Raw genomic sequence first — 144,179 nt, 5'->3', positions numbered from 1 at the left:
ACATACATTATAGTATTAGCATAGCACAATACTGGCAATAAATTACTATATTGTACTATATAAATATATTGTAATATTATTAGTAATATTACATTTAATATATAATATATAATTAATATTATTATATTGTATTATTAGTATTACAGTAGAGTCTCACATATCCAACACTCGCTTATCCAACATTCTGGATTATCCAACACATTTTTATAGTCAATGTTTTCAATACATAGTGATATTTTGGTGCTTAATTTGTAAATACAGTAATTACTACATAGCATTACTGCGTATTGAACTACTTTTTCTGTCAAATTTGTTGTGTAACATGATGTTTTGATGCTTAAATTGTAAAATCATAACCTAATTTGATGTTTAATAGGCTTTTCCTTAATCCCTCCTTATTATCCAACATATTTGCTTATCCAACGTTCTGCCGGCCCGTTTATGTTGGATAAGTGAGACTCTACTGTATATTGTATTACAAAATAATATTAATATTATATGCATATACAATATATTATAATATTATATATTATTGTAAATTATATTGTATATATGTATACATGCATATATATATGTGTGTGTGTGTGTGTGTGTGTGTGTGTGTGTGTGTATATATAGCATAGCATGTTACTGGTGGGAGGGGCCTTCAGCTGGAGCAAGGAGACAAAATGGAACTGTCTTTGCTGGCTCCCTCTATACTATACTGTTGTCACAATTTGGAATGTATATCCAAGAATCTAGAAATCAATCAGGTGTCATGGGATAATATGGCCTATTCTAAGCAGTACCACTCATTTTAACTGTGTACTTGGGATTCTATTTGTGACAAATCCATTCAAATGTTTTGTCAGTTCATTTGGAATTACTCCCAGCTGGAGCCACATTTGTTTTCCTTTCTCAGAGGCTTTCGTTCATTCAGAATCTTTTATTTCCCTTTAACTCTGATTCTATGGGGATTACTGTATCTATAATCCGAGCTTTCTTTTTCCAAGTTACGTCTGGTATATTGTGTCTCAGTTTGAATTTTGAAATCCCACAGGATTTAAAGAAATCTGACAAAATATTTTGTTTATTTACTTAATCTATTTAATTCATGTTTGTTTCAAACAACGTCTCTTTAATCCAAATACCCCAAAATAGAGAGATCAATCTGTTTCCACTCAGTGTTGTTGACTTAAGATTATTTATCCACAGATATATTGTATACCATTCATGTATTAAGTTTGGTTTGTGTTAATCCACATTTAAATATGGACTTTGGACATATGTTCCTGTCAAAATACACATTTCTAGCATTTCCAATCTGATATATTTTTGAGTCTATACTGTTGTCACAATTTCATAGCAATATAGGATCTAAAGAACTACATTCTAACCCACACATTAGTCCAGGAGGTGCAGATCAAATCAGTTCATATTCAAACTTAGAAAGTTGATTTTAAAAAAAATCTCAGTTTATATATAAATGTATGAAGCATGTCAGCGATATGCTAATGAAAATTTTTCAGATATTCAGAGAATATCCCAAATAGGGATAGATATGTTAATGCTAGGTCTAGTTTTCTTCAAGGAGAAGAAAAGACATCAACAGGATAAAAGAGAGACTAAACGGTTTGGGACCCGCCTACCTTTTTGACCGCATCTCCCGCTATGAACCCACTCGTCCTCTTCGTTCATCCGGTAGGGCACTTCTTTCGCTCCCGCCACCATCCCAGGCTCGGTTGGTGGGGACGATGGAGTGGGCCCTTTCTATTGTTGCTCCCCGGATCTGGAATTCCCTTCCGGAGGAGATCCCGCAAGCACCCACCCTGGCTTCCTTCAAAAAGCTGCTTAAAACCTGGCTCTTCCGCTGCGCCTTTGGATAACCGAGCCCATAGCTATAGTAGTTGCACAGGCCATCTCTTTGACTTGAAACATTGCACTATATTCCTCTGCCAGAAAGCATCTTAGAATATAACATTGTATTTTAGTTCTAGTGGTCCCTCCAGGCCATCCTCTCCTCCATCCCAGTGGTTTTTTTCTTTTTTCTTTGCAGATTCATATGTTATTTGAGTGATTATATTCCTTCTGCTTATGTGATTGTTTTAGTCAAATGTTATGTTTTGTTTTTGTTTTTAATTCTTATAGCGTTTTATAGTGTTTTCAGTGTTTTATTGTACAATGTTTTATGCTGATTTTATATTGGAAACCGTCCTGAGTCCCTTTCAGGAGAGAGGGCGGTATACAAATAAACTTTTACTTACTTACTTACTTACTTACTGTGTTTTCTGGACCTTGGAATTAAATAGTGCCACTGCCTTCACTAACTAATGTAGGCAGTTGCAATCCAGCCATGCCTGAAGGGCCATATGATTTCCCCAACACAGACTTGAATTAATTTTCACTGCCTTAACTAGAAAAGGACCAGCACACAACTTCTGAGGATACCTGCCATCCTGCCATAGAAACATTAGGAGAGAATGCTTCTAGAACATGGCCATACAGCCCCGAAAACTCACAACAACCCACTTATGTACCCCTTTTAGCACATTGTGTGAACTAAACATGTAAAACAGACACAAAAAATGTAGAGTTCTATGAAAATTCTTTCATATACATTGAAACTTTCCTTTAATGTTCAGGAGGTGTTCTTTAAGACTTTAAAAGACATAGTAAGAGGAGAGTGCCAAGATCTCAACCACTACATCTCTCTGATTTGGCTAGACACCATTATCCTTTTGACCCTGGAGAAAGAGTTGGCATAATTATTATTATGCTTGAGAGAAAATATGCCATGGAGCAATGTTAGCGAGGGAGTACTACACTTCTTCTAAACCACTTCAGAAACCATCACACTCTGAACTCAGTGTTGTGTTCCAAATATGAATAATGTTCCCAGAGTGGTATTGGGATATTGCCCTCTTGATTTGGAGCTACATTTTTGTGTTTAAGTGAAGGTTTTATTTTATTTTTAACGGGATTTAAAAAATAATAGCAAGAGCTTTTTTTATATTCAGAAGCAACAATGTTCTGTACGGGGGTGGGAGATACCTATTTACCATTTTAATGAATTCAAGGCTCTGTAGATAGATTCTCATACAGACAATTACTCAACAAAAGAAAGACTGTTTTGTTCCCTGCCTCTTCATCAAGAAATGAAATGCAGGATTTGGGTCAATTTTCTAGATGAAGCTGTGTGAAAGGAATAACTGAAGCAATGGTATTTAATTAGAGTTTCATTAATATGCACAGAGTTCCTTAAAAAGAATATCTTCACAGCAGGCAAGACATCAGCAGACTGTAGGAAAGCTGCTGGGATAGCCACAGTGATGCGGAGTAGCATGCTACAGTTTTAGGCTTCAAGGGCCTTTTTTTCTTGAGATTAAAATTTGCTTTTATCTTTATGCACATTTGAAACAATGGTTTATTGTTGTGGTTACTGTTGATGTTTATTGTCCCATGAACAGGGCCGTAAGGGGTGTGTGTGTTCAACCCTCCTGCCAAATGTGCCAGGTTAAAAAAATGTGGTTTACTTATAAATTTTAACTGGTTAACCAATTCATGAAAACCCAGTTTTTTAAAAAAAAAAAAAACCTGACACATTTTTTAAAAAACCTGACACCCTTAAGCCCCCCCTTCCCCCTCTGGTTATGGCCCTGCACATAAGTCACATAAGGAATGCAACACTCTTCTTTCAAATCCTTTCTCTTCTTCTCTCTCTACAGACATAAGACTTGTACTCAGCCTTCAAAATTTGCGGGCATTATGAGTACAGGTGCCCCATGAAAGTGAAAATCCTACAAATAAATAAATTGCTAATTTTTAGATAGACCACTTCTCCAGGAATGTCTTGGTCTTCTAGCAGTATTCTATGTAGCAGCAGCAGCATCAGCATCAGCAGCAGCAGTAGTGAGCTTTTATTAATACTCCACCTCCATCTCCCATAGGGACTCGAGGCAGCTTACAAAATAACACAGAATAGTGCCATGACATATATGATACAATACACCAACATATCAAATCCAAACACAATAGGTAAAACTGACATATAAAATTAATAAAAGCAACCTCAGTTAAATAGAGACAATAAAACATGATCATCACCATAATTAAAAGATCCATACAACGGTTTAGCATCTCAATACCTTTAAATGATGTAAGATGCTATCATAGTGGCAATTAGGTTGGCAATCATCTATAAAGTATGAAAAGCCTGGTGAAACAACCACATTTTAAATTATTTCCTAAAGTGCTGTAGTGTGGGGGCTTGCCTAAGTTTCCTGGGGAGTGTATTCCAAAGCCCAGGGGCCACCACCAAGAAGGCCCTCTCTCTCGTCCACATCAACCGCACTTGAGACAGAGGCGGGACTGAGAGGTGAGCCTCCCCTGCAGATCTTAGAGCCCACGCTGGCTCTAAAGTGCCACAAGATTCTTCATTCCTCTGCTTTAAGGCCTGCTGAACTGAAATGAACACAGAACCTATTGACTGAATGTTCTTATAAGTTTAGAATTCACAAGATAGCTGATTTTAGAACTTACTAGCATCTGGAAATAACACCAAAGAATCTAGGTACATAAATAAAACTTTGTGAAGTTGCTTTATGCAGGATTAGACCATCATTCTTTTTCTCATAGTGATTCACCTTGAGCCCATAATGACTCACAACCTCTGAGGATGCCTGCCATAGATGTGGGTGAAACGTCAGGAGAGAATAAGCTTCTCAAGATGAGCTTCTCAAGGAGCAGAGGAACCCTCAGATACAATGCAATATAAATATGAATATTAGCAATAATTGCCAGCAGCTTTCTTATCAGTAGGGAGATGAATCCAGGATTTCGCCTGGAAGAACAACATATTGGTGTGGACTGTGTGGTTCTCCAAATATTGTTGAAATGAAACCTTCAGTATTCCTCGCTAATGGCTTTGGGTTGCAGTCCAAAAACATCTGTAGGGCTGCATGATTCCCACCTCTATTTAAAGGAGTGATCCAGTATATTGAGGCTCTTTTGAAATTAGTTTTGACAGCTTGGACAGTTCTTTTAAAGTTCAGTTTAAACAGAGAATGAATGTACCACCTCCTGACATGGAAACTATCAGTGATTATTAAACACAAGCATTTTGCTAGATGAATTATTCTGAAAATCACAATGAGATTTTGCAACTTTCTTATGCTCTGCATCTAACAATGGGGATAGATTGAGGTCTTTGGTTGAGCTGAACAAGTTGCCTTCCCTTGTTTGTAAGACTCCTGAAATGAACCTGACTCCAACTCTGAACATGTAATGTTTTCTATATTGAGTTTGGTGTTGTATTTTGGGAAAGGCCTGACCTGCAGGACACCATCTGTTTTAACAGCTTGTTTCTTCATTAAACCTTGTGTTCGGACATTGTTAAAACATATGACACTGCAAGAGATGAGGCATGGTGGTCTTAGGTTGCAAGGGCTAAGGGTCAGAGGAAACATGGAAAATGATTGGATGATTTGCATGTTTTGAATGCATATTATTAATATGCATTAATTTGCATGGCATTTTCATGAATGTAGAAAGTGTCAAGGCTAAAGATGGCAGACTTGGTGGTTTTGTAATGCAATATTCTTGCATATTTCAAAAACTTAAGGGAGTATTTGAGCAAACATTGATATAGAGAAATCAGACACACACACATTATGAACTATATAAAAGATATACATCTATAGATGCAGCTCCATTTGACATACAGAGCACATACACTCTTTTGCTCTAATGTCATCGCTTTATGAATTGATTTTGGAATGCTGGACCCCAAGAAACAATCCTTTAAAATCTCCGTAATTCCCATACAATGGACTGAGATATGTGAGGGGACCACATAATGAAATTTGTGTCAGAACTCTTAGGTCCCTTTTCCTGTTTCCCCTGATATGATCAGAGCTATCAGTGGGAATAATCCATCTCCCATGCCTCATGCCAGCCTCACCTTAACAACACTCATTGAAATGGTCATCATCGTCATGCACTTATTGTGTACTTTGAATTAATCCTCTTGTGTCACCGGAGCCCAATCTTTAAGCACATTATGGACTCATTGGCAATTGCCACACCACATTCCTTTCTGAATGCTCCTCTCTCAAAGGTGGATCAATAAATGGACTCACACTTCAAATGTTCTAATGACAATTTATTAGATTTCCTGCCATCATGAAGAGCCAACCAGTGATGATATCGGATGAAGTCCTGAACCACTCAGAACAAGGATCCTAGCTGGACAGTTATCCTGGGATAAAGATGAACAAATCTGTTACATTCTGATCTTGATAAATTACTTTCTGGTATACAAACCCTATATTTTCCCAGAAAGAAAGTTGGTTGGTAAATTATGGGAGTTGTAGCATCAAAACAAATGTTAAACTTCTACTCTATGTCTAACTTTTGTTTTGTATATTTTAATATGTGTTTTATGGAAATATGTTTTAATATTTGTATTCTACTGAGTGTTTTTAAATGACTATGTGTTTTGATTATAAGTTTTAGCAATGTTGCAACCCTCCTTGAGCCGTGAGAAGTGGGTAAGAAATAAAAGTATTATTATTATTATTATTATTATTATTATTATTATTATTATTATTATTATTATTGTATGACACAGCAAACAAGATAGATATGCTGGATTTCGTATCACAAAATCACAAGTTGAACACTTTCCAAGTGTCTAGGAATGTGTTGTGTATTTTCGGATGATGCGAACAGATCCCAGTAGGGTGGCTTTTTGCAGCTGGCAGATTGTAATTTTGTCAATGTCTATTGTTTCCAAATGCCGGCTGAGATCTTTTGGCATGGCACCCAACGTGCCGATCACCACCGGGACCACCTGTACTGGTTTCTGCCAGAGTCTTTGAAGTTCAATCTTGAGGTCCTGATAGCGGCTGAGTTTTTCCTGTTGTTTTTCGTCAATGCGACTGTCACCTGGTATGGTGACATCAATGATCCAAACCTTTTTCTTTTCCACAACTATGATGTCTGGTGTGTTGTGTTCCAGAACTTTGTCAGTCTGGGTTTGGAAGTCCCACAGTATCTTTGCGTGTTCATTTTCCAATACTTTTGCAAGTTTGTGATCCCACCAGTTCTTTACTGCTGGGAGGTGGTACTTGAGGCATAAGTTCCAATGAATCATTTGGGCCACATAGTTGTGCCTCTGCTTGTAGTCTGTCTGTGCGATTTTCTTACAGCAGCTGAGGATATGATCAATGGTTTCGTCAGTTTCCTTGCACAATCTGCATTTTGGGACATCAGCTGATTTTTCGATCTTGGCCTTAATTGCATTTGTTCTGATGGCTTGCTCCTGGGCTGCAAGGATCAGGCCTTCTGTCTCCTTCTTCAGGGTCCCATTCATGAGCCATAGCCAGATCTTCTCCTTATCAGCTTTTCTTTCAATTTTGTCAAGGAACTTTCCATGCAATGTTTTGTTGTGCCAGCTGTCAGCTCTAGTTTGTAGTGCGGTTTTCTTGTACTGGTTTTTTGTCTGCTGTGCTTTGAGGAGTTTCTGATTTTTTACTTCAATCAAAGCAGGTTCTTCACTTTGCTTTACGTATTCTGCCAGGGCATGTTCTTCTTCTTTGACTGCTTGTTTTACTTGTAAGAGTCCTCTGCCACCTGATCTTCTAGGAAGGTATAGCCGGTCAACATCACTGCAAGGGTGCTGTAAATGATGAATGGTCATGAGTTTTCTTGTTTTTCTGTCCAAATTGTCCAGTTCCACCTGTGTCCAATTTATAATGCCAGCAGTATATCTTATGACAGGTATGTCCCAGGTGTTTATGTCCTTGATGGTGTTGCCTCCATTGAGCTTGCTTTTGAGAATTTTTCTGACCCTTTGTGTGTATTCTTTGGTGACCACAGTTTTCACATGTTCATGCTTGATGCTTGATTATTATTATTATTATTATTATTATTATTATTATTATTATTATTATTATTAAACATGTCTTTGTAACATTTCTATGCTGCACATTTTTAAACTATGTTTGTTTTAACTGCTGTAGGCTGCCTTGATCCCAAACTAGGAACAGGAGCAGCAACTTCTCCTCCTAATTCTTTTTCTTTTTCCCATCTTTTTCCGAGCTTCAATTTTTATTTGCAGGTACAAAAAACATTAGCATATTTATAAGCAATTCTTATGTTTGCAAACATCTTCTACTAACATACACTTTGCTGAATGCTGTTTACCCTAACAAACATTTTCTACGTTTCTCTAAGGTACCTATCTAGGTACACATTTTTGTTTATTTTGAGTGGAAGATGTCATTGCAAAATTCAGAGCACTGCAAAATCCAGAGGCAAATTACGCTGGTTCATATTACCAAACCAGAGTAATTGCTCCTTCAGTCCGACCATGGGAAGGTTCACATCCCACCCTTGACTTACATTATTTTTAACTTTGATGGCAGTCTCTATTTTCCTGAGTCGCTTTTCAGCAGAACGTGTAATACCTACTCTTCCCTTTCTTTGTGTTGAGTGTGGGAGTTCACATCCTCCACTTCTTCCTTCTCATAAGTCAATTCCCTGAAAATGCCAACATTACAATGAGAGAACAAAGAATCCCACAAGTCTTGGTGTGTTTTAATGGGGGAGGGCTAAGATAAGGGCCAGGTTCATTCATGGTACAATAGTATTACACAAAGATTTAGGAAAAAGTGCCAAAGCAAAGTTTTGTTCACCCACTTACAGTGCCTAATATTGTTTAGTGCTGTTCTTTTCTTTCTGTCTGCACATCATCATTTACCTTCTTGTTAATATGACCACCCTGCTTTCAGTCTCAGATGACCCGCAGCACAATCTGAACTCAGAAACAGTTAAATTGATTTTATTCCTTTCAGAATTTTCTCCTGCTTTCTCAAATGAGTTTTGATTACATTACTTCATTTATTTTTAGAGTAATTTCTTTCTTCCAATAAGCTGAATGTGGTGTTAACAGTACTTCACCTTTTCACTTGGGTCTTCACAAAAACCCATTGTTGATTCAATCTGATGGTGTGGTCTTTTAGGTGATTGTTCGGTTGTTTCTAGTTTATGGCAAACCTATCACAAGGTTTTCTGGGGCGAAGTGTTTGTGGTTTACACAAGGTTACCAAGTGGGTTTCTGAGGCCAATAAGGGAATCAAGCCCTGGTTTTCTGAGTTGTAACCCAACAATCAAACTACTACACTATGCTGGCTCCTGGTGATGTTGTTTAGGTTGGGAGAAAATGACCAGCCCAATGTCATCCAGGGAATTTCATGCTTGAATGGAAACTAGAACTCAGATTTCCTAAGCCAAAACCCAGCACTCTAACCACTATACCACAATATAACTTCACCCACTTTCTATCAGCAACACTATCAACTGACCATTCTATCAATTGACCCTTTAAAAACATTGTTTTCCTGGTTAAAATTACCCTTTATACTACTGTTATCCTAGGGGAGAGGCATATATCTTAGTATTAAGGATCAGAATAGAAGTGTAAATTCAATGGACATATGGTGCAGGGAAGGGTTAACTCCCCCCTTTTCCTAATCAAATTGCTAGCCTTCTTCTACATGTCTGCTTTCAAGTAAAACAAAAGACACAGGAAAAGTAAATCACAGCTCTTCCACATTATGTGTAGTTGCACTTATTTATGAGTTACACTTTTGACTCTCCCTATAAATCTGAGGTTTTGACTAATAAGATAAGAGACAAGCCTTTAAAAATTGAGATTCTTAAAATGGAATCAAATGGCTGGTATTATTTTTCACGTTTAGTACATTAAAAGCCCATCACTGGACTCCTCGGTTCTCGTTTTTCTTCCTCAATTTCATTTCTTAAATGTTGCAGACCTCTCTTTATAACTCATCATCTCATCATATCTCACCTCTATATCTTTCTTTTTCATTGATACTTTTTTCTACCCATGATTGCTAAAATGTCTGCTCATTTTACCAAGATCTCACTCCTCCTTTCAATTTCTTTCTATGTGATCCCTCATTCACTGCATTTTGCTCATTTTAATCTTCATTGTCCCGCACATCTCACAACAGCTTTGGTTTCATCTTCTATCCCATTTTGGATTTTTCCCCTCTTTTCGGCCACATGCTTGGAACATTTTACATTATTGTTTTTTTCTTTTTTTCTTTTCATGATTGACTGGTTTATGTTGTGCATTTCCTTCCATGATTCTTAAGCTGTCTGTTTTTCTCTGTTTATAGTAATTTATGGCATAATGTGCTCACGCTCTCTCTCCCTCTCCCTCTCCCTCCCTCCCTCCCCCTATCTCTCTGATGTTATTATTCTCCAAACACAAATAGATGCATCTAGGTGGCCTAGGTAGAACCCTTCAAGCAATTTAAGAACTATGTGTAAGCAAAGACTCTTTCCTTCCATTATCTTAAGGTAAACAGCACATATTTCCCCTGCATTTCTTCCAAACACACAAAGACAAGGTTGTTGTAGGTGCTAAATCTGTCTAAGTCCTGGAAGAGGGGAAATGACACCTCTTATGCCCTCCAGCCTTTCCTGAGTAGTGACAAACATCCTAAACAGCTTGTCTCAAAGTTTGCCAATGTATATGTGAGGCTGACACCAAAATACTTGCCACCACATTTTTGGTTCATCCTGCCAATTAATGTCCCTCTGATTTCACCTGAGAGTGGTACATTGAGAGAATTGTCTTCTTTTCCCTCTTGTGCAACACCTGATCTTGTCTTTAACTGCTACAATACTCATATTAAACACACCTAGGATGATTTAGAACTGTGACATTTCTTTTATTTCTATTTCTGATGTGTATGGTTTAAATCCCATTTACTGGATCTTTGGTATAGCCCACAGATATTTTTTGTGTCAGGAGCAACTTGAGAAAATGCAAGTTGCTTCTGGTGTGAGAGAATTGGCTGTCTGCAAGAATGTTGCCCAGGGGATACTCAGATGGTTTGATATTTTTACCATCCTTGTGGGAGCCTTCTCTCATGTCCTTGCATGGAGCTGGAGCTGATAAAGGGAGCTCATCTGCACTCTCCCTGGGTTGGATTCGAACCGGCAATCTTCAGGTCAGCAACCCAACCTTCAAGTCATCAGTCCTGCTGGCACAAGGGTTTAACCCACTGCGCCTCTGGGCTCTCCTGAGCCTACAGATGAGTCCTACCCATAAACCTAGCCATTTCAGATCTTTATTACATTCCAAATGGGACAGATCCCCCGGACAGACATGGATCACAAGTTGAAATTTGACAATTAACATTCAGACTGGAATTTGCTAAGATTATTCTCCCTAAGGACTTGAATTTTTTTAATTCACCTGAACCTCAGTGTTTTCAAAGAAGGCAGTGATGGCAACCTACTCATGAGCAAACAAGTGAAAGACCACATGGAAATTGGTTTAGAAGCAGAAATGCCTGTTCAGCACCTTAACATTTGTGTGTAAGCTACACGTTCTCTACAACTTCTAGAGATGTGCCAGAAGCAAGATTGTCTCCCTGCCTCCAGCCCCCTAATTACACCAGACAGTAGAAGTTGAGCCTTCAGTTTAGAGCCAGCTGGTATAAATCACACCAGCTCTTAGAAACTGCTGCAGGGAGTTTCCTTAACTAATTTGCCAGGAATTGTTTTTCCCCCAGAACAACTTGCTTCTCAGTGCTGTAGTTTGTTACCATGCTTTCTATTCAGCTTCTGGTTTTCTCCTTTCATGTGTCAGATTGAGGCTGATTTGATTGTTAGAAAGAGCAGCTGTAGCTTTGTTAGCCACAAGGGTAAAGTAAACAAAAAATCTATTTTTTGGTGATACTCGTCTTTAGACAACTAAACAGGCACAAGAAATGTTGTTGCGGGATCTTCAGAGCACTTCTTCAACCAAAATATTACCCAGATCAGCCAGTGGGAAGGAAATGAAGAGCTGGTTTTCAAATAACGTTGTTGAATATTGTTATCTTGTGAAATAAGGAAGGAGAGTTTGCAGGCTCTCATTGGAACTCATACAGTGATATTAGAATATTCATCTTACTCAGAGCAGGTATGAGGTCACTATGAATAAACTCTGAAAACCTGAGAGAATGCCATCAATTTTGGCTTTTCTGCACCCCCAGTGGATTGCAGAGCCCATTGTGGTTGCCAGTTTGGAAGGACAGAATGGATGTTTCATTGCTTTCAACTGCTTTGAAAAAGAAATAAACTCTTGTTTCAGGATGGGCAAAGTTGGAATGTCCTGATCTGTTCCCAACAAATGAACTTCATTGCTGGGCTGTAGAACAGCTGGTAAATCCCCAGCAGTAACAAGGTCTACCAATCGAAAGGTGGCCATTTCGAAGCCCAGTCGGGGGTGAGCACTCGACCTCAAGCCCAGCTCACTGTTTACCTAAGTAGTTCAAAAACAGTTTATAAGCTGTAAGTAGAGAAATTAGGTACTGCAAATTGTGGGGGAGGTATTTTCTGACACCATAAATAACAAGACCAGAAATGCGGTGACCGAAAGGAAGGTGGAAGGAGGAATTTCTGATGGCTCTTTGTCATAGAGAATGAAGCAACAGCACACACTGTGACTGAATCTGAGCGCAACATCAAGGCACCAAAAAAAAAACCCCCAAAAAAACTGGACTTCAAGACTACATACCTCCTTCTGTTTGTCTTATTCTGTTCTGACCTGTCTCCAAATGGCATTGAATGTTTACCATATATGTGTACTGTGATCCATCCTGAGTCCCCTTGGGGAGATAGGGCAGAATATAAAGTATTATTATTATTATTATTATTATTATTATTATTATTATTAATAATAATAATAATAATAATAATAATAATAATAATAATAATAATAATGCTGTTTAAATCATTTTTAATCCCAGTCTTTCCCAAACTCTGATTTTCCAGCTGTTTTGGACTTTAGCTCCCAGAATCCCTAATCACTGGCCAAAGCAACTGAGGCTTCTGACAGTTAAACCCTAAAACACCTGGAGAACTAGAGTTTGAGAATCACTGGCTTATACAATTCCTACTTCTGCCATGCCAAAAAAAATGGGCAAAAGATTTGATCGGTACAGAAAAATCTTGAGAGTCTCAAGGGTCAGATATGGCCCACATGGTACACAATCTCCACTTCTGCCTACCTCTTGTTTGCAACAGGAAAATCAAACATATTTTTCACCATTTTGTAAATAACAACAGCCCTTGAAAGTTCATAAATGCTTCCATCTTCTCAAAACTTCAAAGGCTTCTTTGCTTATATAGTAACTAGGCAGTTCTTATGTTCACAAATAATGTGAGCTAAATAATGCTGGATTAATTAAATAAAGGCAAGAAGCAGACAAATTGCGTAGCTTTCTCTAGTGACTGGAGAGGATAAACCCTTTGAAAGTTCTAGTTTCCGGTGGCACAAAATGCCCTTCCTATAGTGCAGAGTCTAACGACCTCATCACATTGACGTTAGGATTCACCACGCATCATGGTGAATCCATGGGGTCCAGGCAGGGTGTGACAAGAACCCATTGCTCCATAACCCACATTGCCTAAATTACCTCTGCCCCCATCCCATGGGTGGAAGCGTTGCCACCTGGCTTCCTTCCATTACTCCAAAGGCAACACGGGAAGCCACTGTTGCGGTGTATGCCGCTTGCTCTCCCTTTTCACAATGGAGCCTGGCTGGAAATAGGTATGCATCATGTAATGGGCTCCGTGGTGAAAGGGAGAGCAGGCGGCATACGATGGGCAAATTGCCCAATCTGATGAGGTTGTTGCAAGTACTCAACATTCACTACATTACCATCATCCAGAAATATGAAAACTAGCTCTTCAAAGTAAAAAAAAGTGGCAAATAAATAGTTGTAACTAATTCCTTGTTTAAATAACTAAGATATAACTAAATGTATTGCAATTATAAATTAACAAGGAATAATATTATTCCTTTTGTGTGTAAATGTAACTTTTAAAGGTATGGGCTGGGATCCTGTAATACACTTACGTACTATGTAACACCAAAATACAGTGCTATATGATCAATCCTGGAAAACCCTCCACCCCAATCCTCACTTATCAGGCTGCTGAGATCAGTGGGGATTCCTTTCCCTGTCACTCAGGAATCAGAGGGCTGAGATTATCACTCCTTCCCATGAGCAATGTTCAACACATAAGCAGAAACTTGTTGCAATTCCCCTCTCATACAAGAGGTAATTTATGCAAAAGGAGTTTGGTGGCTCCAAAGTAACAAGGAAACAGACCCTCATCACACAGTGGCTTCTTCCCAGTAAATTTAGACATGTGGACTTCTAAGGCCTCTTTATAGTTTCTAAAGGACAAACTACTTAGGGATCATTAATATGTAATACGTACTGATGTATAACTCCAGGTTATGTATTTGTAGCTGTGATACAAGATTCTAACTATAGTTACTACTATTTGTCCAAGATGTGTCTTCACTAAATGATGGAGGAGTAATGTGACATGGTCAAGTGCTATACTTTGTGCTGCAAAATGAAGAATATCTTGAAAAAGCAATGAAAATCACATTTTTATTACTTGTGCACAATAAGTGTTGGAATCACAGATGCCTTAAAGGGCCAGACTTAAAAGTGTCTTCAAAACAGAATTTATTGAAACAAAAGGAAAAGGATGCAGGGATACTTAAATGCAGTTCCACTGGTCAAAAACTCAAAAACCCAAACCAGACCTGGTTCAAAATGGTAAACAGAAATGTAATCCAGATCAACTGAATGCAAAAAGCAACAAGTCAAACAAAGTGCTCTAAGGCAAAACAAAAAGGCACAGTACACAAATAGTTAACAGAGGGAGTTGTAAGAAGAGAAGCGTTGTCAAAGTCCAAGGTCGAAGCAGGAGGAATCCAAAGCAACGTTGCTCCAGTGTCTGCAGAAGCAGCATCTCCAGCCAAACTGGTTCAGGTCCAAACTGCAGATCCGAGTCCAACACTGAACATGAAACAGGCAGCAGCAAGACTACAAGAAACTTTCCCAATACCCAGCATATGAACGCACATCAACACCTTGCCTTCTGCAAAGACCCCTCACCCCTGAACCCACTTTCACGTGAATTCCTTTGACTTTCCCTCCAATTCCTCCATCTCCTGTCAAGACTTAGATCCCCCCAAGAATCAGTTGGATCCCCTGATTGCCAGTTTTCACTCCCAGAGAACCCCATAAAGGTATCACTAGTTGTTGGTGCCTCACAAATAGCTTACACTTCTCCATGGTGTCTCCTTCTTCTCCTTCACTCATTGACCCATCATCCCCAGAGAATCCCTCAAATGACTCTTCATCTGTAGGTGCTGTAAGCAGGGCCGTAGCCAGAAAAAAATTTCGGGAGGGGTTTTGAAAATTTCGGGGGGGGGGGGGTTTAACCCCTAGCACACACCCCTCCCCGCTACAAACCTGTCAATATCTGCTTGAGATAGTGCCTGGAGGGACTCTTAATGTTTTGTGTCTCATAGACTTAGCATGGGGATTTGGTTAACCAGTTAAAATTCATGAGTAAACCAGGGTTTTTTTATAACCTGAAAATTTTTTTGGGGGGGGGGGTTGAACCCCTAAAACTACCCCCTCGCTACAGGCCTGGCTGTAAATATGTCCCGAATTCTCTTTCTCTGCTGCTCATCATCAGATTCCTGCTCCCGAGTAACCCCTTTCCCCCTTCTGACACCCATACTACTGTCTACAACATTATCATCTCCAGATAATCCCTCAAACGACTCCTCATCTGTAGAAGCTGTAAGTATGTCCCGGATCTTCTTTCTCTGCTGCTCATCATCGGATTCCTGACCCCGAGTAACCCTTTTTCCCCTTCTGGCACCCATACTACTGTTTGTAACATTACTCACAGGCTCTACTACAACAATAAGTGTTTAAAAATGCAAGTATAACAGTATGTAACTGCTTTCAGTTCCTTTGAACAAGAAATGTAGTTAATTATTTTTAGCAGGTAACTTTCTAAGCATATGCAGTTCCAAGTTGTAGAAAACATGGATCCTGCCAAGCTAACCATCCCTTGTTCTCAAAGGGAGTTGGAATTCCATACAGAGTTCAAAAGGGGGCCTCAGAATTGTGTGATTATGGAAAGAATTTTACATCATGCTTTTGCCCATATGTGCGTGAGCCAAGGTTTCTATTGTTTTCTGGTTTATTTTCAGAATCCTGTTCCTCCCAAGGCAATTAAACGTACAAATCTGTTATTTGTTAATGCAAAGGCTGAGTGCTTAAATATGCAGAAAAATGAAAACTCACAAGGTTGTGGTTTTTATTCACTCACACTGCCACGTTGCACATTTTATAAGAAGGTTTCTAAATTAACAGTCACGAGAGTAGCCTTTTAGTAAAAGTATTGGTCTGCCATGATGATCAGAGCTGATGGGAGTTGGAGTCACACACATTTGGAAATCACCAGACTGGGGAAGGCTGCCTGGTATGAGGCCCAAGGCAGAGGTGGCATCCAAAGTATAGTTGGTAGACAGAGCCATAGCAGTTGTGATGGCAACTGGGCTAGGTTTCAAAGCATTTCAACAACAGGGTTTGGAGTTAGATTCAAAATGGTGACAAAATTAACTAAGAGCCTGGCTCAGGTGTTTCAATGCTCATTTCAATCAACATGCGAGTAACTCTAGCTGGTAGCTACCATGTCAATGAAGCATGAGTCTCTTTTGGAGAGTACAGAATGTTGAATAGTGCCTTTAAATTCCAGTGTGAAACCTGGATAGATTAATCATCCCACTAACTCGGAAGATACTAGCTTCCATCATTGCTTTCCTTATGTGGAAGGTGACAGGTCAGGAAGGAGACATTGCAGTAAGACCCTACACAAGCAAAGTCATGATTTTCCAGCATTTTTACTTCAGGATGAGAAAGTGATAATGGGAGAAGCCTACCCAAGGTTCAGGCACAAGCCGAGCCAGGAGTAGTTACAACGCCCTTCTTGAAAGAGGCCTACCTTACTCCTCACACAACTGAGGATCTAATACAGCAGCAGCTTCACCTAGTTTCACAGCTGCAAGGAGAATCGACTGAGGGTTGCTCCTTTTTGGAAGTAAAACTTTCTGCTCTCTCAAATGACCTGCAGACAATCAAGAAATATCTACAGGAAAGCACGGGGCTCCTGAGCACTTTGGCAAAAATAATTAAAGTTGAGGTGCTAGAAGGCCGGAGTAACAGTGATGCTCCTAAAGCGTCGATGGCTTCAAACACTTCAGTCACCACTGGACAGGGTACAGCTACTCCTCGCCTCAGGGACATAAAAACAATACCAACAAAAGTGGATAAAACCAAGCTCTCTACAGACACAGACATCCACAAGGACATGGCAAAAGGTATAAATACTAAAAAGGAGGCGAAACAAAAAAACACAAGTACTCAGCCTAGACAATCTAGGAACTACAAACGAGGCCTAAAGAAATTATTTGCACTAATCCCATCCTCAAAACCCACTGCAATGAGTAGGAGGAAAAGTAAAAAAAGTACCTCGAAACTAAGAAACAGCGCCACTGGACAAGGCAAAGTAGACAGCTCCAGACCAGCAAATCCAGGGTTCCAAAAGATCGACATGGCAACACAAACCCACTGGATTAACCAGGAAATCAACGGGAAGGGGGAGAAGGATAATATGTCCCCGGAAAAGACAGAGACAGCTGACGGATCCAAATTACCAATGACAAAACAGCAAAACTGTGAACAAATTTTCAATGGCAAAGGACATCTTATTGAAAACTGGAATTTGGTTCTTGACCCAAACAAGCTGGTGTTTATCAAAGTCCCCAAACCAGGAAAGCTGGCCGGTGTGGAAGATTGCAAAACTCATGTGCTAGGGCTTTTGGAAAAAGTCTTACCAGGGGGGCTGTTTCTTTCTGACATAGATACGGTTGAATATTTAGATAATGATCAAAAGCATGTAGATGTTATAGTCTCCCTAGTTGACCCTAATATAGCCAAATTTGTTATAAGAACCAGAGACCTTTTTCTAAAACAAGGCATGGTCATTTCAAGATTTTTTAAACAGGTTCCTATTCAAAAGGTCCCAGATGACACAATGTCAGCAGAGGTACAGAAATCAGATATGAAGGAAGGAAATGAACAGAGGTTGTATCTCCATAAAGCCCAAGCAGTCCAATCCGCAAATGGTGAGGATGACACTCAAGGTCAGGGTTATCTGTTTAGTGCTGAGGAACAGTCTCTGATTGCATCCTTCGCAGATCTACCAGGGAAGGAGCAAATCCAAATCATAGAAAGGCTCGAGGCACTAAGTTGTCTTTTGAAGAAAATTAATACAAAATGCCAGTACTCAAATGAAGAAGGTCTTAAGGAAACAATTGAGCAGCAGAGACCAGTTCCAGTTAGCACAAATTGGTTAGAGATGAGATTTTTATATCCTGAGGAAAAAGATGAGACCATCACTAAACACTTCCCACTGTCCCCAAAGATCAATATTATGAAAACCCAAACTACTAACCCCTGTGTTTACACTGATAATTCCTTTATCATACATTCAGGTGAAACATCCCTAGATAATGAAGTAGTGGGCAAGGGGTCAAACGTGGAAATAGCATGAAAGCTACACAGCCACTCGGGGTTCCAGGAGCCTTCCCATCCAAAGATCATCCCCAGGAACATAGCCATGAATGACATAAAGATCCTAGAATCATAGAATCATAGAATCATAGAATAGTAGAGTTGGAAGAGACCTCAAGGGCCATCTAGTCCAACCCCCCGCTAAGAAGCAGGAAATCGCATTCAAAGCACCCCCGACAGATGGCCATCCAGCCTCTGCTTAAAAGCCTCCAAAGAAGGAGCCTCCACCACGGCCCGGGGGAGAGAGTTCCACTGCCGAACAGCCCTCACAGTGAGGAAGTTCTTCCTGATGTTCAGGTGGAATCTCCTTTCCTGTAGTTTGAAGCCATTGTTCCGTGTCCTAGTCTGCAGGGCAGCAGAAAATAAGCTTGCTCCCTCCTCCCTATGACTTCCCCTCACATATTTGTACATGGCTATCATGTCTCCTCTCAGCCTTCTCTTCTGCAGGCTAAACATGCCCTGTTGTGGAATGTGGCTGGGGCAGGGGTAAATTCAAATCCTGAAATGGTTAATTTTCTTAATAGCTTTGACTTAATACCTCTACAAGAATCATGGGTGGTTGATGGTGGGGATCAGTTACAGCTGCCTGGCTATGACATTTGGTATAATAATGCCCAAAAAACAAAAAATAAAGGGAGAGCTTCTGGGGGACTAGGGATTTTGTTGAAGACAGAATTAAACTGGAAAGGTACTAAATTATATGAGGAAGATGACTTACCACAAGTTCTAGTTGTGAGATTCAGTTACAGGAATAGTGAACTAATAATGATCAATGTGTATATCCCACCTCTCACATCCCCATATTACAGACCTGAAATATGGGTGCAGTTAGAAGCCATGATTCTAGACATCTCACTCCTTCACCCATTTGCCGTAATTATTATGTTGGGGGATTTTAACGCCAGACTAGGCCCTTCACCTGTGGCCTTTGCGTCCTCTATAGGCCTACCCAGCGGGATACCCTGTTGGTCTTCCTGCGACACAAAGACCAATGCAGCAGGTGCAAAACTTTTATCACTAATCAGCAAATGCAGCCTGCTAATCCTAGGGGGCAACGGTCCTGACTTCAAATACCCCTACACATACCATGGGACACACACGAGTAGTGTACTTGATTTCATCTGCGTCTCTGTTGGAAAAGACGATCTCTTCTCACAAATTGAAGTTCTCCCCAGAGCTGATAGTGATCATCAACCAGTCAGTGTTAAGATCAAGGTACCATCAGACCTTAGATCTACTAATGAGCTAGATCACTGGATCACAAACAACACCGAGGTACGACTAAGCAAAAGAATCAGGTGGCATAAGGTCAATACCGATGCGATAAACAAGTCCCTTAATTCCATAGACTTTGCACATTGGTCAGCCACAATTCAAGCCCCCTCATCCCATTGGATGGCAGTTAACTCAGCATTCGAGAATATATGTGTCAGGACCCAGACTGCGGAGCACCAATAAAGTCCAAAGTTGTAATCCAATAACCGAAACACACACTTTGCCAAGCAAAGTGAGGGGAGATGACAAGGTCCTTTAGTCCATGGAACTTGATGCAAGGCTGGAGAGCAAATTAGATTCTTGGCAAACAAGGCTTGATTCAAGGCAACAAAACGAGGAACAAGAACAGGGTCCGTGGCGAAAATCCGTGGCGAGGGCCGGGGAACAAGGCAGGGCTGGGACGAGAGCAAGGTCCTGGAAACTGGAGTAGCGTAGTCCACACACAATCTACTCCCGAAGCTGACGAATTGACTCCGCAAGGATTCCTTTGTGGGCAAACACCTATATAGGATCTTGTTTTCCCGCCAAAGAACACTTTCTCTGGGGAACAAGAAACGAAACCTATTCTGTGTCCAGATGCAGGACTCCTTAAACTTTCCCAAGGGAACAGACTTAATCATCTAATTGTCTGGCAGCAATCCGGGCACTCCTGCGAGTCGCCTCCCGAGAGCTTCTATCTTGATTATAATAAAGGCAGCGAGAAAATGGGGGAGATTTCTGCTCAAGGTTTGTTTGGCTGACTTCTTGTGGGCAAACATCTTGCAGCTGCAAGGGCTCCAAATCCGGCAGAAACGGTGGGAAACCCAAGTTTTCCTCTTAATCTGTCACAACAGTACTAGGAACGGGACTACATGGCCCATGAGTCATCACAATATGTGACCAACTAAAAAACCATTTAACTGAGAATGCTACCCCATTAATTACCAAAAGAAATAAAGCGGACTGGTTTGATACTGATTGCCAATCCATTAGGAAAAGACTTAAAAGCCTAATGAGAAAGGTGCAGGGGTCTCAGTCTAAGACTGAACATAACAATATGTTAGAACTGAGAAGGAAATATAAGCAAACCATTAGAGCGAAAAAGAAAAACCACTCAATTTCCATCTGGAAGGAGTTAGAACTCGCAGCTAAAGGGAGGAACACAGTCCTTGTTCCGTCCCCCAGGACGATGGTTTGCCTTACCTATTGGTCGTTTGTTTGTTTTCCCTCCTTTACATTTTGTTTGAGCCTCTGGCTGCAAAGGCCTAGGAAAGGTGGCTTGGAATCTGCAAGAGCTGGCTGCAGTTTTCTTTGCAGTGATTGGTCAAAGAGTGCAACATCTTAGGACCGCCCTTTTTACCAGGGTCTAGTCTCCATTTTAGAGCTTCATTCTGGCTATAGTCTTCCAACGTGCTGGAGCTGTGCAAAGCTAACTGGGACAAATCATCCTCAAAACCAGGCCAATCTAAGCCTATCCAAATTAGATAAGTATTGAATTATATTGATCTGGAATAGGAAATCTAGTTAGAGGAGCAAAGTTATTCCATCGCTTCTAGAACTAATCTTTGCTGTAAAGATAGGGAAGGAAAGAGTTTCTCCTTCTAATATAGGCAGCGTGATTAGGGTATAGTGGTTTTATAATCACTTTTGCCTTCTGGAACCAGGGATAATTCTGCAACTAAAACCTATGGAAATTTGTTTCATTTTCTGCAACTTTAAGATCTGTGCCAGGTTTACAACCTTGTATGAATAAACATCCTTTTTTGAAGTTATCCAGACTCAGTCGTTCAATATCTATAGGACAGCTTATAGGGATTTGCAGTTCGCCCGGATAAAGGACAGCACGTTTCAGTTTTATAGTTTTTTATTGTCCGGCGGACGGCACAGTTTTGAGGTCGATCAGCGGTTTTTCCGCTTCAGCTAGCTTGCACGGCTTTATAGTTTTTTATAGTTTAGGAAGTTTTAGTATAGGCTGCGGCTTTTCCGCCTGAGCTCAGTCTGCATACCTAAAGACTCTACCAGCGTCTGAGGCAGTGGAGCCCGCTCTCAGACCTGAAGGAGTCAAATAGTGGGGCTCTATTTCCTTGCTATTTGGCTCGCGTGTGCGCACGTAGCCCAGTGGCTTTCTGGGTTTGCACAGGCTGTGCAGTTCCCAGCAACGTCCAGGGCTCCCTCGGCGGTAGACCTCGAGCCGCGGAGCACCAGCGACAGTTCTTTGGCTGGCTCTGAGGCGTGGAGCCCACCAGAACCAGGCTAGAACCTGGACAGGCCTGGCAACGCTGCTGTGAGTTCGGCCGGAGCACTCAACCGGCTTTGACAGCCTCTTCATCAGGAGTTCGGCCAGAGCACTCGGCCGGCTTTGACCTGCCTCATGGTCCGGCGGTGGTGACCTGCCTCATCGTCCTGCGGTGGTGACCTGCCTCATCGTCCTGCGGCGGTGACCTGCCTCATCGTCCTGCGGTGGTGACCTGCCTCATCGTCCTGCGGTGGTGACCTGCCTCATCGTCCTGCGGTGGTGACCTGCCTCATCGTCCTGCGGTGGTGACCTGCTTCATCGACCTGCGGTGGTGACCTCCCTTCACAGCGGGGAGGAGGCGTCTCTTCTCTCCTCCTTTCCAAAGCCAGCCTCGGTGCTCCTTCGGCGGCAGGCCTCGAGCCGCAGAGCACGAGGTGCTTGAAAATTTGGCGAAGTCGCCATTTTGGCAGTTTACGTCACTCGGGCAAGGGAGGTATCAAGTGGCAAGTTGCTGTCAGTTGGCATTTTGCAGCTTGCCCACCAAAGTCTGGCGCCAAAGGTCACAATCTTTGTAAAGTATAGTTACTTAGTGATATATATTGCTATGGTTAAGTGCTGTGCATTGTATTATATATTGCATTTGCTTTTATTGTAAATTTACTTGCAGGTATATTGCATTTGCCTTTGTTGTAAATTTACTTGCTATTAAGAATATATAATGTCTATGCAATTTCAAGATGATACAAATGGTATATCTCCTTCTGAGGCTGAAATTAGGAATGAAAGGCCCCAAAGGATAAAGCACCCTTCAGCCAAGATGCTAGCCCATCTAATAGATGAAAAGGAGCTCCTCCATGTGAGGTTAGGTTCGGCATGGGAGCGCATTGTAACATTAATGGGCAGAATAGAGAGCTTGGGTATTACAAGGGTGCCATCCATATTACAGACAGACCTTGAAGAGACCTTCGGTCTTTGGAGGGGTTTGGTGTCTAAGATAGTCCAGGTCCTCGAGCGCATTAACGCCAAGGATTCAGAGTTAGAAATAGTGAGTGTTTTAGCTGACACTAATGAGAAAGAAAATAGGGTGAGGGCAATCCTAGCTTCCTTATGCAGCCATGAGACCAATCTTTTAAAATCACCTGCTGTGGCACTTAGTCTTAAGTCCAACCGCTCTAGCCAGGTATCTAAACTAAGGGAGCGTGCATCGTCTAAACACAGCCACTCTAGCAAGTCTTCTGCTGCTGGGAGTGCCATCTCTTCCCTAGCTGCCTTGCACATTAAGGAGGCTGCACGTCTGGAGCTGCAGAGTAAAGTGGCGGGGGCGGAGGCTGATGCTAAGGCAGCTGATCTCACCCTTCCCTTTAAAGAAGAAGAGCAACGACTGCAAATAGAACAGGCCCATAGACGAAGCGAAATGCAAATAGAACAGGCCCATAGACAAAGCGAAATGCAAATAGAACAGGCTCGTATAGAGATGCTTAGAATAAAGATGGATGCCGCAGCCAAAAGGGTAAGGGCTGAGACTTTGGCCAAAGCCCTAATTGAGCCACTCACAGAAGAAAATGTAAGCCAGTTACCAATACAGGACCCTTCTGCCAAAGTGTTTGCGCACCTTGGCAGCATGTACAGCCAGTTTTCGGATGAGGAACAGGGAGACTTCTCTCCTTACCCAGAGCAGGGCCCCAAAGTCACTTTTGAGTTTCCTGCAGAGCAGAGCGTCATAGCGGGGAGCTCACCCTTGCTCGAGCTACCTGTGCCTCCTGCTAAAACCCTAGGTCAGTCAATCAGGGCCTCAAGGCCGAGCGCTAGTTGGCCCCTACAGACAGCTGCACAGGGAACCATCGATTCGTCAGTGGTCGATGTCATCCCTCCAAGAGGCCAAAGGTTGACGCAAGGTACACGGTGGGAGTCCACTCCACAACAGCAAACTCCTCAATTGTTCCCTTCGACGCCAGAGTCCCAGCTTGTCTCCATCATCAGAAGCCCCAGAAGAGATCTTAAGGACAAGGGTGTCGAAAAGTTTTTGGACATGCCTGAGGAATTTCTTCTCTGGAAGGCCACCTTCCAGAGAGCAATCAGAGACTTAAAGTTATTGCCTGAGGAAGAACTGACTCTTCTGGCTGCATGGTTGGGCCCAGCCTCATCCTCACAAGTTAAGAAGATCTACGCAGCCCACGTAGCCGATCCCGACAAAGCCCTGGAAAAGGCCTGGGCCAGGTTGCAGCAGAGGTATGGGGCCAGCACAGAGATTGAAGCATCTCTTATGGACAAGCTCCAAAGGTTCCCAGCTTTAAAACTCAAAGACTTCAAACTCTTGTGGGACCTCAGCGATCTCCTTGCGGAATTAGAGTCGGCCAAGGAGAATCCAGAACTGCCCGGTTTGAAGTGCCTCGATCAGCACCTGTCCCAGAGGCAGATCTTGACCAAGCTGCCCTTCACTTTGCAAGAACGCTGGGGACAGGAGGTCTTCAACTACAAGGAGGCCCACTCCCAGGCATACCCTCCATTTTCTCATTTGGTCCAGTTCATCACCAGGGCGGCCAGAGAAAGGAATGATCCACAGACGGGCCTCCCCACCTTATACCAAGGAACCCAGCCAGAGAAGGCACCTGAAGTGGACAAGAAACCACCTAGAGAGGCCAAAAGACCGGTTAGTGTTAAGGCTGTTGAAACTCAGCACAGGGCCAACGAATCCAAGTCAGAGGTGAAGGAGGTGCTCTGCCCCATTCACCAAAAGCCTCACAGTTTGGCCAACTGCCGGGAATTTGGCAAGAAGCCTTATAAAGAAAGACAACAGATTGTACAGAAGCTGGGCATATGTTTTAGGTGCTGTGGAGCAACTCTTCACTTTGCATCCAACTGCAAAGAGGACGTCAAATGCGCAAGGTGTAACAGCCTTAAGCATTGCACCGCGATGCACAACTCTGACGCTGTCTCCCGCGCCAAAGGGGACACGTCTTCCAAAGAAGGGTCATCTACTGAAGCCACCAACATGCAGGCCACGTCACGGATGCAGGAGGATGCTCCATCGGTCGCCTGTACTGAACTATGCTCTGACGTGCACCAGTTCAGAGTCTGCCATCCCATCTGCCTAGCAGATGTATATCCAGCCAGAAGCCCTTGGCTTAGAAAGAGACTCTATGTGGCCCTGGATTCACAGAGCGACGCCTCCCTGGCTACTCCAGAGTTCTTCCGCATGTTTGACCTTAAAACCAAGATGGTCGATTACACCATGACTACATGTGCAGGAAAAAAGAAGTTGCAGGGTCGCATAGCATCTGGCTTTGTTGTCTCCTCTTGCGACCAGAAGAGACAGTTCAGGTTGCCAGACCTGATTGAGTGTTCCTCCATCCCTCGGAACAAAAAACAAATTGTAACTAGAGAAGTTGTGGAGGCTCATCCACATTTGCGACGGTTAAAGAATGCTATACCAGCCTTTCGGCCAGATGTGGACATTGCCCTTTTGCTTGGCTCGGACTGCCCGAGCTTGTTCTGTGTGAACGACCAAGTTAAAGGACCTCCAGGTGCACCTATCGCGCAACAATTGCCATTAGGCTGGACAGTCATAGGCCCAGTGTGCATAAACAAGATGCACCCACCATCGTCGTTGGACTCCAATCAAGCACAGGTGCTTAAAGGTGGACGTCCTACACTTGTGCGCAGTTGCCTAAGTCACATCTCAGTCTACTGCCAAGCAATAACTCCAGAGTATTCCTCCATCTTCAAAGTCTCTGAGAGAGACGAAGCCACAGCGCTCTCGAAAGATGAGCAAAGGTTTTCGGACATTATGAATGCTCAAGTCTCACGAAGTGCAGAGGTGAAAGCCTGCAAATCAACCACAGAAATCAAGATGGGCCAAAGATCTTGCCTGGAACCACACCGTTTTGAACGTTTTTCGGAGTGGCACAGTCTTCTTAGAGCAGTTGCTAGGCTTATACATCGCTTAGTCTGCAAAGATAGTCAGCCTTTGCAAGTTCAGGACATGCTGAAGGCTAAGGGAGTAATACTCAGGTCAGTTCAGAGGCATGAGTTTAGTCAAGAAACAGCCAGGTTAGAACAAGGGCTTAACACCCCCAGCCGGAGTTTCTTGCGTGAGCTGAACACATTTCTGGATAAAGAGGGCATTTTAAGAGTGGGTGAGAGGTTAGCTAAGGCTAAACTCAAAGTGTGTATAAAGAACCCTATCATTGTACCCCCCAATAGCCATATTGCTTTGTTGTTGGTTCGTCACTACCATGAGAAAACCCATCATCAAGGTAGAACTCTGACTGAGGCGACCCTTAGAAATGAAGGCCTGTGGGTGGTAAATGCTAAAAGTTTGGTCAGCAGTGTTATTTTTAAGTGTGTCAAATGTCGGCGACTCAGACGTAACTGTCAGAGTCAGCTGATGGCTGAGTTACCTCAGGACAGGACTTTGACAGACCCCCCCTTTTCCCATGTGGGAATCCATGTGTTTGGTCCTTGGGAGGTTGTCACTAGGAAAACCAGGGGTGGTGTTGTAAATAACAAAAGATGGGCGGGTTTGTTTACTTGTTTGTCAAAACGAACTGTCTATCTAGAGGTTGCAGAGGGAATGGACACTTCATCATTCATAAATGCCTTGAAAAAGTTTATAGCCCTCAGAGGGCCAATTAAGTCAATTTAGTCAGACTGTGGCACCAATTTCGCATGTGCAGACCTTAGCCAACCACTTCTGGAAGAGGTGGAAGGCCGAATACTTAAGCCAGCTTCCAACCAGAAGACTCTGGCAAACCCAAAGGACAATGCCAAGGTGGGAAACCTTGTGTTGCCAAAGGACAAAGACTTGCCCCGCTATGCCTGGCCTATGGGCATTATACTAAAGACCTTTCCTTGCCCTGACGGTAAGGTTAGAAAAGTTCAAGTAAAGACTCATAGTAAGGACAAAATGTCTGTCCTGGACAGACCAATTAGTGACCTCGTGTTGCTTATTGGAGATGTTTAAAGTTCTAGTGTTTGTATTGTTGTGTATACAAAGGTGTTTGTATGTTTTTGATTGGTAAATTCCCACATCCTGGGAATTTAGCGGGGAGTGTTCCGTCCCCCAGGACGATGGTTTGCCTTACCTATTGGTCGTTTGTTTGTTTTCCCTCCTTTACATTTTGTTTGAGCCTCTGGCTGCAAAGGCCTAGGAAAGGTGGCTTGGAATCTGCAAGAGCTGGCTGCAGTTTTCTTTGCAGTGATAGAGTGCAACATCTTAGGACCGCCCTTTTTACCAGGGTCTAGTCTCCATTTTAGAGCTTCATTCTGGCTATAGTCTTCCAACGTGCTGGAGCTGTGCAAAGCTAACTGGGACAAATCATCCTCAAAACCAGGCCAATCTAAGCCTATCCAAATTAGATAAGTATTGAATTATATTGATCTGGAATAGGAAATCTAGTTAGAGGAGCAAAGTTATTCCATCGCTTCTAGAACTAATCTTTGCTGTAAAGATAGGGAAGGAAAGAGTTTCTCCTTCTAATATAGGCAGCGTGATTAGGGTATAGTGGTTTTATAATCACTTTTGCCTTCTGGAACCAGGGATAATTCTGCAACTAAAACCTATGGAAATTTGTTTCATTTTCTGCAACTTTAAGATCTGTGCCAGGTTTACAACCTTGTATGAATAAACATCCTTTTTTGAAGTTATCCAGACTCAGTCGTTCAATATCTATAGGACAGCTTATAGGGATTTGCAGTTCGCCCGGATAAAGGACAGCACGTTTCAGTTTTATAGTTTTTTATTGTCCGGCGGACGGCACAGTCCTCTTCTGGAACTCAGTAACTGGACTTCTCAAAGAAAGGAAATATGCATTTGATGCCCCTATTCCTGCAGCAAACTGGGAGAACTACTACTCAGAACTGTTTGCCCCTTCACCCCTTCCAAAGAAATATATTACTCCTAATACAGAAAGCCCCGAGAATCTGCCAGACTGGACCCCGACTACTGCACAAGAAATAAAGGGTATAATCAAAAGCCTTAACAACAATAAAGCCCCCGGAGAAGACTTTTTACCACCAGAGTTATTTAAATCCAACCCTGACTGGTGGGCCCCCTTAATAGCAGGTCTATGTAATCACATAAATAACACTGCCAATATTCCTACAGGTTGGAAATTGGCAATAATTATCCCTATTTACAAAAAAGGGTGTAAAAAAGATCCAAAAAACTATAGACCTATCAGCCTAATAGATGGCCAAAATCTACTCTAAAGTGCTTCTTTCTAAATTAGAACTTTGGGAATATGAAAATAAAATCCTGCCAGAAGAACAAGCCGGCTTCAGATCAGGAAGATCCACCATGGATAACTGTTTTGTCATAAACCACCTAATATATAAACATCTAAAAAAAAGAGCAGACTTTATGTTGCTTTCATTGACTTAAAAGCAGCCTTTGACAGTATCAACAAAGAGCTCCTATGGCAAAAATTAACAGTACATGGAATAGACCGTAGACTACTACTCCTGGTCAAAAGTTTATACTCCAATAACCATATCCAGGTTAGAATGGGAATCAGCGGTGCCTTGACAAAGAAAATAGATTCTTGCAAAGGTGTAAGACAAGGATGTTTATTGGCCCCTTTACTTTTCAACCTTTATATCAATGACCTGCCAGAGCACCTCAGCAGCCCCGAGGTCCACATGCCTAAAATAGGTAACAGACACATAAATACCCTTCTATACGCGGATGATATGGTTTTGATGTCTAGTACTCAAATAGGATTACGAAGACTATTGATTAAACTTAACACGTACGCCCACAAAAACGAGCTGACAATAAACAAATCCAAGTCAAAAATCATGGTTTTTGGAAAGCACCCATCTAGACACAAATGGGTCCTAGATGCAGAGTGCATAGAACAGGTGAGCTCTTTTACATACCTAGGCTTAGTATACTCAGAAACTGGCTCTTGGCTGGCACACTCCCAATCTTGCGCGATCAAAACTAGGGCACGCTCAAATACACTGGCAAGATTGCTAACCCACAGATATCCTGGCTCTTTAACTCCAATAATCAAAGTTTATAAAGCAAAAATCCTCCCCATAATATTATATGGAGCAGAAATCTGGGGCCTAACCAGATTACCAATATTGGAACAAACACAATCAAAAATTTTAAGACAGATCCTTGGCGTTGACACTAAGACCACCGCTGCTGCAGTCAGAGCAGAGTTAGAAATATATTCTATTGAAGGACTTGCCAAAATCAGGGCCTTTAATTACTGGGCTAAAATAAAAAATCTCGAAAATAACAGACTCCCAAAATTGTGCTTCTTAGAACAATCTAATGGCCAAAACCAGGATTCATGGGCAGAACAACTAACTAGGTATCTTCACATCTGTGGATTACAAATTACTTCCTTAGGCCAGAATAGGGAGGCTGAAAGAAGGACAGTAACCCAAAGGATCCTAGATATTGAAGCCCAGAAAGACATAGCCATCCTGTCAAACACAGGATCTCTGAAGTGGTTAGGACGTTTTAAACATAATTTCCAGCGGGCGTTATACCTAAAAGCAGATATGCCACGACATCTAAGAATCGTGTTCACCAGGGCAAGATTCGAACAAAGGGAGTCCATGGAGAGACATGGCAGATTCAACCACATCCCATATGGAGAAAGATTATGCATTTGTGGCGCCCCTGAAGTCGAAAATTTGAACCACACTTTGCATAATTGTAACTTATACGAAAAAGAAAGGAAACAATACTTATGGCCTTTTATTTGTAATAAAACAAGCTGGGACATAGCAGCCAAAACTACATTTTTATTGGCCGGTTATAACCCCATTGTGACAACAAAAGTGGCCCTGTATTTGCTTAAAACTGCTAAAAGGAGATCGGAGTACATAGATCAGATTGGGGTGCAGTGTAGGGGTGATGAGGATAGTTGATGCATACATCTATGGCTAAGCTACTTTGGCACCAAGCTGGCAAATACCTGTATATTTTTATTTTATTTTAAGTGTACCAGATGTATGTTGTATTTCATGTTTGTATTGTCTGTGCTTGATAAGGCCAACTGGCTAATCAATAAATTGTTGTTGTTGATAATGGGAAGGAGTCAACTTTGTTGCTCCCATATTCCCATGTTGAGTCAAAGTGCTGTCTGAATAGAGGATTGTCTCAGTAGACTTGTATTCTGTACACTGATGCAATTCTATCAGGAACATTAGGACCTAGGATATTTCCCTGAAACTTGAACATTACAGAGCCTGACAAAATTTATTTTTGAATTATAGCTGCCAGCATTCTCAGCCAACATAGCTGGTATCCATGCTGTCTGGAGGATCCAGAAATATGTAATCAAAAATGTAGTTTGGCCAATTTTTGACTCGTGCAGGACACCATAAGACATCTATACTGCCATACAATGCACTTTCAGAATGCAGTTTAAATGCATTAAACAACATGGCCCACATAATCCAGTTAAATGTAGTTTAACTGCATTCTCAAACTGCATTATATGGCAGTGTATATGGGGCCTATGTCAGGCAGTTTGATCTTGCTGTAAAAATAGATTGTATTGAATCAGTGTATTGGCTCTCAGTGAACCTGAGTGACCAAACAGATACAGCCACCAAAGTAGCAGAGCCAAGACACACCAGCGTAAAAATGCCAGCACTTTCTGATTAGTGGGGAAGATTACATTATCTGCCAAGGTTTTCAGCTTTCCCTCTGATTTTAGCTACAATCCACTCAGTAGTTAGGGTGGGGACTGGAATTTTCAAACAATTGTTATGAACTATTCCTGTTGTAATGCAAAATATTTAGGAGGGGGCTTGTTTTGTGTTTTCTGGGCAGTATTTAGGAGTGACTTGGTCTTGAGAACAGGCTTTTTAAACTAATTAGATTTATAGAATGTCTCCAGCTGGTAGAAACCTAAACTGAAATAACTGGTTGTGTGGATGTGGTTCAAGACAGCTGCCTGCGTTTTTGCACAGTCCTGGGGGGAGAACTGCTTTGGAGACTATAATTATGAATGTCGACAGTTGGTTATTTACACCTACATTGCTGGATTTTACCACCTCTTATTAAAATGTAGCGTCTCTTTCTTCTCTCTAGTCTACACAACTGCCAGTTGATGCTTGAGCCTTATCATCTGATTACACTGATAGTTGAACCTGTATCCACCTTACAACTACAACTCTCAGGCTGCATCTACACCAGCCACTTAATCCCAGGACCAGTCAGAAATATTATCTTCTGGACTGGACCCAGGGTGACTGTGATGATGATCTCACACACACTAAGCAGAATCCTTTGCAGTGCCCTGTTACTATACAGCCAAGTTAAGACCACATCAATACTGCTGGGTATCGCCTTATCCTCAGTGTTGCCTGTGCCACTCTCATTGGCCAAGGAACTCCTGGTGAGTGCCTGGCAATCACCTTTCATGTCTGCTCAGGTCATAATAGGGCGCCAATACAATCATGCAGGTGCCCCATTCTAATCTCAGCAGACATGATCAGTAATAGCCAGGCACTTTCGGGGAGCTCCTTAGCAGGCAGGGAATTGTGATGGTGACATGGGATGCCTCTTCCACTTCTCCTGTGTTGATCAACTTAGGGAAGATGAAATGGCACCAGTGGTGGCAGTGTACATCTGGACAATGGAGCAAACCAAAACAGACCTTTTCTATGTGTTGTTGAAGGTTTTCATGGCTGGAATCACTGGGTTGCTGTGAGTTTTTTGGGCTGTATGGCCATGTTCCAGCAGTATTCTCTCCTGATGTTTCACCTGCATCTATGGCAGGCATCTCCAAAGGTTTTTTCAAACCTCTGATGATGCCTGCCATAGATGATGGTGAAACATCAGGAAAGAATGCTAGTGAAACATGGCCATACAGCCCAAAAAGCTCACAGCAACCCAGACCTCTTCTAGTTATCCAGATGGCGCAAAGCCTGAGAATACTCGGAATTTGCACAAACTCTGGAGTATCCCAACTTTGCTTAAACTCTATCAAAGTTTGATTAACGGCTAAAAGCACTATATAATTACTGGAAATGTTGTATAGACTGCCAACTTTGAATTCAAGGTGTGTGCAGGGTTTAACAAAAAGGTGTGTGCAGGGTTAAAAAAAAAAAGACAAGCTTTCTGTTTCTATGCGGCCAGATAATGCAATTTGAAACTACATTATATGACAGTGTTGGTGGGACATTAAATAGTCTGGTACCACATTTAAATAATGTATTCCTTCGTATGTTTTCAGTGCATTTCAAAGAATATGACATTCTTTGTTGCTAATGTCAGATACTTCTGGCAGGGACTCAAGTAAATTACCATGGGCTACCTTCTAATGGTTCGTAAACAGTCTTGTTCCCACCTGACATTTTACTATTTTACAAAGGTCACTAAATTGCAAAAGCTGTTTGTTTTGACTCTGTGATGATCAATTTCCAGGAATAAAAATAATACAGCCAAAAAAAAATCTTATTTTAATATCTCCTTCCACTGTGAAAGCACTGAGAATAACCACAGTTTCCGGATGAAAAAGGAAACAGCGTTTTCCTTGACTGTTATAAATATTACTTCCTTGCTTAGATGTTTCTCAGTAATAGAAACAGAAGACAAAATATTCCCAGCCATAAAGTTTATTAGCTTGGGGAAATCTTAAGCTAAAAACAGAGAAGACACAATTTGTCTTTTACTTCAGAAATAAAAATGTTTTTGACCTGTCCAGCAGTTTAAATAAAATGAGCACTATAAGGACAACATTAGTTAACATATGCATAACAAGGATACAGAAAAGAGTATCCTTGTTATATACATAATTAGGTTATTACCCAGCGTACAACACAGTTGCATTGGAGGACCATAGGAATCATCTCTAGAAATGTGTTAGGTCCTCCAAACTAACTGTTCTGTAAATTCTGCGGGAAAGCATATCAAAGCATCACCTGGGGGACCTAGTGAATTCCTAAAAAGACATTTTTCCCCGAGTACAGGTAAGTGAAACTATGGATTTGGGTTTCACAATTCTGGGGGTGATTATATCTCTGCAACCACAAACTGCCCACAAATGAAACTTATAGCACTTGAAAGAGTGGGGTGTAGAATTTAAAATTATTACAGCTAGATGCCTCTCCCAGCACACAAGCAGCCCTCAAGCCTCAGTCATTTACAAGATGGTGAACTCACAGCATAAGGCATTTTGTATTCTCTTCTTTCAAATCAAACTCTATCAAAAACAGTCCCATTCCCTTCTGCTGTCAGGGAAGACCTGTCAATAGTCCCTGATCACATCATGGCCCATGGATTTATCTGTGCAGATAATTACCCTCAGGCATTTCGGTGTCTGCATACCAGCACAGAAGTAACATAAGGGAATAGGATTGTTTGGCTTTCCTTCTATCTCCCTTTTCCTTTCCAAGTGAAAAGAGAGAGAAAAACTTTTTAAATTATTTTAAACTAAACTCTGAAGAAATTGTGAAGTTCCTTTCCTATAAGGAAATTCATTCAATGGACTTACTTAGCAACAAAGCACTGCATTTGTGAAATTACCAAAGCGTGATAAGAAGGGAGACCATCCTGATAAATTCCTGGGATTGGTGATTGCGTAATTGCTGCAGAAGGGTGGCTTCATTCATTAAAGTCCTGGGATGTAGGATCTTGGCCCATGTCTTTAAATGATTTGCCTTAATATGTTATGTCATTGTTATTTCCCTTGTCTACCTTTTTCTGGCAGAAAAGAGCATGCAAAACAAACAAACATTATTTGTCTTTACTACTTTCACAGTACTTTATTGAAAAGCTGAAACAGCCTAAACGTTCATTGTACGTTTGCAAATGGAAAGAATAGTACACAGGATTTTTTTTCTTTAAGAGTGGAACTATTTTTAGTAATACAGTAGTCTCACTTATCCAAGCTAAACAGGCCGGCAGAACCTTGGATAAGCGAATATGTTGGATAATAAGGAGGGATTAAGGAAAAGCCTATTAAACATCAAATTAGGTTATGATTTTACAAATTAAGCACCAAAATATTATGTTATACAACAAATTTGACAGAAAAAAGTAGTTCAATATGCAGTAATGTTATGTTGTAATTACTGTATTTACGAATTAAGCACCAAAATATCACGATATATTGAAAACATTGACTACAAAAATGCATTGGATAATCTAGAACCTTGGATAAGTGAGACTCTACTGTAGTTCTATTCGGGATATTCCTGGATTTAAAATAGATAAAATGCATGGATAAAGATAACTCATCTCTCTCTTCCCTCACTCCATGAAATTAATTTTACTTGAAAAACCAATCCTCCCTAAAATACATAACTCCCTTTCTGTCTTATTTTTACTGGTCATTTTATTTATTCTCTTGAGACAAGGGTTTCAACTCTGTAAGCATCTCAGATTAACGTGTGTTTTCTAGCATTTCAGGATAAGATTCCAAGCAGAATGGATGGAGTCCCATATGTTTTTCATTAATTGCCAAATACTTTGTGAAACCCAGGTGATAGTATATTTTGCAATGCCATGTTTCATAAAGGAAAGAGGTCACGGTATAGACGTATGTCTCATGAAGTGGGGAGATCTGCCATCTAGGCTTATTGTAAATGGTACATCAATGCATCAGAAAACTAGAAACATGGTACAACAACAACAGCATTTTAGTGCTTTCAGGAGAAACACCGAATCTTGGTTCTGTTAGCTCAGAAGCATTTTTCCCTAAATACCAAACAAGAGTACATAATGTTCAGAACATTTTTAATGAACAATATCTTACATCATTTTAACTTATTCCAAGAAAGTGCTCTATTTGCTACATTACCTCATTTGACAGAAAAATCTTCTCCAGTCCTTTAAAATGCAGCTTTACTCATGACATTTGAAACCTCTTGATCCTTCATATGATCAAGTTTGTTTTCCACAAGAAAAATCAATAAGGGCAGCTCTACATCAATAAATGGCAAGTAGTAATGCTATTTCAGGCAATTGATGCTGAGGGAGGGAAGCCAGAACCCTTAGTCATATGGCCTACTTGCTTGCTATACCAGAAATGTGTGGTCCTATTGACAGCGCTGAACTACCAGTATAATGGCTTCTCCCACATTGAAATGGTGGTGGGACTCTGTCCTTTCCTTTGTCTGAGAACTTACCTTGAACCCAATCTTACAAACTACAGGGCATTTCGTATTAATACTAGTGTTTTGCTATTCATGCATGTAACTCAGACCACTCAAGACTTGTCTGCTACAGAGCTATAGAAGCAGTTTGATCTCAGAGATACCACCAGAGATACATTGTGTCCAACTCTGGAGGTTGGTGCTCATCTCTATTTTTAAATGTCGGTGTTGTCTGTAGGTATCTCCAAGGTCATGTGGCTGGCATGACTGCATACAGTGCCGTTACCTTACCGCTGGAGCGGTACCTATTGATCTATTCACATTTGCATGTTTCCAAACTGGTAAGTTGGCAGAAGCTGGGACTAACAGCAGGAGCTCACCCCACTCCCTAGATTTGAACCGCCAACGTTTCAGTCAGCAAGTTCAGCAGCTCAGTGGTTTAATAATAATAATATAATAATGACTTTATTTTTATATCCCGCCTCCATCTCCCCAGAGGGACTTGGGGCAGCTTACATGGGGAACATGCCCAATTCAACAGCAATTAAAACCAATCATAGATTAAAACATAACTTGATAAAATAAATAAGATTTTAAAAAGACAATAACTAATGGAAAAGACATTAAAAGAACATCCGCGACAATAAGAAGGGAAGTGAATTGAAATAAGCTGACTGACGATGAATCTTTTTTTCTTTTTAGATATAAGAAGTAAACATCAAATACCACTACTTTGAAGAAAGGAAGTTACCAATAGGGTTTTCTCTCTCTCTTTTTTCTTTTTTTCTTTGCTCTCTAATTCTCTTTTTTTCCTACTTTCCTACACCCAAAATGTTCTCCTACTTTTTATGTAAAGGAATTTTTTTATTTCAATAAAAATATTTTTAAAAAACAAAAAAACAGAAGACAATAACATAACATGAAACAGCATTATCAACCAACAATCTATCCCGTAATGAGCCATATCCTGTAATTTAACCCGTGACGCCATCAGGGGCTCCACAGAGGAATATATATATATATACACACACACACACACACACACACATATATATTTACAACTATTGGGGATATTCACATCAGATCTGGCACTGGTAGCAGTAATTCCCCATCTCATTTCATTGGGAGTGGAAGTGGATATGGAAAGAAATCTTACTTCTAGTCCACCCACATTTTCAACAACTGAACACATGAAAGTGAGCATCCCATCACCACTGACATACAAACCCTACCCATAGTGAATATGGCTTATGATGGGACATAAGACTTGAGGCTTTATCAGTATATCTTCGTGTCTCCATGAGCACAAGCCTTGTGATGCTAGACACATTCAAAATGTATACCTTTGATATAACCGCAATTTAATGAAAAGAAACATTCTTTATCCACCATTCAATGGATAGAAGATATAACTGTCTATGCCAGAACATGTATTACCTTTAATTATTTTGGACATATTGTCAACCTATATTAATGTCTAAGCCTAACTCATGATTACATCCAGTGTGTTTTTCTGCCTTTGTTGTTGCTCTTGCTGCTGTTCTAAGTCTCTGATTCGCAAATCCAGACTGAGCGGCTTAGAATTTGGCAGGCATTCTGCCAGTGTACTTGTGGTTTTTCTGAAAAACTGGCACAGGGTGAGTATAGAATTGCTCTATATGGCAGCAGCCCCAAGCACACTTAGAAGTGGGTAAACCTCAATGAGCTGAGTTGGACTTACTTCTTTTCAAAAAATATGCTTAGGATTAAACTGAAAGTCAGTGTATCTGAAATGGTATCTAAAAATTCATGCTGGGTGGTTTGTATTCTTGCTTAGTCACTTTTGCTTTCCCTTTTATCCTTTTTCCATGTTCCTCCCTTCTCTGTTGAAATTATTTTAAGTTTATTAGCATGGGGACGTTTTCTTCTATAAGAGCATAAAGACTTTATCATATCAATCCACTATTCTGCTACTGTTGGGTTAACGTAGATCGTGGATACACACCAAGTTGAGTACCATTGATGTCGTACTTCCCTTCAGTAGAGCAATTGTATTGATTCACTATTACCTACAAAGCCCTATACTGTTCGGGTCCAACCTATCTTCGCAACTACATCTCCCCCTATGAACCAGTGCAGGCTTTAAGATATGCCAGGGAGGCTCTTCTATCAGTCCACCTCCATCTCAAGTGCAGTTGGTGGGGATGAGAGAGAGGGCCTTCTCAGTGGTGGCCCCCCGACTTTGGAACACCCTCTCCAGGGAACATAGGCAAATCCCCACACTACAGAGATGGAGATGGGGTATAAATAAAAGACTATTATTATGAGGGCTATCCAGAAAGTAGATTACGTTTTGGAATTAAAAATGAACAAAGTATAGGAGAAAATATTTACCATATGCAGTTGAAAGCCAGACCAAAATACCACTTCTCAACATAGTCCCCACTGAAATCTAGGCAGTTATCATAGCTATAAAAGAGTTTGGAAAGTCCTTCTCCACCAAACTTTGCCTCTTGGCTTGCGTCCTCAACCAGGCGGGCGTCCCTTCCCGCAGCTGTGCCTGTGCATGCGCTCAACTTTCCCCCACGCTCATCCTGGATTGCTCTTCTGTTTTGCAAATGCTTGCAAGGAAGATTATGGCGACTGATTTTTGGGACAGGAAAGGTGTGCTTCTTGCAAAACCTTAGAAGAGCGATCCAGGATGAGCATGGGGGAAAGTTGCGGGATTGTAACAGAGTTGGTATCTGACAGCAACAGGGTGGTGCAAAATTGTCCTGAGCGTCCTGTGTGTTTATATAGCAATGCTGAGCTGACACTAGTACAAATATCTCTGTATGTCTGTCTATGCTCCAGAACTGATTCTTGGGTCTATTGACAAATGCCATGAATTTGGTTTTCTGTTGTTAAGTTGTAGCTGATCTGCATTGCAGTATTGCGTTGGTGCTCTCGGTGCTCTTTTAAGCCCAATAGGTGTTCTTGACAATAGTGCTACTACTATAGAATAAGGTGGAGATATATCTTCTTGTAGGGCCCAGGATGCAACTTTGCTTGGTGCCTTACTCAGTTCCAACTGCATTGGTGAGGTGGCCCTAGGGGTTACATCTTATTTAGAGTGAGGTTCCTTCATGGAGTATGTGAATTAGGTAGAGGTAATTAAGTAATAATCTGTATTTTATAATGTGTTTTATGAATACTGATGTAAGTTAATAATAATTTTAACTGATTTATATTGCACTGTATAATTTTTATATATGTGTTTTTTGTAAGCCGCCCTGAGTCCCCTGTTGGGTGAGAAGGGTGGGATATAAATATTGTAATAAATAAATAAATAGAGTGGCCAGCAGCTCAGTTACTCTTTGATTCAGTCAGGGGGTTTTATATGACATTGTAGAAGGGGTTGGGAAGATAGGTGAATTCAGCTGGATAATCACCTTCCAGGGTACAATTTAGAACAGACACGTGCAAACTTTGGCCTTCCAGGTATTTTGGACTTCCACTCCCAGAAATCCCAGCCATCCTACCAGTTGTTGCGAATTGTGGGAATTGAAATTCAAAATACCTGGAGGGCTAAAGTTTGCCCATGTCTGATTTAAAATGTGGAGGTTTAGCCTGAAGGTTATTTGAGTCAAGCATAGACTTGAAAAGTTTGATTTCTGATCTTTAGAGCAACGAGGAAGGAGGGCTACATGGTATTCAGGATTGAGACTGAGACATTTCTGGCATTTATAGAGAGTGGAGTCATCAAGGCCCATTCTTGCATTGAGGTCCTTTTCCAAACTTACAGATGCATTTGAGTTCTTCACTATAAGGTCAGCAGCACACATTTCCAGTTCAGATCACAAGGCTCTGATCTGGGATTCCTTTCTCACTGGGGGCATATAGTCATTTATTATCAACAGGGCATGATAGTTTAATTGAATCAGCACTGCCATGGCACTTGTTTTAAGTGGGCACTGAGGCATGTTTCTGGTCAAATACTTGCTAACAAGGTCACTTCCACTTCATTAACATGAATTTTAAGAGGACGAGTGGCTGCATCTCTTCAAAATCACGGCACTTTTAAAATTCTACTGAAATCCATATGACTGTGTTCTTGTTCTTAACTCCTGCCAGTCAATTTCAACTTATGATGATCCTATGACTGAGACATCTCCAAGTCACCCTGCTAACAGCAACCCTGCTTACATCTTGCAAGCTAGGGGATGTAGCTTCCTTGACAGAGTCTTTCCACTTAATAGGGGGTCTTCCTCTTTTTGTAGTGCCTTCTACCTTACCATGGTGGCATTTCATAACAAGGCTATGGTACCATGAGCTTTTACAGATGATAGTCTGCTTCATGAATGCAAGAACTGCTATAGAGAATGTCAGGTGTATGCATACAGAAAGACATACACCCAATACACATGATTGAGGTGATAACTAGTTGTCAAATGTTCACAAACAAATGGGTTACTAGTAAAAATATTATCAGAGAAAATGATCATATTGCTACAGAGCCATTTCTGTCTATATTATAATATTAAAATGTGCAAAATTTATAATGGCATGAGATACTGTATGGAAGCACTTTCCACCAACAGACACAAGAGAATGTATGCCTTCCTTATAACTCCAATGCTGCACTCCAGGAATAAGCAAAATGTGTTCTCAAGAAGCTGTTGGACTGCAACTCCCATTAGTCCTAGTCAACATGGACATGATGAAGGTTGGATGTGTTCCGCAGAGCCACACATTCCCCACTCTTACTTTGCTTAACCATTCCTCCTCCACTGAATTCAGTAGAATCAACTTTTGCCAAAGACAAATATAAGATTACACTGTAAATGATGTTCTTCTGTATCATAGTATGCCAGGCATGCAATCACAGGATAGAGACTGTACTATCTGTGTAGGAAGCTTTGGTGACAATGCAACTAAGGATTTAATAGCTTTCAATTATTGGAGGACTATAAGATTTCAGACTAGAAGTTTCCTCTGCCCAGGAGATTGTAGCAATCCATCATTGTGGCATACCCACAATAAGTCAAAAGGTCTATGGTGTATTATTAAAAGTGCCTAATGACCTGTATCTCTTCTTACATTATTCCCTTTTTAAATCCATATCTGAGGATTAATATACCTTTTAGCTTTTAACATTTCCACTGCATTCAACAAGCTATCAAAATCGCATCCTTCTTTTGTCCTTGTTTATTTCCTTTAGAATTCTAGTATGGAAGTTCTAGGGAACTTCATGGTCTTTGACTCCATTAAAAAGTCTAAAGATATAAGAATCTTTTTGCATTTCCTCTCCTCCCAGGAAAGTATATTTGATATCTAGGATGTGGTAGTCCTGTTGCAAAATGTAAACAAGTTATGCTTGTTAGAAACAACAGCATTATCAGTCATTTGTCCCCATGTAGACTCACTGACTCCTTCCCAATTTCCTTCATAGGTATTTAAAGAACATCTTAACATTCATCTTTGCTTCCTGTACTATTTCTGAGTTAGTCATGTCTGTCATTCTCATCCCATCTTTATTTATCTACATCATAGCTCATTTTCAAGATTCAGTAAGAAGAATCTGGATACTTTTTCAAAGTATTAAAATCATACAACTATTGTTTTTGGGGGTTGCCCAGTTGAAATCATTTAATTGCAAAACCTTATCTTATTAATGAAGTTTACTTTTATGCTGCCTATCTCAAGCCCTGCCAAATTTGCAATGACAACATGCACACGTTTATTTTGTAGCACCAGAATATGTTTTCTTATGGAACTTAATGGTGAATAAGTTGGTTAATTAGTTCTTGGATTTATAATTGCAAAAGCAAATCGTTCCAAGCTTTGCACAAACCATGACCCAAAATCCCTGGGTATGTGGGCCTCTCTGAATCCTTTGTTGTATAGAAAGGCTTTAATTGTCCACATTCCACAGAATTCATTCAAAAGGCAGATTTTTTTTCTCTGAGCCATCAGAAAACATAAAACTTGTATGCTGTACCTGTCTTAAAACAGTTTTAACCTTCATGTGTGGGGACATCTTCATGTCGGGGGTGCTTTGAATGCGATTTCCTGCTTCTTGGCAGGAGGTTGGACTGGATGGCCCATGAGGTCTCTTCCAACTCTACTATTCTATGATTCTATGATTCTATGATCTCCCTGTAAAAGGTTGCTATTGTGCTTTTTCCTTTACTTGTTATTCCTGTTATGCCATATAGACTTATAAGACAATCAAAATATGTCCCACTGAATTAATTGGGACTTATTTCCTAGTTGGAGGCCAAAGCTCTTTCAGCTTGTGCAATGTCACAAATTGATTTTTCTTACAATTCATCTTCCACTGACTCATACTTCTCTTAGTTTTTGAAGCCCCAATACAGATGGAAAACATGGAATGCCTGGGACTGGTGAATGTAACCTACTTTCTCATTGCTACATGTTACCTGATGGAAGGCTCATCTACACAGGCTGCTTATTGGGAAATGCTCTGGGGCTGGCTCCAGAGCCTTCATATCTGACCACATACTCAATTGCAAACCTGTAATTTTAGTGGGGTGGAGTCTATGTGGTCCAGCTGTGCCAAGACTGCTTTGGCCCAGCTAGACCATCACTTTTCTGTGCCTACATGACCAGGAGCTCTGCAGCTGTCTGGCAGTGGCAATGGCAATATGCCCAATCCATCCTCTTTTCCCTGTGTTGATCACTGCAGAAAAAGGGGATATCAGCAACAGCCCATATGGATAACGGACCAGCCTCCATGAGGACTACAAATTCATCACATTGGATTGTTTTCGGCAGCATACATCAGTTCCTTAGTAGTTTTATGACGGGGCCCGCTGGCTCCGATTTCATGATGCAGAGGAACTTCTGGTGGCGCTCCGTTGTAAAAACATAGAGGAACCGGCGCTTGCCACTGCCATGGCAACACGGGAGGCTTCCCGTGTTGCACCAGAAGCAATGGGGGGAAACCAGGTGGTTGACACTTCTCCCATGAGATGAGAACTCTGGTGAGTCAGGCGATGTGGGGTGTGGGACAATGGGTTCCCCACACCACCGATGGGCACCGCGGAATCACCACAATCCTTTGGGATGAGGTTGTTAGTCCTGCTATCCTCACAGCCAAACTCTGGCATATTTCCCATCTTTCCTTAATATAGGGTGTAACGGAAAACCTTATTTTAATGGAGATTTTTTGTCTATGTTATTTAATGTTGGTTTAATGGTAAAGGTAAGCAGGAGTTAGCTACCTCTGATTGGTTGTGCGTCGCCAGGGTAACGTAGCTGCTGTTGTAGAAATGTAACTATTTGGAGAAGTTAGCAAGAAAGGGGTGGAGCTAGCTGAAAGGGAAAAGGAGGGAATGTTTTAAAGGTTAGCTCAGTTATGTTCAGGTTCTAGCTAGTGAGCTAGAAGGAAGACCTCTGTATGTTCAGGTACTAGCTAGGGAGGTAGTAGGAAGATTTCTGTAATGAGTTGCTAGCTAGGGAGCTAGAAAGAAGACATCTGTATTTGAATCTCTAGTTTGGTGAACTAGAGGGAAGATATTATGTGTTTAAGTGTGTAGCTTCCAATGTTATATTGGAGAGAGAAATAAGAGACTAATTCAAGCCTGGTTCTCAGATAAAACTGGGAGGAATAAGGAGTCTGTTGAGACTAGGTTTCAGTCAGTTTGAAGAGTAAGTGCCCAGTCAAGAAGACTGAGGATGTGTGTGTGTGTGTGTGTGTGTGTGTGAAGGAAAAGATAGTGCATCAACAAGTTAAACTAAGTTTAAGTGTTTGGAAAGTTATATATCAACAGCTTTGTGTAACCAAGTGAGTGCAAGACAATATGGTTTATAACACCCAAGTGGAACTGAAGTAAAGAACCTTTGTAACAAAATATGCTTTATGTGCCAAAGAACTTATAAATAAACATTTCTTTGCTTCCAATAAAGATAGAGTCTTCGAGTTGTGAACTACACTAACACAGAGTTTGGAAGGTTTCTACCATTGCTCTCCCCTCAGTACCATATTGCCTGATATGCGCACTCACATGCGCTCTTGTGTTTATTTCTGGCAGTGGTTGGGATCCTGGAATAAGGATTGCCCCCTGCCTTAGTGGGATTTGATGTCCCATAATGTTGGCAAAGGTGGGATAAAGAGATTTCCCCCTGCCTGTTTGAGAAGCCTCTCTTTTGCTTTGTGACACATTCTTACATTTTATTGTTGGCAAAGGTGAGATATTAATAAAAAGATTCCCCCTTGTCTGAAAGAGCCTTTCTCTTACATTTAATGGTGGCAGCGGTCGGATATTAAGAAAAAGATTTCCCCAGCCTAATTGTGAAGAGTCCTTTACATGGGGCTAAACTCGATTGACCCATTTTACCCAAAGTCCCAGGAAGTCCTGAGGACAGCCAGGAGCAACTTCATGGCAAGTGCAGACTATTGTGCTCATGTAGACAAGCCTGACATCTCATTGTATTGCCAGATGAATCCTTCTATGTGGTGATCCAAACTTGTTCCTGGATTATCTTTGCAGGGAGGAACAAAACAGTGTGAGATGCAGGTCAATAGCTAGAAATAAAATTTGGGGGTAGTTGAAACTTTTTAAAAGCAAATTATGAAGAGTATGACGCATTCTATATTTTTATATAGACTGCATTAAACCAAATTTCTATTTTAGCTACAAGTTTCAAGTCTTTAAAAACCCGAAAATGATTCTTAATTGGTAATTTAGACTCCTTCTACAGTGCCATTTAATCCAGATTATCAAATCAGATAATCCACATGATCTGATTTGAACTTGTTTATTTGAGTCTACACTATCATAAAATCCAGTTCAAAATGGATAATCTGGATTTTATATGGCAGTGTAGAAGGTGCCTTAGTGATTATAAAAAACACAATGCCTGTTCAAAACCCTTGAAAATTGTGTCAATGTACTTTGATAGAAATCAGGCTCCATCAATAAACTTCAGTGGACACTCAAGAGTGCAAGTCCCAGTAAGTCTTTTTACCCCATTGTGCTTCTTATGTACGTTTCCAAACTTTACAAGTTGAAAACAACATTTCATTCATAGCTGTTGATACTGGCAATGTTACGGAAATCTGAAGAAGTTTCTTCATATTTGGGGAAATGACGTGCATCAAGGACAAGATGTGCTTCCAGTGCATTTGATGGTTTTTCTGCAGGTGTAATCTTTTTCCATTTTCTACACCTCAAAATATAATAGCAAAGGCTTAACATAATGACATAAGGCTTGAAAACAAATGAATTGCTTCAAATATAGTGGTGGAGGCTTACAACCTAACATGAGGCCTGAAACCAAACAGAGGCCTCCTGATATATTGGCCAAAGCATAAAGCCTAACACAAAGGCTGCAATAAAATGGAGGCCTTCAAATATACTGTAACGGCTTAAAGCCTAATCTGAGGCCTAAATAAAATGAAAATATACCAGCAAAGACTCACAGCTTGAACATGTGGCCTGAAACTAAACAAAGTCCTCCAAACATACTGAAAAAGGCATAAAGCCTGACATGAAGCCTATACCAAATGAAGGCCTCCTGATATACTTAGGTTTGGAACAAAATGAAGTCCTTTACATATGCTGGCAGAGGCTTAAAGCACAAAACGAGGCCTGAAATAAAGTGGCATCCTCCAAATAGATTGGTAAAGGTGCAATGCCAAAAATGAAGCCTGGAACAAACTGACCCCCCCTCCCCCCATGCTGGCTAAGGCCTAAAGCCTGAACTGACTTTAATTTTTTGCTAGACTTAGCATGGGGATTTGTTAAACCTATTAAAACTCATGAGTAAACTATGTTTTTTTAAAAACCTGAAACAATTTGGGGGTGGTTTGAACCTCTAAACCCCCTTGAATACAGACTTGGTAAGATGGATGTCTTTTCTCAAAAAGTTCAAGTGAGAATGGTACTTCAATTAAAATTTTGAATGTGTTCTAGTCAACCATCAAGCCTAATATCCACTAATTGCCTCTGTGAGTCTGTCTAATCCCATTTGAAAGTTTTCCGAAGCCATCATGCCACAGTGTGAAATAATACTTTTTAATATCTTTCAAGAAATTACTAAACTTTTGTGAAAACATGACCTGCTAGATGTCGGTGTCAACTTGCCATTTAAGAAACCTGCAATTTAACTGGATTGTTTATATTTTTAGGTGGGCTGTCAGGATGTTTTATACTTTGCCAGACTTCTAATTGTTTTTAATTGTTTTAACTTTGTGGGCAGTTTATTTGAGTTCGTTGATTTTCTTCATTCTTTGTTTTCCTTTTTTTATCAGGTTTCAGCTTTCTTATGGTAAAATCTTCTCAACTGTCATTTCCATTTCTAGATTGAATAAAAATTAAAATGCTTCTTGAGCTGACCCAATGGAAAGTTTTTCTTCTTTATTTTTTATTCTTGAGTCACCTGCATGAAGTATTGCGAACTTCTTTTTAAGAGCTCTTAGCATTAATAATAACTTACATAGTCTTTCTCTGATTACATGACTTCTGGAGGCCGTGGGGTTTATCAAAGTTTTTTTGGGTGTGTTGTAGCAAAGGTAGTGATTACTTTTCCCTTTCATAGTGTTAAATATTTTGCATCAATTAAATGGTAACAATTCCAGTTAGATCAATTTCAGTTCTTGGTTGTTATACTATAAAATTTGGAAAAATTAAAGGCGCACAAATACTTCTTCAAGGCAGTGCCATTTCTGGAAAGCTGTATACAGTGTTCCCTCACTTATCGCGGGGGTTAGGTTCCAGGACCACCCGCAATAAGTGAAAATCTGTGAAGTAGGGACGCTATATATTTATACATTATTTTAGTAGTTATACACTATTTTAAATCTTTATCAACCAATCGTGTGTTGATAAATCACCTGCTTCTCCTCCCGTTGCCACTTGGGCTCCTTTTCTCTCCCTTCAGCTTCTCCTTCCTCCCTTCCTTAGGGTGTAAATTGTAATTTTTATGATTTATAATATTCTTTTAGAGTTTATTGAAAAACTGCGAAACAGCAAATCTGCAAAAAGCGAACCGCGAAATAGTGAAGGAACACTGTATTTTAAAACACTTATTTAAATGCATATGGAGCTGTTTGCCACTTTTATTTCCAAATGCATGTCATTTTCCCCATCTTTCCAGATGGAAAACAGTTCATTAAAAAATAGTATTACTTAAAACCCAGGATAATCTGTGCCAGCCTTTGTAAATCGTGTCAGAAAAATATATATTAATATTCTGAAGAAGTCAAAGCAAGGGGAATAATACAAGATTTTAGCCTCAAAAAACTGTTTGCTTTTTCCATCACATTTCAGATTTTCATTGAATTGGTAAGCATTTTCCTGTTGCAAAATGAATGTATTTTACAGTAGGACCTTAGTGATATATTAAATGCAAAATTATTTGGAAGTGTTCAACAACATGCAAGAAATGTGAACATTTCCCCAAAAATTGCAATTTACTCTTCGACAAGGTCTGACTCTCAGCTGAGAGATGAAGGAGAAAGGTTTGGGGAAGGAAGCCTCTGTTCCACCATTAGGTGAGTTCACTAGTCTCAGCCTGATGCAGGGGCAAAGGCACTTTTCCGTGCATGATTGTAATGCGCCATTGAATCAAATGCACATCTCAATTTTGACTAAGCAATTAAGCCAAAAAATATGCATTATATTCAAGTTAATACGGTAGTATAGCTTAAATTCCAAGAGGAAGTAGATCTCTGTGAATGTATGTTTGGTGTTAATTATTTATGGGAAGAAAAATTTCCTTTTAAAAATGTTTGAATAGCATTCTCTTTTTTAAAAAAGCAAATTTGATTGAACATACTGCAGAAATTCTAGGCAACAAGAAAGGTGTATCAGAAAACAATGGTGGGAGGCAAGGCATGTAGATATTTATTTTCCACCTCAGTAAGAGTTAGATGTTGATTAGGATAACTCTCAGACATAGAGCTTGGGAAAATTACTTTTGGGGATTTTCAATTTCCAAAATCCTCCCAGACATTTTGCATGGAGATTCAGGAATTTGCATTCGAAAACGGTCACTTTTCATGTTCTCTTTATAGAACCCTTAAATCTTACCAAAGAATTTAGAAGGCATTGAATCCAATTCAGAAGACATCAGAAATGTTATACTATGAGCTTTATTTCCAAATGGGAATTTTAGCATTTGTAAAGAAAAAATAGAATAGGTATATCTAAAGCTCTGAATTTAAACTAAATGTATATATTTACTTTCCCTATCACCTGTTAGCATTTCACCACCTTCTCCACACAGAGGCCTTACCATTTCCTTTTTCTCAGCCCATGCAGGTATGCATCAGAAAAGCACCTCTGAGAAACAGTCCTTTAACATATGTTTAAAAACATGAAAATAAGAAGAGTCCATTATCTTCTATTAAACAGCTTTCTGCTCACAGTCTCATATGTAATAGCATACAGCCAGAAACCTGTTGGGTAGTCATGACTGTGTTGTCATGATTGCCCAACAGCTTCTTTAGGATCCAGTGGGATTACTTGGGATAGGATCACTTGGTGATTTAGGCCTGATCAGAATGGACTACCATCAACACTTCTTTGCTTTTGTGTTACAGATCAGAGGCCAAATAGGCAGCCGATGGAGGGCTGAGAAGAACCAGATGAGAACATCCCCTCAAGAATGATGCTGAACCTCCTTTTCTCCAGGCTCAACCCATCCTACCAAACCAACAGCTTGATTTCATTTCCAGAAGATGAGAAAACCAATCTTCTCTGGGGACCACATCCAATCATAGATTTGGAAGACTCCAAAGGTAAATATCTCTCTTTTTTTAGAAATAAAAAATCAGGGTGGGAGATGTGGGTTGATCTGGGGGGACTGGTTTTTCAACTTACAATTACAGATGCATATTCATCTGGCATTCAGAGCACAGGTGGATGACATATCCAACCTCCTCACAGACCAACAGGTGGGATGCAACAATCAGAAGCAGGACTTGTGTCACAATTTCTTGTTACAGCCCTGGTAACTTGTGTCAAGGGAAGAACACCTTGTCCTCCAGATTACAATGGACAACCAAAGAATTCACCATTTCTTGCTATCCAGTAAGGCAGATAGGTGAGTCAGGCCAAGAGATTATATTAAGCTAAACATTTATTAAAAAGAAGGTGATCTAGAAGGTGAGCTTTTGTATTTGAATGATTGAAATGACTAAGTATACTGAAGTATACTGAAACATCAAATTATACCTCATAGAGAATTTTCTAACCAGGAGAAAAAAGGTCAAAGTGAGGAATGGGAGCTATACAGCTCCAGAGATGTGGTTACAGCTCTCTACATGTGGTTTGGAGGCTTCTTTTGAGTTGCCCTGAGTCCCCTTCAGAGTGAGAAGGGTGGGATATGAATTCAGTAAATAAATAAATGAATAATTTTACTCTCCGATGGACCATTGTTTATAGCTATGGGATGAGTTAGCCTTCTGTTCTTCTCTTTCAGCACCAACATCCTCTTCTGGAAACCTCTTGTCAGGCTCCAATGAAAGAAGAGGGAAGGTGAAGGGATGTGAAGACAAATGGAAGTGTAGTCAGGAGAAAACAAATCATATCCAGTAAGGAAGGTCTGTCTAAAAGAGATGGACAAGTAAATAAGGAGTTAAAACCAAAATCTGCCATCCCTGACAAGCCAGGCCGCAAGATCAATCTGGTGCAGCAAATCCTGGAATCCATCCCAGTCTTCCATCCCTAGGAGTTGAAGTTCCCAATCCTCCTTAAAAAGAAGCCATTGTGGGAAAGGGGTTAGGGAAGCCACTTTCCCTGATACCACAGGCTTCCACCTCAACAGCAAGGCCACCTGGCTATTTCATGACCCAGCCACCATCAGCCAAAATGAGGCCATATCACCTGAAAAAAAGACCTTCAGAAATTCTCTCCACTTATCTAAGAATGGAGCCAATGCAATACCAGCACACCTATGTACCCATAGTAGCCGGGCAGGTGTTGCAACCCTAGCCCCACCCTTCTCTCAGCCTCCCCAAACCAGCAGAGAGAGACAGATCTTCTCAAGAGCTGCAGTCCTCCCTTCCCTCACTATAGCTGTGGTGGAGAGCATGCAGAGACCCACCAGCAGACCCTCCATCTCAACCTGACCTTCATCCCCTGGAGGACACACACTCTCAACGTGAAGATCTCCTGGACCATCATGGATAAGCAGCGGCTCAATCAGGAGTGAATCAACTGCCGGGAATAGAGAGGGAGGGAGGCAGCCCATTGAACCAAGCTGGACAGGGTCCCCTTCTTTGAGCAGAGGGAGAAACACTCCACTTCTTTGAGCAGAGGGAGAAACACCTGGTGATCTCTAATTATTACAGCTACTCTGACAAGAACTTCAAAGTTAAATGATGACCATGTTGGATGAGGTCGATGGAAGCTGAAGATCTGGAATTTCCAAGATTCCTCATTCTTGATTTAATTCTCATTTACTAAATTTAATTCATATGGAAAGTTTGTAGTTTTAAAAATAATCACAGACAGTACTAATGTATATACTACATAGCCATGAAGTCTTGGCAGTTGTTTATATTTAAAATATCTGTTTATGTACTTTGTATTTTTTTTTGTTTCTCTTGAATAAAAAATTACCAAAAAAAATCATATTATCAGACAGCAGAATGTTTAACAGGCATGATCCAGTTTCTAGCTATGATATGTTAAAAAGAGGAAAACAATGGAAGGAAAAAGTAAGAGGGACAGATTTTGAGTTACTTGTGATGACCCATGGGCCTTGTAGTCCTGCTCAGGACATTGTAATTCCTGATGAAGACGAAAACTTGGGTTTTTTACCTTCCCAGTCTGAACTGGATTCCTCTCAGCCAGATCTTTCCCAGGCAGATCTGGGAACCTTGCACCTGCAAGAAAGTTGTCTCCCAGAAGTATGTCAAACAAGCCCAGAGCCTACTTCTCCCGTGTTCTTGCGCCGGGAGTTTTGTAAACAACAGAGAAGTTTGGATTCAGCTTCGCGCAGGAGTGCGAGGATTGCAGCTAAGAATGTGGCCAATTAAGACTGCTTCTCGTGAGAATCTTTGGGGAGTCTCACATCTGGTCTTAGAGTTAGCTTTCGGTTCTGATTCCCAGAGAACTGCTTCGGCGGGAAAGCTAGACTCTATTTAGGTGTTTTACCCGCGTAGTAACTTCGCGGAGTCAATTCGTCAGCCTACGGAGCGAGTTGTGTCTGGACAGCGCGCTCCGATTCAAGCCTCGCTCCTGCTCAAGCCTTGCCTTGCTATCCAGCCTTCGCCTTGCTTCCCAGCCTTTGTTTATCTACGGACTTTGCCTTGTTTCCCAGGATCAATCCTTGCCTTGTTCCACGGATTTATCAAGTTATTCCACGGACCTTGTTCTTGTTCTTAGTTACCTTGTTCCACGTTCAAGCCTTGTTTCAAGTATCAAGTTATTTCCTAGCCTCGCTCAAGTTTCATGGACTAAAGGACCTTGTCATCTCCCCTCACTTTGCTTGGCAAGTGAGTGTTTCGGTTATTGGATTACAACTTTGGACCTTAATATTTCTTATTGGACATTGCTTTTTTGGACTAATTCTGACCTTTCCTGAAAGGTCTACTCCTGAACTATTTTCTACACTTGTTTTTATTAACTTTATATATTCCTTCAATAAAGATATTAGATAGATTCTGGCCTCTGTGTATGGTTATTGGTGCTCTGCAGCCTGGGTCGTGACAGTTTGACTCCGCCACCCTAAGCACCAATTAACCTCGGCCAGAATGTCTACCGGAGTCGTACCTGGGCCGAGCGGCCAGCCGATTACCTACACCATCGACAAGGAGGAGGTGGACCGAATCCGTGATAAGCTTAATGCACAGGATGGAGAAATAAGGGGTTTGAAGGAACGCGGAATTCGTCTTCCGGCCATGGCGTTGCCAACCAAGTTTACTGGAGAAGCTTCTAAGGTTCATGTCTTCCGTCGCCAATGTCAAGCTTATCTAGAGGCCCGTGCTGCCGAGTTTCCCCAAGAAGACATCAAAGTGGCGTGGGTTTACAGTCTTCTAGACGGGCCAGCGGCCAGCTGGGCGACGGCACTGTACGATCAAGCCTCTCCACACCTAAGATCAGCGCAACGCTTCTTGGACCACCTCAAGGAGACTTGGGGAATCGAGGACAATTTGGAGGCAGCCGGTCACAAACTCCGTCGCCTTTTCCAAGGAGACAGACCTATGTCTCAGTATATAGCCGAGTTCCGAGTGCTGGCCCACAACACCGGCTGGAACGATGTAGCCCTCAGGGGACAATTCCGGGAGGGTCTCAACATTGAAATGCTGGAAGAAATCTCCAAGGTGGATCCTCCCCAGACCCTCGAGGCACTCATTGATCAATGTTTACGGGCTGAAGTCATGATTGCCAACAGGAAACAGTGGGTTCGAGGCCAGGGCGGTAGAGCCGGGGCAAAACCCCCCGCTCCCGCCAGCGTTCAGCCACGTCCGGTCTGGAGACCCCCACCACCAACCCCATACCCCAGAGGAGGCGAGGAGGTGCCGATGCAGTTGGGCAATGTGCGTCCCAGACTAGATGCCGCCGAGAAGGCCCGTCGGCAACGCTTAAACCTCTGCTGGTACTGCGGGAACGGGGGCCACTTCGCCAGAGAGTGCCCAGCCAAAGGGAAGCCTGCCGCCCGTCTTGCGGCGGCGTCCTCCACGGAGACGAAGACGTCTGAGCCGACTGGCACACAGCCGGCGGGGGAAGCCAACGACCGGGTGTAGAGAGGCTCGCCAACCCGGTCAAAAAATCCATCCAAGAGCCGCCAACCGGGGTCCTGTTCCTTCTCGTGGTCACATTATGGTCAGCAAAAAGGGGACCCGTCATGATCCACGCCATGATAGACTCTGGAGCTACCAACAATTTCATCGATAGAGAGTATGCCGACTCTCTGGGATTACAATATCATGATTTCAAGAATGCCCGTGTGGTGCAAGCCATAGACGGCCGCCCCCTCAAGACGGGCCCCGTAAGTCAGTGGTCGGAACCCACCAGAATGTGGATAAGGGAACATATGGAAGAGATTTCCTTCTTTGTTACCGAGGTCCCCCATTTCCCTGTGATTTTGGGAATTCCATGGCTGACTCTCCACGACCCTAACATCTCCTGGTCCAACAGAGAACTGCAGTTTGCTTCACCGTACTGCCAAAACCATTGCCTCGTAGCCAAGGTATGCCACGCCACAGACACCGAGCCCATCATCACCTTGCCAAAGAAGTACTCCGAGTATTGGGATGTATTCAATGAGAAAGAAGCCGAAAAATTACCCCCACATAGACCTTATGACTGTGCCATTGACTTGGTGGAGGGGGCCCCGATCCCGCGAGGGCATCTCTACTCCCTGACTGAACCAGAGCAAGAAGCTCTCAGGGAATTCCTAGAGACAAACCTTCGCAAGGGATTCATCAGACCCTCTCAATCCCCAGCCGCCTCCCCAGTGATGTTTGTGAAGAAGAAGTCAGGGGAACTACGCTTGGTGGTGGACTACAGAGCATTGAACAATATCACCAAGCGGAACAGCTATCCCCTGCCCTTAATCTCGGATCTACTGGATCGGCTTCGAGGAGCCAAGGTTTACACCAAGCTGGATCTTCGGGGGGCTTACAACTTAGTTCGCATCAGGGAAGGGGACGAGTGGAAGACCGCCTTCCAGACCAAATTCGGATTATTCGAGTCCCGAGTTATGAATTTCGGTTTATGCGGAGCCCCCGCAACGTTCCAGCATTTTGTCAATGACATCTTTCAGGACTATCTAGACAGGTTCTTGATAATCTACCTGGACGATTTTTTGGTGTTTTCTAGATCACAATCAGAACATGAGAACCACGTCAAAATGGTGTTACAACGATTGCGGGATCATGGACTTTATGCCAAGCTAGAAAAATGCGCCTTTGATCTACAAGAGGTAGATTTCCTTGGTTACCGCATCTCGCCTCTAGGGCTTTCCATGGATCCAGCCAAGGTCTCAGCAGTATTGGAATGGCGGGCGCCAACTAACAAGAAAGAGGTGCAGCGTTTCTTGGGGTTCGCGAACTATTACCGCAAGTTCATTCCAGATTTTGCCCGCTGGTCCGACCCCATCACTAGCTGCATTCGTGGAAAGCAGCCTTTCCGCTGGACTGAACAAGCAGAGAAAGGGTTCCAGCAACTAAAGAAACTATTCACCTCCCAGCCAATTCTACAGCACCCAGATCCTGGAACCCCTTTTGTGGTGCAAGCGGACGCCTCTGATGTGGCAATTGGGGCTGTACTCTTACAACCGGTGGGAGATCACCTCCATCCCTGTGCCTTTTATTCTCGTCAACTAACCACACCAGAGAGGAATTACACCATTTGGGAAAAAGAACTACTGGCCATAAAGGCAGCCTTTGAAACTTGGAGACATTGGCTAGAAGGGGCCAAATTTCCCATTGAAGTCCACACTGATCATCGTAATCTAGAACATCTAAGAACTGCCCGCAAACTAAATCAGAGGCAGCAACGTTGGGCTTTATTCTTTGAACGTTTCAACTTCCAGATCCATTATGTGACCCCAGCCCAAACCAAGCAAGCAGACGCCCTGTCACGTAAACCGGAATACGCTGCAGGACGCAAGGAGACCTTTGAATCCCAACTGCTACAACCCGAGAACTTTGCCACGCTCACGGTGGGGAACACCAAATCCATTCCCATTGGTTCAACTTCCCCTACTCCAGGACCCATCTGTGCTCAAGAAATCAGGGCTAGTCAGCAAGCAGATGCCTGGGCGCAGGACCAACTTCGCCAAGGTCTGCACTTTCCCTTTTCGCTTAAAGATGGGCTGCTCTGCTATAGAAATCATGTTTATATCCCACCCGGACCGGGCAGGGAAAAAGCGCTTCGTCTGTGTCATGACTGCAAACCAGCAGGACACTTCGGACTATTTAAAACTATGCATTTGATCCTAAGGGATTTTTGGTGGCCCAAGATCCGCAAGGATGTGGAAAAATATGTCAACACCTGCCCAGTATGCCAGCGCTCCAAGATACGAAGGGAGAAGCCCTCAGGGCTTTTACACCCCCTTCCTACCCCATCTCGCCCATGGGAAATAATTTCCGCGGATTTCATCACTGACCTACCACCTTCCTGTGGATTCACCACGATCTTGGTGGTGGTGGACCTTTTCACCAAGTTAGCCCATTTCATTCCCTGTGAAGGCCTCCCCACGGCCAAAGAAACTGCGGATCTATTTCTTCAACATGTTTTCAGACTACATGGATTGCCCAAGAGTTTAGTCACAGACCGTGGATCTCAATTCACCTCTCGTTTTTGGAAGGCACTACAAAAACTATTGGGCATAGACTCTCGCTTATCTTCAGCTCATCATCCCCAAACAGATGGGCAAACGGAGCGCACCAATGCCACTTTGGAGCAGTATCTTCGCTGTTATGTAAACTACCAACAGGACAATTGGGCTTCTCTGTTACCACTGTCTGAGTTTGCCTACAACAATGGAGTTCAAGCTTCTACAAAAGAAACGCCGTTCTTTGCAAACTACGGCTTCCATCCACGTTTCTTCCCCCCTGTCATTGAAACTTCAGAAGTTCCCGCAGCAGAGGATTGGCTGCAGGAACTCACAGCGGTGCAACAACTTTTGCTCCAGCAACTGGACCAAGCCAAGGAGGACTATAAACGCCACGCTGACAAACATCGCCAGCCGGGCCCCGAAATCAAGGTAGGAGATCGGGTTTTTCTGTCCACTCGCTTCCTGCCCTCCCATCGCCCTTGCCGGAAGTTAGATGCCCGTTTCATTGGCCCCTATCCAGTGGTGGCGCAATTAAACCCCGTGACTTTCAAACTCCAACTTCCGCGTTCAATGCGCATTCACCCAGTGTTTCACCGTTCCCTGCTCCTTCCGGCGGATGGTGTGCGACCTGATACAGACCAACCAGCCCCCCCTCCTGTTTTGATGAATGGGGAGGAGGAGTTCGAGGTTGAGGACATTTTGGATTCTCGCTTTCACCGCCGCCGCCTACAATATCTCATTGACTGGGTGGGTTTTGGCCCTGAGGAACGCTCTTGGGAAGACGCCTCCACAGTTCATGCTCCTGATCTAACCCGTCGCTTTCATCAGACCTATCCCACCAAACCGCGACCTCGCACCTCGGGGAGAGGGCCCCAGTTTGGGAGGGGCCTTGAGGAGGGGGATAGTGTGATGACCCATGGGCCTTGTAGTCCTGCTCAGGACATTGTAATTCCTGATGAAGACGAAAACTTGGGTTTTTTACCTTCCCAGTCTGAACTGGATTCCTCTCAGCCAGATCTTTCCCAGGCAGATCTGGGAACCTTGCACCTGCAAGAAAGTTGTCTCCCAGAAGTATGTCAAACAAGCCCAGAGCCTACTTCTCCCGTGTTCTTGCGCCGGGAGTTTTGTAAACAACAGAGAAGTTTGGATTCAGCTTCGCGCAGGAGTGCGAGGATTGCAGCTAAGAATGTGGCCAATTAAGACTGCTTCTCGTGAGAATCTTTGGGGAGTCTCACATCTGGTCTTAGAGTTAGCTTTCGGTTCTGATTCCCAGAGAACTGCTTCGGCGGGAAAGCTAGACTCTATTTAGGTGTTTTACCCGCGTAGTAACTTCGCGGAGTCAATTCGTCAGCCTACGGAGCGAGTTGTGTCTGGACAGCGCGCTCCGATTCAAGCCTCGCTCCTGCTCAAGCCTTGCCTTGCTATCCAGCCTTCGCCTTGCTTCCCAGCCTTTGTTTATCTACGGACTTTGCCTTGTTTCCCAGGATCAATCCTTGCCTTGTTCCACGGATTTATCAAGTTATTCCACGGACCTTGTTCTTGTTCTTAGTTACCTTGTTCCACGTTCAAGCCTTGTTTCAAGTATCAAGTTATTTCCTAGCCTCGCTCAAGTTTCATGGACTAAAGGACCTTGTCATCTCCCCTCACTTTGCTTGGCAAGTGAGTGTTTCGGTTATTGGATTACAACTTTGGACCTTAATATTTCTTATTGGACATTGCTTTTTTGGACTAATTCTGACCTTTCCTGAAAGGTCTACTCCTGAACTATTTTCTACACTTGTTTTTATTAACTTTATATATTCCTTCAATAAAGATATTAGATAGATTCTGGCCTCTGTGTATGGTTATTGGTGCTCTGCAGCCTGGGTCGTGACATTACTAAGCATAAACAATCACTAGGTTGTGCTTCAAATTTTGTTGTTGCAAACCATCTTCAGGTTAGGTTTGTCTTATGCTGACTCTGTTAATGGAAGACTTCCAGGCACTCTATCCTCAATAGCCTTGCTCAGATCTTGAAGACTTTGCAGGGCATTCGTGGCTTCTCTGATGGAGTCTATCCATCTGGAATGAAGTCTTCCTCTTTTTCCTTCTTTAGCATTCTATCTGCAGAGCCCTTCTTCAGCACCACATCGCAAATGAGTTTATTTCCTTTCTAACAGATCTTTTTTTCACTGTCCAGCTTTCTCAACTATTCACTGCATTTTTCACTTGTAACTATGAAGGCCTGTCAGGAGCCAGCTTCCTTGCTAAATGGGGATGTAATATTTCTAGATGGAGATTCACATAAACTACACAGAAAAAAGCAACATTTAGGCCATAGATTATCATTTTCTCACATGAGAGGAAGACCTATTGGTCTCAATGAAACTTATCTTGACTAGATATGAACAAGGTTGTTCTGGGTCATTTAATGAACTACTTAGATTAACTGGCTAAGGTCCTTGACATATCTATAATTTTCTATTTATTTTAGTAGACTACTTGTAAAACACAGATATTAACTACCAATAGTTATCTTCTCTGTAAAAGTGTGTCAGTGTGAGAGCGAAAATGGAGTGCATCTCAGGCTGATTCCCATCACATGTCTGCATCATCTAAAATAAGGCATTGTTCCTTTACCATTTTTTCTCAAATGTAAATTTAATGGTGAACAGATTAATTAAGCCTGCAGTTCTATGCTCACTTAATTGGGAATTGCCCCAGTGAAGTCAGCGGGATTTCCAAGTAAATTTGCAAAGGAATGTGTTACATGACTTGACATATATATATAACTATCCTTAATTAGGCAACAATCTGTTTCAAAAATATATGGTATCTTATTTAAAAAGGAGTGCTGTGCCTCCAGCTAAACGAACTCTTTTGCTCTCCCTCACTTTCCATTGCCCAGAAAATGACTGACAGGAAGGTTGATGTTGTAGCAACAAAAAGATGGGTTGTGTGATGTTGGTACAAAATTCTGACCTCCACAATTACTAAAACAGTAACGTATGGAGATATAAGATTGGAACTACACTGGAGTAAGTTACTAACAGATGTCAACCAATGAGAAAAATCCTCCATAAAGGAAACCTAGCTGGGAAGAATTGGGCAGGTCGATTGAAGGTAGAGATTAATTACAGGAGAAACACCCACTGTTGCATCTTGAAATGACTCTATTATAACAATATAGACCGGTTCTTTAAATGGAGATGCTACAAAGTTTATAAAAACCTGTGATTAACATAACTGAATGAGACTTCCAAAAAATGTTGCAATATAATGCAGCATTTCCTGCCATTCTACCCCTTCCATTCTTTCAGTCCCCAACTCTACTATCCCACCCACCCTAAAAATTCTTGCTAAAGATTACAAAATCTTGGGATTTCCCAAAACTGTGCAAATTTAGGAATGTGGAAAACAAAGCCTAACATCTGCTGGGTTTCCTCAACTACCCCATAGGATCATAGAATTGGCAGAGATCACAAGGGCTGTCCAGTCCAACCCACCGCAATGCAGGAATACACAATCAAAACACCCCTGACAGATGGCCATCCAGCTGTTGTTTAAAGAGGAGATTCCACCATACTCTCAGGAAGCATATTTCACTGCTGAACAGCTTTTAGCATCAATACATTCTTCCCAATGTTTAGATGGAATCTTTTCCCCCAATAATTTGAATTCATTGGTCTGTGCCCTAATCTCCAAACTGGCAGAAAATAAGCTTGCTCCCTCTTCAATGTGTTCAAATATCTAAACATGCCTCTATCATGTTCCCTTTCAGCATTCTTCCCAAATAAACATTCCCAGCTCTTTCAGCTGTTCAGCATAGGGCTTGGTTTCTAAACATTTGATCATTTAGATCGCCATTCTCTGGACACTTATTAGCCCCACTCATTCATTTCCCATTCTTCATATCAAGCTGTACAAGCTTTGAATAGAATGTTGTTGTTGTCGTTGTCGTTAATTACCATCAACTTGCCTTTTACTTATGGTAACTCCAGAAGTGAGGGGACTCCAGGGTGATAACACCCTGTTATCACACAGTCCTGCTCAAATCATGCAAACTCAGGGCTGTGGCTTCCTTAACTAAGTCTATCCAAATCTATGTATTGTGAAGCTTTAGACTTTCCTTTCACATTATTTTGTCTTTCGTAGTAGCTGAAGGAGTGCTTTTCAAGTTAGAAGTCTCAACTTCTGGCACTTGTTTCATTTGGGATTGTCTCATCTCAGACCTTTCATTGTGACAGGGATTGTAGTAAATAAGGATGGGGTGGGGTTGAGATAGGATACAGTGTGTAAAACCACATCTATCGAGCTTACACATTCATCATTCCCCAGTAAAATTCTGCCTGTTATTTTTTAGACATTTGCTTTTTTAGCCATGACACTCTTTGTATTTTATTTTTGCAAATATATAAATTGTTGTGCTAAGGTGTGCTTTATCTCTCAATGAATGTTGAGAGGTGTGAGAATCATGACTCCAGTGAACTTCTTTCCTATCCTGACACTTAACTTGCTCTTGTGTATATATGCAGTTCCATTGGGGCCACAAATGAAAATTTGTTCTAAAGTCAAGCTCTGAAAAGAAAATGTGCAAATTGATATGATAATTGGACAATACATTAACAATATAGTAAAGTATATAGAAGACAGTTGACCTATGGTCATTTGATTATCAAGGATATCTGGTTGACAATTTTACAGTGTTACAGCATAAGCACAATCTTTTGTTTTAACAACCCTATAAAAGCAACTTTCAAATATGGGCTCACACTGGATACATTAATGGTGCCTGAAACATTTATTTATAAAGCACATTTATACAGCAAAATTTTTGCAAATACAATTTTTAATTCTTGTAATCTACAAAAAGTCTTGTGTATTCCTCTTTGTACAAAAACAGAAACATTACAAAAATACAGACAATTTAATATGATTTTATACAATTGTCTTTAGTTTGTTATTTTCATTAAAATATTGCTACCACAGAACTACAATATTTTAGTCGACTATAAAAATTAAGTCAATGCTTTTTTTTTGTTTAAGCAGCAAAATGTAAATAACACAGGTCAAAACACAGTTTATAATCATAGTGGATATATCTAAAATTGTTTCAGAAATAATATTTTACATAGTTAATTTTTAATGTTTTATACATTATTTATATAATATTTATATATATTTATATATTTATAAAAAAATCATAGCTTGCTAGAATTGAAATGATAGGACGGATTTTGCATGATAAAATGTGCAAACGCCAGTCTGCTTGGCTATTATTATCAGTTCTTGTTCTTAAAAATATTTAAAAGCCTCTTTTTTAATTCTCTCTGAAAACATCTGAAAGAACTACATTTGCTCATTTGCCTTCTTTGCATGCCCTTGATGTTGTTTAGAGCAGAATTTAGCCTACTGTCCATTGCAGTCTTCTCTAATCCAGTGGTTTTCAGTTGTGTTGAATTAGAATTTCCATCATTCCAAATCTTCATAGTGATTGTTCATGTGGATTAGGCATGATGGGAATTATACACCAACACCTCTAGAGCACACCAGACTGGAAGGCCGAATCCTAATGAGTATATAAGAATAATCCCTTTTTTCAGGTTGTGAAAAATGGAAGAGAGAGAGAGAGAGATGTAACAGTATCTCAGGATATAACGGTCCTGCCCAGCAGTCCGCCTCATAGTTGAAGGGTTGATGTTCTGAGTCTCAACCTCAGAGCCCACAGGGCTGACAAACATTTAACAAGACTGGCTGCAAACAAGATAATATGTTGTGATTCCACAATTTAGTGACCATTCAGAAAACACTTCTTGAGATTTGCCTGGGTCAACAGAAGTAAAGGAGGAGATTTTTCTAGATGGGGGTTCCCTACAACTTGAAGAATTAACAAACCCAGCCAGCTCTTCAAATTAGTAAATACTATAGAGGTATGGAAAATGCCATATAACTAAAGAGGAAAAACTGGATAGAAAACAAAGATGAAATGACCCTTATGGTCAAGGTTATTGTGAAGAAAGCGGAGATCAATTTACAAAGTGGGATCAGTTAATGCATAATGCCTTATTAGGCAAAGAAAGGTTTTGTTTACAGCAGGAAAGGATACCTTTCCACCATTTTTCCTAGTGTGCTTCTTCTAAACCAAACATAAGTCACAGTATGGAATGGAGTCACAGAAAACCAATAAAATAAGAAGATACCCCTTAGAAAGTGATTGCAATTCATCAGTCAGTGCTTATATTCTTCTAGATAGTGCTATAATTTAGTTGGTGAACATGTCCTGCTCCCACCTGCCTCTTTTAACAGAAATTGAATTAAAAACAGAGATGGCCCATTTCCTAGTAACCATTAAGCTATGAACAAATCAGCATTCACTACAACATGAACACTCAGCCAATTGCACATATAGAATCCTTGCATCATGTTTTGATTCATTTCGGAACAGTTGCCTTTGACTTAGTTGGACAACATCTATTTTATGCAAATGTTGTAAGAATAGAAAGGCCACAGAGTAAGACCTTACTGGTCAGGCAAGAGTCTCTCCCTACATTCTACTGTCTGATGAGATTGAGAGCAGCAGGTAGTTGCTGTCAGCAGTCATTTTGCAAAAAAATAAAACAAAAAACATTTAAAAACATTTTCAAATTTCTACACCATGTTGTGATGGTTGTTCCGGTCAATAATATCCACAGGTGAAAGTATCTCCTTCCGGATTGGAGGAGGAGGTTGGGAAGTCTTTGCTTTCGGCTTGAAGAGGTCTGAAACGTAGAACACCTGCAAATGAAAGTAAATATATACATTCAGTTTAAACTCAGAGCTTTGGAAACCTATTCTATTTTTTTTCTTTACAAATGCTAAAACTCCCATTTGGAAATAAAGCTCATAGTACAATAGTTCCGATGTCTCCTGAATAGGATTCAATCCCTTCTAGATTTATTGGTAAGAGTTATGTGTTCTATAAAGACAATTTGGAAAAGTGACCTTTTTCGAATGCAGATTCCTGAGTCTCCATGCAATATGTCCAGTAGGATTTTGGAAATGGAAAATCCTCAAAAGTAATTTTCCCAAGCTCTCTATCTCAGAGTTATCCTAATCATCATATAACTCATGTTACAACAGCTGTGAAGGAGGAAGAAGGCTGCAACAGCATGAACAGCCGCCATTGTCGTGTTAGCCACTCCACTGGTTCTCACTCTGTGAAAACTGTGTGTTGATCGGCTGTGCATCAACCTTTACACATTAAAAAAAACCTCACACACAGGCTTCCAAGAACTTGGAAGGCCAACAACAAGGAATCGCCTAAGAAAGTAAGTAACTCTTACTGAGGTGGAAAATAATATCTACATGGCTTGCCTCCCACCATTGGTTTCTGATGCATCTTCCACACTGCATAGAATTTCTGCAGTATTTCCAATCAAATTTGTTGTTTTTTAAAAGATAATACTGTTGAGACATTTTCTAGTGGAAATTTTCCTTCACATAAGCAATGGCACCTTAACACCAAACATACATTCACAGAGATCTACTTCCTCTTGGAATTAAAACTGTACTATTATTACACTTCCATGTCAGTTCTCTAGCATTATTAGTCAGGGTGGGTGGATATTTCCTCACTTTCCCACTGCATTTTCCTGAATGAAAGCTTAGTCAGGATGAGACTGCTCAGTAATTCTTGAAGGATGCGATATCCCCAACTCCTTTTCCCTGAAATAACCCATGATGTATCCGCTCCCACGGATGTGAAAAGGCCCACTCTTGACCATTCAAAAAGGCAGCTACACAATAAGAAAGTCTTGAAAGGAAATATGACATCCTCCCTCTGCTGCAACAGGCTGAAGTCTTATCAAGCCGGCATGACTGATGGGACTTTCTCCTCTGCAAAACAAGCTCTGTGGCCAGAAGGAAAAAGAGTCAGACAACACCCCAGCTCTGCAGAGGGCAAAACAGGGATCTATGTGTTGTCGAAGGCTTTTGTGGCCGGAATCACTGGGTTGCTGTGTGGCCATGTTCCAGGAGCATTCTCTCCTGATGTTTCACTCATATCTATGGTAGGCATCCACAGAGGATGTGAGGTCTATTGGAAACTAGGCAAGTGGGGTTTATATATCTGTGGGTGAGAATGCTTCTGGAACATCGCCAATACAGCCCGGAAAACTCACAGCAACCCAGAACAAGGATCATCTCTCTTTTCCAGTTCTAGAAGTACAGAAAAAAATAATCCTAGATATTAAAAACAATCATATATCATGTGTACACAGACAAACACGCACACAGTGGAGCACTCATATCTTTGGATTACACTTGCCTGATGAGAATTAGATTGCTACTATTTTTTTGTTCCTTGCTAACACCAAATTGAACAGAGCACTGACATAGATACACTGTACACGGCACACAATACAGTTGAACCTCTACATAAGAATGTCCCAACAGCCTAACTCTGCGTAGAACACTGTTTTGACATCTGAACAGTGCCAAAGAGGCCTCCTGGCCCCCTAAACCAGTCCTAACAGCAATGCAGAGAGAAACAAAACCTGGACTGGATTCCTAGCCAGAGCAAGGCAGGAAACTCCATCTAATTCCTTCCCCTGAAAGTTCTGGGCAGAGTCCAATCCAGAAATTCCACTCCAGAGACCACAGTCCGTCCTGCTGCAGCAAAGCCTCAGCCTAAACACCTAGTACTATATGTCTCAAAGGGAGAGACAGAGCAAGTGAGGGATGCTGGAATCACAGTATGAAGGGAATGGTACTGTACCATTTTTGCCTTGCTATTCACTGGCCAATACATTTTGTTGGCTCAAATGTGCTTCCATTTTTTTCTGATGAATATCTGATTCTATTCCAACTTGCCCAAATCCATCTTAAAATGAAGTGCCCAAAACTGAATGCAGCCCCCCCTCCCCGATGAGGCCTGACCAGTACAGAACATAAGGGGACTATTACTCCCTCGCCTTGGAAACTATGCTTCTATTAATGCAGGCTTGCCTACTTTGCTAGAACACCACACCTCTGGCTCATGTAAATTTATGATAATAGAACCATAGAGTTGGAAGAGACCTCATGGGCCATCCAGTCCAACCCCCAGCCAAGAAGCAGGAAAATCACATTCAAAGCACCCCTAAAAGATGGCCATCCAGCCTCTGCTTTAAAGCCTCCAAAGAAGGAGCCTCCACCACACTCTGGGACAGAGAGTTCCAGTGCTGAACAGCAATCACAGTGAGGAAGTTCTACCTAATGTTTATCTGGAATGTCCTTTCCTGTAGTTTAAAGTCATTGTTCCACATTCTAGTGTCCAGGGAAGCAGCAAACAAGCTTGCTCCCTCCTCCCTATGACTTCCCCTCATATATTTATACATGGATATCGTGTTTCCTCTCAGCCTTCTCTTCTGCAGGCTAAACATGCCCAGTTAGGGCTTGTTCTCCAGACTATTGATCATTTTAGACACCCTTCTCTGGACACTTTCCAGCTTGCCAACATCTCCCTTAAAATTGCAGTGCCCAGAATTGGACACAGTGTGATTTCAGGTGTGGTCTGACCAAGGCGGAATACAGGGGTAGCATGACTTCCCTGGATCTTGACACTAGACTCCTATTGATGCAGGCCAAAATCCCATTGGCTTTTTTTGCTGCTTATGTTTAACTTGTTGTCCACAAGGACTCCAAAATCCTTTTCACACGTACTGCTGTTGAGCCAGGCGTCCCCCAATCTTTGCATTTCATTTTTTCTGCCTAAGTGGAATATCTTGTATTTGTCCCTGTTGAACTTCATTTTGTTAGTTTTGGCCCATCTTTCTAAACTGTTAGCATCATTTTGAATTTTGCTCCTGTCTTCTGGAGCATTGGCTACCCCTCCCAATTTGATATCATCTGCAAACTTGATGATCATGCCCTCTAATCCTTCATCAAGTCATTAATAAAGATGACTTGAACAGAACCGGGCCCAGGACGGAACCCTGCGGCACTCCACTTGTCACATCTTTCTAGGTCAACAAGAATCCCACGGCTTTTCATATGCTGAGCCAAATATCATCCATCCTATACCTGAGCACTTGGTATTAGTGCCAAAATAGAGTTTTACATTTGTCTCTTGTGAATTTAATTTTCTTAATTTCAGCCCAGTTTTCTAGTTATCCTTTTGAATTCCATTCCTCTCCTCCAATGTGTTGACTGCTTCTCACAGTTTCGAATCATCTGCATATCTGAAAGCTTACATCATCATTTTATACTATTTTGAAGACAAAAAAATTCTTAGGTGTAGTTATGTTGTGTTTTCATTTTCAACTTCTCTATATTCTCTAGATTTGGAAAGTTTGAAATTACAAACTGACCAATCATTAAAGGAGACTGCTTGTTTTACTGGATACACATGTTTGCATTCAACCTTTCAATTGTCTTGCTGTGTTCTCAGATCAGTTAGTTAAACATCTAAATATTGGTACTGAAGCATACAGTTAGTTCACCAAGGAAACAAAACTCCACTCAGAAAAATCAATGCTCGGTTGTAACTAAAGAAAAACAAATAGAAGCTACCTCTTCCTCAGTGTTTATTTTGATTTTAAGATCTCTTTGAACCCAAGCATCAGTAGCAATGTCTGGGTCTCTGAACTAAAACTACACTTCCTTACTTTTTACCCCTCAGCTGTGGGGTATAACTCCACTATTTTCAACTAGACTACAACAGAGATATGTGGGCATTCTGATTTTTTATATGGTTCTGGATAATCATGATTCCCCCATTACTTTGCTTGTAACATATTAGAATGAATGAAATGTCATTTTGCATACAAGAAGAAGCTGGGGATGACTGACAGAATCCAGAGAAAGTCGTCTCAGTTTGTACCTAATTTAAACCAATGACTCTTTTAATTAGTCATGACCACATCTGACTACTTCCCTTTGATGGTCTGGCTCTCATTTCTATTCTGCTGTTTGTTTCAAGAAATATGTGCTGAAGTGCAATACCTGCTTACCAGTGGAAAAGCTTAATTGTTGTTAAATTGTATCAAATTTATTAAATTTGTCCATATGATGTGATATCTGACATGTGGGCATGGCCCGCGCCAAAAACTTAACAATCAAAACTTACCCAATACTTTTTCATTTGAATTTTGTAAATCTCAGAACCCTCTCAAAGTCAGTTTCCTTTTCAGTGCAACGAAGCAAAGCAAAGCCAAAAAGGCTGCCTTTCCTTTTTAAATTAATGGCCTCTCACCATTAGGAGAGGGAAGCAGCAGGGATAAAGCTGTAGAAAGCACAGAATTCTGGGAAACGTAGTTTGGGAAGGTGATGAGCCCTATGCCAGGTTATTCAAAAGGCCCTGCCCTAAACTATATTTCGCAGAATTCTGCTGAGCATCAACAAAACCCCAATCAGGAGAGGGTAGAGATTTGTCCCTCCATAGCAGCAGCCAGTCAGAGTTCCTCACTACAGTGTTCCCTCACAATCTCACGCTTCGCTTTTCGCGGATTCGCTCTATTGCGGATTTTTTAAAAAATTATTTATTTACCCACCCCATTGCTGCTTTTAATAGTGGCAGGGGAAGCTCCTACCCTCACTTCCGGGTTCGCCCCAGTGGCAGGCATTTTTGGGCACGCGATTTCAGAGCCTCATGAGAGCGCCCCATGCCTTGGAGGTGTGGCTTGCGCACGGGGTGCTCTCGCGATACTCTGAAATTGCATGCCCAAAAATGGCCGTCACCAGGGCAAATCCAGAAGTGAAGGTAGAAGCCTCCTGCGCGTCCCGAAGTGCTCGTGCCTCGGTCTGAGTTGGTGCTGGGGGTGGCACAAAAAGGTAGAGCGAGCGTGAGCACTCAGATGAGTCATTTCTCATGTGCGGGAGCCTGGGAGTGTAGCTCCTCTGCTGCTGCCCCCCCTCTCTCACCCTCCCTCCTTTGCTCGCTCGCTTACTGGGCGGAGAGGCCTTCCTTCTTCCCTGGCTTCAGGAGCAAAGGCAGCCAGGGCAACATGGCAACCATAAAGCAAGGGGCCTGCCGGCGCTAGTAAGAAAGGCTTCACTCCCTCCAGGGTTTGCAAGGGGAGAAAGGTCACTTAACTATTAAAATAATGTTTATATATTAAAATAAATATAGTGCCGCTACTTCGCGGTTTTTCAGTTTTCGTGGGCAGGCCTGGAACCTAACCCCCGCGAAAAGTGAGGGAGCACTGTATTGCTGAATCTGCAAAGAGGAGGATTGACTGATACTTCTAGTAAGTAAATCTCTGTGCTGGGCTGGGAAGTAATCCCTAAATGGAAGTTCTGTTGGTTAATATGAGAGACATTTAATGAAATAGCTGTTGTGGCTATTTTTAAAAAAATGTTTTTGTCAAAACTTTTTTTAAAATCCCTAAATAAGTAGATGTATGAATATTTCTGAAAATTGGGGGGAATTATCCCCTTTTATCTTGTGTCATGGTATAGAAAATTCAAGGAGATAGCTCTTGTAGTTTTTCTTTAAAAATATTGATTATGAAAACTTTGAAAATTCCCCTAAAATCTGTGGATAAGTGAAATGTTCTGAAACTTGATGGGCTAACAGTGGTAAATGTGTTCTACCATTGTAGCAAGTTTCATCCCAATAGCTGTAAAAATGCGGGAACCCCTGAAGTTTCACCACTTCCGCAATTACTATAACGAAAACGTAACAAAATTTCATTATTCTCTGTATAATAACAAATTTTTTACTAATGATACTTCAGAAACATTTTAGAAATGAAATGCCGGTGACGCCTAATTTTGTAATGACTTTTCAAATGTTTTTTCATCAATCACACAGCCCTAATGAATACACTAGAATACAAATTAAAGTTAATTTCAGCAGTCATTAAATAGTCAAAATATGGCTGGGATAAATTCTGAAGCATGTCTAAGTTCTATAAAGTCTTAAGTCCAATATAGGGTCTTAAGCCCCAAATGACTTTTGTTGTTGTGGGTGGATTTGGGCATGGTTACCTTCTCTGGGTTAGAAATATTTAAATCTTCGTCTAATTTTAACATGACTGTATTACTGCTATTCATCTGGTCATTCATTTCTTCAGTTTTCATGTAGCTGAGGACTGAAAGCTAATTCTGATATGACTTTTGTTTTCTATTTTCAAGATTGGATTCAGTCATAACTATCTCCATATTGTATATACAGATCTCCATGAAAATCAATTTGTGACAGGAGCTAGTAGCAGTTGTACAGTGCAAAAGGCAGATGGGGGATTAGATTCAATCTGGCCCACATTTTCCCAATAAATAAAGTTATGGATGAGTGTCATCTTTGTGGTCTTAGCCTTTGCTCTGTAGTTCACTCTGTGCATGGCCTTAAATCTGATATTTGGTAGTAGTGCTACCACTAATTCTCCTTTAAATTGTGTTTCATTTTAGTAAAGGCTCAGGGTTATAAAAACACCGAGTGAAATCATGAAACGTGATCTTCTAAGGTTAGAAAAGTGTGCTAAACCCTCCTAATGCTTTAGCTACTTAGCCCAGAAATAGAAAGGGTACATGCACTGGGGTGGTTTTGCTTGGATTTATTCCTTTCCTGTGGAAGGTGCTCTCCATCCATAAAGAAAACTCATCAGCAGACAACTAGAAGTGTACTACATAATAATTACAGCTGAACAACATCTTTTTTTCTTTTCTTTTTTTTAAAAAAAGGATTTCCTTTAAATGCAAAGCGTTTTAGCAAACAACTGGCATAAGATTAAGGTGATTAATAGGAGAGAGAAATAGGCTCACAGGTTCCTATCCTGCCACATTTCACTGCTAGGTAAGTAGAAGTAGCCACTAAAACAATATCTATTTTATTTTATTATTATATTTTAGCAATTCTTAGTGGGCCTAAACAAAATAAGACTATAGTAGAGTCTCACTTATCCAAGCCTTGCTTACCCAAGCCTCTGGATTATCCAAGCCATTTTTGTAGTCAATGTTTTCAATATATCGTGATATTTTGGTGCTAAATTCGTAAATACAGTAATTACAACATAACATTACTGCATATTGAACTACTTTTTCTGCCAAATTTGTTGTATAACATGATGTTTTGATGCTTAATTTGTAAAATCATAACCTAATTTGATGTTTAATGGGCTTTTCCTTAATCCCTCCTTATTATCCAAGATATTCACTTATCCAAGCTTCTGCCGGCCAGTTTAGCTTGGATAAGTGAGACTCTACTGTACTATATTTCATCAGCTGGGAGGACCTCAATTAAAGCCTGATCTCTTCCCTGCTAGGTGGGGAAATTGTAAATGAAAAAAAAAAGATGAAATGTGATGTGTGTGTTTAACTACAGAGAAAAAAATGTTCTAGCACTTTCCCACTTTTTGATGACACTGTTATATACAGCCTTGAGGCTATGGCTGAATGTTATAGTCCTTCCTTGTGAACAGAAAACCACCGGGAAGACATAGGAAATCACAAGCCACCCCTCTCTCACCTTCCTTTGCTATGGTCATGCCTGTCTTTGCTCAGAAAGGCTCTGAAAGGGCAGAGCAAAGACTGACCAATGCCCTCCCTGTATCCTGGCTCAGGACTGAAGTATACAAAAGAGAGGCAGAAAGGGTGGGCTCAAGAGGAAGGACCATGCATATGTTTGGTGTTGTTCAACCAGCTGCTTCCTCAGCCGCTTACTTCGTCACAGGAAAGTCAGCCCTGTCATTGCTGCACTCTCACCCCTCCTCTGGGCTAGTAAAGCACACCATCTGTTTATAGGTCAGTGGGATAAAAGGTGCCAGATTTGTAACTTATAGTTAGACAGGAAATGATGAATCCATCCATCTCTTGGATTGGGACTCCTATTGTCTGTTACAATTGTTTTGCTTCAATACAGCAAGTTCACTGGCATCCTACTACTACGCTCTGCCCTATCAAACTCCACTTTTTGAGAGAGTCTCTAGAAAGGGTAGAATGATTCTATGCAGCTAGCACTGATAGAACAAGGTATCATAATAATGTTTAGACAAAGCCACATGGCATCTGAACTGAAAGTAAAGTGATTGATTGGTCTCTCCCTGCCAAAAGTTCTACTACTTTACCAAACTACAAATCTCATGATGTATCATATTAGTAAAAGAAATATCATAGCAATATACTTGCGGAGTGTGAAAAAGTCCCTGTGTCGTACATGATTCCAAGCACGGTTGTATCACAGATTGGTATAAAGTTATTATGATATCAGCAGATAAAGGTACTAACCATAATGTAGAATTTGCCTGGAAATAACTTCTCTAAACCTTTGAGTAGATATGTATTAGATTATGTTGGTTCATTATAAAAAACAAACCCATTATTTTATCAAATCTGAGCTTCAAATGGCAACACTCATATGCATATACAATACACTTGCCAGTTGTGAATGTTACATTTCCATCACGAATAAACATGATGAAAAGTGAATGAACTTCATATTTTCCTGATTGCTAGTATTGTTTATCGTGGCAGATCTACCCATGTAAATATTTGTCTAACAATTCATTGGAAGAATGCAAAAATAAACACACAGTGAAAAAACCCACACCCTAAACATATACTTGAGATCTAAGCCATTTAAATCCATAAGGAACACACAGTACTTTTGAAATGTTTTAGACATGAATAAATTAATTTTTTTACTGATCAACACAATAAGGGAAATAACAACATCATTTAATTAATCATGGTTGCTTTGCCTTACATGAGAAACTTATATATAAGAGGTGAATATATGTATGTGTGAAGTAAAAAGGACCTAACAACCTGGTCACTTGTGAAAAGTGAAGTCAGCACAAGTCAGCTAGAAAGAGATAAGTGATCATATTTTGGGCAAGCAATTTTTCCAATAACACTTTTCACTCTATTATACAATAAAACACACAGAAATATACCCCTGCTCTTTCCATCAAAATCACAAACCACGTTTCATGTTACTGTACTAAGATTTTGATTCAGCTAAAAGGGAAACATTGATTTCTGTATATTCCTTCAAATTGCTTAGGTTTTCAAACCTTGCCTATGAAATCAAAGACTACATTGCTCAGAAAATGCTAACAGAAAAATGAATGGTTCAAAATAAATGAATGAAATATATATTCAGCTGCCTTTGAAAGTATTTAGTTTTTCAAAGGAAGAACTGCTGTAATCATTTATACATTTGGTTAGGTGAGCTGTACTGGTAATATGCCCAGTCTGGCACATGTTCAAGACAGCTTCTTTTCCTGTACTAAACATACCAAACCTAATACTTAAGAGGAAAATATAGAAAACAGCTGTTCCGCATGAGTCTCATTCTGTATAAATTGTACCTGAAAGCTAGAATTCACTAGGCATCGAACTTTCTAGTTTCCAACATTAAATAGAACCATCCAACAGTTGCTTTTTGCTTAGGTCTACCATTTCTTCCCTTCTTGATTTTACAAACCCTAACATGAGCCCATGTAGTGGGCATGCATCTCTAGTTTCATCTTGTTTGAAATTTGTTGTTGTTGTTGTTGTTGTTGTTGTCATTAACTGCCATGAAATCAACTTTGACTCATGGTGACCCCACGAATGAGAGAGACCTCCAAGACATGCTGTCATCAAGAAGGCTGCTCAAGTCTTGCAAACTCAGGCTTTCTTGACTGAGTCTCTCTCCCCTAGATCAGTGGTTCTCAACCTGGGGGTCCGAGATCTCTTTGGCCTTCAACTCCCAGAAATCATAACAGCTGGTAAACTGGCTGGGATTTCTGGGAGTTGTAGGTCAAAAACATCTGGGGGCCCCAGGTTGAGAACGACTGCCCTAGATGTTCTGAGATGGGTTCAGTAAAAAACACCAATTTTCCAAAGGTATCATGTACCTTCCAGAGTGCTCAGTGCTTAATGAGCTTAAAGGGATGCCGATGCAACCATTTCAGATGATTTTTGGATGCTATTAATTTTTAATAGCAACTACAACAGAATCAGCCTCCTATCACTCTCTCCACCAGAAGCCAACACCCATGCATTACAAATCTTGCAGATATGATGCATATTTATATTATTTTGTGAAATAATACACCAGAAGTATATGTAACTTACTATGCAATAAGCCACCAGGGCCCCTTGTGTGAAGCCTGCCAGTACATCTGTTGGATGATGTTTGTGATCAGACACACGAGAAAGTCCTGTATAAAATGCCATCATAATCAGCGTAAATTGGAGCAGGGGACGCAGCAGTCGAGCTCCTCTCCAAGTGAACCTGGCTTGCAGATATAGCTGTAAAGAGAGAAGAAGGAGGAAACAACATATTACAAGGCATGATGGACAACCATCATGATCTGTTACATAATCCCAGCTCAGTACTAGATGAACAGGAATGTCAAACTTCCGGCAGGTTTACCCATAACTAGGTCTCATTGAAAAGGAAATAATGGTTGGCATCCTGATTGTGGCGTACAGAGCCTTAAGCTCACTATGGAGATTGGTAATCACTTCCACAATGACCAAAATCTCATTTGACTTATCATTGCACACTGCAACCTCTACGGCCAATCTCTAGTTTATAGAGAGGTGGACTCAGAAAAGTATATTGCAATGACCCCATAGAAACTATGGCTTAAAAAATAACTAAATTACTGTCCCAAACCCTCAGAAAGTGTTTGGAGCATTTAGGGAAGGAAATTGTGGACTGGAGAGAAATGCAATGGAGAAGTGTACTCCTAAAGTGTTCAAGGGAGTTAATAGCTTCTCACCTTTGGACTACATCATCTACTAAGACCTCCAGGCTTAGTGTCGGTTTTTGGCAGATAATGTAATAATAATTCTATATCTGGATACAAACACAGACATTTCTCTACTCCGTCTCGCTGCCCTCTGCCCCTACCAGGCACATAATGGGTGAGGAGAAGGTTGAAGCAGTAGTACATCAGAGTATGTGGAATAACCAATTTTTGAATACTTTCACATGTAAAACTGTAATGCATTCAAGTTCTGCCTTATTATTGGACACTTTTCTTCTGTGATTCAATAGGAAACCAAGTCACCTGTGTCTACCTATGCCAGTATAGAAAGAAAATATTGCAGACAGTATTTTTGAGAGTACATATACTCTGTAATTAACTTGAGAAGACCAAACAAACATATGGCTTGTTTCTCTCTCTGCTACATGAAAACAGAAAATACTTAAGAAATGTATAATCTATCATTAATGCTATCTTTTATTTTTACTTAGTGTAATGAACCTCATTGGATGACCTTCAGTCCTTATCACATCACCACCCCCACCTTTACCATCATCATTTTCAGAGAGGCCTTTCTATTGACATTCTCCACATTATTCATAATTTTATAAGCCTCTGTCATGATTTTCTTTTGCCTTTCTTCCATTTATATCAGACTTTTTGCCCACATGGCACACAAAGTGGATCACATTGTGGATCACATTGTATCTTAAAATAAAATAGCTAGAAAAATCTGAATTCAAAAATTAAAAGCAATAAACAAATATGCACTTTAAAAGACTGACTTGAGTTAAGAACACATTAAAGCCTGTGACGTTAAGAACCAGCATACCCTTCACACTATCCCAACCTGTTAAAAGTGAAGGGCTGTTTAGATTTTTAAAAATGCTTTCTGGCAGAAAGAAAGCAGCTGAACTCAGCCACCCTTAAGACTGATTTCCATAGTCTGGAATCAGCCACCAAAAGGCTCTTTCCCAAGTCCTCACCAGACATGCTTGTGATGGTGGTAGGATTGAGCAAAATCCCCTTTCCAAAGATCTTAAAACTTGGGTAGGTTTGTAGAGAGATACAGTCTTTCAGATTTTTCTTGTATCATTTTAAAAACTCCAAGCTTCAGTATTTTAACCTTTCTCAGATCTACAAAATGAATTCAGAGATGGGGCAATCTAAACACAAACAGTACTCCAAATGCAGCCACAGCATTATTCAACATCTTTCCTAAATGAGCTTAAATTCTGGTATTGTCTAACTGCTTCATGAACTACATTTGAAAGCACTTTGGTTGTAAAACACAGAGTGGAGATAATTACATTTTTAGCTTTAGCTGTGTGGGGAGAAAAGCAAACAAATCAACCACCAACTGAGGACTGGATCTGAAATGAAATAACTGAAGTGATGTCAAATGGGCATTGTCCCCTGCCTCACCTCTTCAAACTTATCCTGATCTAGTTTCCTCTCTAAAGTGCTAGGCACATCCTATTCCTTGGGTTCCTGTGGGAACTGGGGGAGCCAGAAGGGGAAAAGGCTGCAGGAAAAGCATAAAATATATATTCACAAATCAAAGACGCTGAAGACTGACCCAACCCAAAAAGCTGTGTGAGGGGGAACGTAAGCGTGACAAGACTCTGCTCAAATGGTGCCTTCCTGTGTTAGGTGGCGTGACACAGACTGGAGCAAATGAATGGTACAAGAAAAATGTCTATAGAGTTTAATCCATGTAGAAAACATTCATGGTTGGAGGGGGGGGGTAGCTATTTTATTACACCGACAAGATCATATATAAAAGTCACAGACAATAGTCATGTGCATTCATATTACAGTGAAACTTTCCAGGTTTCTGGACAAATGACATGCAATTAAACATTTTGCCAGTAGTTAATTACTATAATGCTGGGGTTCAAATTCAGCCTTGTGATCGCACTTGCCCTTTGTGACTAGGAAGTTCTTGGCATAATCCCAGGCACACAGACAACAGTTCTGGCACCTCAATCATGGCGGGATCTCTCTCTCTCTCTCTCTCTCTCTCTCTCTCTCTCTCTCTCTCTCTCTCTCTCTCTCAACTGGGACAACATCTTTATAAAGGTTATTTCTCTATTACTGGGGTCCCATCTACACTCAAAAATCAGTTTAACTGAATTGAACTGCGATATATGAATCTATACTACCAATGCCATATAATGTCAAACTGCATTATGAAACTGCATTGTATGGCAGTGTAGACATAGCCTGCCATAAGGATAGTGGCTAAGAAGGAGATCACTGCCATGTTATTTTACTTAGAAGTAATTCATCAAAAAGCCAGATTTTTTTTTGAGTTTGTATGGTTGGGATTAGTACAATTTAAAATTACAATTCCAGAATTTGAAACCAATTTTGAAGGGTACTGGTAACTTGATTATTGGACCAGCAAAAGCATTAAAACCAGCCAAACAGCATTCTGTCAGAAGAAAGGGACACCATGGGTATTTCCAAGGAACCACCAGGTTCAGACAAAGAGGCCTCCTGTACTTTTTCTTTTTAAAAGGTGAACAACTGCATGGGATAGGAGCTGATTTCATGCCATTTGGAATCATGGCCCCAACACTGGCTTAATTTTTAAATGAAAAATCTGTAGGCTTGGAAGCGAGACTCCCAGGGGGATGAAAAGACTACAAAAGTAGGGTTTGGAGACCTCATTTGCTTGAGGACTGCCTTTTCTCCACCCTGGCTTTAAAATGTGAATATAGGGTAAATATTTTCCAGGTAAAACATACTCCAGTATGACATTCCATTGGTGAAGAGGAGTTATAGGGTGCAATCTTATTCTTTTATCAACACATGAGCACATGTGCTTTTAGGGAATTACAGTCACCTTTCGGTGTTACATCAAATGGAACAATTCCCCTTGAAATTGCTTATTTGATGAACAAGGTTTCTTTCAGGATATGACGGGTTAACTAACACACTTCTAAGTCCTTTTAATAAAAATCCCCCTTCCCCTACAAAACCTGGGGCATCAGCTATGATCCATCTCTGACACTGATATTGCACTCTTACATCCTAAGTCTTTCATTATAAAGTGAACCTAAGCTAAACAAAACAAACACTTAATGTAAAAAAAGTCATTTGAGTTGAAGTTGTTTTTACAGCAGACAGTGAGTGAATTACAAGTGGTTTTTCTTAAAGTCTGCTAACTCAGTCATAGGAGGTTTACGGAGGCGCCTGTGTGGTGTTTATATAGTAACATAAAATGATCAACTTCTACTGCAGACCAGTGAGCAACAATGGGAAAAACAGCGTCCAATAGCACAGAGAGGATAAGTGCCACAAAACCAGAGGGAGGAAGAATGCAGTGACCCAGTGGATGACCTTGTGAAGCAGAAATTGTGGGGAAATCTCTCATATATCACCACAGGTCTGACGGCAGTAGGCCAAGCTTCGATTGCCAGGGGGCTTCCACTGATGTCAGAGGGAAGAAGCTGTGGTCAGCTGGGATCCTAGGCAAAGGAAGAGGAGGCATGCCTCCCTCTTCAGCAAGTTATGCAGCACCAGCAGAGAAGTATTAAAGCTGCACAAATTTTTCCTATTGCAAAAAGCAAAATGTGTGTGTGCATGTGTGTGTAAACAAAGATATAAATATAGATATGAATGGCCTACATCCAAAGTTATCCTACTGCTGAAGTGGGACTTTATTCTCTCCTTCCCTTGGCAGCTCTTTTCACTGCCTGAGGTGTAGGTTGTGAGGCACATGGGAAGCTGCAGTAAGAGCTTTCCCCACTTTTCATTCTGTTGACAGAAGTAGTTAATATTAAAAGGGGGTCTTTCATACTACATAGCTATAGCACTAAGGATCCACTTGTTATCCTATGGAATTTTGAAATTTGTAGTTTAGAGAGTTTTGTTAAAAAATTCTCAGTGACAGAGCTCTTCTAGTGTCTCTATCCAAACCATGGAGTTTCATTGGATGTTAGTTATGGAATCACAGTGCTGTAATTTTGTATTATGAAAGAGCTCTAGAATTACCTATTGGATCTATGAGTCTTGTGCATTGTGTCTCTGCCACGAGGTGAATGGGTTCAGCAGTTTTTGTTTGCACTATGCGCAAACATTAAGAGCTGTCCAAAGTGACATGAAAGGGGTCATCCATAACAGTGACCTTGTGCGATACATTTTGTATACATTTGACAGATTGATGTAACAAATATGAATTAAAGATGAAAAGATACTCAGAGATGGTTCTTCCTCTACTGCTTGCACAGTTTTCATGGATACTGGAGAGAGAGATGAGACACATCAGCAAACTTGGTTTTTCCTTGTTTGCTTCTGTACTGTATAAAACCCTTGTGAATCCATCTTCCATCGGCCTCGGTCAATGGGGAGGTACCTAAGTTTTGGGGACTGTATAGCTAATAATGGGGAATTTAATGTCTGGCCAGGGATAGTTTGGAGGATTGCTTGTAATATTATCTTTAGGAGATGTTGGGCTCTACTAGCAGAAGGGCTGGAATGCTTCTCTGTGTATTACCTGTTGCATCATTTACTACTTATAAAAGTTAAATTATAGCAATAACATGTGGCAATGTTAAGCACCTAAATAACTCTTGCAGAAGTCTGGAATTAAAGCCAGTTACAGCAAAAAACAGTGTGAGCACATTTGTATTGTTTGCACGCACACATGCACACACAGACTATGATAGTTTTTCATGACAGATATGAATCTTTGCTTGTCTCATTCTTACAAACAAAAATGAAAAGCCACAACATTTTCCTCATCTGTGAAATGTATGAAAGTGGTGTTGTGTACTTTTAAAATCACAAGCATTGGATACACTGCTGCATTACAGCATTGTTTGCTACCTTATAGTCTGAATTTGTTTTGTTGAGAATGATGGCATGACTCTTCAATAAAGGTTGGAGAAATCAGTTTAAAGACAGCGTCGGGAGAAATGTAGCGAATCACATATAACTCATAAAAGCAGTCTATGTAGTGCAATGCCAGTGGTCTTCAAGATGGGACGCTGAAAGTCCACATTACAATTCTAGGTAACAAATTAAGTTGGCGGGGTTGGCACAAAACTCTGAGAACATATATAATAAACATCTCAATACTGTGGTGAGGAATCATTCTCAAAATGATTCATATTTTCTTAATTAGCTGAATATTGACACTTCTTTTCAAATGAATGGGAGCTCATTCAAGTAGATGGGATAAAAACATATGAGGGAGGGGAAGTCAGAAATCTTTCCCTTTGTTGAGTCTGGTGCTTTGAAATCAGTCACTAATGTTTATCTAATGACTAACAGATTGGCCATGATCCCAATAAAATAGAGTCAGACGCTTGCTATTTGGCATCCCATACATGAACATACTGTTCATTTGGCTGTCAGTTTGTATAGCAACAATCCTAGGAAGTCAAAGAAGTAACATTTAAGGTGACCCCCTCAGGAGGCTATTTCCTAATAGTATAAATGTCAGTAATTTATATAAGAAATTAATTCATCAACTGCCTTCGAATTTGGCAGGCACATGGAAGAGTTTGTGGTCAACTTTATATCCATCTTATGGTATTTTAGCAGTCTCTGTAGTGCCTTGTTTAGTTGGGAATAAAAATATTACCAGATAGTAGGCAATGTTCATCCACAAAAGAACAAAGTTAAAGAAAAAAGTGGCTTAGTAGTGTCATAATTGGGCATTAAATCAGCATTGTGCTATTAAATGCCATAACTCCATCCTATGGAATCCTGAGATTTGTAGTTTATAGTTGCACCAGGGCTCTCTGACAAAGCATTGGGAATATCTCATAAAACTACAAACTGAACCATTAACAGTTAATTATTTGGAAAGAACTTTGATGTTTGTTTGTTTTTACTCTAAGTTAATAGTTTCACCTCTTTTATGGATTAGAAGTATCACCAGAAATTCCCCTGGCATAGCACTTAAAAACCTGCCCACCTCTGGGCAATAGACAGGGTTCAAATTTTCCCGTTTTCTTGAGGTCAGCTCCTGGTGAGAGATAAGGTTGTATGCAAATCAGGAAGAAAACTTTCTAGCTAGCTGCACAGCTTAATGAACTATGCAAAATTTTATTAAATCAAGGGCTGCACATCCAACTTTATTTCCAACCAGGAAAATATGTTCTTTCTACACATGTGCTTGAATGACAAGCTGTGAGCAAACAGGCCATGCCACTCTGACATCACTAGGGACCATCCCAAGGTCTCAAGTTTGGCCTGAAAATTCCAGAGCTTGGGATAATCCTGACATGGCAATCCTATCCCTCACTAAAAGCTAATTTAGCAAGGCAGGTGCAAGATGCAGACCAACCATTTCTGGAAGGTCATATGTCTGCCATCCCCAGTCCTCTATTCCAGGGGCCATTTCTCTCATCGCAACTGACTATCACTGGCACATCCATATCTTATATCACATGCACCAAGCATGTACCAGGAGAAGGATATAACATAAATTAAATAAAATACATAAATTTACAAAATATTACATGTACTTTCAATTTTCAAGTTTCAACTGGAAACAGGACACGAGTTTATCATGGAGTCTTATTAAAATCTGACTTTGCCAAGCAGTCATGGGAAGAGAATGCTGAATTTGCAGCAACCAAGAACTGCAACCCTTGCAATTTTCAGAAAGATCCACTCCCTACAGGGTGAGAATGTGAGAGGGAGAGCCCTGCAGGCAAAGTAAGCTCAATAGCAACAACTTTCCTCCACCTGAAGTCAAATGAGAGCAGAGGAAAATTGGCACTTTGTGGGAGTGTTTGGCCCAGTCAGCACTTTGCATTTTCTGGTATTTTAACAGATGAAAGTAGAAAAGCCGATTTTTTTAATGATATGATCACCCAGGCCAAGTGAACCTGTAAATTGCTTCTCTGCAGGTTCAGAACCAGCAAATGTTGTCAGTTTGATGGGCTGGAAGAGCAGAGAGGAAAAGCACAGCAACACCTTTCCAGTGCTATGAAAACTGTAAGGGCACTACCCACATTTACAAAGATTATATACTTGTTTAAACATGCCAGATGTTGGATTTATTTTTTAAAAAAAATAATAATGAACTTAAAACTGGAAGTGAATAATGTAAGCCAAAGGTGACTTCTGTGAAAGTTGGGAGGGTCCTTAACTCTTTGTTTATTAGCAGTCATTTTCAAAAACGGAATCAAATTATTTCTAATGTAGCCAGACAGCTAGTTTATCCCACCTAACATATGTTTATCCCAAAATTAAAACAACCTCTTTTCAATATCTTCCAGCCATTTCGGGTGGCAATCTCATTTTCTCAGGTCCCAGACAAAACTACTTTATCTAGAAACCAAGTCACCATCTATTCTGGTCAAATTGTTTACCCCATTTTGTTCTTTTCTTGTGAGAATTATGTCATGTACCATTCACATAACACTACAGGATCTGGAACATTGGATCGGGAGTCACCCAACTTTATTTCTACATCTCATCTGATTCCAAAAAAGCTTTCTTGGCTCTGAACCACTGCCTGCTGTCGGTAATGGGATTGGATTATGGCAAACAAAATGAAGCTTAAGATAGACAAGACAAAGATGTCCATAGTCAGTGGAAAGGCAAAATATGGATTCAGCGTGTCCTGGATGGGGTTGCACTCCTTGTAAATCTCAGTCTTCCATCTTAAGTGTTCTCCTAGACTATTCTGTTTTTAAAATGATTTCATAGTTTTGAAATATAATTGTGTTTTATTGTGATGCTTGTTTAAGTATGTTTAACGTTTTATTATCTGTTTTTAGCTAATTTGTTTTCAGCCTTCATTAAACCATTTTAAGAAGCATATTAAATAAATTGAGTGCTGGTGAGTGTTTTAAGCCATTATTTTGCTCCTGCAGCCCTTCGTATGCTTCAAATATTTGATATTGGCACAGACATGCAAATTCCTGGAAGTGAACCATTCAAGACTTGTCGAATCATGAAACCTCACTAAAGATTGGCTTTGTTAATGAAACCAGTAGTTTCCCCTCACAGCCCAACTGTATTATATTATTTCTATTATTTCTACTAGAAACCAATAAACAGAACTACTGACATCAGCTGAAAGGAGGTTTTGGGGACTAAGGACATGTAAGATAGGAAAAGGTAGAACCATTTCATGCCAAATAGAAGTGATGACTGCTAAAACAAACCATTTATTCAGAAACCCTAAAGGTCTGCTAGAACCAGTGGCCAGCCAGACACTCTCCATCTATGAATTCTCAAGGAAGTGGAAAGAGAGTCCAAAAACAGGTTCTCTTTCATGTTGCATATCCTTCCCTCCAGTCCACCAGCAATGTTATTTTAGCATTGCTGAGAGGAAATGGTGTAAATGTTTACAGAATGACTTTGAAACACGTAAAGAAAAGTGAGAGAAAAATATGAGGAAATAAATTCATACGGACCACCAAACAGTCTGAAAGGTATAGTAATTAAATTACAGAGACTGCTTCCAGTTTAAAGAGCAGAGGGGGGAAAGTACAGGGAAAACAGCAGGGAATTGTGTCTTAATTTATCTTTTCAGACAGCAAAGAGAAGGAATTGTGGTGGTGAAGCCCTATTCATAGATATAAGCTCATGTGTAATGTTTTTATAAGTTCAGTCTGACCCTACTCAGTTCCCTCCCCTCATTTCATATCTAAAGTTACAGGAGATATGGGGCCCACAGATCTTTTGAAAGTCTTGAAGGTTTTTTCAAAATGTTTTCCCTTAATTACATTTACCACAAATCACTCCCTAAATCTCACTTTTTTCCTTCCATAAAGCTTAGGGTAGTTCCACCCATAATTGACCTGTACTGGGTTCTTTTCACAAGCTCTATCAAGCATACTTCCAGCAGCTCCAGTCAGGAAGCACTCTGGCATAACAAGCCGGGGAAAGGAAGGGCAGAGCCATTTTTCATCGACAAAGAAAAACAAGACCAGCCTCACCGTTGGAGCGAAACTATGTGGGCAAGAAAGTCCACCTGCCCTGTTTCCTGGAGTTTCCTGCTACCCAGAAAGGAGATTTTCTTTTTGGAAACCTAATGAAGTGCATAATTATCCTTTTGACTCACCATATGTAAATACTAGATAAGATGGCTCACATTATCTCAATTATGCTCTATGGTGAAATGAAACAGGTATAGGATTACATTCCTTGTGCTCATCAGGCTCTTACTTTATCCAGAGATTAGAGCAAGAAATAGACTTTTAACCCTCATGCTCCAGGATGGAATATTTTAGTCAAACAGATTCCACACAGCAGTCATCTTGTTGCTTTGTCACATTTGTAAACATTTCACCCCAAATTTCACATGCAATTGGTCCTCCTTATCCATGGATGCTGTATTCATGTATTCTACCTTGGACCTCAAAAGCAAACCTTGATTTTTCATTTTATGTAAGGGACAATATTTTGCTTTGGAATTGTGTACAAAAGGGACTTCATTAAATGGAATTTGGTAGCTAAACTTCAACAGATATCAAGAATACCACTGTAACTGATTTTTAACCAATTGGTGGGGGAGAAAAATCTTCCCACGTATCATATGCATTTTGTCACTGGATTACGTTTTTCAGCCCAATCTAAAATGAAGGGACAAAAATGTCCCCTGCTGATCACTCGTAACAACAATGTAGCAAAGTTGTAGTACAGTGCTCTGGTTATTAGCACTGTGGCCAAAAAATACAAGAACTGCACATAAACTAAACACTAACTTTAAGCAAGCCCTCATTTGATCTTGATCCTAAACTAGAATTTTAATTATGGTCAGAAAACAATAACTCATTGCAAGTTCTGAAGGCTAATGCCAGTGAAGGAAACACAATTTACGATTTACGGTTGCTCAGCTAACCGCAGGTTATGTTATGTTAGACATAACAAACCCATACTGTGCCTTTCTTGTGGTTGTACACATTGACTGCTAGCAATAGTAAAATAAAACATTACAGACAATTAATGAATCCGTTTATTGTTTGTTTATTTATTCAAGAATCAGTTATCTATGGGCCCTTCCACACAGCCACATAACCCAGAATATTAAGGCAGAAGATCCCACAATATCTGCTTTGAACTGGGATATCTGATCCCACACTGCCATACATTCCGGTTCAAAGCAGATGTGGGAGTTTATTCAGCTGTGTGGAAAGGGCCTACATTTCAGATTTATAGAACTGAAATCTGGTTAATTAACCAGAATCGGATCACAGGTAGCTCACTCCCACTAACCCAAATACAGTAGAGTCTCACTTATTCAACATAAATGGTCCGGCAGAATGTTGGATAAGCGAATATGTTGGATAATAAGGAGGGATTAAGGAAAAGCCTATTAAACATCAGATTAGGTTATGATTTTACAAATTAAGCACCAAAACATCATGTTATACAACAAATTTGACAGAAAAAGTAGTTCAATACGCAGTAATGCTATGTAGTAATTACTGTATTTACGAATTTAGCACCAAAATAACACGATGTATTGAAAACATTGACTACAAAAATGGCTTGGATAATCCAGAGGCTTGGATAAGCAAGGCTTGGATAAGTGAGACTCTACTGTGGTCACAAAATTGCAGCATTGGAAGGGATCCCAGGTGCTAATTTGTTTACCCCCTGTTAATGCAGAGCAAAACACACTGTGCAGATGGCCACCAGCCTCTACTTAAATCCTCAAGTTAAGGAGTCCATCACCTTCTGGGGTAGGTCGAACCCGATAATTTGCTGTGTTAGAAATAAGTAACCTTGTGTTGACATTTTGTGCAACAACCAGTTATGCAAACTCATTTCAGGATCTACCTCTTATTAATGATTTTGTCTAAACTATTTTGTATGCAGCTGCATGAACCTGTAGAGACAAGTTGCCCTAAAACAAGAGTAATACAAAAACATGAGCAAGCAGCCACCTGACTTCTCGTGGCTGTGTCTCTTCATGTTGAAAGAAACAGCTTCCCTTTTTACGAGCCACTTCCTACATTTTTGCAAATGCTCATTCACTTCTGCTTGCAGACACTGTAAGTGGCTTTGAGGTGCAGGCTCTTTATCACTCTCAGGGCTGCATGTCTGAGCAGTCAGAGGGACTAAATGAGTAAGATTTTAATCTGTAACTCTATTAACTATAAGATCTGTACTAATGATTCTTTTCTGTTCCTGAGTAAGCAGACTATGCATTTTCCTTCACCTTCCTATTAAAGAAAAATAATGCATGATTTCTCATTGATAAAAAGAACTTATACTTACCACCAAATAAAGCATGGTATACAGGGAAAAGGAGGCATGACCAGAGAAAAATGATTTCCTATAGAAAAATATATAAAAAGCAAGAACAAAATATTACATTCATCTTGTTATTTCAACAAATGAAAGATTTCATTTTTCTAACTATACCTATGCATTATATACTTATAAAGATGACAAAATCATCGAAACATGGATGTCAGTTAACTAAAGCCTTTAAAGACGGACTCTTCATTTAACACATTTTTGCAAATGTTCAATGTAAGTACAAATGTATTTTTCACTGCCCATACATATCTTTAACTCTGTATTGTAAAAAGATGCAACCTCCCAAAAAAGCATGTATCTACATCCCTATCAAGATGGCAGTTTTCAATAAATGTGTGGAATAAAGCCCTGTGCCCAGGTTATGAATAAAGTTAGTGCCATCTTGCTTTTGCCCAACTATTTAATATGTCTACGCAAAGCTGTTGGAGAAACATTTTTCATTTAAATAGTTATCAATGTATTTACATGATTCAGCCTTTTTCTTCAATATGATCTCAAATCATAATGTCTTTTCCAATGATGAACATAATTAGGTATACCACTCCCTCTTAAAGCCCATGCAGGCAGAGGTTTTATTAAAATCCCACCAAATTAATTCTGTTGCAAAGAAAAATGTTCTTACCTGGCTTCCTGGACTTTATTTTCATCAGGATTAAGGCAGTCATAGTCCTCGATATACCCTTGGGAACAGTTGATTTTGGTAAAATTGGGTTCACAAACAGCAATGAAATTGGGCCTCAAGCGTCCAATAGACACTTTGGCTATATCTGTGAAAGATTGGCTAATGGCACAACCGAAGGCGAAACAACCCACTTGCTTGTACAGAGCTGCCACATAGGGGTTCTGGATGAAAGATCGGGACTTCTCCTTCAAGCAGTGGATCCGATAGAATTCCCCTATGATAATCTGCAAGAAAAAAACCCTTCATGAATACAACATAACTATACATTTTTAACCAAATATCTATGATGACATAGTAACAACATTAGTCAAGAAACAGATCAAAGCAATGCCTCTTCCATTCCCTAGAGCTTTTCACCACATGTATTTGATGCCATTTCTGTGAAGAACATTAGAACCATTGCAGGATAGTTTATGCCAATGTGGTCCAACCCGTGGGCCACAGGCTGCATGTGGCCCACCAATTCATTTTTGTTGGCCCTTGCCCTTCTTACTGGAAAAATATTTTAATTTAACATTTGGAAAAAAAATCATTTACCCTTCTTACTGCTTTAGGTTTTTGAATACAATATGTAATTCGTTTCTGGAATGTCTCTGGCCCTCACGTTCCTATACTAAAGTTTGATTGGCCCTCGGGTAACTAAAGGTTGGACCATACTGGTTTATGCCAAACAGGCTGACTTTGGTCAGAGCAGCCAGTAAGTCCCACCAACCTGACATCTAGTTTGCATCACTGGCTGCTTGTTCTTGTCTTCCACAGGAGTCTGAAAAAATGCCAACGAACTTGGGAAGATGAAGCAGATTTTAAAATCATATGCAGGATTCAGGTAATTAGTGAAATGTTGCCAATGGAAGGAAAGTGTCAATTTGTACAGAAAAAAAATCAAATTACTGGTTTTGGATCAATTATTGTCCAAGCCAGGAAGTCACAGGGTACAAGCACTGGGACTATGTGAATATGAGGGATGGCAGTACTATCTGCAAAGTTCTCAATCATCTTTGTTCTCTTTGAGTTTAGCTGCAACCCGCACAGTAACTGAAGAAAACTTGAGTTTCTCTGTTGTGATCTATGTATTCCTACTGTAATGGAATATTTATTGTGGTAGCTTAGTCTTAAAATGAAAATTAAGATGCACTAATTCTATAAAAAAACTTTCCAATTGACAATAAATCCTCTCATATGTGCTAGCTGGCCTAGCTCTTCCCAGTATAGTGAGGGCTGCATGTGATAGCATCCATTGTCTGGCTATTGTACTTTCTTGTTGGCTTTTTTGGGGGAAATAGGTGTCATGGAGGAATGGGGATAGACTGCATTGGTAGAAACACATGTACAAAATTAGTTCATGGACAGAATCTGGCAGTTTTCTGTTGCACAGCCTGTTGTCTCTTACAATGCCACTTCCAAAACAGAGGCCTCCAAGTGGAACTATACTACCCACATTATGAGGTACTTGTGTTACACAGGATCCTTTTTTCTTTGGGAGGAAAGTGATGTAAACTACATCTGAATACACCTACATTTACATGTACCTGGGAGAAAATATGCTTACATATACATATACAGTATTTCTCCAACTCTCCAACATGCTAAATCTTGTATACTCTTTTGTAAGTATAATCTGGAATGAAATATTAAATGAGATGGAGTGAGGGAAGGAATTGTTGTACTGTTGCAAGCACTGTAACATGTGAATTATAATATCTGATATTCCATGCCTTAGCCTACAGGCAATGACACTAAGTCTAGAAATAGAAAAACTGGTCTAGCTACTTTCATGTGAAGATCCTGTCTGCTGCATGCTACCTAAATATGAAAGCAAGGCAAAGAGGAATAAAAAAAAACCCAAAAAAAAACACACGTGGTTGTTTTTTGGTGCTATTATTAGGCAACTGCTCTTCTGACACAGTAGGAGGAGGCTTGAGTGCTGGACAAAAGATGAGAGCTTGAATTTTAACTTGGCCATGGAAACCTCCTAGGTGACATTGAGCAAGTCACAACGTCTCTATCTCAAAGGAAGGCAATGGCAAAAAACAAAAACAAAAAAAACCCTCCTATGATAGGGCTGCCATTGGGTTGTCATAAGTCAGAAATGACTTGACAGCACATGGCAATACCAAGGTTATAAGCTCCAGGTAAGACCAAGAACAGCAAGCAATAACACAGGCAGAACAATTCCTCAACTGATTCTAAATAATAGATTTAAAGAGACAGCAGAGTTAGTCTGTTTTACCAATTAAAAGGACAACCCAGCAGCACCTTTGAAACAAATTGGGAACAAGAAATGCCTAGCAATCAGTTGATCGGAAAACTAACTTCTGTACTGAGATTTTTTTTAAAAAAATGTTTCTACTGCAATTACAGCTAAAGCTCAGGAGATCAACATAATGGCACATGTTTAAAAACTCTCTCTATAAAGGTAATTTTTCTATACTGTATTAAAGTACAAAATGGTCTATATATATAAAAATGTAATGTGCGTTTTACTATGGAGTAAACATCAAAACCACTGAACCAAATCACACCAAATTTGGCCACAAAAGACATAGTCATCCAATCTATGTATTTTAAACAAAAAAAAACCCTAGAAAAATAACGTCCAAATTAGAAGATGTAGAAAAACCATTTCCTCCCTAGTTGCCAGTCAGAAGGGTAGGCCCTGCCCCTTTAGGCCCGCCCCCTTTGTCTCCTAGCAACGCACTCGGCCACAATGGTGACAGGCAGAGTTAGGCCTCACTTAGGCCTCTTCCACACTGCTAATGATCTGATTTGAACACGAAGATATGACAGTGTAGATTCAAGGCCCTTCCACACAGCTATATAACCCAGAATGCCAAGGCAGATATAATCCACAGTATCTGCTTTGAACTGGGTTATTTTGAGTACACAGTGACATATAATCCAATTCAGTGTGGATTTTATACAGTTGTGTAGAAGGGGCCTCATATAATCCAGTTCAAAGCAAATAACATATAAAAATTACTGTGGTATAATAAAACAGAACAATAAAATCTCTAAAATCAGGACAGTAAATAAAGAGCAACACTCAGAAAACGGGAATTCCAGACAGGAAACAATCAGGACCAGCTAACACATCCCAACAAAGGATTCCCCCAGGCAGGAAGCAGCCAGGCTTTGAAGCTGCAAGGCCATTAAATGCTAATCAAAGTGACTAATTGCAGCATTCATACTTGCCGCACCAAAACTATTCATTGCCATTCAACCTGGTCAACCAAAGATTCCACAAGGTAGAAAGCGGCCTGGCTTGCAAGCAGCAAGGCTACTCTGTCCCATTCGACCTGGCCAACGAAGGATGCCCATATGTAGAAAACAGCCAAGTTTTTAAGCTGCAAGACTATTTAGTGCAATTCAAGATGGCCAAACGAAGATTCCCCTACAAAGGAAGTAGCCAGGCTTTAAAGCGACTCTTTGATTGAGGGTGCTACTCCAGCTAGCCAAACAAGGATTCCCCTAGGTATAACACAGCCAGGCATTGAAGCTGCAAGGCTATTCAGTGCAGTTCAACCAGACCAACAAAGGATTAACCTTGGTAGAAGGTGGCCAGGCTTTGAAGCAGCAATCCTACTCTGTACTATTGAGGCTGACCAACCAAAGATTCCGCTAGGTAGCAAGCAGCCAGGCTTTGAAGCAGCGAGGCTATTCATTCCAATTCTAGCAGCCCAAAAACCCATTTCCCTAGAACACAAGTACCCAGGCTTCCAAGCAGCAAGACTGTGCAATCTGAAAGCTGAAAAGGTAGCGCGTGGTCTCCTCCAGAGAATGCATAGAAAAAAACACCGCTTTTGCCATCCTCCTTTCCTCCCATTGGCACTTGGTGAGGTTCACATGCTTGCAAGGGTGGGCACCGGTGAGTGGTCCGCGCAAGCGCAGATTTTTTTGTGTTTGTGGGATTGTGTGGGCCATGGTTGTGTATCCGAATGTTGGTTTAGTTGTTTAAACCCAGCTGCAAGGGCGTTGTGTTGTGTTGTTAATTTTCGTGGTTCTGGGTGTTGTAGTTTCTTTGTTTACTTTAAGGTAAAAATGGTCAAAAGCTTTTTATATAGAAAAGTAGAATAATAATAAAGTCCATCTGCGCACAAATACAGCATTATATTGTATATATCCATATCTATATCTGTTTATCTGTCTATAGCATTTACACATACTTTTCTATTATTACTTCTAAAATTCAGCCCTGCTTCTGGTTATGTGACCCAAGAACCTTTTAAGCCTTTTTTGTGACATCTCCAGAGGGAGTGTTCCAACTTGGCAGTAATGCTATCAATCATCATTATGAACTTGGTTGCCTGGTTTTCTTATAATCTCAGGTCTTAAAAGGGCAATTTAATGAAAATCAGGCTGTGAAATCAATTCCAAATGTCACACCTCTCTAAGAGGCAAAAAGCTTAACTTGTTCTTTGTCACATTACCCAAATGGATTTCTTGAGCTCTAGACTTTATAATTTTAGGATTTTATTAATTATTTCATTGTTTTTATACCTAAGTATCAAAAAGGTTACTTTCCCCCTCCACAACCTCTTTATTCTGGCTAGTATGTATATACACTTAATGGTCAGGGGGAAAAGCCTTCACCTAAACCCATTTCTGGAAAACCAAAAATATTACTACTGACACATCAAATACAGGGAAATATAGAAACTATCTTATTTACCTCTTTCCGTTTCAAGATCCTAGTGGATCATATATGACTAAAACAAAACTAAATCATTTTTAAAAGAAAAACTTTAACTGTCCTGAGTTGGCAAAACAAGAACACAAACTTCAAGGATTTTTAAAAACAAATTCTGCTTTGCTTCTTACAGGTTTAGGTTTTTGGAATGCAATGCTTCTAGGATGACTATTAATGCTGAAGAACATGCCAGGCACAGACTTTACTTTAAATATTGTTTTAATTCTAATGGATTCTGAGGTGGCAAACAATAAAGGTAAAATGCAAAAATATACATGCAGTGTGATACACTGGATTTCAAACACCAACATAGAGTTAGCACTTCATATCCACAGGATTTGTATCCCTGGATTTCTACCACCCACAACTTGAAATATTCCAATGTCCAAAAAAATACCCACCAAAAAACCTTGCTTCTGCCATTTTATATGAGCGATACTATTTTATTATGCAACTAGCTGTGCCCGGCCATGCGTTGCTGTGGCGAAGTATGGTGGTATGGGAAATAAAGTATTGAGGAATTGGTGGTAGTTAAGGTAAAGGGTAAAGGTTTTCCCCTGACATTAAGTGCAGTCGTGTCTGACTCTGGGGGTTGGTGCTCATCTCCATTTCTAAGCCGAAGAGCCGGCGTTGTCCGTAGACTCCTCCAGGGTCATGTGGCCGGCATGACTGCATGGAGTGCCGTTACCTTCCCGCTGGAGCAGTACCTATTCATCTACTCTCATTTGCATGTTTTCGAACTTCTGGGTTGGCAGAAGCTGGGGCTAACAGTGGGGCTCTTTCTGCTCCCCCAATTCAAACCTGCGAACTTTCGGTCCAGAAGTTTAGTAGCTCAGCACTTTAACATGCTGCACAATTGGGATATTATTTCCTAAAGGTTGTGAATATACAATGTTTCTGATTTTTTTTTTGTCTGTTGGAGGCAAGTATGAATGCTGCAGTTAGGGAAAATGATTAGCATGTAATGGCCTTGCAGCTTTAAAGCCTGGCTGTTTCCTCCATGAGTGAATTTTTTGTTGGGAGGTGTTAGCTGGCCCTGATTGTTTCCTGTCTGGAATTCCCTTGTTTTCAGAGTGGTGTTGTTTGTGATATTTTATGTGCTTCTACTGTCTGTGGCCCTCAGAAAACAGGATTTGCCAGACTTTGGTGATGGGCATACTTTGTTGGGAGGTGTTAGCTGGCCCTGATTGTTTCCAGTGTGGAATTCCCCTGTTGTTTTCTGTATTATTCTATCACAGTAATTATTTCATATTACAGTAGAATCTCACTTATCCAACATTCGCTTATCCAATGTTCTAGATTATCCAACGCAGTCTGCCTTTTAGTAGTCAATGTTTTTGTAGTCAGTGTTTTAAATTCATTGTGATATTTTGGTGGTAAATTTGTAAATACAGTAATTACTACATAGCATTACCGCGCATGGAACTACTTTTTCTGTCAAATTTGTTGTATAACATGATGTTTTGGTGCTTAATTTGTATAATGATGACCTAATTTGATGTTTAATCTGCTTTTCCTGAATCCCTTCTTATTATCCAACATTTTCATTTATCCAACGTTCTGCCGGCCTGTTTATCTACTGTATATTATTGATAATGTTATATTATCTGCTTAGAACTGGATTCTATGAGGCCCCTTCTTCACAGCTGGATAAAATGCACACTGAAGTGGATTATATGGCGGTGTGGAGTCAAGATAATCCAGTTCAAAGCAGATAATATAAGATTCTAAATGGGTTATATAGCTGTGTGGGCCTTGAGTCTACACTGCCATATAATCCAGTTAAAATCTGATAATCTGTGGAAGAGGCCTAAGTGAGGCCTAACTGTGCCTGTCCCCTGGGCTGAGTAGGTTGCTAGGAGACCAAGTGGGCGGACCTTAGCCATCTAACCGGCAGCAATTGGATAAAAACAATTATTGCTCTCCCTCTAAATAGGACTTTATTTTTCTTTTCTTTTTGTTGTATCAACCTAGAGCCATGGATGATGGGTTGTGTTGTCAAATTTCGAGGTTGGGGGGTTTGTAGTTTTGTCTGCTGCCCTGATGTCATCACTCTTTTATATATAAATAGATTGGACATAATGGAACTTGAGCACCCACTGGTTTTGATATTGGGGTGAGGGCCCTGGGCCCAACCACCATTGGATACCAAGGGCCCACTCTCTATCTGATCTTCACCACTTGATTGTACATGGGTATCTTTTCGTTAAGATGTTTAGGAATCATCAAAATATATTAAGAAAATGGCAGCATATTAAATTGCTTAATAGTTGTTGAAGAAATTTTGCCTACGAGGTTCACTGCAGGATTAAAAGATAGAAACAGAGAAAAATTATCATATCTTATAGATGTTTTGGGAGAATTGGATTCTATTTGAAGAGATAGCTTAGGCATCGTCTTGACAGATGTCAGTTTTTGTTTGCTTGAATCATATCTGGTGAGAGGGGGGGCGGGAAACAAAGATTTCCATCCTAGAGTACACAAGGACTGTTGAGAGAACACATGAAATCATCTGAAGGAATATAGTCTCCTAGTAATGAAGAACAAATTATTGGAAGCCTACTGTAACTCCATATGGCAAAGTAAAAGTAGATCTCAGAAAACTGAGGACACTGAGATAGCTATATTCAGATAACATCTATAGAGGGAAACTATTAATTCCATCTTGTAGGAGAGAAAATGCAGTCTAATGGCGGCAGACTGCAAATGTGCTGAGGAAATGGGAAACAAGATGTCTATCGTAAAATCCCATCGTTCCTAGCTCAAGCTTCATTGCATTACTTAATGTAGCCAATGCTGCAATATGACAGCAAACATCTGTGCTTCTTTAGCCCTTGTTTACCATCTTCCAGATACCATTGCTACTAAAACAATCTTCCAGCTAGACAGGGGAGATGGGGGGAAATATATGGGCTAGGTGTGCATAAAAAGACTTGGTAAAAAGGAGCTTCTTTGTCAAAAGCTTTGTTAATAGTTCTGTAGTTGAAACCATTATCATTCATAGCTGCTTCATATCATAGAATGTGGTCTCATTCCGTTTTAGGAAAGCTATTTGGAATATTGCCCTATATCCTTCTAGATGGAAATTAACATCAAAGTCCCTCCAGTTTAGGTTCAGGAGCTAAAGTGTTCCAGGGAGTCATTTGCAAGCCTTGGAAAATACAAGTGCTGCACAGCTGAAGGTTTGTCTAGGTGCTGGACTATCTTCAAATGCAGGCAGTGAGCCAGGGTCCCTGTCTGCATGTGGAGTGAATAAAAACATCTCAATTCCAGTATCTCCTTCTTTGGCAGAATGCAATTAATTTGCCGGATGGCCCATTTGTCATTATTTACAGGGAGGGCCTGTCTTTGGCAACTGGAGCATCAGTCTGTTTTCTGTATTGCTCACTGACTGGGGAATGAGTTTCTTACAAATCTCCTGTGGCTTTTGTGGGCACTTGGGAACATATTTCCAACACAAATGCACAGGCATTCAAGTACCATTAAGCACAAGGAAGGCATATAAAACATTATGTTCCTTCAGATGACTTCATGTGCTCTCTAACTGTTCTCAGGTAATATGGGATGGGAAATCTTTACCCCCACCTCCAATGAGCTGGACTCCAGGCCCTAACATCCAGGATGGATGTTAGACCTGACATCTAAAACATTCAGATATCCAAATTTTTCCCCACACCAAGTGTAAATAGAAAGTGCAAAAATCTAGCTGTTGGATATGACCCTGTGTTAAGGTCTCCACAAGATTCATTCAAAGGCTTGCCACTGCTGCCTTCTTAGGCTCTGAGAGACTGTGACTTGCTCAAACTAACCTAGCAGGCTTCCATGGCTGCTCAGGGAGTTGAGTCCTTCTATTGCCTGTATTTTACAAAAACTGAAAATTTGCCCAATACAGTCAGTCTTCTGCATCTATGGATTCTGTAACCATCCAAGCCTTGAAAATATACCATCCAAAAATTAACCATGATTTTGCCATTTTATAATGGAATACCATTTTTCTAAATAATTATACATAATGGAACTTAAGTATTCACCCAATTTTGGTGCCCATGGGAAGTCCTGGAATCAACCCTCAATGGATACCAAGGAACCAGGTATAAGAATGTACTTGAATACAATCAAAATACAAGAACAATTGTGACAAGAGGTGTACTGCCATTCAATCAATCCTAAGAAATTCCAAGAGCATGCATCCTCGAAAAATCTAAAGCTGCCTGGCCTCAGGTAAACATAATATTACTTTGACCAGGGACAACAAAGTCCAAAGATTAGTATTTTCTCTTCCTGCTGGTGGTCCTAGTAATTGCACAGATGTAGCAGACAGTAAATTGTAGACATCAATCCCCACTCTTTCCAGAATGCCACTGTGCAGTCGTGACCTCTCCTGCTTTAGCTGAAATCATGGATGAACTCTTAAATGAGATGCTGAAGTTGGATATGGATAACCTTGTTTTTTTGGCAATGCTGCCCCTGCTCCTCCTTTTAAAAAAAAGGAGGAAAGAAAGAAAGACAGAGAAAGAAAGAAAGAAAACAAGAAAGCTCAGGCAACTAATTCAGCACAGATGTGGAAATGCTGAAACTTCATCCTGAATAAACAAGTCTTAAACATATTAAGCTCCTCTTCTGATTTGCGTCTCCAGCAAGCAGGGAGCATGTGGTGTGAACTGCTGGAAATGCTTAAAGGGGAGCAAAGCTGGGAATAAACCAAGTGAAAAACTCTCTGGTATTTGGAAAACATGGTTGAAAAATCTGGTTTCCCAAATCCATGAAAGGCCTCTAAGCAATTAGTTTCTATTATTCAGTCCCTCTTGCAATCTCTCTCAACTCATTGCACAGGATTGCTACATTTCAAGCTATTATTTTTCTAGCATCTAATTAGATAGAAAAGGCACATGGTTTAAATAAAAGACACTTGTTTTATCCCATTGTAGTTACATAGATTGTGTCTACTCTAAATGCAAGTCAAGACATTGTCTTATGCCAGTGCTTAAGGCTGAGAAGTGATATTGTTCACTGGATGGAAACATTACTTTTTTTTGGAGTATAAGTCCCTCAGCCCCCTAACATAGGCCGTGATGACTGGAGGATACTAAGAGGTACAGTTGATAAATAAAATACCAAGTTATCATATAAACACTTGAAGAAAATCCAGGAATTAGATAACTACTCACAATCACAGGTTCAAACTCATGGCTGTTTGGAAATGTCTCTGCCCACCCTACATGATTCTATTTAAATATACATAGGATTTGTGGCCTTAGATAACAACCTTCTTTTGTTACAGAACTTTTGTTACAGAAGATGGATATTCACAGGATTGAGGAGAGAAGTCAAGTAATGAACAGGGCTGATTACATCCTGAAGCAAACAGAAATAAAGAATTCACTAATTTCCAGACTTTATTCCTTGGGCAGTAACAAAAAGTTTTTATTCTGGCCGCCATGGCTTACAGTTAAAATGAGGTTCTAAAGGGTGAAGGTATTATATGTTCAAAAGCAAAATAAATGTACTGTGAGATAAATACTGGCAACATTTAGGGGAGGTCTGGAAACACAGTCCCAAAGGCAATGTGTATCTCAAAGGCCATGTGCATTCATATCCTCTCATGTACTGATGGAGAGAAAGGTCATAGACCCTGATGTTTACTTAACAAGAACTCTGTGGGCCTGGAATCCCCCAAAGTATGACCTAGACCTTTTGCCCTGGACGAAAGACTCTGCTGATGACACCACTGGGGAGGAAAGGGGTGAAAATGATTGCTTTGCTTTGCTTATCATCAATGAATGCCTTCATGCCAGATTTGTGTTTGGAAAGTCATCAAAAAGCAAGGAAAGAATTAGTATTCTTTGAATTTGAAATTCATTTATATTATATTACAATAACCTCATCCTCTCTGTTGTATCTCTGATGGGTATATATGTGACTGTGTGTGTGACAGAGAAGGGTGGACTGAAAACTGGTAATTAAAATCTCCAACTTATTAGATGACAAAGTGTGAATTTCAAAGATTTATGATTAACACAGAACTATAAACTTAAAGCTACCAATGGTTGGTGATACTAAATAGAGATCAAACTAAACTATGGTATATTTATTTATTTTGCAGATGCAGTTTTTTCTATGTAGTAATTTTACACATTATTTCTGATAGAATGAATATGGATCTTGCATTTATATTTTTTCTTGATAAAGAAACAGTTCACTTTAAGTACTAACTCCCACAGTTATTTTAAAGGTTCCATTTTGTTTTGTATTTTTCCCCAAGCCAAGTAGCCTTTGTTGTAAAAGCTAAGGAGCCAGCACAAAATCATCTCATTTTATAAAAGTTCATAGGCTGTTTCTTATGTTCTTTCTAGTTTTTAATGAGCCTGCCATTTTGTATTACATGGCTGCTGAATTATGTAGTCAGCTGATTATGTTTCCAGTCACATTTGCTGCCCATTTGCTGAGTTGACCCTGATCAGAAGCAGATTTTGAAAGAAACCAAAATGAGGCCACATGAGGCAACAACATGAAAATGAAAAAAAGTCTTACACTTTTACTTATGACCTTTTCCATAGTGAAAATACTTCCCTGCAGGACAAAATTCTTTGTTGTTTATAGGCTTATTCATTTGCTCTAAGACTGCAAAACAACTGTTTAAATTTCCATTTACTACACTCATGCTTAGGCTTATTATTAAGAGTAAACTTTGTTAACAAATAACGTTCTTTTTTATCTTTCATACAAGATGAAGTGCTAATAGTAGAAGCTCATGGAACAAAAAAGCGCTAGCCTGATTTAAAAAACCTGTGACCCACCTGTTGAGCACAAACACGGGTTTCTCCACAGATTAGTTCATGCATTTGTGTTTTAAAAATCTAATTTAGTGTCGCTGTTTTATCAGCTGATGTAACAGGATGTCTGCTTACAGGAAGAAGCACTAGAAGACTCTTTGGGGAGTTTTCTAATGCGTTGGCAGGCAATCCTGTTGAAACCTGTCTTAACAGCCAGGATTTAAAAATGTCCAGGAAGCGTGTACTCCTGGATTCAGTCCTGATCCTGAATCTTCAGCTTTCAGCAGTAGTTGGGAGTTCATTTACCCTATGAAAACTAGTAAAAACATGCCTGTTTCCCGAGATGTCTGATTAGGACACAAGGGCATGTGTCTGGGTTACATCCCATTTGGATTACTGTAGCCCATTCAGCATGGATATATCTTTGGAAATGTTAGGGAAATTCAATGTGTTCAAGATGCTGTGGCAAACTGCTGACCAAAGCTGATTAGGGGGAGAACAGAAAATCCTAGCTGCAACAACTCTACTAGTTATTGGTTTTTTGCCAGACACAAATCAAAATATTAGCTGTGACGTTATATGATTGTTATATGATGTGTTATATGACTTTAATACAGCCTACTGAAGGCCATTTTCCCTGAAGAAGTTTGATTCCAAAATCTTTGTATGAAAACATTTCCTTTGTTTCTATCACAGGCATGTTTCATGAAAACCCACAATAGGGACTTTTTGGTAACTTGCTCCAATGTTGTGGAACTCTGCAACAAGACATCAGGCTGATCCACTCTCTGTTCCCCTCCTGCTTTTAAACTTTTTTTATTCTGGGTTTTTATTAACATGATAGCTGATTTATTTGTTTTTAATGTTTTTCACAATGAGAAGTCACCAGTTTCTATCTTTCTTCTATTTTAAATAAATAAAACGTAAGTGAACTTGGAGAGTACTAGTGTGGGGAAGGTTTTATTCAGAAAGGCTTGGATATGTTTCATTTTTGGCTACAATTTCCCAAATCCTATGATTATATTGGCCAGAGAATTCTGAAAGTTGTAGCCCAAATAGTTCTATTGAAAGGTTACCACTTTTAACATCTTTGTAAACCTTTAGTCCCCTCCATTCCCTTTTCATCTTCAATTGCAAAGCTCAGAATGTTTTCCCCAGATGCATTCTGAGGGTCCTTCCAGACAGGGCAGAATCCCGAGAGTAAGTGGGTTATTTTAACCCATTTCCTCCCAGGTTTCTGTCCCTACCCTCAACCCAAACCCGTCTTTCCCTTGAGGGTGGCTAATTGCCATTCTGGGTCAACCAAAGGTTAATCCAGGATGGCATCTTCCCCCCTTTTAGCCCCCCACTCCCCCAAAAAAACTTAACAGAGAGGTCTGCTGGCTTGCAAGCCCCTCTACAAAGTACTCCTGGTGTGTGAAAATGACGCATCAGGAGTACTCTGCAGAGGGGCCTGTGTTGCTTGCAGGCCCCTCCAGTAGGTTTTTTGGGGGGTGACTGGGGGTGAGTGGTGAGTTGGGTTCCCTTCTGCTTCAGGAGTCTGAAGAACCAGGATAGTTATGGGGATTGAGCAAGTTGGCAGGCCAAAATTAAGGATTTTGATAAATCAAGGATCATCCCAGAAAGAAGGGAAAGTACCAGTGATGCCTTAGCCAAGCTCTGCCATTTTCTTGCGCAGGCATCTAATAAAGCTAAAAGTGCCATCAAGGCAAAGAGTACAGAAGAGATCAGTGCTTGTTTCAGGTCCTCCCAGGATGGACTAAGGTTTCCTCTTTCACAACACTACTTACATTGATCCAAGTTTTTTGGCTCAATTTTTGGCTAAAATTTCTAGACTTAGACATGAATATATACAGTATGTTTTTGAATGCACAGTTCAGCACCTTGGATAGATCTTTTAAATTTTGGATTAAACCTGGGTCAGATTATCATGCAATGGGCATGGAAGCCAGTAGTAGTAAGTATTCAACATATTTCAAATCACCAATGTTGATTAACCAATATCCTACACTTTATGGAAGAACAAAAGGGCAAGTGTGTTGTTTGATAGCAAATGCTACTTTTCAGGAAAGATTCTCTTGCAACCTTATTAAACGATGTATGGAAACCACAACTGTATTATTCTACTTACAGCAAGTATGGCTATAAGAATGCCCGCGGCACAAAGGACAGCATCATTGATGGTTTCTCCAGTTTTCACAGGGTAGCGGATGCTTTCATCATCACAGTAAAATCCCCGGCGGTAGGGTGCAATTGTGCTTGTTTCTATGATCAGGAATGGCAGTCCAGCTGGTAGGGAAAAAAGCAAGAGAAACAAAAAAAAAGTTACATTCAAAGAAATAACTGTATTGGTCAGTAGAGGTGTTCAAATTGCTCTTTTAGCACCTTAAAGACTAACAAGAAGAAAGAAGCTGAAGCACAAGCTTTTATAAACTCAGTCTATGAAAGCTTGTGCTACAAATCTTTTTCCAGTTAGTATCAAAGGTCCTAAAAATCCCTTTGTGTAAACAGAAGAGTGTTCAGAAACACAAAAAGCCTTAAAGAACTTGATCCATCAAGCAAAACCAAAATACACAGTAACAATCTCGAAGCTAAGCATTTTCCAAAAGTAGGTGCACATCAAAAAAACTTTAACTGCAACCAAGCATTACCTCCATGAAAAACCGAAATACCTAAAGCAAAAAACACAAGATTGCTTACTACTCAACCATGAAGCATCAAAATACTTTTCCAGTTGAGTTCACAGAACTATAATGAAAAGGGGGAAAGGAGGGAAGAGGGAAGATCAATTCCTTGTACATTTTTATTGCACTAATTTGATCTGTAAATTAATGGTCTATGGTCTGAGCATTAATAAACCATAATTTGATGTGCAAGGTAATTCAAGCATGACATATGCAAATAATACATTTTTCAAAAATGCATTCAATTTGCAACAACCTAAGCAAGCATGTGACAGACTGATTTGACATGAGAATTCAGGTGTTTTTTTTTCTTATCCATGGTTTTCTGCCTTTTCTCCAGTGTACATAGCTCATCTCTCCAATATCCTCATAACAACCCTATGAGAATACTGGGCTGAATATTAGTGATTGAATGACCATCCCTGGTTTACATTTAGTACTCTGCACTTCTGAGCTAGCAATCAGAAAAGAAGATGAATGCTATTTTAGCTTGAATTAATAAAATCATAGTTTCCACTGGTTGAAGGAACTAATCATCCTACTGTTTTCTGCATGGTTACACATTATCTGGAATACAGCATTCAGGGCCCTTCCACACAGCCATATAACCCCGAATATCAAGGCAGATAATCTACAATACCTGCTTTAAACTGGGTTATCTGCGTTCACACTGCCATATAACCCAGTTCAAAGCAGATAATGTGGGATTTGATACAGCTTTGTGGAAGATGCCTCAGTTCTGGTCACTTGTAGGCAAGTTGGAGCAGTCATTGAATCATAGTGCTGGGAGAGACCACAAGGGTCATCTAGTCCAATCCCCTGCTGTACATGAAAAAACACACAACTTTGTAGGCTGAAGCAAAAAGCTCAATATGAGTGAAAGGATCTGTTTTGCAACACAATAAAAAGCAGCAGATAAATGTAGGAAAAACCCTACTAATATCAGTCTCTGAATTTGCAGCTCAAAACTTAGCATACCGTGTGAAATCCAGACCATTGTCTTTCCACTACCTAATGTGTTGGAACAGAGCCAACTTGAACACAAGCCTTGCTTGCCAGGCCAACAATATAAATTAATAGCCTAAAAGAAAAACCCAATGAAAAACTATCGTTGAAAAATTCACACAGCATGATATGATCTAGTTTCATACCTACTAGAAGCAGCAGTTTAATAGTCAACTTTGGGGATTAACCATACTATGGTGACGTGGCTTATTGTTATTGCTCTAGTTCCTTTCTTTAATAGCTTTCACATGACAGGTCTGTAAAACACATGTTCTCTCAAACAATAAAACATGTCTGAGAGCTAAATTGGTTTCTTTAAAAAGGGGAGGAAAAAAGAGAGGGCAGGGCTGCTGGAGACAATGGCGTTCCACTATGTTATGTGAACTCTGGCATAATAGAGATTTGTTTTTCCTTCATTCACTGAACAGCATGTGGGTACTATTTCCTCGCTTTGATTATTTTCAGGACTGCCACCACTATAGTAAGAGCATGATTTGACCTGGATTGTATATATTTTCTCTAAAAAGCATACAGACATGGTTTTGAATATCTGAGGGTTTTGTTTCTTTCTCCTACAAACTTGTGGTTTTGTGGGATATTGCCAATTGAGCCTTGACATTTTTCCAACACAACAGTAACCTCAGATTCCCTATTTTCATATGAGAAACATAAACATACCCTCAGGAGCTGAACGGATATTGCTCAGTAAAACTCACAACACGCCTAGCCTCTGGAGGCCATGCTTGGGAAGGTTACCACCTAAGACAGGACATACCCACTGCCTTTGTAATGAATGGTATGGTGCCACAGGGGGTGGGCACTTGAGGAGGTAGCCTCATTTCCAAGGAGCATTTCTTGAAACACAGATTATTTGAAGAATTGTGTCACCGCCCACAATGTCTGGCAGCAGCCCCATCTTCTGGGAACGGTTAGCACTGAGGTTCCAGTATGGAGGGATGCCAATGGCCACCCTGAATATGGGCTTACAGAGATAGGCAGGGGATGCCACATACAGAAATCAAGGACAAAATGGGGAGGGGAGACTTTTGTTTTTTAAAGTAGAAATAGCTCTTGCTGTGTGACTATTTACAGGACAGGCTCCCAAGCCCAGCTTTCTTTATACCAAAATGTTAAGGACTATTAAGAAGTATAAAATCAGACTGCGGTCCCTCTCAATCCCACATTGCTGTCCCAATCTGGCCACAAATTACTATGGTTGTAAGACAACACATGAGGTTCCAGCCTAGCGGAGACTGTGAGCTCAGTCTCAAACCTATTTCACCATTGGCCAAATCAGACTTGATTTTTTTTTTGTACTAGACACAAGGGACAAGGACAAGAGCTACTTTCTGGACATACTAGCTGTGGTTTGTGCCTGTATCTGTGCACAAAACAGAGGCAGAACATGACCAGTTGAAAGGAAAATCCTCAGTCCTTGAATGCCCTCAGAGCAAGCCAAGGTGCTAGTTCTTGCCAAATCTATTGCCCTGCAGCCTCCTGTCCATTACAACTCTTGGAGGCAAAACAAAGCTAACTAAAACCTGACTTCATCTCTTTAAAATAATGCTATACAATTCAAATAAAGATACCACATTTTCCTGCATTCCTCAAAGTCCTGCTTATTGTATCATTTAATCTTCTTGAATAATAGATTTTGGAATAACGATGCAATGCAAACATTTGAGACCAGATCCCTCTGTGCTATCAATAGACAGGGAGTGCAAAATGAAGGAAACAAGTCCTAGTGGTCCTCTCCCAGGCAGTGCATTGGCTGCAGTATAAGCAGTATGTTGGACCAGATAGGCATTTTATTTGATCTAATAATAATAATAATAATAATAATAATAATAATAATAATAATAATAAAACTTTATTTATACCCCGCCACCATCTCCCCAATGGGGACTCGGGGTGGCTTACATGGGGCCATGCCCAGAACAGTACAATATAGCAAAATATAAAACAACATATCATAATACAATTAAACAATACAATAAAATCATGTACAATGCAACACAATATATAACAGGGCGGGCCGCATGAAACACTTAGTTAAAACTTGGGGTGAGAAAAGGATAAGAATACAATCACGGAGAACAGGGACATAAGATAAAAAACAATCTAGAGGATAGATGTTGGGGGAGTAACAAAAGAAGTGTGTAATAGTTACTCTCCGAAAGCACATCGGAAAAGCCAGGTTTTTAAATCTTTCCTGAAGGCTAAAAGAGTGGGGGCTTGCCTAATTTCGATGGGCAGTGAGTTCCATAAACGGGGGGCCACAGCAGAAAAGGCCCTCTCCCTTGTTCCCACCAGGCGGGTCTGGGATGCAGGCAGTGGCGACAGGAGGGCCTCCCCTGATGATCGAAGAGATCGGGCAGGTTTATGGTAGGAGATACGGTCACGAAGGTAGGTGGGTCCCAAACCGTTTAGGGCTTTATAAATGATGGTCTGCACCTTGAATTGGGATCGGAAAATGAATGGCAGCCAGTGGAGCTCCTTAAACAGGGGAGTAGATCTCTCCCTGTAACTCGCCCCCGTTATTAATCTGGCAGCCGAGCGTTGGACCAGTTGTAATTTCCGAGCCGTCTTCAAGGGAAGCCCCACGTAGAGCACATTACAGTAGTCCAGTCTAGAGGTAACTAGGGCATGGACCACCGTGGTCAAGTCAGACTTCACGAGGTATGGTCGCAGTTGGCGCACAAGTTTGAGTTATGCGAAAGCCCTCCCGGCCACCGCTGACACCTGAGCCTCAAGCGTCAACGCTGAATCCAGGAGGACCCCCAAACTGCGGACCTGTGATTTCAGGGGGAGTGCAACCCCGTCCAGCACAGGTTGCCACCCGATACCCCGATCAGACGAGCGACTGACCAGGAGAGCCTCTGTCTTGTCAGGATTGATCCTCAGCTTGTTCCTCCTCATCCAGTCCGCCACAGCGGCCAGGCACTGGTTCAGCATCCGAGGGGCTTCCTTGGAATCAGATGGAAACGAGTAGTGGATTTGCGTGTCATCCGCGTAGAGATGGCAACACCCTCGAAAACCCCGGATGACCTCTCCCAGCGGTTTCATGTAGATGTTAAATAGCATGGGGGATAAGATAGACCCTTGCGGGACCCCACAGGTCAAAGGCCAGGGGTCCGAGCAGGTGTCCCCCAGCTTCACCATCTGGGAACAGCTCTCCAGGAAGGACTGGAGCCACTGCAGAACCGTGCCACCGAGCCCCATCCCAGAGAGCCTCCCCAGAAGGATACCATGGTCGATGGTATCGAAAGCCGCTGAGATGTCCAGGAGAACCAGCAGGGTCACACTCCCCCTGTCCAGCTCCCTGCGGAGGTCATCCACCAAGGCGACCAAAGCCGTCTCGGTGCTGTGCCCAGGCCTGAAGCCAGACTGCGAGCGGTCCAGAAAATCAGTGTCATCGAGGAACTCCTGGAGCTGCGTGGCAACCACCCGCTCCAGAACCTTGCCCAAAAATGGGAGGTTGGAAATTGGTCTGTAGCTGCTACATACAGATGGGTCTAAGGAGGTCTTTTTTAATAGCGGTTTTACCACCGCCTGCTTAAAGCAGGATGGAACTGACCCCTGGACCAGGGAGGCATTTATAACAGTCACAAACCAACCCAACAACCTGTGATGACTCATGGGCATTGTAGTCCCATTCCTAGTGCTGTTGTGACTGACGAAGAGGAGAACTTGGGTTTTCCTCCATTTCAGCCAGAAAGGGAACCATTTCAGCCAGAAATTGAGCCTTTGCACCTGCAGGAGGTTTGTCTTCCAGAAATCTCCCAAACAAGCCCGGAGTCGAGTTCTCCCCCTTTTTCGCGCCGTAATTACATTCTCCAGCAGAAAGGAGTGCAACAGGCTAATCGCAGGAGTTTGAGAATAGCAGCAAAGCATTCAGATGATTAAGCCTGTTCCCATGAGAAATTTTAGGGAGTCATACATCTGGACACAGAGATTGACTTTCGTTTCTGGTTCCCCAGAGAAGTGTTCTCTGGTGGGGAAAACAAGGCCTATTTCGGTTCCTTGCTCCCGGAGGGATCTTGCGGAGTCAATTTCGTCAGCAACTGGAGTAGTGTGTGTGGACAGCTACTCCGCTTCCAAGCCTTTGTTCCTGATTCAAGCCTTCGTTTTCCAGCCTTGTTCTTCCACGGATTTTGCCTTGCTTTCCAAGACCCAGCCTTGCCTTGTTTCCCGGATTTTGCCAAGTAAACACCACGGATCTTGTTCTTGTTCCTCGTTCCTTGCTGTCTTGTATTCAAGCCTTGTTTTTCCGAGAGTCAAGTTATTTCCTAGCCTCGTTCAAGTTCTTGGACTAAAGGACCTTGTCATCTCCCCTCACTTTGCCTGGCAAAGTGAGTGTTTCGGTTATTGGATTACAACTTTGGACCTTAATATTTCATATTGGACATTGTTTCTTTGGACTAATTTTGACCTTTCCTGAAAGGTCTAATTCTGGACTATTTTCTACACTTGTTTTTATTAACTTTATATACTCCTTCAATAAAGATATTAGATAGATTCTGGCCTCTGTGTATGGTTATTGGTGCCCTGCAGCCGGGTCGTGACACAACCCATCTTTGGCCAGCTTAACCAGCCAAGAAGGACAAGGATCCAGAGCACAAGTGGTCGCCCTCACAGACCCAAGAATCCCCTCCACGAAGATGAAGACTAGATTTTTTATTTGCCACCATGTGGAAGGACTGTCACAAATTCCCATCTCCAGCAACACCTGGCATGAGGGTCATTTTAAAGCTCTTTGGACATTTATATCAAGATATGAAAAGGAAACTTGCGATCATGTTTGGCTGAACATATTTTAAATCTCCCCATAACTGGGAACCTTGTATTATCAAGGAAGCATATTCACAGTCTACTAAAGGGAAGATACTGAAAAGCATTTAATGTATAAACCACACTCTTCCCAGCCTCAGAAGAAGAAAGGCAACCCTTTTCTGAATAAATCTTGCCAAGAAACTCCTGTGATAAATTCACCTCTGTGTTGTCATAAGTTGAAAATGACTTTAAAACACAAAACAACAAACAACAACAACAGAGCAGCAGTTTAGCATGTGGCTCTCTCTTCTACCATCATACTGCTACCAGTACCTAGCATCTATCTACTGCTGAGGCGAATGCCTAATAACACTATGCTGGAGCCTTCTTTCAAGGCTCTTTTATACTTCAGCAAACAAGGGGTTTGACTTTTGACTTCATTCATAACCAGATGAAGCAGGCTGTGGATATTATCAGGTTCAGTTAGGGGCCTTTGGTGCTGCACACAGGGGAGGAATGAAGAAATAAAATTGTATCTCTGCTTTTGTTTGGCAAGTCAATGTGTCTTTCTGACTCGCTGCTGGTACATTCTGCTTTACATTTCAATAAAAGATTCTATAGCTGAATCTTAGCAGGATTTGAAACCTAAAGGCAAAGAACGATTATTTTATTAATGTTTTTCCCAAGCAACTAATTAATTCTTCTGTTTCGCTTGGGAGTGCTAACAACCCTAGGAGGTGATTTTTTTTGGTAAGGCATGCGTTTACAGTCCAACATGCAATAGACAGAAAAATCAAAGGACTCTTGTGTTGGGTTCAGTGCTTTGAAACATTGAACCTTTGAAAACTTAACACTTGGGCAGATTTGAGGTGGGGGGAAGCTAAGACAGGATAAGCTTTCATTGGCCACCCATTGATAAAGTCATGTGGGATGTGTTGCTATGCTGACCCAGCCAACTATCTCTGATCTTTCAGTTGAAGTTTCACCTTTGCACTAAATTAAACACTTCTTTGACTTTCTGAGGACACTACAGGATGGATGAATACACATACACATCTCATAGGAAACACTTTCCAGGTATTTTTTGATACATTAGCTTACTATGTGCTATTTCTCCAGACTTCTGTTTACTTAAGCATTTCATCTAAAAGAAAGAACATCTAAACTGCATTGGAAAACCATTTGCTTGAGATTTCTGACATCCTCTTAAAGCAGGGATGTCAAACTAATTTTCATCGAGGGCCACATTAGCCTTATGGTTCAAAGCGCTGTTGAATCTATGGATGGAGAATATGTGGGTGCAGATAACCAACTATATTTTTTCTACATAGTGGTCAATTGCAACCCAACAGCACTTTGCGGCTCTGCAGTTGCAGAAAGGTTAAGGGCATGTTAACATTAGACATCATATTCACAAGTCTTGTATCTAAACTCAAACCCTACTCTCCTGACTAAACAGAACAAACTGAAGACTTCCAGATGTTACTGTATCACAACTTCCATCAGCTGTAGCCATTAAACTAATGATGAGGAATACTGAAGTTGTAGTCCAGCATCTTGAGGGCCACATATATTGACATAGCAGACTGTTTTGTATCTTTACATGGTTTTATTGTATGTATGTGTAAGTGTGTACGTATTGTATGTTTTACATGTTTTGATATGGTCATAAGTGACTAACCAATAAAGAATTGATGTTGTTCATAGCAGACTGGATTTGGTGCATAGGTCTTGAGTTTAACACATGTGTCTTAGGGTATCTGGCTGTAGAATAGAACAGATGTGAGTAAAATTCAACATTTAGAGCAAATGTGGAATGATGCAAAGCTTGTTGGAGACTAACATTTTATGCAAGTTTTTGCCCAGGGGAAAAATACCCAAGGTAATGCTGTTGAATAGGAATAAGGAGTTGAGACAGCAAAGGAATAAGCAGAAATTCTCTGAAGTGGGGTGTTCAGTAAAAGCATGAATGGTTGTTTTAAATTTTTGAATGATTTTGCAGAGGGACAGCCAATGCTTGAGAACAAGATACTTCCATGGGGACCTTGGACAAAGGAAATTGCTAGTATTTTAAACCAACCATCACACAGAACAAAAAAAAGAGGTTTCTTTGAAGTTTATCAAAGATTCTTCCATTATATGAGTTCTCCTAGGCTTTTGAAGAAGAATTCCCATTAAGCCCAGAGGGATCAGAAGAAGTATGCTGTCCTCCATGCCCTACACTCTGGTCCCTGACCGGTGTTGACCTTCTCATGTAACAGTGCTACAGCCACATTAAAATGTACTGTGTGTATGTATCTGTGAGGACATGTCCAGAGAAATCAGACATCTTCCATACAAGAAGAAGGAAGCAGCTGATTTTTAAGAAGTCAACTGAGTGAAATGACCCCCAATCACAACCTGTTTATTAGAACAGCCCAAAAGTGTATTTTGCCTTCCATATTTCCACATTTCTTATGTAATACATAAATCTTTATCAGGAGCAATGGCTTGAATCATTTTGATAGTTTCAATAAGAGTATAACTTGCCACCTTGGGTTGTGCTCTAGCATAAAATTAATTAATACATAACTTTAAAAATATCTGCCTGAAATATTTTCCTTCTTGAGAAACTTTTCTCAAGTTTCTCAAACTTTTCTTCTTTTCTGTATGAGACCAGAAAATAGCAACTCCTTCATACGCCAAATGATGCATTTAAGTAGATCAAACCCACAATTTTTGTGTCTAAGGCCCCATCTACATGGCCATATAATGCAATTTAACTGCATTCAATTGCATTATATGACCTTACACTGACCATATAATGCAGTTTCAAATAGCATTATATGGCAGTGTAGATGGGGCCTCAGAAGGAATATATATCCAGTTGATAGATTTCCATCCCTCCTCCCCCACCTATATAGGATAGGAAATGGTTTACTTGAAATATATTAAAAATACCCTTCAATTCAGAGGAAATGGGATTTGATATGTTACATCTTGATATACATATGAGAAAGGTAAAACATACTTTTTCAAGAGCTGGTAACTCTGGATGAAAACAGCTATTCTTTCTTAACCATATCACCGCTCTTTCCCTCCCAACTAACCTACAAATAAAGCAAGACATGAAACCAGAGACGTCAAAACTAAAAGATCAAGAATTTCAGAACACAGGAACATTTCTTTGAGTTTTAAACTTCAAAGTCCAATATGAATTTATCTCTTCCCATGTATTTCCTCTCTTATATTTGTGTTTCCTTTCAAGAGTGGGTATGAAAACCACATAGTCATGGGCTGGATTACACAACTTCTGCATTGGCCTTTGAATGAACATTGCCAAATGTGCCACAGTATTTCAAACCAGTACAACCCAATAAATTACCCATTTATCAGTGCAAGATATTTTAAAAGAGCAGCGCCCTCTTTCTAGTAAGGGATTTTGGAAAACTGGAAATAGACTTCTTGCAACTCCCAATTTCACTGCAGCAAGAAGTCATGCCACTTGCAAGTCCTGTGACAAAAAAAACTTACTTTGTCCACCTGATTCCTAAACATCTTGCCCTGTTGCAATAAAAGCAACAAGATGCCAAGACTTTCCTAAATTCTTGTTCACTTCATCTAATATAGGAGGGTTACGAAAGTTCTTCACCAGATTTTCCAAATTAAGTTTGATTTTCATATCTGGGATTATGGCTCCATCACTCTTAAAGGTCAGGGAGAGGTTGGGAGTTGCTGCCCATAACATGTGAAAGGCACCACACATTGAAGGAGCTTGAAACAGAAGTTTTGCCATTTGTCAGCTGACTAACTGTACCTTACATGGTCTTTTAAAGCTATGTCGCCTAAATCTGGACCCTATTAATAAATCCCAGTGGAGCAAGCATTTGCAAAGCTACAGTTCACTTGTTCTTCAGGGACACAATGGGTATAGTGTTCCTTTACAGCTAAAAAATGGAGATGCCCCAAGTTTCCTTTTCAGACCACTTGTAACAATGCAGTGCCCTACTGTCAGGCAATGTGTGAATAAACTGGAGGGGAAGAAAAGGTTAAGGAAGCCTAAAGGAATAACAGCGTCTTTTTCTCACTTTCCTTTCCTCCTTTTTTTTGGATGCTTTATTGCAGTATATTTTGGACAAAGACATCCCTGTTCTCTGCACTTTTCCCCCCTTAAGGGCTCCGTGCCAAATAACGCTATTCCCCTTCACCATGGTACTGCCATGAGAGCAGACTGGTATGTTTGCCTGAATATCATAGGGTTTTTTTTTCATGGAAATTGCTTCTGGTCAACAACAACTCCCTTTTGTCAGGTTAGACATGAAAAAGAAGAAGTGCTCAGATGAAATTTAATCATCAGAATTGAGAACAAAGTGCTGATCAAATGGCACAGCCTGAAGGAGAGAGAGCGTGAGCAAGCACACAAATGGCAGTTAGATTTGGAAATGCTCAATATAGCATTCAGAGATCATTACATGTGTGTGTTCCCCTTCACAGACATTAATATTTTAAAACTTCACACCATCTGCCTTACATTACTGCAGCAATAACCAGCACACCAAAGCTAGAAATATAATCAGCATTTTCACAGCTCTTCAACTTCAATATCTTACAATGCTGGATAAAAGCATATTTTCTTCATTCAGTGCCTTGTTCTGACTTGAAACCATCAGCACACTTTTCTTTAAGATACTCGGTATCTTACCTGAGAGCTAAAACTTGTTCAAGAAGTATCAGCTCATGATACGTTATTTCCCCCAACTTTGAAGAGGTTTCTTGGTTTCAAAACCAGTCTCATTTAGCTCAAGCACACTCTAGTTCTTGGATTGGAACTTGGGAAGGCAATTGTAGAGAAAACTGGACTCTTTTAAAACCTAGCCAAAAGGAACATTTTGTCTGATGTTGTTGCTACTTTTCAGTATGCTTCCTATGCAAAAACATTTTTGAAAAGCCTCATTTAACTTCACACATTAAGCAGAGGCCTGGTTCTGGCAGATGTGTGTGCAGTGTGAGCTATCTGGATCTCTCCTTTGGTGTCTTTTAATTAAGCATAGAACTAATGCCAGACTCTGATCTACAAAGGGGAAACCAACTCAACAAAGGGGAAACCAACTTGGAGATTCGCAGGCAGAAAGGAATCACAACACATGGAACCAACCAACTCAACACCATTACTTTAAAAGTAACAGTCATAAATTGCTAGCACTCACCGTGTAAAATTGTGAAACAGCTAAGCATTTTCAATTCATGCATGTATTTATTTATTTCTTACATACAGGAAAACTTTGGATATAATCAGTCACTGGTAAATTATTGTTCAATTTCTGACTCACATAAGCCACATCTCCAAAGACCGAGTCCAAGGAGTAACATAGGGTGCATCTAATTGAGGAATTAACACAGTTTGACACCATTTGAACTTCCATGGCTCAATGCTATAGAATCACAGAGTTGTAGTTTGATGTGGCACCAGCACTCTTTGGCAGAAAAGTCTAAAGACCTTGTAAAGTTGCAACTCCCATGATTCCATAGCTCTGAGTCAAGGCAGTTAAAGTGGTGTCAAACTGCATTCGTTCTAAATGTAGATGTTTTATTTAAAGTACACACCAAAAGAAAATGCTGGCTTCTCAGAGAAATCTAGCTTCTGTAGAAAGCAAGAAACAATGCTAATAGATGTTTTGTCCAACTGTGTAGGCATCTTATTTGTTCCTATTGTGAATCCATGTTGCATGATTATGGCACTTCAACACCACTGTAACAGCTATAGTTTGGTAGCTATGGAGTCTTGCGAAAGAGCTCGAATGCACTCCCTTGACTTACAATACTAAGTCATTCTGTAGCAGAGAATTTTAAGTAGCACAGTTCTCAATATTCCACAGGGGTGGATCTATGTGGTATCAGACTGTTACGATTGTGTAGCATGGATTACACCCTTTGTCTGTAGAAAAATTGTTACAAAATGTAAGGGGTTGAAAACAAACTCAGGCTCAATAACTGCAGTTGATGAAATAAGATATTGACATTCTATGCCTACTCACCCAACCATTCAGAATACAGAAAACGGCATTCTGCTCTACTTGGCTTTTTTCACAAGTTGAAACAAGCCTTTCCCCCCATTTTCTAATGCTTAATTGCCACCTCCCCCAACAGGAATGCAGATTATCTTCCCATTGCTAGCAATTGCCTTATTGTTGAAGCTTTAATGAATTGGGGTTGTTGTGTGTTTTCTGGGCTGCATGGCCATGTTCCAGAAGTATATGGCCATACAGCCCGGAAAACACACAACAATCCTGTGATTCCGGCCATGAAAGCCTTCGACACCACTTTAATGAATTCTAAGCCGTGGGATACAGCAGGAATTAATTCATGTTGGAATTATGCATTTTCAGCACAGTGACAGAATCTTCATAATATTCAAGCAGGATATTTAAATTTCATAGACATGGACCCATATTGGAGACAACTGCACTTTCATGTTGTTTTTATACAGCATCAGAGGTCCATCTGAAAATATGCTGATGGCACAAAGTTGTGATGAAGGTTTTTGAAGTTAGTTGGGTAGTAACTGGGAATTGCACTTAGGGCATTAGTGAGTAAGGATTGAGATGCATAATACAAGAATAGGGAATTAAATGTAATTTTGAAGCTAAAAAATATATAAGTACTGTACTACATAAGTATCCCTTAGTCAAATTACTTGGGACCAGAATTCCTTCAGATTTGTTTTCAAATTTAGAAATATTTTAATATACACAATCTTGAAGATGGAACCCAGGTCTAAACACAAAATTGTTTCATACACACTTTATGCACATTGGCTGAAGGTAATTTTATACAGCAGATTTTGAACAATCTTGTGTATGAAACAAAGTTTGTGTGCTCTGAACTATTCAAAAGCAAAGTTGTTACCATCTCAGCCACACATATAGACAATTTCAGAACACCTCATGTTCCCAATTAAGGGATCCTTGACCTCTACTGATGCTAGTGTAATCTTCCATTGGTTCATTTCTAGAGAACAATCTAATTCTGCTTTCTACTCAGTTTTCATTTCATTAACATCAACTTTAATACTGTCCAACAAACATTTATAAACTACACTTTATAGTTTTTGTTTCCCTATGATATAATGTTTTCAGCACAGCAAGAATGGGTGAAGCAGTCAAACCAGATGTTCCATGTAGATGTCTAAGGTGTTGACATTTCAAATATTGTCGCAATAGCTGATCTGGCAGTGTTAAATCCTGATACACTGTCCATCAGAACCAGAAAAGGATATTCATTATTCAGTCAAGACCAAGGTATTTTCTCAATGCAGAAAGGCCAGGATTTGAAAAAGAAATGGCTAAGAGATTCCTACTGAATTTCCCAAGTGAGATAACTGCCTCATGATAGGTATTCACAGCGGGTAGACAGTACACTATATTTAGAAATCTTGAATGAAAGTTTGCTTGTGCTATTACATGATGAGTTGCTACTGAGAAGAGAACAAAGTTTGAGAAAATGTGACACAACTACATTGCTGAAGATAAGCAGAATTAGATCTTACCAATTGGTGAATAGGACAGCTCCTAAGAAGTCAAGGTCCTCACTGGAGATTATTTTAGGAAATATCTGAGTCTGATTTGGCATGCTTACCATGTAGAGGCCTTCACAATTTTACGTGTACACATAGAAGTAATGCACAGCACAGATTGGTGATTCTGGGGAAATAATTGTATATCACTGATAACATTCAAATCAGGAATAGCAATACCTTTCCTCACAGGGATGAGGAAAGGTATTTCTATGTGATGTCATTTAACACATTTACTATGTATAATGTACTGATGAACCAACAAGTGTTATAAAAAGGTGGATGTGTTAGTACCAGATGTGGAAGGCAGAAATTGAAACTTTCCTAAGACAAGAATGATTACAAAATTTGTGCTTTGCCAAACTATGGAAGTTCAAAGCCCTTTCTGTACAAATGTATTTGGTGACTATTTTTTTAGATGATGTAATGTTTACCCATGCTGTTTACCTGAATGATGCTTTTTCTAGGAAGGCTTCTTGTGTGCTTCATTCTTATCCAAACTGGTGTATTTTTAAATAAACTCTCTAGTGGACATGCAGCTGTTCTAGATCAAATGCATCCTTTTGCTTGCCAATATCCATTGGTATGTTGCAACCACTTCAACAGGCACAATCAACAAAGCCAGAGAAATACAGCAGGGAAGACATCTGTCTGACCTGAAATCTACATTTCACGAGTCTGTTAAGTTTGCTGACTGGTCATACTGCCATTCCTTCAAAGGTTTTCCAGTGTGCTTGGCCTGGCCTGTGAACAGCTGAAGGTCTTTCATTGCTGTCTTATGTGTGACCCAGTCACAGAGTGGAGCAAGAAACAGACTGGTTTCCAAGCTTGTAAACAGAAATACCTTGGAAGATAGGAGTAAGAGAATGGAAGCATGGTAACAGGTATCTGACTACTGATTAAGGTTCTTTTGGACAAGACCTCAGATTTTTTATACCACTGAACAAAAGGTTTGTATTAATTAGAATATTTGTTAATCTCAACATTAAGTAAACAGTTGAGACAATCTGTCAGATATTCCAGAATGAGGAGCAGATGTAGCAGCAGATATAAGAATACATTTCTTATATTTACCCCATGTTTCCTAAAGCATAGGTACTAGCCTTTGGAGACACATGTTAAATATTTAAGTACAGGTTGAGTTTCCCTTATCTAAAATACTTGGAACTGGAACTGGTCTGTATTTAAGATTTTGAAATATTTTCAAAATATATATACATTATAAGATACCTTGGAGATGGGACACGAAGTCTAAACACAAAATTTCTTTATGTTTCATATACAGTAGAGTCTCACTTATCCAACGTTCTGGATTATCCAACACATTTTTGTAGTCAATGTTTTCAAGACATGATATTTTGGTGCTAAATTTGTAAATACAGTAATTACTACATAGCATTACTGCATATTGAACTACTTTTCTGTCAAATTTGTTGTATAACATGATGTTTTGGTGCTTAATTTGTAAAATCATAACCTAATTTTATGTTTAATAGGCTTTTCCTTCATCTCTCCTTATTATCCAACATATTCACTTATCCAACGTTCTGCTGGCCTGTTTATGTTGGATAAGTGAGACTCCACTGTAGTTTTTAAACATAGCCTAAAGGTAATTTTATAATCAATACTTTCAATAATTTGTACATAAAATAAACATTGTGTACACTGAATCACCAGAAAGCAAATGTGTCACTATTTCAGTCATCTTTCTGGAGAATTTTGGAGTATTTGGATTTTGGAATTCCAGATAAGGAATGCTCAACCTGCATCATCTTTTCCTCCTTTGTCCTCATAACACGATTCTTCCTGTTCTCCAGACAAATGATAAAGCATACACACTGGGAGAGGATGGGGCATGCCTGGCTGTAAATATATTTCATTCTTCAAACCTGTTTGCACTTGATTTAAGTGCAAGTCTTAAAAAGTCGACCCAACAATGCTTACAAACAATTTTTACAAGCTAAACTAAATCAACTTTTAATGTAGGCTAAACCTGGAATCCTCTGGATGAAGAACTCGTTTATGTTGATGTAAATGCTTTTTCTGATATTGTGTAAGGAAGTATCCAGCATTTCCTTACATGTTTTTTTCTCATGCTGTAAAAAAGACTTAAATTTGCACCTACAAATCTTAATATTTCCGATACTAGAAATGATCCACCCATGCTACACATACTTTTGAAAACAAACGTTTTTGCAGTCTTGGAAGGAGACAAGTTCTAGCCAGTCATGCAAGGGTGGTTTTCTTTTTCTTTTTCCCTCATCTTTTGCTTTGCTCACCATTAAAATTTGCTTAAATAGAGGAGGAAATTGAGAAATATAAATATGACATTTTATTACTGGGCTTTTTAGATAAATGGAACAGGGGCATCTCCAATTTGTAGCCTTGCTAATCCATTGGCTGGAACTGTTAAGCTCCTTTAATGCCAGGTGTCACACTATGGAAATTTTATGGGGAAGGGAGGATGAGCAATACAAAGAGGCTGGCTGGAATGCTGAATGTTCAATAAAACATTCTGCCACAAATGCAGAATTCTAAAACAATAGGAATTACAGTAGAGTCTCACTTATCCAACACTCGCTTATCCAATGTTCTGGATTATCCAATGCATTTTGTAGTCAATGTTTTCAATATATTGTGATATTTTGGTGCTAAATTCGTAAATACATTAATTACTACACAGCATTACTGCATATTGAACATTTTCTGTCAAATCTGTTATATAACATGATGTTTTGGTGCTTAATTTGTAAAATCATAACCTAATTTGATGTTTAATAGATTTTCCTTAATCCCTCCTTATTATCCAAGATATTCGCTTATCCAACATTCTGCCGGCCTGTTTAGCTTGGATAAGTGAGATTCTACTGTATAACTAAACACCAAACGAATGAGAAATCATCTTATTTTGCATACCGTTTTACTACTGTTTAGTATCTCTTTCCTCCATCTCGTTTCCACCCCTTTCTTCTACCCTCCAACTGGCAGGAACCATCCTTATTAATCTTCTGCTGTTTCACATTTTCAGCTTGTCCAAAAATGTTCCAATTTCCCTCTCCCTCTTCCTTGCTGATATATTTACTTCAGTTACTGTAAACTGAAGACTGAAGTTTAAAAGTCATTTGCGGTCAATTAATTCAGCAGGGAGAACAGAATTTTGCCCTTGTCTGCAGAGGTTAGCAAAAGTGAATTAATGCAGTCTCTGCAATTGGCTTTTCTGTGAATGTATGTTAATAATAATAATAATAATAATAATAATAATAGAAATTTTATTTCTTACCCTGCTTGAGGCAGGTTACAGAACAATTAAAACACATAAACATTGTAAAATACCATAAATACACATATTAAAATGTATTTCTATGAAAGATACCTATTAAACATATTTCTATAAGCTACATATTAAAATACACAAAACAAAGATTAAACAAAGGACATGCATGACTTTAAAATTCATGCTTAAAAACTGGCTGGGTAGGCATGCCGAAAGAGATAGGCCTTTAGATGGTTTTAAATTGTGACAGCTGATTTAGCTGTCGGAGCCCTTCCTATGCTTTCTACTACTTTTAAGTGTTGGATTTTACAGTGTTTTGTATAGATGTTTGTTTGATGTAGTCTCTGTGAATGCATATGACCATTGGTCGGAGCATTAATAAATTGATTGATTGATTGATTGATTGATACTACTTGAATTCCAACTCAACAGATATAGGGAGCATGACAAAATAATTTATTGTAATTAGGGCCTACTAAAACAGAGAATGTGACTTCCATTGTGTGGGGGAATTAAATTAAATTCTAAATATATTTAGCAGAAGCTCCTACTGTACTGAAAAGAAAAGTGTTTTAGCACTTTGAGTTCCGTGGCACACCATCAAAAATTCAGGAGCTGACATATGTTTTGAGAGGAGGAAAGAAAGGACCACCACTGGAGAAGCAGATACAGAACAAGAAGTAAGCCATAAAAGGAATAGAGAAGAGAAAGAGAGAGAAACTGGAGCTTATTCCTGAAGCTTTCAACAAAACAACTCTAGGCATGTGAGTACAGTACTCTTCTACTTAAATATATCCCATATATTTCTGCTCATCTCCCAGTAGTGCTTGGGATACGTCTGACCCAAAACTGCTCTCAAGCAATGCCAAACCTCAGCTTTGCCAGTGAAAAGCTTCTTTGTTTGCCATCTCTTTCCAATTCAGCATATCCTGCGATTGAACCTTGCTCTACAGTAGAATGCTCACAGGCCTTGGCAGCTGTAGGAAGTGGCCAGCAGGTCTATGATTCTCATAATAGCTTTCTAAACTTCAGTGTGAGACACATTTATTACCAAGGAACTCTTTTAGGCTGCACACAGACACACACAGCAGAGAGTGGTGGAGGAAGAGGAAATCAACTGAGCAGGGGGAAGGAGCAAATACTATGGGATGGTTTCAAATAAAGCTTTTAGCCTTAATTTTTACCAGAGCTCTAAAGTCATCCCACCCCAGGTTAAATGGTAAGAGATTGTCATCTTCCAGCAACATCTGTTTAGGATGCACCATAAAGCTTCACTTGAGTTTGTTTTCATCTTTAATGTTGAAATATTATCAAGTGAAGTTAAAATATGATACTTCTTTCCCATTTTTGGCAGCAGCCACATGTTTGGTCCAAGCTTTCTATAACTTGCATTCCATTAACTTGTTACTATATAACTCGTTGCAAATTTGGTGCTAACATGAGCTACAGCAGGGATGAACTGTCATTGCTAAATGTTATTTAGCAATGAAGAATAAACATGCCATGTCTATTACTAACTTGAATCATGCAGGGGTCACATTCATATGTGATGTAATTTCATGTATATGAAACTGAATATCCACCTTAATTGAAACCAACCAGATCAACACAATTTGCTCACCCCTGGGCTAAGGACAAATGGATAGTAATAACTATTCCCTTGCTCACCTTATATTCCCCAATTATGCTATTCAGAGGATCAATGTGAGCAAAACAGTACAACCTGTAACCATGAAACTGTGGGTAATAGTGAATCTGATATTGTCACTATATGTGGGCAGGAAGGAAACTCCAGAATAGCACTGTGGGACCTAGGGAGACCAACAAAAACTTCCATTTGTGAGTATTTCTAGGTCCACTGAGACTATTCTATGCTGGGGTCAGGAAAATATCATAGAATCACACTGGAAGACCTAAAAAGCCCCACAAACACTTCTGAGTCAATTATTTTTTGGAGTGTGGTTAAATAAAAGTCTAGAGATAGAGTTTATGGATAAAGTGTCATACAGTATTGACCTGCCACAAAACCAGATTTGCTGAATCAACTTATAACCTTCATACACATTTTCTAATCTCACTGCACTAAACTCTCAACTGATAAAAAGCTAAATGGACATATTTATGGCACCTATGAACTGTTTAAAATCTTCCAGGGACAGGAATTAGGAACAATCTCCTTCTAGGAGAAACAGGCACCTGAAATTCACTTCAGATCCAATGGTTTTAATACCATTTTGGTGTATTTGGCTTCCATTATGCATTGTCTTTTTTGTTGTTGCTGGTGAGAGATAGTCTTCAGAATGTGCACTCTTAACATGACATTCAGTTTAAGTCCTCAATTGACCCACAACCCTCCTCCAGTGTGAGCCTCTTCACCTGTTTGCAAAAATTCATTCAACATCACGCTCAGTTTGGCATTCACTCTGATCACCTTTAATGGGCCAGCCATGCACATACCAGTTTCATATACATTGCTGTAGTCAACGGTTTCTGGTATACAGTCTGCTATAGTATGCCAGAAAAAGAAAAGGCTGGGTTTTGAAATGTGTTTCCAAGAATGTGACTGGGCCAAGTCTTTAGAAAGCGTCTTTGTAATCTGAAACGTGTGAGGATGTTTCCCTCTCTCCTTTAATGGGCCCCCTCCATAACTCTATTTGACTTTAATGGGTTAGTATTGGTGAAAGAATCATAGAAATAAAGTAAGAAAGAAACCCAAAATCACAAACACAAAATGCACATCATGAAACTTGTCCTTTAAGAGAAAGGAGGATGAGAAGTATTCTTTATTAGAATCTTGCTCACATCTTAATCTTACCCCAAAAATTCAGAAAGGGGCTGCTTTTATACACATAAAATTTACCCAGACAGGCCTTATTACTACAGGTGGAGAAAACTGGTCCAAATGTCAGTGAATGTGTACCTGTGGTAAAATAGGCCTATCTGCGTGGCTCCTTTGGAGCTGTTGGTATGTACCAGGAAGCCACGTTATGTTTTTATATGCCTGATTACTGCCATCACTGGCATACATCCCTGGCATACATCTACTGCCCAGAGTTTTATTCCTTGCACAGCAGGCTTTCTAGAAATGTAAACATTCCAGGAATTTTAAGACATGGAAAAAACAGAAAGGAAGGGGCTGAAAAATTGAAACATTCAATATTAGCAATTTAAGGAGTTAGAAATCATTTCACTCCTTTAGGAAAATGAATTGCATTAGGTATACCCTAGGCTGAATCTACACTGTTATATAATCCAGTTTCAGAATGCTGATTAACCACATTGAACTCGATTATATGGCAGTGTAGATCCAGACCAAGTCTCCCATAAAATTATCGTATCCGAATATTATAAGCACAGTTCATTCAGAAATGATTATAAACTGAATTTGTTATTTATTGATTTAGTTAGTTACAAGTGGAACTACATGATCCTAAGCATTTTGTAGAAACATGTGGCTGATAAATTAGCTCTCTGGTTTTGCCAGTTTGAGCTTGTTGTTGTATGCCTTCAAGTTGTTTCTCACCCATGGAAACCCTGAGGTGAATGTAACATCAGTTTTCTTGGCATTTATTTGTTCAGAGAGTTTGCCTTTGTCTTTCTCTGTGGCTGAGAGAGTGTGACTTGTCTTAGGCCACCCAGTTGGTTTCCGTGACTCAAAGTCATAGTCTAATACTTAAACCATTATACCATGCCTCCACCATAAAACAAGAAACCGTTAATTAAGTATTACAATAAAATTCTCCAAAGTATCATACAGAAAAAATGCATTCATTCCTATAAAAAGAGCTGAGGAAAGAAAGCCAAGTCCAAGAATCATTAATGATCTGATACTGTATAGTCTTTCACAAAAGTCATTTTTAGTTTTTATAAGTGATTTGAAGCAGTAAAATTGTAAACATCTTGTCTTAAACATTTTATACATCTTTCCAAAAGAAGATATTCCATAATCCAACTTTATTTAGAGGGGAAATAGAAAAGGGGGGAAAGCCCCCAATTTTTCAAGGGGGGGGGGGTGTTGTCAGCGCCCTCTCACCTCTACACCTTCAACAACACAATGCCTTCCAGGATCTGTTGCGCCATTACTCCCCTCTCTGTGCACCAGTAGTATAGTAGGAGTTCTAGTCCAACACATCTGGATGGCATTAGGTAAATTTGCTATATATCACTATGAACACAAAGTGTATTTTTCTCACTCCAAATGCTGTGTTAGTTTAGAATCATAGAATCATAGAGTTGGAAGAGACCTCATGGGCCATCCAGTCCAACCCCCTGCCAAGAAGCAGTTTGGTAGTGAGTTATTTGTGAAGCCTGCAGCATATTTTATGAAAAATGCTTCATAAAAGGGCTATGGTGAGATACAATACAGCTGGAGAAATTGTTCTGTACTCCTCCATTCCTTTTGCTGTCAAAATTAGCCACCATTACTTCTGTTTGAGAGAGATTCCTAAGCAAACATATAAACAAACAACAAAGTGTTGTCATTGCTAACTGGATCTCCATCCTTCAATTTTGTAGAATACAGATTAATGAAAAGATTAACTGGGCTTTGTGAGGTCTGACAAAGCTGAATGGGGAAATGTCACAAGGTATATTTGTTGTTGGGACTCAAGATGTTAGTGTTATAACTTGATAACTTTCAATAAAATCAAAGCTAATAACATACAGTAGTTTTACAATGTCAAGTGTTATGGAACCCTTTAGCCAATCAGTTTTTCCAGCTTCAAACTTCAAATTAACAGCTAATTTATGTAAAAATAAAGGTTTACCATTGTCGACATAACCTCTATCTTCAGCAAATACAACCAGTGAAACAATCAAACATCTGGTTTTATCAAAACAAGGAGGCACAAATTTCTCCTAGGACACATCAAAATTAAAATTATTAAGATAGAGTCATTTAATGCAGAAATTCAAAATAAAGAGTATCAGCTAAATTTCATGAGAGTAATTCCACAGCTCGGGCTGTGGCGCAGGCAGGAGAGCAAGCCAGCTGCAATTAACTGCAATGAATCACTCTGACCAGGAGGTCATGAGTTCGAGGCCCGCTCGGAGCTTATGTTTGTTTGTCTTTGTTCTATGTTAAAAGGCATTGAATGTTTGCCTATATGTGTAATGTGATCCGCCCTGAGTCCCCTTCGGGGTGAGAAGGGCGGAATATAAATGCTGTAAATAAATAAATAAATTTCTGTAGGATATTAGTGAAAATCAAGGAAGTTAAGAATCCAACAAAATCTTCTCCTGTTCTATCATCTCCATTCCTCTCATGCTATAGCTCTCTTTTCCATTGTTATCTTAGATGCAAATGAAGTAAAGAAAACAAATCCCAGCCTGAAGGGGAGGAGGAAATCTAGACATTGTTAAGATTGAGAAATAATACAAAATTCTGAAGTATCCTGTAGCTCAGTTCACCTTTTGCCTTTCTGGCTTGTAAATAGGCAGCCCTTGATAGTGTGAACAAAAAAAGAGGAGTCTTAAAAATATGCAGAAAATATGTACATCTTGGAAACATACACAAAAACACCCAGATTTATCAAAAATCTGTGCCAAAAATAAGTAATGAATGGAGAAAACACATCTTGGAATATTTCCTTTTTTGGACTATATATCCTACAATTACCCTGGCCACGCCTATTGTGGGATTCTAGGAATTGTAGTCCAAAAAATAACATTTCAAGGTCTAACAGAAAAGCAGTTGATTAAAAAGAGCAATGACAGGAATAGGAAATTTAACATTCATTTCTAATATATTTCTTTGTTATAAAACCTCCCACTCTACATTATATGAATGCATGTATAATCATGAGAAGGTCTTTCTTGAAGGAAGTTCCACCTGTAGATCTGGCAATAGTATTTTGGGGGGCAGGAGGAAGAAAGGGGTGAGCTTTCACAAGTAGACCAATTGACCAGTTAGAATATACTAGAGAAACAACTGGAGTTGGAATCTAACAGTCTCTGTTGGGTCACATGATTCCTACTGTGAGTTATATGAACCCTAGGATTCAAGGATGCAATTACCCTCTTCAGATAGTCAGAAAAAATCTCCCCACAGTGCAGATAGGTAACTTCTCTGTCCTGACCATTCCATTTCTACATGTAGAATGACAAATTTGCTGTGTTGTGAGATAAGCTGAAAAGAATAGCCTCTTTGCTCTATGGAAGCTGAACCCACAATCCCTGGGAGGGGGGAAATCAGGATCTGAAATTGTGGCGTGGCTCCCCAGATATATTGGGGAGTCCAATATACATTCCTACATTCCACGCACTTCTCCATTTACCTAACCCTATGTGTGAACTGCTGAAAACTAATTTTATCTTTGGACAGTTTCTTTCTTTGCAATATAGAACAGTACAGGCAGTCCCGGAGTTACAAATGACTCATAGTAAAGAACAGAGGTGAGACAACAGGAAGTGAGAGAAATCTACTTCTGGGATGGAAAATTCACTCCTGAAAGAGTTCTAATAAGGAAAAGGTGTCTCCACTGAATCTTTATCAGCAATCCTTGTTTCCACAAAAAGCCATTTTTTTCCAAAATCCAATTATCATAGGGATAGAAAGTGCAGTGAAATCTTCTGAACAGGGGCACAAACAGCAAAACAAACATCATAAGGGTGTTAACCCTTCCCTATGTTATCAAAAGCTAAAATATATATATACTTTTGGCTAGAGTTAGTTACACTGGAAATGTGTACAAACAAATTCAACTTAAGAACAAACCTACAAAACCTATCTTGTTTGTAACTTGGGACTGCCTGTACACAGAATCATGTAGCATGTTGGTTGAGAGATTCTAGGAATTGCTGTTCCAAAAAAGGAACTTTTTCAAGCAGTATGTTTTAACCGCTCAATATCTCCCCACGAATGCTTTAGTGAGATACCCCCAGTGATCTATAACACATTAAGATACTAAGAAGGAACATAGTGAAAAGAACTGCTGTGAAGAGGGAATTTGCCATCAAGGTTCTCTGCTCCAGAAAGCAATGTAGTTTGCTACATCTAAGTGACCAGTTTGCCAAAAGTTCTTGGGATTGTGTGCTTCTTTTCTCAGTGCCTTCCTCAACACCATGGAGACAGGGCTCTCTTTTGCTAAGAAGATCTTAGCTTGACGTTCTTGGCCAGTTCCCATGGATACCAGGTTTATACAATGCCAACACTGAAAGCGACAGTGGGAACAACTACTAGTTCAGGCTTCTTTACAAATGAAGTGCAGCAAGAACTGACCTCTATTAACAGCTTTGGGGGATGGGAGGGAAGGTAGGAAAAAGGGCCTTTCCATCTCAAACCGGCCCCCTCCAACTCATAGGAGGACCTAAACAGCTTTCAAAGATTTCAAAGAGCAATGGCACACACATACTTCACGTTCTCTCCATCTCCCCTTTTGAATTAAATGCTTAAGCGAATGTATTAAAAGGAGGGAGGAACTTGCCACCTCATTCTGAGAAAGTCTATTATAAAAACCCTGAGACCTGAATGATACTATGCACCCCTCAGCCCTTATTCAGCAGTAGATTCGTGGGTAACTTCTACTTCAAACAAAAGGCTTTACAAAATAATAGTAGTTTACAATAAATAATCAGTTAACAATAAATGCCTACCCTACCCTATAAGTGTATTGTGATATTGGCACTTTCTTGATGTAAGCTGCAAAGGCTACCCAAAGTGTGTATAAGGTCAGTCAACCCATTTAAAAAAAGCTATGACAAAGCAAAGAGGAACTAAAAAGATCATCCAGAAAGTTGAAATTTTGTGGTTAACCAATGAATAGCAGCCTTGGCAGTGGGTTTCACTGTCAATGTGAAATTGTTTGAGGAATATACTCTTTTTGCATACAGTAGGTGTCAGTATTACACAAACCCTCACCCACTAAGACAGGACAAAGCTATCACTCTAACTAGTGTAGACCACTACATCAACTATATTTACAGAAATACTAATTTGCTACTCAATAATTGATTCAGTTGAGTCTTCTCTAGCTGAGACTAACTTGACTTTGGAAGGGTTGGAAACCATTAAGTTCTCCAGCTCTTGTTGGATTACAATTCCTGTTAGCATAGCCAATGATGAGGAATGTTAGGATTTATATTTCAAAACATCTAGGGGGAAGGGCTATATAGTCTTAACCCTGATTTATGTAAATGTCCCCACATTTCAGCCATTTTTAAAAAATACAGCTTTATTGCAAATCATGATGCAGTATAAGGGAATCCACTCTCTACCTGGGTCTTATATGGAAGAACAGCAAGATAAAAATTAAATAAACAAATCAGTGGATCAATAATGCGTATCAAAATGAAATTTGACAGAAAGCATTCAACCCATATGATTTGTGAAGGGAAGAAGGTTCTAACTGTCTTAGGATTCTGGTTCTCTCTGAAATTTATGATTTCCCTTTCCAGGTGTTAATATTTCCAGAACTGCTGGTCACAATGCAAATACCTAACAGCAGGGATGTAAAGATATGTAGTACCATAGATCTCGATACGGCTAGTCTTGTAAAGACTGATTATTGTAATGGAGGAAATGCCTGTAGGCAATGGCCCTGTACAGCTATTTGCCTTTACTTATGGCTATTATTTTATACACTCCCAATTTTATTTCATGTTTATAATACCTACAGACTCTTCTCTTTCCAGATGTATATGGTGCAGTTTCCCTTATCCAGAATGCAAGGGACCAGAAATGATGAATTAGAAAGCAAAAGTGATTCTAATAGCTACTGACATGAACACTTTTGGATTAAGGAGTATTTTGGAATTTTTGTTAAGGAATGCCCAACCTGAATCACTATTGTGATTCTCCAGAGTTGTATCAAGCTGCTGTTTTGGATGTTCCCAGAAAGTACATACAAACTGGTTAGTCTTCAGACTTTGGACCAAGCGTAATACAAAAGGAAAAAAGGGAAGTTACACCACCCCTTAATCACAGGGGAATCTTAAAAGCAATCAGCAGACTCTGATTCCATCAGTTTTGGCCCCTTCCACACAGCTGTATAAATCCACATTGAATTGGATTAGATGGCAGTGTGGACTCAGATAACCCAGTTCAAGGAAGATATTGTGGATTATCTGCCTTGATATTCTGCGTTATATGGCTGTGTGGAAGGGCCCTCAGAAGCACATTATTCAGTGTCATATCTTGGAAGGAGCTTTTAATGTAGTAACAATTATGCTATCGCTTTGACTTTAGATATTGTTTAATCTTGATGTTCATATGTTGCCTACAGACAGGGCCATAGTCGGGGGGGGGGGGGGGGGGGGGGGTTAAAGGTTCAAACTCCCTGAAAGGGTTCAAATCCCCCCCAAACCTGGTTTACTCATGAATTTTAACTAGTTAACCAATTTATGAGTAAACCAGGTTTTTTTAACCTGACATATTTCCGGGGGGGGGGGGTTGAACTTTTAACCCCCCCCCCCTACAGCCCTGCCTACAGACACTGATAACGGGAAAGAGGAACCAACTTGAACTGTCCCCAGATCAGTCCTATAACTGAGGAAATCCTCTTACCAGTCAAACACACTGAAAGATGATGTCATTTAACAGCTCATTGTTTGGCAAGTTGAATCACAATTAACTTCTCCAGAAAATCAACTGAAGGGCAACTTCATGCAGAATCAGATCACTGGGCCATAAAGCTCATCTTTCTTCTTGTGACAAAGGCCAGACAGACATTGGGGGTGGGGGTGGATTACCATGAGTACAAGATAATAATATACATTCTGTGTTGTTAATCTCAAAAGCCTGTGAAACTAAAAAGGCTCTGAACATGGGGGTTGTGGATTCAGTTATTGTGGCAAATTTCCACAGGCAGACCTAAAATCCGGTAAATAATTTTGAAAGAACATTGGACAACCCATAACTACTGACTTTTTATGGTACTCAAAAGTGGAAAAGTGACTGATAAATCTGACCTCTTCTAGATGTTTTTCTTTTTTATTGAAAATTGTCATTAGCTATTTTATTCTTCAGTACAGGCATAAAACAGCCAACCAAATCTGGGCAAAGCTGGCTGAGCTCTCCATTTTGTCACCTGTCTGTTCTTTTCAAAGTGATGACAACTCCTTGTGGTTTCACATGCTGCTCCTATCCTTGTAGAAATCCCTACCTTTGTAACTAGTTGAATTGCCCACCAATCAAGTGAAAGTTATACCTTTCCAATACCTTTTGACAGCTGTCAAAACAAAAGCCTCATACACAGGAGCCTGATTTAGGGGCTTAGTTTCCCACTAGCAGAAGAATCTACACATTGTGAGAAGGTATAAACTCCAGTATATTGAAAGCTGCAAGATAGACAAGGGACTAAAGAAAAGAAAGCAAAAGCAAAGCACACTTGAAACGTGGTGCAGTGTGGTGCATTTAAGTCACCAGGTGTTGCTCCCCTTTTTACCATGTCACACTCAACTACAGAGAAATTGTGGGGTCCTGCCCAAAAAGCTCAGGTAGGTAATAAGGTTATTAGTTATGGCAACACGAGATCAGAATCAAATCTGGAATCATTTAGAAATGGTGTTACCAGCTCCTGCACTACAAATAGGTCTTGTTACTTAAAGTGACCTGGAATAGAAGGGATGGGGCATTGGATAGATGTACTGTATTAACAAAGTGTTCAGAAATTCAGCCTAGGCAAGTTCATATGTATGCAGTATTTTAAATAATCTAGTCCATAGCTGTGTAGTGTTTTAAAGGTCAACATCAGTACTCTAAACTGAATTTTAAAATAAATTAGCCACTGCCATCAGGATTATGTGCTCTAAAAGCTTACCCCTATAAACATCCGAGCTACTATGTTGCATTTTTATAAGCTGGAAGTTATTGAACACTATTGAACGATAGCCTCACAGCTAAGGTAAGGTCTATTTTCTTTAGCAAAAGACACAGTGAGCATCAACACCACTTATATTTCCACAGATAGCATCATGCCTAGGAGAATACTCAAGCTACTAACTATTTCAGGGTAAAATCCAATCCTAACTAAAATTGGTTGCCAATCTCCACCTAGTTCAGAGGACATCCTACGCCTCATCATTGCTACTTTATTAAGTTTCAGCTTCCTTGCCACCATCCACCTATAAAACCACACCAGGTATCTGTTCAGAGGTCCCACAGCTGATCTGGTACTAGTTTGTGAGAATGAGAGAGAATTGCTTGTCATCTGCATACTGATGAAACGTTAGTCTAAATCTCAAGGTAATTTCTCCCAGCAGTTCCATGTAAGTGTGTAGAAAATAATGAAAAGACTGAAACTTGAAGCACAACCATAAAACAGTTTTCTTGACTGCTTTCTCAGTCCATCTTGCCAGAAAGAACAAGAGCAACCATAACACCATTCTTTGCAGGTAGTTAATAAAAGCCATCTTAGTTTGGAATATAGGACAGAAGGGAATGTTTAGGCACCTTAGAGACTGAGGAAACAGACTTGGTAATGTAAACTTTCCAAGATTAAGTTATTTCCTTCCTACTCTTATCTGCAGAAAACACCTAGAAGGACAGTAGAATCTTGCTTATCCAACATTTGCTTATCCAACGTTCTGTATTATCCAACACAGTTTGCCTTTTAGTAGTCAATGTTTTTGCAATCAATTTTTCAATACATTGTGAAGTTTTGGTGCTAAATTCATAAATATAGTAATTACTACATAACATTATCGTGTATTGAACTGCTTTTTCTGCCCATTTGTTGTAAAACATGATGTTATGGTGCTTAATTTGTAAAATCATAATGTAATTTGATGTTTAATAGGCTTTTCCTTAATCCCTCCTGATTATCCAACATTTTCGCTTATCCAACGTTCTGCCGGCCCATTTATGTTGGATAAGTGAGACTCTACTGTATATGATGTTCTCACTTGGTGGCCTTAAGATGTTTTGGACTATCACTCTGATCGTGCCTGGCAATTGATCAGAGGCTGACTGGAGTTGTGGTACAAACATTAGGGAAGGACCATGATACAGAACGCTGGCATTACTGGCAGTCCAGGAGTACCAGCAAATAGCCTACAACCTGTTGTACAATGTTGTTCAACATGCAATGCATGCATCACTTTTGCATTTATAGATGTTTTGCCTTTCTGCTCTAATTCTCTGAGTTCCAATGGGTCTATCTGGTGCTGTCAAGGGCTACTGGCTTTTTGCTGAAAAGAGATGGGAGTGATGGTGACTGCAGATAAGAGGCACCAAAGATTTGGTTGAGGGTAATTACAAACAAGCAGAGCTAAACAATCAGTAATCAGATACTCTCTCCAGTTCTCCTCTGCCTTGAAGCCTCTCCTGAATCTGGAGAAGCAGCTGTCTGTTTCTTGATCCATTGGCTCACACTCTCATGTAAATTATCTCCTGACACTTAATGAAATGGGAGCAAAGCTGTCTCAAAGCAAATTGGTAGTTCCCCAACAACCCGACTCATTCCAAGCAAAATATATAAAAGCAATATACAGTAGATCTGTTTATTTGTTTTTAGGGAGGAGGCCACAGCACAGTGACAGAAGCATATTTTTGCATATACAATCGGTTCTCCATATCCATGGATTCTGAATCCATAGATTCAGCCATTCACAGCTTAAAAATATTTCTTTTTTAAAAAATTCCAAAAAGCAAACCATCATTTTGCCATATAAGGGATATCATTTTATTATCCCATTGTATAAAATGGGATAGATTTTAATATCCACAGGGAATCCTGGAATCAAACCCCTGAGGGCATACTGGATACGTTCTAAGATTCACTTCTCCTTCAGTCCTCCATCAGTCCCCAGTGCTGGAAAAACTTGAGATCAGACACTCAAGAGAGTTTGAACATAGATGTCTGGGAGAATTGTTCAGGTTGGAGTGAGTTAGGTTAGATCAGTGATTCTCAACCTGGGGTCCCTAGATGTTTTTGGCTTATAACTCCCAGAAATCCCAGCCAGTTTACCAGCTGGGAGTAAAAGGCCAAAAACATCTGGAGACCCCAAGTTGAGAACCATTGGGCTAGATCATTTCATGCTATGATTCCACTTGAACTCCTATGGCAATATCCTACGGAATCCTAAAGTTTGTAGTCTGGTGAAGCACAAGAAACATTTTATTTCAGAACACCCATATATAACATCTCTCTCCCCCCAATATAATTACCATACAGGTTTAACACTGCTTTGAATTTCAGATCTGAACTTTAGAATACCTATATTTGTATATATGTACACAGTAAGGCAGTTTGGAGATGGGACTCCAGTCATATAAACGTTATACACATAACCTGAAGGTAATTTTATATAATATTTTTAATTTAATAATTTTGTGCATGAAATAAGGTTTCACCATCAGAAAGTAAAGGTGCTATTATCTCAGCCACCCATCTGGATTATTTTAGATTTCAGAATTCCATATAAAGGCTGCTTAGCTCACTAGAGTTCACACAAGTTGAAGAGACACCATGCACATTATCAACGTATACCATTCTGCTTGCTCTTCTTGAGTAATCAGTTGATGCAATGAAGATGTCTTTGATGGGTAAACATAGTTGGCAATTATTATATGCACATATAAAATATTTCCACTTGTAAGTCTACACAGCGTCTTCCAGATACATTGAAAGTATTTCAGAATGCCTCAGACAGAATTAAACACTTTATAATGAAGAGCTTATGAATACACAGTCATTTTGTGTCCTCATTAACACTCCAAGTTACTCCAGATATAAATTTTTAAAAGGCACAGAAAGAATAACACTTAACCTACACCTCTGAAAAAACCTTCGAACAGGATCTCAGTCCTAATATTCTAACAATGGCAACAATCCAAAAATAAATAGATAAACAAGGCAGGGTCTATTTAAAGGATAATCCTGGTTTTAAAAAAAGGGTTCAGAAACAAAGGATTCCAAAACAAAAGAATGAAAAACAAAGTGTTCAGAAAGGCCTTTCATCCTGTAAGCAACAGAGAAGCCCATGGATGTTCTTTACCAGCTTTTGCCTCAAATTCCATCTTTGTTACTAAAGGCGTAATCTTATCCCTAATTACCTGAAAGTAACCACCACTGAATTTAATTTTAAGTAGACATGTAATATTAACATTGTTTATTATCTATGACATTTCTACCATGGGGGTGGAGGATTTATTTAATGACTGGGAGAAAGACAATTATTTAAACTGGATGGAAGGGCAAGTATAAGTACTAATTATGCTTATTTCTTGCTGACATTCCATCATAAGAAATCCAAGGGACCATTTTTCCTGCAGTTAGTCGGCTCCAGGTAGTCTATGTAAAACAATAGGCTAACACAGGTTTTGTTTTTACAGCCATTATTTTTCTTTAAGAAAACACTATAAAATTGTTTCTGTGAAGAGTAAAATGGAACACTGAACAGAAGAGGAATTGTTGCTAAAATTAAAAATGTTACAAATCTATGATTTCAAATGTATCAACATAACCGCACAAGCACATTATATCTTGATTTAGAAGTAATTTCTACTAACTTCAGCAGTACTTATTCCTAGATGGTATATACAGTATTCTGGATACACATGTACAGGATTGGTTGAGCATAATCACTACCATAAACAGTTATTTTGGGTTCTGCTAACTTGGTTTCTACACTGCATTAAGTTTGATCATTATGGAAACAATGTATCTGAGACAAACGGTATGGAAGAACTGACTGGATATTTCAACATCATTAACCTCATTTGCCCTAAGCACAGCATCATGCCTGCACCAGAGAGTCAAAGAATCAGGTTGCAAAAGAGTCACATCCCCAAGGCCACTCTATCTATGACTCAGCTGAAATATCAAGAATCTTCTACCTCTAAGGCTGGATCTATACTGCCAAATAATGCAGTGTAGTCCTATATAATGCAGTTCAAACTGCACTATATGGGTCTATACTGACCATATAATGCAGTTCAAACAGCATTATTTGGCAATGTAGATCCAGCCTGGATTTAAAGACACCTCTTTTAAAGTGATTTTTTTCCCATCTTTCCTAGCAGGCTAATATTTCTCCTTAGCTGGAAAAAAGCACTTGTTCTTTTTTTAAAACTAATGCAAATGAATGTCAAGTTAGGATTAGATCTAAACCAAGTCCATTTAAAAACCAGTGGGAAAATATTTCCCAAAACAGGATACAATCCTGTTGATACTATTTGCACTGGAGAAAAAGAACACTTCTGTCAATATACTATGCAAAGAATCCTCAGCAAGCTTTGCTCTTAACATGCAGATGAGGATGTAATCCTATGTACACAATGACCTCGGTAAAAGTTCCACTGAACTCAGTGGAATCTAGCTCTAATGAATAAATACAATTGCATCATTAATCACAGTATCAATTCACAACACAGGAAATATTTGAGATTCTGTTCATCTCAATTTCATATTATGAATAAGTGAATTATGCTCAAATTTTCTCTTTATTTTAGTATCTTGTATAGTCTGTGGAACTGACATGGCATAGTAGTTTGTATGGTGATTTGCAGTTCTGGGAAACAAGAGTTCAAATTTCTGCTCAGCCATGAACACCCACTGGATGAACTTGAGTTAGTTGCAAACTCTTAATCTCAAAAAAAAAACTATGTGGTACTTTCATCTTTGTTTGTCATAAGTCAGAAATGACTTAAAGGAATGTAACAACAACAAATGGTTTTTAGTCCAGGTTTAAAACATTTGAAGAGTTAGACTTGCCAACATATGTGCAGCAAAGCACGTGCTTTTCAAACTCTGTGTTACAACACATTTTAGTATGTCAGCTGTAGCGTGTAGGTGTGCTACACCAACGTAAGAAACCTCTGAGTCTGTGCAATAAGCAATAAATAATATATTTTTTAAAATTAAATGAAAGTTTTCAATAAGATACTTTGTGTCCCCATATATGATCAAGGGTCTTGAGAACAAGACCTATGAGGAGTTGCATAAAGAGCTGGGCATGTTTAGCCTGCAGAAAAGAAGGCTGAGAGGAGACAAGATGAGGGCCAGGTATAAATATGTGAGGGGAAGTCATAGGGAGGAGGGAGCAAACTTGTTTTCTGTTGCCCTGGAGACTAGGATGCGGAGCAATGGCTACAAACTTCAGGAAAGGAGATTCCACCTGAATATTAGGAAGAATTTCCTCACCATGAGAGCTGTTCGGCAATGGAACTCTGTCCCGTAATGTGGTGGAGGCTCCTTTTTTGGAGGCTTTTAAGCAGCAGCTGGATGGCCATCTGTCAGGGGTGCTTTGAATGTGATTTTCCCGTTTCTTGGCAAGGGGTTGGACGGAATGGCCCATGAAGTCACTTCCAACTCTATGACTCTATGTTGTTATTACAATGTTTTGTATATGTTTGTATCTATGGGGCTGGTTTGCTAGTAAAGCTGAATTACTGTGTCACGAAATGATGTGTGTGAAAAAGTGTGTCACCAACATGAAATTTTTGGAAAGTTCTACTCTATATATTCTATCTGTTTTAATAATGCAATCCTTGTGGGTCTTTTTTTTTTTAAAACCCAGCATATTGTATGTCAACTACGGAGATGGTAATTTAGTAACAATCTGAATGAATACAAAATTTGCAAACAATTACAGCTAGTGAAAAGGTCTCTATAAATGTACTGTCACTTGCAAGCTGAGTCTACATTCTTCATGCAGAGAAAGGGAGCAACATATAATCTTCATTTCCTGATATTGTCTCCTCAGTGAGTGAAAGAATGCTGGATGTCTTCCAAGGCCTGGATGGCAGATGCATCTTTGTGAAGATGTGCAAGTGTCCACTGTAAAGTGTTTAATGGGATGCTCACAGGAAATGTAATTCACTTACATTTCTTACACTCATCCATATTATTGCCAGTCTAAATATCACTGAAGTTTTATTATCCTGTTCCCACAGACCTCAGAGGGACTCATAAGTGTGCACAAGCCTTAGGCTACCATCCTGTTAACACTGAACTTCAAAGTCTTACTGAACTCCGCAGGAGGAATATCTGAAGATACATGAATAAGACTGGATCAGAAGATATGAATTATTTTTAATAACTCCAACGGAAACCAGTGGAGCTTATTTTTTAGTCAATGTGATTGAAATGTGGTTCTTTCATTCAGATTCTCAATATGCCATATGGTAATGGGTGCCAAAATGAAAATCCGGAAATAATAGGAATAAGACCAGCAACGTATCTGTTTTCTCTATCAGGAGGAAATACCAAGGATCCCATGGTTAGACTAGCAATATAAACTTGTCTAAAACACTAGAGAAGAACTGCTGTCCATCAGACTACTAGACCACTAGACTAGATAGACAAATAGTCTGACTCACTGTGGGTACATCTACATTGTAGAACACAGTTTGACACCACTTCAACTGCTATGGCTCAGTCTATGGCACTGGTTCTCAACCTGGAGTCCCCAGATGTTTTTTGGCCTACAACTCCCAGAAATCCCAGTCAGTTTACCAGCTGTTATGATTTCTGGGAGTTGAAGGCCAAAAACATCTGGGGACCTCAGGTTGAGAACCACTGGTCTATGGGATCCTGGGGTTTGTAGGCTGGTGAGGCACCATAACTCTCTGGCAGAGAAAAGTAACAACGTTGTAAAACTGCAACTCCCATGATTCCATAGCACTGAGCCATTGCAGTTAAAATGGTATCAATCTGCATTAATTCTGCAGTGTAGAGGTACCTTATAAAGAATGTTGCAAAGACTGATAAGATTCTACTTATAAGTCTTATACTAGTATCTATTGAATTGTTTTATTTCTTCCCTTGAAGATGATACTTTTTACATAGGCCCGTATTCATGTGAGATTAATAAAGCAGGAACTATTATCTCTGCTTGATATATTTAGGCTCTATAACAGAGACCAGATGAACAATAAATACTATAGAAATTAAATGAAACTGACAGCATGAAGAAAAATGTGCTCACAGCAGAAACTAATGGTTAAAAGACTGTGGTTATTAACATCATATGCTATCATGTTATCCATTTCTTTCATGGAAACTAGCAGATTGTTTTTACCTTTGGTTTCACAACAAAATATTTTAACAATATGCATTGCAATTTCTGAATTTCTTTTATTTTTGTCACTGCTAGTCCTTCAGTACATGGACTGGTTTTTAAGAAGTCTGCAGCACCAGAAGACAAAACATGTAATACTACTTTAAGAGCTACTATGTTATTGTGCCAGAATGTTTTTCGAGCAACTCTTCTTTCAAATAGTAGAGAAGCTGCTATGATTATTTTACATGAGTTTCATACTTGCATGCTTGAGTAGGGGTTAGGTCACTCAATTCAGTGAGACTTATTACAACGTAGAGAAGCATGTTATTACACAGTAAAACCCACTGCCTAATCCTGCATATATAGTTCACTCCCTAAACATTAAATGTGTTACCATCAGCATGCTTAGGACCTACTAGATTCCTGAAATCATTTTTTTCTGTTGTTGGTCTAAACACAACAAAAAGGAATACAGTGTTTAAGGAAGATCTTAAATATGCAATGGTCACATCTATATTTGCAGTAATCAGGCAACGTGTTGTTTTGTGGGTCTCACACCTTGTTAATTTGATTGTTCTGTGTGGGTGGATGGGTTCAGATAACTAGCACTTTCACATTCTTAGTGATGTAAGAAACTATTGTATAACAAAGCCTCCAATAAACCAGTCACAGCATAGCTGTGTAGAACAATACACCTACTTCTTGATTTCAGGAAACAAGAGGAATTAAAGACAGGTTGTATGAGCCTGTCACCAGACTTCGACAAATGATGCCTTCTATGCTGTCAGTCTCTGCTTAACCCTCTCTCTATATATATACCTGAATTTTTTTCATTTTTCCATTCTGTTGATCCTACATGCCTTCTTAAAGTGCCCATGCACACAGAACTGATATAGACAAAACAAATGGGTATTAGTTTACTTTACAAACAGCACACACTGAATCAACATGATTCGAACTCAGATCCTTCACTCTAAAGTGAGGGTTATCGTTGCTACATTGGTTATTTACTAACCCACAGTGCCCCCTAGACTCTTCTTACAGTCTTTTACTAATTACACTTTGCCCTATAACAGAGCACTTTCATTCAAGTGGATGACAGGGATAGAGATTGAAATCAATTGTTTCACCTTCAAATTTTCCTTGGATTATGGCTTTAATCTCTAAGAGTTCCCATCTCTTCTGGCTAGACAAAGCTTCCCCCTCATTAAGTGAAGTGTTTCAAAAAGTAACACACATTTATCAGGTGTATCTAGTTGAGTAGAAATTATTACTTCATCTATTTATCAGTTGTATCTAGTTGAGCGGGAGCCCCCGGTGGTGCAGCAAATTAAATCGCTGAAGTGCTGAACTTGCTGACTGAAAGTGGTTCGAATCAGTGGTTCGAATCTAGGGAGTGGGGTAAGCTCCCACTGTTAGCACCAGCTTCTGCCAGCCCAGCAGTTCAAAAACATGCACATGTGAATAGAACAACATGTAAGCGCTCTGGCGGGAAGGTAATGGCACTCCATGCAGTCATGCCGGCCACATGATCTTGGAGGTATCTATGGCTCTTTGGCCTAGAAATGGCAATGAGCACCAACTCCAGAGTCCGAAACAATTAGACAATGTCAGGGGAAAACCTTTACCTTTACCTATCTAGGGGAGTACATCACCCTTTCATAGTGCATTTGCTGAACTTTTAGAACACAGAACTTTTGGTTGTGTATCTATCAAGAAGACAGATGTTCAGAAATGGTGATATTATTTGTCTGCGGTGGACAGGGATAGACACTGGTTAGCTTACCACAAATGTTAGTTTTCTACCATAAGCACCAGCTATTATGATCCTTTAGAGGTGCTAGTTCTTGCCCATTGATGAGATGATATAGAACCATGAAATTTGAACCTCTTTTCACAGAATAAAACCTTGCCCATACATGTATATTGTTTATTAAAGTGGCATGGAGTATATCAATGCTCTGTTTCCAGTCATGTTTTCAAACTTGCCCCCCAGGCAAAGAGAACAGCCTCAATAATCCTAACAAATAAATTGCAACATCCATCCTTCTCCAGGCAGCCAGCATCATCAATGTCTTGCTCAGGGAGGAAAGTGAGAGTTGTAGTCCAACCCATTTGGAAGGCAACAGGTTTCGGTAAAGCTATTCTACACCTCAGATATAATTACTCTTAAGTATACACCAACACTGTTATTATATACACATTAAATTGTGCAAATTGGACAGCAGCAGGCAAATTACATGTCTCAGACACAAAACAGCAAAAACTACAATAAAACATATTCCTATTTGTTCCAGTTGACATTCCCACCCACAATCTCATGATGTCCTTGGGTAAGATGCTTTGTATATGAAATTTTATGGGGACCCAAATATCTGAAATGTCAAACATGTATCCCACATGTATCCCACAATTACACATCAAGAAACAAGTACAAGACATTGCTCCCTTCTGAGTGTGGTAAATTCAGGGCTGTCAATGTTTTACTGTGTGCAATAATCCTTATTCCTATTCAGGCTATTTCAGATACCTGCCCAATACTCTAAAAATTGCCCATAAGCCCATAAGTATTTTAAAAATGGACACTCAAAGGGAGCAATCCTGTTCAACCTTTAGCATTACTGCAGAATTAAGATATATCAGGAGGTAGAATCAGAAGTCATTTAGCTCTTCCCTACAGTTGGCGATGTCAATGAGCATTCAGTATTGTATCTTCCCTAACAAGAGATAAAGAGCACCATATAGGAGCCGTGGTGTTTGTTTTGGAAAGTTCTTTGGAGGACTGGTCTTGGGTCTTAAGAAACAATCTTTTCAGACAGAGAAGCACCTTTCTGTCTTGGGTGGTTTGCAGCACACAGATATTTATCAAGTCTGCATAGGATTTCCAGACTTTTCTTAAGGTCTTCATTATGTTAAGTGAGTTGACTTTCTGACTTATAACCCCAGCTTGAATTCGTGTATGCCCACCGCCTTCTCAGAATACGCCTCGTGTCTGAATAGTGGGCTGTTGTCCTTGAAAAGCCATGCCCCCAAGAAGCAGCTATATCACACTAGGTTTGTCATCTTTACTTAAATGTATATGGCACAACTCTTCCCTCAGGAACAGAAACAGTCTGAAATCTCAAAAGTAAATATACCTTTTCAAGCATGGAGAGCCAAACAGGTCACCTACTATATCAGTGGTTCTCAACCTGGGGTCCCCAGATGTTTTTGGCCTACAACTCCCAGAAATCCCAGCCAATTTACCAGCTGTTAGGATTTCTGGGAGTTAAAGGCCAAGAACACTGGGGACCCCAGGTTGAGAACCACTGCACTATATCTCTATCACACAACTCCTTCTAAGACACTCAAGGAATACTCTACTTTACAGGGTTAACTCTGATGTAAAAGGACTTAACCCCATAGCATAGTACCCTGCAATTTCATAACAGAGAATGTGAGTTCTACCAACTCCTGTAGTAGGTGATGTTTTCTATTCTTCACCTTGACCGCTCAAGAACTTGGAATAGTGATAATTTAAACACCACTTCCCTGAATCCCCCGGTCAAAATCTGGCTGGGGTCCTCTGAGAAGAATAATGTGGTTGGTTTTGGGTTTTTTTTACTCCTAGCTTTAGCTTTCACAGTTCTCTCTGCAATAGCCCACACAGGTGCTACAACCTATCCAAATCATCCTCTTTTCTCTCTCTTTTTGTCCAACTCCATGTTCACCTCACAAAATGGTCCAGCTGCAGTGAAGTCAACCACTCTGCTTCACTGCAACTGAGATTCGCTTTTTCTTGAAGTCTTTTAAAAGGCATACAAAATCATTCCTTCTTGGTGTCTCATCTGTCACCCACAGATAATTTCCAGAAGACAGCCCTTTGAATCTTTTTAGACAAGAGTCACCAAGAGAAACCCAATACCGGTTGGGTATCCTTTATCTGGAAATTTAAAATCTCTGAGATAGGGACCGTTTTGCTTTTCAGTGCTTCAACTTGTACCAACTTTGTGGTTTGAACACTGGACTAAGATTCTGGGAGTAGATCTACATTGTAGAATCAATGCAACTTGACACCACTTTAACTGACATGGCTCAATGCTATGGCATTCTGTTTTTACCAAGTATTTAACCTTCTCTACCCAAGAGTGTGGATGCCTCAGCAAACTATAACTCTCAGGATTCCACAGCACTGAACCAAAGCAGTTAAAGTGCCATGTGTTGTCGAAGGATTTCATGGCCGGAATCACTGGGTTGCTGTAGGTATTCCGGGTTGTATGGCCATGCTCCAGAAGCATTCTTTCCTGAAGTTTCGCCCACATCTATGGCAGGCATCCTCAGAGGTTGTGAGGTCTGTTGGAAACTATACAACTGAGATTTATATATCTGTGGAATGTTCAGGATGGGATAAAGAACTCTTGTCACAACCTCTGAGGATGCCTGCCATAGATGCAGGCAAAACGTCAGGAGAAAATGCTTCTGGAACATGGCCATACAGCCCAGAAAACTCACAGCAACCCAGTTAAAATGCTGTCAAACTGCATACATTCTACATGGTAGGGGCACCCTGGGAGACCAGGATTCAATTCCTGCTTGGCCACAAAATTTGTAAATTTTGGACAAGTCCCACTCTATCAGCCTCAGAGGAAGGCAATGGCAAGCCGCTTCTGCATAAATCTTACCAAGAAAACCCTGTGACAGGATTGCCACAGTGAGGAAACTTGAAGTCACATAACAACAACAAAGTAGTAGGAGAAGGAGGGGAAAGCACGCCTTGGTTAGTTTCCCCATCTGCCGGGGGAAGAACTAGATGGGATGGAAAGATGCTTTGTTTACACATGAAGCTCACTGGGACATCCATTTTATTTGCTGCTCCAGTTTTCCATACATTTTGTGGTTTCCCTGAGTGTTTTCCTCTAGGAAAGTTTTTTTTTTTTTAAAAAAACAAATCTTCCTCCATCTCTCCTCCCCAATCATTTCTTAAACTGTGTTGTCGAAGGCTTTCATGGCCAGAATCACTGGGTTGCTGTGAGTTTTCTGGGCTGTATGGCCATGTTCCAGAAGCATTATCTCCTGACATTTTGCCTGCAGCTGTGGCAGGCATCCTCAGAGGTTGAGGAGTCTGTTGGGAACTAGGTAAGTGGGGTTTATATATCTGTGGAGTGTTCAGGGTGGGAAAAAGAACTTTTGTCTGTTTGAGGAACATGTAAATGTTGCAATTGCAACCATGAAAATAAACAAAAAAACTCTAAAATCAGGACAGTAAATAAAGAACACTCAGTAAACAAAGGCATTCCAGACATAATAAATCAGGGCCAGCTAACACCTACCAACAAAGGGTTCTCCAGGCAGTAAGCAGTCAGACCTTGAAGCTGAAAGGCTATTCAATGCTAATCAAGGTGGCCAATTGCAACATTCGCATCTGTCTCAAACAGACAGCTCTTTCTCCCTCCCTGGACATCCCACAGATGTATAAACCTCACTTGCTTAATTTCCAACAGACCTCACAACTTCTGAGGATGTCTGCCATAGATGCAGGCGAAACGTCAGGAAAGAATGCTTCTGGAACATGGTCATAGAGTCCGGAAAACTCACAGCAACCCATTTCTAAAACTCCTTCCAGACTTGCCCTGCAGTTGGTCCACAAGGGGAATCCCACGCTGGTTTTGGAGAAAATTCCCTTCGTCCCCAAAGACCACAAAACACACACTCCATCCCTCGGCGGGGTCCAACTCCATAACCCACAAGGGAAGCAGCCTGGGATTTAAACGAGGCGGGAGAGAAGCTCATTTATTGCACAGCCATCCGAAGAAAATCTTTTAAAAGATTCTTTTAGAAAGAAAGGAACAACGACCGTATATAGGCTCGGGAAAGGCTGTGCGGCCAAAGTCGGAAAGGAAAGAGAGGAAGAGCCAAAAGAGAGGAAGGGAAAAAGGCTGGTGAGTTCTGCCAGAGAAGAAGAGGCAAAGTTGGAGTTTTCCAAGAGTGAGGAGGAGGCAAAGTTAGTTTTCCAGAGTGAGAGCGAGGCTGTGTGTTTGGGTCGAAAGAAGAGCGTGAATGAAATCGGAGGAGGAGGAGGAGGAAGAAGGAGAAGAGAGTCGTCCGCGCCGAGGGAGCCCGAGAGCAACAGCAACACGTCTCACCCATGAAGAGGCAGAAGAGGTCGAGGCAAATGAGCAGCGCCTTCTTGCTGGGGCTCTTGCTGGGGTTGTTGTTGAGCGCGGGGCTGCCTCCGTTCTTGGACTCCGGCACGATCGCCTTGTCGTACTTGTAGTTCTGCATGGCGCCGGGACCGGGCTGCTTGGAGCCGAGAAACGAGGAGCCTTCCTTCGGCTAAGAATGGAGGGAGAGCAGGGGATCCAGGCGCAGCCTCCGCCGGGCTCCTGCTCCGCTCGGCCAGAAAGAGGAGGGGAGAAGCTCAGCTCTTTCTTGCCTTTCTCCGCCAGCTAAGTCCTTGCCCAAGGAGGAGGGGAAGCGCTCCGATGTGGAATAAGACAAGGCGAGGAAAAGTTGGGAAAAGTTTGCCCAGCGTGACCAGGCAGCCGACCAATCCGGGCTCGGGCTGAGCGCGAATGAATGGGCGCAGATCCGACCTAGGCGCTGGCTTCAGCCTCCGCTGCTTTTTCTGAGCCAGGCGCTTTCCTCCGGCACTTTTATTCCCTCCGATCCTTTTCCGCCCCTCTTGCTCTTCTGGGCGATGCAAGGACAACCCCCTTCCTGAAACTGACACAGGCGGAATCAACCCCACATCTCTCTCCCCACCACATACACATACACACACACACACACACACACTTTCTTTTCTCTGGCAAAGGAGGAAAACGCTCCAACAAAGCAGGAGGCAGGAAGCCCCTAGCGCCCTGAAGAGGAAAGGCACCCCATCTTTTTGGTGCTAAGGTGGACTTTGTGTTGTTGAAGACACTCACGGCCAGAATCACTGGGTTGCTGTGAGTTTTCCGGGCTATATGGCCATGTTCCAGAAGCATTCTCTCCTGACGTTTTGCCCACATCTATAGCAAGAATCCTCAGAGGTTGTGAGATTTGATGGTAATTAAGCAAGTGAGGTTTATATATCTATGGAAGGTCCAGGGTGGGAGAAAGAACTCTTGTCTGCCTGAGGCAAGTGTGAACGTTACAATTAAAGCATTGAATAGCCTTGCAGCTTCAAAACCTAGCTGATTCCTGCCTGAGGAAATCCTTTGCTGGGAGGTGTTAGCTGGCCCTGGTTGTTTCATGTCTGGAATTCCCCAGTTTTTTTATCGTTGTTCTTTATTAACTGTCCAGATTTTAGAGGTTTTTTTTTAAAATACTAGTAGCCAGATCTTGTTCATTTTCATGGTTTCCTCCTTCCTCTTGAAATTGTCCACAGGCTTGTGGATTTCAATGACTTCTCTGTGTAGTCTGACATGGTGGTTGTGAAAGTGGTCCAGCATTTCTGTGTTCTCAGATACTATGCTGTGTCCAGGTTGGTTCATCAATTGCTCTGCTATGGCTGACTTCTCTGGTTGGATTAGTCTGCAGTGACTTTCATGTGTCTTGATTCGTGTTTGGGCAGTGCTGCGTTTTGTGGACTTGTCCACAGCTTCATGGTATATGGTAAACTCCTGCAGAGGTGAGAGAATCCCTCTTGTCCTTTGCGGAACGTAGCATTTGTTGGATTTTCTTAGTGGGTCTGTAGATAGTTTATAGGTTGTGTTTCTTCATCAGCTTCCCTATGTGGTTCCGTTGATGTTCTTTCTCCCACTCTGGACCCACAGATGTATAAACCTCAATTGCTTAGTTTCCAACAAACCTCACAACCTCTGAGGATTCCTGCCATAGATGTGGGTGAAACATCAGAAGAGAATGCTTCTGGAACATGGCCATACATCCAGAAAACTCACAGCAACCAAGATGGACTTTGAGTTTCCTTTGCCCATTGCCACCACCATGCTTTCGATGTCCAGTGGATTGAAGGCAGCTCGGCAACACGATGCTTCACTGGCCATTTAATGCAGTTCCAATCTAGCTTCAAACTGCAAAAGCTAGGCAACAACCCCCCGCAACAGTGCAGGAAAGAAAGCCCTTAATGTGCATCACTGCTCTGTGGTTTGTGTGGCCACCATTCCAGCATATGAATTCATGTGCACTGCAAAATCACTTTCTTCAATACCAGTTTTAAACTGCATTAAAGGTTCAGTGTAGATGGGACCGAAAGGCTCAAATACACATAGCAATGTGAATTAAAAATTTTAAGCCGGGCGTTGCCTGATGAAATCAATGATGGGAACATGTGCATTGGGGCAGAAGAGTTGGAGAAAGAACCTAAATCCTCCTTGGCCCTAAAATTGCAGATACTGCAAATCCTTCAACTATGTCAGAGCTGAACCTTCTGCGGTTGATGGGGAGGAGAGAGCGAGAGAGCATTTAGAGGAGTGGTGGTTCTCACAAAACCTTTCCTTGATTTAGATCTACTGGGCGGGGCCCGATAGCCATACAGTGGTAGCTTTCACAATGTTCAACCTCCAAAGGATTTATAAATTGATTTTCCAACAGTCAGGACCTTCTAGGTCATCAACCCATTAAAACATCATTTAAAAAAAGAAATATAGTAAAATGCAAATGGAGTGAACTGGGCTGGATGATTTTCATTACCTGGTGGGTATATTTATATGCCTTACGTGTTGAGGTATCACATAGCCACAATGTACCACATAAAACCAGCGTTTATGTGGTTTAAATCTATTTCTCCTTTTGAAACTTGTCAGGTTTTTTTTGTAGTAAACTGTGCAGAAGGGGCTTTGCAACCTAATCCCCACTTAGTCATGGAGGTCCACAGAGTGACCTTGGGCAGATACTACTCTCTCAGGCAATGCCAAACATATGAATACATCTTGTCATAATAGGATCACCATATGCCTTATCTCAAAGGCACAAAGCAGCAAATTATTTTTAGCTTCCTACTTCTTTCAAAATTGACTTCTGCAAAGCAAAATATGTGTGAGAATTTGCTAATTACAGCATATTCCAAAATCATGGGGGCTAGCTGCACAAAACTCATATGATTTATGAATCATAATTAGTAGATGCACACTTCTGAGCATTTTTTTGCTTACTTGCCTTTTTACCAATGCCATATAAATTTTGTATACTTTGTCACTGTAACTGTAAATTGACATTTGCAGTAGGTTCCAGATTCTTCTCTCACATTCTTTTTGTTTCTTGCTTTGAATCTTTGCTTATAGGAAAGACAATCTATAGTAGCAGCCTTGCAACAATGGTGGTTACCTGCAGTCTATGCTTGGAGTAGAGGGAGAACTTCATCTTACCAAAGTTTGCAAATAAGGCTCCCATGAGACCTGTTATAAAAACAAACACTTCCAGAAGAAGGGATTTACTGTACCTCTTTCTTTCCCCCAAAAGGACGCATAACAACAGCCCTGGAAGGCTTTGTGGGCCCTAGGTAGTATTTTGTATATCTCTATTATAGATCCTAGCATGATAACTTTGTTATTGAAGTGGAGCATTCTGACATCTGTCAGAGGAAAACAAAACCTAGAAAGCCAGGTTGGGTTGAAACTGCCATGTTGATTAGAATTAACCAGCCAGGTATATATATATCAGAAAGAGAGGCTACACAACTTCTAATAAAGAATGTCTAACACATGATTTGGCCTATCTCAGTGTACAGAGTGGTAAGTCCAAATCTTGGTGGCCCATATTTTAATTTTCTGTTTACTAGATTTTCTTAGATAATTTGCTAATTCTTATCACACATGTCTGTCTATGTTGGAATAGAAACTCAGATTAGAATTCTTAAAACACTGTCTAAAAACATTGTGCTACAAGAAAGAAAGAAAGAAAAAAAGAAAGAAAGAAAGAAAGAAAGAAAGAAAGAAAGAAAGAAAGAAAGAAAGAAATTAAATGAACCCATCATGTATGCTGGGATGATAAATATTCGAAGAAAGCACAGTTTGTGGAAAACACGAGGGAGATTGATGCAGAGATGGAGGATATTACAATTCTCAAAATGTTTCTGGGCTGCAACTCCCATCAGCCTTAACTGGCAAAGCTGACAGAGAAGGATCATGGGAACAGCAGCCTGGCAATATCTGAAAGCCTGCCTCTTCCCTTGCTTTTGATTATCAGTGTATCATTCTTTAGAAAATATGTCTTTCTAGTGGATCTTCCATTCCAAACAAGCATACTGAATTAATTTCTGCTTATCATTCTTGTGAAACCTTCAGAAGCAACCTAAAACTATAAATCCTTCTTCCTTGTTATCCAGACCACCACTACTGCACAATTCTACTTAGTTTTAAGGAAATGCACATTAAAACAGCTCAGACATGGTAGCTGTTCTATGTGGCAACTGCCTCCATGTGACAGGTCATCTGCCATATGACCGCCAATTTTGTTAGTTTGGAGAATGTGAAAATTCTCTCCAAGGCTTGAAAAGGCTTTTAAACTTCAGATGTCCTTAGCTTGACCAATGACTGGCTGGAGGATTCTTGGAACTTGGATGATGCTTTCCCAAGCTGTTACTATTTCCTATAAAGCTTTAATTAATTTATTACATTGGCCAACACACATTTTACTACTTCAAATGTTAACTCTATTTCTGGGTATATTTGACCTGTTAATTCGAAAAATGGCACCAGTTTCCCCCTATCAGCTCTGCTTTTTGAGATATAGAACATATGGCATCTACCAGTCACTATCTACTACTCACTCATAGAAAACCATGATCACCATATCTAAGAAACTAGAGCTGGTGCAGTCTATCCAATGCCATTTTGGGATTTGCATCCCAAATAACCAGGAACAGGCCTAACAAGCAATTTTTTTGTTGGGCTGTATTATAGAGGTCTTGTTATTGTTTCCATCTTATGGCAACCTTCATGTGAACCTATTACTGGGTTTGCTTGGCAGCATTTGTTTAGAGAGAAATTGCCTTTGCATCTCTGAGGCTGAGAGACTGTGACTTACTTATGGTCATATGGCAGATTTCCATGGCCGAGCAGTTATTTGAACCCTGCTTTCCAGAGTCATAATTGAATACTTAAACTACTACACATACAGGCTCAGAGACATGGATGTGTATATTTAGAAGTTACAACCTTTACATTTTGTTGTTATTTGCATCACATTTCCAAATTGCCAAAGCCCAAATATTAAACATTTTAGTGTACAAATTAAAAGTCACACTAGTAGCCAGGATTTTTAAAGCCTTGTGCCAGCTAAATTGATCATTACCCTGAAGTCACATAACCAGAACCCAGTTATTATACATATTACATAGGCATCATTCCTATTTATATGTGGTAACACCTGTTGCTACTGTCATTTATACTAATACAAAGATCCATGCTGATTCATCTGCCACAATTCATCCATATGTCCTGCACCCTCAGTTGGAGGTCCTTGTTAATTTCAACATACAGTGAGCCAGTCAGTGAACAAAACAAAGTTTCACCAGTCAGTTTAGATAAGTAGTTCTCAACCTGGGGTCCCCAGATGTTTTTGGCCTACAACTTCCAGGATTCCAGCCAGTTTACCAGCTATTAGGATTTCTGAGAGTTGAAGGCAAAAAACATCTGGGGACCCCAGGTTGAGAACCACTGGTTTAGACTAAATGAAACAGTCACACATCCTT

At 40.2% G+C, this 144,179-nt stretch overlaps 1 protein-coding gene and 1 long non-coding RNA gene across 2 annotated transcripts; one reads left to right on the top strand and one right to left on the bottom strand.

Moving 5' to 3' along the window:
* Nucleotides 1–8,159: 8,159 nt before the first annotated feature.
* LOC134298364 (uncharacterized) lies at nucleotides 8,160–49,755 on the top strand. Its single transcript, XR_010005404.1, has 3 exons — nucleotides 8,160–10,368; nucleotides 47,615–47,812; nucleotides 47,926–49,755. It is a non-coding gene; the product is annotated as an uncharacterized LOC134298364 (long non-coding RNA).
* A 9,312-nt stretch (nucleotides 49,756–59,067) lies between these two features.
* Nucleotides 59,068–139,229, bottom strand: plpp3 (phospholipid phosphatase 3). The gene is made up of 6 exons (XM_003220177.4): nucleotides 138,688–139,229; nucleotides 97,466–97,623; nucleotides 83,815–84,098; nucleotides 83,148–83,205; nucleotides 71,305–71,481; nucleotides 59,068–61,059 (listed from the first exon to the last, which is right to left on the bottom strand). Exons 1-6 carry the CDS (start codon nucleotides 138,824–138,826, stop codon nucleotides 60,934–60,936), a joined length of 942 nt encoding a protein of 313 aa, XP_003220225.1. The 5' UTR covers nucleotides 138,827–139,229; the 3' UTR covers nucleotides 59,068–60,933.
* Nucleotides 139,230–144,179: the final 4,950 nt, after the last annotated feature.

The sequence above is a fragment of the Anolis carolinensis genome, chromosome 4, assembly GCF_035594765.1.
Source record: "Anolis carolinensis isolate JA03-04 chromosome 4, rAnoCar3.1.pri, whole genome shotgun sequence".
NCBI lineage: Eukaryota > Metazoa > Chordata > Lepidosauria > Squamata > Dactyloidae > Anolis > Anolis carolinensis.
The sequence above is the reverse complement of the archived record's forward strand: the minus strand, read 5'-3'. Positions and strand labels throughout refer to the sequence as shown.

What these genes read in the sequence shown, in the direction of transcription:
- plpp3 (XM_003220177.4), bottom strand. Translation starts at nt 138,826, where the DNA reads ATGCAGAACTACAAGTACGACAAGGCGATCGTGCCGGAGTCCAAGAAC. An exon ending in AATAAAGTCCAGGAAGCCAG is followed by an intron (nt 83,206 to 83,814) that starts GTAAGAACATTT and finishes ATTTTTCTATAG; the next exon opens with GAAATCATTTTTCTCTGGTC. An exon ending in ATACCATGCTTTATTTGGTG is followed by an intron (nt 71,482 to 83,147) that starts GTAAGTATAAGT and finishes CTCTCTTTACAG; the next exon opens with CTATATCTGCAAGCCAGGTT.